This window comes from Rhinatrema bivittatum, chromosome 1, assembly GCF_901001135.1.
Source record: "Rhinatrema bivittatum chromosome 1, aRhiBiv1.1, whole genome shotgun sequence".
Taxonomy (NCBI): Eukaryota; Metazoa; Chordata; class Amphibia; order Gymnophiona; family Rhinatrematidae; genus Rhinatrema; species Rhinatrema bivittatum.
This window is the reverse complement of record NC_042615.1, coordinates 59,437,073-59,564,650: the sequence shown is the minus strand read 5'-3', so window position 1 is coordinate 59,564,650 and position 127,578 is coordinate 59,437,073. Positions and strand designations below refer to the sequence as shown.

Genomic DNA, 127,578 nt, shown 5'->3' with positions numbered 1-127,578 from the left:
GGTTAGATCTTTATTAACCAAGAGATCTTTTAAAGTAAAATTGGGTGTATCAGAATCTGAATCAGTGGAGACACAAACTGGGGTCCCTCAGGGTTCCTCACTGTCCCCCACTCTTTTTAATATTTATATGGCCCTATTATGTAGATTTTTATCTGGATTGGGATTGGTTCATTATCTATTTGCAGACGATGTCCAAATTCTACTTCCCATAAATGATTCGATCCATGCCACTTTGAAGGTATGGGAAGTATATTTTACATCAATAAAACAGCTTCTGACACACATGTCATTGTCTCTAAATAGTTCAAAAACAGAAATATTATATTTAAGTAACAAAGTAACGGAAAAAATAAACTTAGAAATAAAGTCACTGTTACCATTGTATGAGATCAAGTATGAAGTAAGAGACCTAGGCCCTATCCTTGATGCCGAATTAAGTATGAAAGCCTCAATAAAAGCCATAAACAGGGATGGCTTTTATAAATTGCAAATCTTGAAAAAATTAAAACCTCTGCTACATATAAGAGATTTCCGCACAGTGTTACAGGCTATTATTTCACCAAAATTGGATTACTGTAACACACTGTTGTTGGGAGTTCCAAATTCAACATTACGACCTTTACAGTTATTATAAAACACCGCAGCATGAGTATTGACCAACAAGAGAAAATATGATCATATCTCATCCGTTTTGAGAGAGCTGCATTGGCTACCAATACAAGCAAGTATCCAGTATAAATGTTTAATGTTAATACACAAAACAGTATATGGCAACAACACTGAATGGTTAAACGCCTCATTGTGTATACATACACCGGCACGTAATTTAAGATCTTCAGGGAAAGCATTACTTACGATTCCCTCACCTAAATTAGCATACCTGAACTCAGTCAGAGAGAGGACTCTCTCTGGCTGGCCCAAAAATTTGGAATGCACTACCGTTGGATATAAGATCAGAACCATGCATCCAGAAGTTTAAAAAACTCATAAAGACATGGTTATTTGAACAGGTGTTTAATAAAATAAAGGAAGACAACAGCTAATTATGAGTAGAGATCATTAAGATGCCTATGTCATCCCAGTACTAGCCAAATTAGAGAGAGGCTTTAAGACATTAATTATGGGGTAAAAATAAGGTATACTGAGAGTTGGGGATATGGGTGGAATTAGCGATATATTAGGTGATGAAATAATATATAGAAAGCAGGAATGGGGAGTGTTCTTATTAATTTTAGAATTAATTTTATCTGTTTATTGCTATTATATTTTTACTCAGGAGTATTTTATTGTACTGTATTTGAATTGAAATGTATTGTAGGTATCAACAATTATGTGTTGTGCTGTTAATCGACTTGATATCTTGTGAGGAAAGTCGGTATACAAAAATGATCAATAAATAAATAACCAACAAGGACATTGGATTTTACGATCTGGGAAAACAAGCATGGGGTAACTTGCTGGTGTGGTAGTTACTACCCTTAACCAACATGCCTGATACTTTGGCTGTAACTCCAACATTGATCCCTGCTTCAATGGCAAGAGGTAACAGGGAATTGGACTCAGCAACCAACAAGGGCCCTGAATTTGACGGTTTGGGAAACTAAGTAAGGGGGGTGACTTGTAGGGATGTGAATCGTTTTCCATATCGTCTTAACGATAGAAATCGTGTGGCAGGGCAAGAAAATCGTCTTAGGCACGATTTTTTAGTTAAAAAATCGTTAAAAATCGTTTTTTCCGATTAGTGCGCACTAACTCGAGTTAGTGCGCACTAACTCGAGTTAGTGCGCACTAACTGGGAGTTAGTGCGCACTAACTGAAAATGATACAATTTGACACTTTTCAGGTCAGTTAAGGTCAGTTTAGGAATGAATATGTATTCCTATTGGCTGCCCTCTTATTTATTCATGTTACCAAGTTTCCTACTGACAGTATATGGGGGATGGGAAATGGAAACAGTTGGTAGCTTGACAAAACAAGTAATGTGATCAGTCAATGTGACTAGAACTTGTGCCCTAACCCTGATACCAGGGGTATTGTGATCTTCCTGCACATAGTGCCCTATCCCTATTAATACCAGGAGTGTTGTGATCTTCCTGCACACAGTGCCCTATCCCTAATACCAGGGGTGTTGTGATCTTCCTGCACACAGTGCCCTATTCCTGATACTGGGGGTGTTGTGATCTTCCTGCACACAGTGCCCTATTCCTGATACCGGGGGTGTTGTGATCTTCTTGCACACATCCCGATATCAGGGATAGGGCACTGCATGCAGGAAGATCACAACACTCCTGGTATTAATAGGGATAGGGCACTGCATGCAGGAAGATCACAACACTCCTGGTATTAATAGGGATAGGGCACTGCATGCAGGAAGATCACAACACCCCTGGTATCAGGGATAGGGCACTGTGTGCAGGAAGATCACAATACCCCGGAGGAGTGAGGGTCAGGCAGCTCCCCCCTGTCTGTGAAGCCAGCCTCTCACTAGTAATGCAGAGAGGGAGCTGTCTCAGACTTCACCATCCTCCCCCCCCCCCCCCTTACCCACACACCATTCACTAGCTGGGACATGGGGGAAGTCAGGAGTGAGGGTCAGGCAGCTCCCCCCTGTCTGTGAAGCCAGCCTCTCACTAGTAATGCAGGGAGGGAGCTGTCTCAGACTTCACCATCCACCCCCCCCCCCTCACCCACACACCATTCACTAGCTGGGACATGGGGGAAGTCAGGAGTGAGGGACAGGCAGCTCCCCCCTGTCTGTGAAGCCAGCCTCTCACTAGTAATGCAGGGAGGGAGCTGTCTCAGACTTCACCATCCTCCCCCCCCCCCCCCCTCACCCACACACCATTCACTAGCTGGGACATGGGGGAAGTCAGGAGTGAGGGTCAGGCAGCTCCCCCCTGTCTGTGAAGCCAGCCTCTCACTAGTAATGCAGGGAGGGAGCTGTCTCAGACTTCACCATCCTCCCCGCCCCCCCTTAACCCACACACCATTCACTAGCTGGGACATGGGGGAAGTCAGGAGTGAGGGTCAGGCAGCTCCCCCCTGTCTGTGAAGCCAGCCTCTCACTAGTAATGCAGGGAGGGAGCTGTCTCAGACTTCACCATCCTCCCCCCCCCCCCCTCACCCACACACCATTCACTAGCTGGGACATGGGGGAAGTCAGGAGTGAGGGTCAGGCAGCTCCTCCCTGTCTGTGAAGCCAGCCTCTCACTAGTAATGCAGGGAGGGAGCTGTCTCAGACTTCACCATCCTCCCCCCCCCCCTCACCCACACACCATTCACTAGCTGGGACATGGGGAAGTCAGGAGTGAGGGTCAGGCAGCTCCCCCCTGTCTGTGAAGCCAGCCTCTCACTAGTAATGCAGGGAGGGAGCTGTCTCAGACTTCACCATCCTCACCCCCCCCCCCCCCCCCCACCCCACACACCATTCACTAGCTGGGACATGGGGGAAGTCAGGAGTGAGGGTCAGGCAGCTCCCCCCTGTCTGCGAAGCCAGCCTCTCACTAGTAATGCAGGGAGGGAGCTGTCTCAGACTTCACCATCCTCACCCCCCCCCCCCTCACCCACACACCATTCACTAGCTGGGACATGGGGGAAGTCAGGAGTGAGGGTCAGGCAGCTCCCCCCTGTCTGTGAAGCCAGCCTCTCACTAGTAATGCAGGGAGGGAGCTGTCTCAGACTTCACCATCCTCCCCCCCCCCCTCACCCACACACCATTCACTAGCTGGGACATGGGGGAAGTCAGGAGTGAGGGTCAGGCAGCTCCCCCCTGTCTGCGAAGCCAGCCTCTCACTAGTAATGCAGGGAGGGAGCTGTCTCAGACTTCACCATCCTCCCCCCCCCCCCTCACCCACACACCATTCACTAGCTGGACATTGGGGAAGTCAGGAGTGAGGGTCAGGCAGCTCCCCCCTGTTTGTGAAGCCAGCCTCTCACTAGTAATGCAGGGAGGGAGCTGTCTCAGACTTCACCATCCTCCCCCCCCCCCCCTCACCCACACACCATTCACTAGCTGGGACATGGGGGAAGTCAGGAGTGAGGGTCAGGCAGCTCCCCCCTGTCTGTGAAGCCAGCCTCTCACTAGTAATGCAGGGAGGGAGCTGTCTCAGACTTCACCATCCTCCCCCCCCCCCCCCTCACCCACACACCATTCACTAGCTGGGACATGGGGGAAGTCAGGAGTGAGGGTCAGGCAGCTCCCCCCTGTCTGTGAAGCCAGCCTCTCACTAGTAATGCAGGGAGGGAGCTGTCTCAGACTTCACCATCCTCCCCCCCCCCCCTCACCCACACACCATTCACTAGCTGGGACATGGGGGAAGTCAGGAGTGAGGGTCAGGCAGCTCCCCCCTGTCTGTGAAGCCAGCCTCTCACTAGTAATGCAGGGAGGGAGCTGTCTCAGACTTCACCATCCTCCCCCCACCCCTCACCCACACACCATTCACTAGCTGGGACATGGGGGAAGTCAGGAGTGAGGGTCAGGCAGCTCCCCCCTGTCTGTGAAGCCAGCCTCTCACTAGTAATGCAGGGAGGGAGCTGTCTCAGACTTCACCATCCTCCCCCCCCCTCACCCACACACCATTCACTAGCTGGGACATGGGGGAAGTCGAGTGAGGGTCAGGCAGCTCCCCCCTGTCTGTGAAGCCAGCCTCTCACTAGTAATGCAGGGAGGGAGCTGTCTCAGACTTCACCATCCTCCCCCCCCCCCCCCTCACCCACACACCATTCACTAGCTGGGACATGGGGGAAGTCAGGAGTGAGGGTCAGGCAGCTCCCCCCTGTCTGTGAAGCCAGCCTCTCACTAGTAATGCAGGGAGGGAGCTGTCTCAGACTGGTATCAGGGTTAGGGCACTGTGTGCAGGAAGATCACAACACTCCTGGTATTAATAGGGATAGGGCACTGTAAGAGATGACTGTAGTAGATTGAATAAAGATCTGATGTTTCTGCTCTCCTCGCACCAAACAAAAACAACACACAAGCAGAGAAGCCCTTCATACAAAGCTGAGCTAGTGAGTTAAGTAGGAGGAAAAGTAAACATACTGGTGCCAGTGTGGCTACTTAAAAAATACACTTACCAACAATCAATTACATATATTTGAACTGTGTACAGTTCCAGCCAGGACCACCTTTCTAAAATGCACAGTGATTGGCAAATTCAACATGCACTAGCATTTCAGGTGCCTGCTAACAAAAATAATAAACAAACAAGTTCTAGTCACGTGAGTGCTGATCATTACATTACTTTTTTTGTCAAGCTTCCAACTGTTTCCATTTCACATCCCCCCAACCATATTGGTAACATCAATAGATAAGAGCACAGCCAGCCAATAGGAATACATACATACATATTCATTCCTAAGTGACCTTTACTGACCTGGGAAGTGTGAACACTTCGTTTCATTTTCTGTTGGTGTTCGTTAGTTTCCAGTTCCATTTCCCATCCCCCCAACCATCACCTCAGTGGTAACCTTGGTAATATCAATAGATAAGAGGGCAGCCAGCCAATAGGAACACATATTCATTCCTAACTGACCTTCAGTGACCTGGAAAGTGTTTATTTGTATCATTTTCAGTTAGTGCGCACTAAATCGAGTTAGTGCGCACTAACGGGGAGTTAGTGCGCACTAACTCGAGTTAGTGCGCACTAACACGATTTAACGATTTTTAACGATAAATCGTTAGAATTTCTATTGTATCGTGTTCTATAACGATTTAAGACGATATAAACATTATCGGACGATAATTTTAATCGTTGAAAAACGATTCACATCCCTAGTGACTTGTATGGCGCAGCAGATGCTACATTAAGCTTGCTGGGCAGACTGGATGGACTGTTTGGTCCTTTTCTGCCATCATTTTCTATGTTCTTGAATCTACTCCCTTGGAGTTTCATATCATGATCCTTAATTCTGCAACTTATTTTGATGTTGGTTTTGTTTCATTAATTCATGTATTTAAAAGGTTGTATCATATCTTCCTTGTCTCTCCTCTCCTCCAGGGTATACATATTTAGGTCCTTCGGTCTCTTCTCATATATCTTTCACACTCCACACAATTTTGGTTGCCTTTCTCTGGCCTGTTTCTATTCTGTCTTTATTCTTTCTGAGATACAGTCTCCAGTACTCCGGATGAGGCCTCATCAAAGACCTATACAGGGTTGCTATCACCTCCTTTTTCTTCCTGATTATGTCTCTTATGCGGCCCAACATCTCTTGGGCCTTAGCCACTGCTTTGTCACATTGCTTGACTACCTTCAGATTGCTGAAATGTATAAAATCATGAGTGGAGTAGAATGAGTAAAAGGGGAACGGTTATTTACCCTTTATATAACACTAGGACATTCGTTGGAAGTACTTTTTCACTCAGTGCACAGTCAACCTATGGAATCTGTTGCCAAAGGATGTAGTCAAGGCAATTAGCACAACGGGGTTCAAAAGAAGACTGAACAGGTTCCTGAACGAAAAGTCCATAAACAGTTATAAGTCAGGAAGACTTGGGAAAGTCAGCACTTATCCCTGGGAGTAAGTGCAAGAAATGGATCAACTACTTGGGATCTGCCAATTATTTGTGACTCGGAATGGCCACTGGTAGAGTCAGAATGCTGGGCTCGATGGACCTTGGTCTGACCCAGCATGGCACTTCTTATGTTTTTAATTTACATCAGGGTATAAATGTTATTTTATATTTTGAATTATTGATACTTTATGATGGTTTGTAATGTAATTTAATTGTTGTATTCCACCTTGATTTCTTAGAAAAATGCAGGATATAAATACAAAATGAAATGAAGGCCACATGTATCTAATGAGAAAGAAGGAGCTGAAGTTAATCCTCCTACCTTCTCTAATAGCACTTAAAAAAACAACAACCCTACAGCTGAACACCTGGGCTCTGTTGTGAAGAGCTGTTATTAAACAAGATGCTTACCTACCTCAGACAACTACTGTAAATCAAACTATCTGAATCTCGCCTTGTCCTAAGCACTCTGCATAGCTTGCAATTTGTCAGGGGAAGTAGTAGAAGGTTGCGTGTTTTGATCTCATGAATATATGGAGGATGTAAGACCTCAAAAGACATCAACCAACAGGAGAAGCACCAGTTCTAGGAAACTGTTGTGTAGATCATTTGATTTTTCAGTTTAAATAAAGAGTTTATGTTCTTCCTTTTTCATCCTGACACGTGTGAAATGGCTGCAGCAATAATGGCATTGAAAACTTTTGAACACTCCCCTTACTTACAAATCTATGGAAATTAGATGCTGCTGTGTGCACCTTCATTGGGTCCCTGGAGGAGGGGAGGGGGAGTGTCTTGTTTCAGGGCCCTTAGGGATGTGGACACATTCCTATTGTTTTGGAATAAAAACAACTGCACACTAGATAGTGTTCCAGAATGAAAAGGGTTTACTGTATAACTTGCTGAATAAGGATAAGTTGACAGAAAATACTTTTTTTTTTCTGGTAATATCCATAAAGCAAATTGAAACATTCACTGAAAGAATCCAAAACCATGCATGGTCGAGATACCCCTTCATGCTACTCCAGGGATAATCTTTGACTCTTTTATAACCCCCTTTTTGTACCTGATATCTTCTTGTAACTCTCCTTTCTTGAGTTTCTTAGAATGAGTGGGCTTAAACCCCATAGACAAGATGCATTTGAGGAAGTGGACACTGTCCTTGAAAGGTCATGCTTCAATAAATGGGTTAGTCTATGAGGTGCCACCCAACTCCTGTCCTTTTCTGCTACACCAGACTAACAAGGCTATCCGTCTGAAGAGTTTTCTGCACATGGACAAGATGATACCGTGTTTCCCCGATAGTAAGACACCCCTGATAGTAAGACGTAGTGGGAATTTTAGGGGGGTCGGCTAATGTAAGACATCCCCCGAAAGTAAGACGTAGTGTTCAAAAAAAAATTATTTTTAAATACCTGTCGGAGGGCCGCGTGGGTCCAGGCGGCCGGCGGCGGGAGCCGGGTGGTCGCGTGTTAAATCTAGGCCGCGGGCGGGTGGGCGCTTGTTCCCAGGGGGGGGGGGGGCGGGTGGACGCGCGTTAGTTCGAGACGGCCGGCGGGTGGTCGCGTGTTACATCTAGGCCGGGTCGCACAGGCGTGCATTCATTCACTGCCGGTGGGGGCTGCCTCGGCAGCCCCCCCCGGCAGTGAATGAATGCGCGCACAGGCCCACAGCGCCTGTGCGACCCCTGCGATTCGGCGCTGGGGGCTGCCGGTGGGGGCTGCTTTCGGCGCTCAAGGCAGTCACATGCCGGAGGCAGCCCCCACCGGCAGTGAATGAATGCGCGCCTGTGCGACCCGGCCTAGATGTAACACGCGACCACCCGCCGGCCGTCTCGAACTAACGCGCGTCCACCAGCCCCCCCCCCCCCCGGGAACAAGCGCCCACCCGCCCGCGGCCTAGATTTAACACGCGACCACCCGGCTCCCGCCGCCGGCCGCCTGGACCCACGCGGCCCTCCGACAGGTATTTAAAAATAATTTTTTTTTGAACACTACGTCTTACTTTCGGGGGATGTCTTACAGGTTTTTCCCAATATAAGACATACCCTGAAAGTAAGACATAGTGGGACTTTTTGGGGTAAAAAGAAAGTAAGACGCTGTCTTACTTTCGGGGAAACACGGTAATTCCTGTACACTTTAGGTTCTCCATGCTTTTCCTTTCTCCGACTATACTGCCATGAAGAAACTGCTCCTGCATTCTTTTGTCGGTGACATAATTTTCACAGTTACAAGACACGCTGGGACTGCACAGTTCTTTTGTCTCTTCAGTGCCTTCAACATTCTGGGCAGAATCAAGCCCCGCAGCACAAGGAGACCTTTATTCTCCCCCTTCCTCTTCCTTGCTGTAAGCCAGGGCTTCCCAGACCTGTCCTGTGGACCCCACAGCCGGTCGGGTTCTCAGGATATCCACAATGAATATGTATGAGATACATTTGCATATACTGCGTCTCCATGTTATGCAGATTTCTTCTCACGCATATTCATTGTGGGTATTCTGAAAACCCGACTGGCTGTGGGGTTCCCAGAAGAGGGTTGGGAAGCCCTGCCTCAGGCCCCTTGCAGGCTTCTCCAGGAACTCCCTCCTTGAGACTAAGGCTCCTTCCTTAAACCGTGCATCCACATCACAGAGACACTGCTGTTATTAATCATCCAAAACATTAAGCACCTCCCATTGGGGTGTATCTATAACACACTACACTCCACCTCTAAAATAAGTCATATATGCCCCAGGGTGGAGACATATGTTTACCTGGTAAGGAAGGTATGGGTTTAATGAAGTGTTACTGGTGGCCTTTATTTTATAACTTTTCTTACACCAGTGTGGGGGACAGCCCTTTTTAAAGGAAGGGGGGAAATATAAGGAATGTTCCTTCTGGGGTGTGTGTATATACATATATACCTTTAAGGAAAGTCTACTCTTCCTCCTACTTCTCTATTGCTTAACATTTCTACAGCTCTCAGCGATGCAATCTCTGCTCTTTAGCAGTTGTGTGCCGAGTTAGTTGAGAGCCAGAGTTTAAAACTGCAGCACAGGTGTTTTCTCTGCAGGGGGAGGCACACCATTGCTTTATCTTCGATTCCATATACCTTGGATGTGTTCTGCTACTGGAATAATCCTCTGTGTGTGCTGAACATGATTAAGCCACGAGCCTAAATTCTGCTGAAGTGAGAAATCTGAAATAATTCAGGAACTTAGATAGAAATCTGGAATATGACAGCAGAGAAAGAGCTCAAGGACCATCCAATCTGCCCGTTTTCTTTTCCTGTTGCAGTACTGCAGACCTTACTTGATCTGTGGCTTCCTCTTCACTTCCCTGCAAAGAAATATGGCTCTGCTACTGTGACAGGATAAGGAGTGAAAGTCTTCTAAGCACGAAAGAAGAGCGGGATCTGGAGGTGATTGTATCTGATGATTTTAAGGTAGCCAAACAGGTGGATAAAGTGACAGCAAAAGCCAGAAAAATGCTTGACTGCATAGGAAGAGGAATGGTCAGCAGGAACAGAAAGTCAATATTGCCCCTGTATAGATCCCTGGAGAGACCTCATTTGGAATAATGTATACAGTTCTAGAGACTGCACCTTCAAAAGGATCTAAACCAGTTGCAGTCAGTGACTACTAAAATGGTAAGTGTTCTTTGTTCTAAAGCATATGGGAACAGACATGAAGTTCTAAATATGTATACTCTAGAGCAAGGGTGGCCATCTCCAGCCCTCAAGGGCCACAAATGGGCCTGATTTTCAGGATATCCACAATGAATACACAAGAGATAGATTTGCATATAGTGCATGCAAATATAGCTCATGCATATTCATTGTGGATATCCTGAAAACCTGGCTTGTCTTTGGCTCTTGAGCAACAGAGTTTGTCACACCTGCCCTAGAGAAAAGATGAAATAAAGGAGATATAATGGAGCAGGTGTAGGTAGCTCTGGTCCTGGAGTGCTAGAAACAGGTCTGTTTTTCAGGACATCCACAATGAATATGCAAGAGAGATATTTGCATACAATGGAGGCAGTGCATGCAAATATAACAAATCTGCTTCATTTTTTTGAAGGGGTTAATAAACATGTGGATAAAGGGGAACCGGTAGATGTAGTGTATTTGGATTTTCAGAAGGCGTTTGCAAAGTCCCTCATGAGAGGCTTCTAAGAAAACTAAAATGTCATGGGATAGGAGGCGATGTCCTTTCATGGATTGCAAACTGCTTAAAAGACAGGAAACAGAGAGTAGGATTAAATAGTCAATTTTCTCAGTGGAAAAGGGTAAACAGTGGAGTGCCTCAGGGATTTGTATTTGGACCGGTGCTTTTCAATATATATATATATAAATGATCTGGAAAGGAATAAGACGAGTGAGGTTATCAAATTTGCAGATGATACAAAATTATTCATAGTAGTTAAATCACAAGCGGATTGTGATACATTACAGGAGGACCTTGCAAGACTGGAAGATTGGGCATCGAAATGGCAGATGAAATTTAATGTGGACAAGTGCAAGGTGTTGCATACAGGGAAAAATAACCCATGCTGTAGTTACATGGTGATAGGTTCCATATTAGGAGCTACCACCCAGGAAAAAGATCTAGGCATCTTAGTGGATAATTCTTTAAAATCGTCGGCTCAGTGTGCTGCAGCAGTCAAAAAAACAAACAGAATGTTAGGAATTATTAGGAAGGGAATGGTTAATAAAACGAAAAATGTCACAATGCCTCTGTATCGCTCCATGGTGAAGACTGCACCTTGAATACTGTGTACAATTCTGGTCATCACATCTAAAAAAAGATATAGTTGTGATGGAGAAGGTACAGAGAAGGGCAACTAAAATGATAAAGGGGATGGAACAGCTCCCCTATGAGGAAAGACTGAAGAGGTTAGGGCTGTTCAGCTTGGAAAAGAGACGGCTGAGGGGGGATATGATAGAGGTCTTTAAGATCATGAGAGGACTTGAATGAGTAGATGTGAATCAGTTATTTACACTTTTGAATAATAGAAGGAATAGGGGGCATTCCATGAAGTTAGCAAGTAGCACATTTAAGACTAATCGGAGAAAATTCTTTTTAACTCAACGCACAATAAAGCTCTGGAATTTGTTGCCAGAGTATGTGGTTAGTGCAGTTAGTGTAGCTGGGTTCAAAAAAGGTTTGGATGAGTTCTTGGAGAAGAAGTCCATTAATGGCTATTAATCAAGTTTACTTAGGGAATAGCCACAGCTATTAATTGCATCAGTAGCATGGGATCTTCTTAGTGTTTGGGTACTTGCCAGGTTCTTGTGGCCTGGTTTGGCCTCTGTTGGAAACAGGATGCTGGGCTTGATGGACCTTTGGTCTGACCCAGCATGGCAATTTCTTATGTTCTTATTTTCTTATACCTCTGCATATTCATTATGGTTATCCTGAAAACCAGACTTATATGTGGCACTCCAGGGCCAATGTTACCTACCCCTGTGATAGAGATATTTAAATAGCACTAAGGCAGTGGTTCCCAACCCTGCCCTGGGGACACCCCCCCCCCCCCCAGCCAGTCGGGTTTTCAGGATATCCACAATGAATATGAATGAGAGAAAATTTGCATACACTGCCTCCATAACATGCAGATTTTCTCTCATGCATATTCATTGTGGATATCCTGAAAACCCGACTGGCTGGGGGGTCCCCAGGACCGGGTTGGGAACCACTGCACTAAAGTTTCCATGCACTGTGTGGTAGTAGAGAGTGCATGCTGAGATTGGGTGTACTGTGTGGTAGTAGACGCGGCCCGGAACGGAGGAGGCTGCAGTGAAGAAAGCGAGCCCGAAGGTAAGGGGGGACCCGTGGCCGCCTCGACTCGGATTGCTCTCTGGACTCCCCCTCGCCAGGAAACCTTCGCCTAAGTCCTGCTGGCCCTGGCACCCAAGGGCTCAACCTGCGGGGAACGAGGGCTGGTATAGGTGAAGGTCCTGTCAGGTCTCTTGGTTCTGTTCTGCCTTCCGGCTACGAGTACCTCTGCAGGCCTTCCTTCAGTGGATCCTCCGTACACTCTAGCCGGCCCAAGGGTCCACGTTCTCAACACATACAACCTCTCGGCGGCAGGTAAAAAATCATACATGTGACATTCGATGCAAAAGATTGGAAAGCCTCCCTCTTGCTGCTGACTACTGCCTTCATCTTAATTTTGTTGAGTTCCTAGTTAAGTTTAGGTTGCTAATTAATCTGGTAATGACCTACAAGGGGATGATTAAACTCTCAATACAGGCTGGTGCAATAGTATGATTTAGATAAGAGCCTGATTGATTTTTAATGAGAAAGTGTTTCTTGCCTATAAATTAATGGACGAGCTAGGGGTGGGTGGGAGAGAATTAACTCCCTCTGGCTTGCTTATTATCTCAGACACACACAAACTCTAAAAATATACCCCACTATTTCACCTCTCAACAAACAGTTTTAAGTCCTGAGATTTAGCCGGATAACTTGTCCCAAATATTCATTGGGAGAAAGATCCTACTGAATATTCCAGCCTAAAGTTATCCGGCTACATATGGCCGGACAACTACAAAATCTAACCGCCTATGTTTGAATATAGCTGGGTAGGTTTTTTAGTTATCCGGCCTTGTGTAGCCAGATAAAGTGCTACTTAACCGGATATCTTGAAAAGAAGCACTGTCATCTACTAATCTAAAGAAAAAATAAGCTGCCCCATCCCCCTCCCCCAAAACATTGTACAAGTCATACAGTGTATCCTAACCATCACCTCCCCCCTAACCCCTAAACCTTTTTAAATAGTATACATTTGCCCAGGACTGTACACTGGGCCCCTATCCCAATCTTACCTTCAAAACGAGCTCATCCTGCCTCCCCCCCTTCCCCACCCACAAGGTAAATGTTTCACTCCTGCACCCCATCCCCGCAGATACCTCTTTCTTCTCAGCCAGGAGCCAGACACCCTCTGCCCCGCTCCTAGCGCCTCCAGCATTGCTCTGACAAGAGGCATAAACGGTTCTCTGGTTGCTTCCTTTAAAAAAAAAAAAAAAAAAAATCAGCCAGCAGCAAGAAGCAGCTGCTTTGCATGTTAATGTGAAAAAAATAAGAACAAATTAGTAATAAAACGCCTCATTGACCTCTTTCTGGAGGAGGATTGCTGAGACGATCAGTTATCCTGTGACCTATAAAAGGATGTTCAGAAAAATGAACTGCTGAAATGGGAGTGCAAGGCACAGGAAGGTCAGGTAATGCGGAACAGGACAGAGCATGCAAATTCATGGACACAGAGCGCCGGCAAGGTCTTACTTTTATTCCCTTTACCTTATTAATACAGTGAATGCTCACAGACCAGGACTCTTTGGCCCATCCATTCTGCTACCAGCGTGTCAGAGCCTTGCTGTAATTTCCTGGGAGCTGACCTTGCTACCTCTTCTTGGAGGCTTGATGCAGCTGGTACTGCTGCTCTGTGCATACTGGCTCACCTTCTCCCCTTTTTGGTCGTCTAATGAGCAAATCCTCAGGGGCCCATTCTCTCTCCTTTTTCTGTAGGCCTCTACCAGTGCTTAAATTCTGTCATTGCTACTACCCCTGCTGGTAAGACTATTTCTGGCATTTCATTTATTTCAATTTTACAAGCCATTTTTGAAAATATCCCAGAATGGTTTATCAGGTGAATAAAAACAGTAACACACACAAAAAAAATACAATGTCACATGGAGATCTACATCCCATATTATAGACATTACATTAAAGATGAGATCCACGATTAGGACTGAACCCTACTAGACAAACACATTCTTACACATCTCCCCTCAACAATGACTGACGTCCTCTAATCAAACCAGAATCCCATCCAGCTCTTGTCTGACCAGAACTGAATCTGCACTTGACTGACAACCTCTAATGAAACCGGTCTCCCACCTAGCGCCTGGCTAACCAGAAATAAATCTGCATGCGACAGTGCTCCTTCGGAACAGCCGGGTCTTCTGGGTACTCCTAAAACACATCCTCTCCTGCTGTAGCTGAATGTCATTTGGAAATTGATTTCACAACCTGGGAATTGCCCTGATTTCCAAATCTTAATGCCTTTACCTCTTCAAACAATGATTCCATTAACAAAAGCCTGGTTTTAAGAGCAGAGAAATTGGTTAGGAGCATACCTGATGAATTTGTTCTTCAAATATTTAGCCCTGCACGGTACGGTGACTTGCAGGCCAGAGTCAGGGCTTTAAACCTGATTCCTGATGCAAGGGGTAGCAAGCGCTGCAGAGTTTTGAATAAATTGCAGTCGCTGCAGTGTGTTCCTTGGATATCCTATAAATTGTGTATTACCATAAATTAACCGTGCTGGCAACGGTGCATGCCCAACTGTAACAAAATTAACCTCATTAAACAGAGGCCACAGCACTTTACCACACCAGGTACATGGGCCTCTAATGTAAGCCCTGAGTGAATAATGACTCAGACTGGGGACCTGATCCTTCACCGGAACAATAACACCATCAGTCATAATACATGGATTCTCTGCTTCTAAAGCACTGCTCTTTCAAGAGCTTAGCTTAAGCTCATTTGCTGACATCCAGCCTGCAGTTTCACTGAGACACAGCCTGGTAGTTCTGGGGCCCAGAGGAACCTGCAGCCTGACGTCATCCACCACTCTTTCGGTAAAGAAGTATTTCCTCCTGTGGTCTCTGAGCCTCCCTGCATGGCTCGCTTTACTCCCGCTGGGGCTTGGGACTTAAAACAATCCCAAGCCAAAGTTAAGTCACTGCCATAGATGAAAAATTAATCATATCCTGATTTTGAAAAAAGCTGAGAGGACCGTGCATATCTCCTTACACAGGCTTTCATTTGTCTATTTAATTGGCTTCATTACAATATGCATGAGGCTCATTATCCCTTTTCAGACACACAAAGTCACTCTGCTGACATCAGCAACATCTGGAACTGGGGAAAAGAAGCAGCTGGAGCATGCGCATGGCATGACAGTGCAAAGTATGGTGAAGAAGCCAAAATTGTTCATCCGCTCTCCGTTTACCAGTCAGCTTCTTTTAAGTGTCCTCTAAAATAGGGGGTCTCAACCCAGCCCTCGGGACCCACCTAGCCACTCAGGTTTTCAGGATATGCACAATAAAAGTGCATGAGAGAGATTTCTGTGCAAATCGATCTATCTCATGCATATTCATCGTGGACATCCTGAAAACCAGACTGCTTAGGTGGGTCCTGAGGACGGGTTTGAGAATCCCCTGCTCTAAAATACTTCGTCAGTCCTGATCTGTAGGAAACAATGGAGAAGAAGCAGTATGAGGAAGGCCATAAAATACAGCAATTATATCAACAGGACTGTTACAGAAATAAGGAAAGGGAAAAAGAGCACACAGAAATATATACAGAGAGCAACTTTTTATGCTAATTGTGCCCACAGTGGGTAAATAATTAAGTATCTCTGAAGCATAAGCATAATGTTATAAGGCTTATTTGAAAGGAATGAGCATTGCCTGTGACTTGGATTGACCACTGTTGGAAACAGGATGCTGGGCTTGATGGACCCTTGGTCTGACCCAGCATGGCATATCCTATGTTCATTTCTTATGTGCACTTATTATTCTGATTTAGTAAAGCACTGACTCTCAGTACACAGGTCTTCACCACGGCATGTGGATTTCATGAAGGAATAAACACTTTTCTGCAAGAAGATGCAGAATAAATATTAGAAATACCTTAACATAGCCTATCCCGCTCCCTCCTTTAATATGGAAATGCAAGGCCAAAGTGCTGCTGATACCCTAGACCCGCTTCAAAATACAGACATTTACAGGTGTAACCCCAATTCAGGGTGTCAGCTGAACTTTGCTGGGGTCACAATAAATCCTGGGGCTGAGTCCCAACTGTAAAGTCACCAGCCCTCTTGAGTTCTTATCTAATGGGGGGAATGCTATCTTTCAAGACCCATGTTGGGCGGGTGGAATCCATTCTCTCTGTGTTACTAATAGCTTTTCAGAGCTGGTACACTGAAAGAGAATCGGATGGACTCACTGGTGAAGGTGTTCCAAATTAAATGTTTGCTTTGATTTGGTTGAAAATAATCAGTTTGCATAAATAAAGCTGTTCTGTTCCCAGTTACATTCATGCTCAGACTGTTCTCTTGGTTCACAGGTTTTATCTCTTTCCCTCTCTCTCTCTCTCTTTGGAAGTGTCCCTCAGTACTGTGTTCGGTGATTTGCTTAGACTCCAGGAGTGCATGAGAGCCTGTGTGTGTGTGTGTGTGAGGGAGAGAGAGCCTGTGTATGCGAGAGCATGGGGGTGTGTGAAAGAGAGAGAATAAAGTTTGTATGGCTCCCCCCATTAAACCATGACATCTCAAGGTGACTGGAAATCAAATGATCCCAGGTAGGGAATGCATGGAATTTTTTTTATTCTCATTAGTTTTATTTGTTGGGTGTTATTTGATGTGTCTATTTTGAAATATTTTATTGTTTTTTGAGAATTTAAAATACAATTTTTAGCTTAATAATTGAATGATGTTCTGTTCATCAGCTATTTTGAAATATTTATTCGATAAGTATAGTTTTACTACATATTATGATTGATGTTATTTTGCTTGATCTTATTATTGTTTTCTGAGGAATCATAGTACGGTATTTGTTTTTCCATTGTTGCATTGCATACAGAGTATGGCTTCTTACAGTTTCCAGTTCAATTTTTGTCTGCACATTTTTATTTATACTTTATGGTGTCTTTATTCTGTATTTGGTGATGGTGCGTCTGTGTTCTGCATGTATGACTGAGGTGAGGTATTTTGCTGGAATGTAGCTTTTGTGTAGATCTAGAACATCCTGGCTTATTCTGCTTTCCTAATAGGTGTATTGGTGTTTTAGGGCCTGGTGTAATATTTGTAGTGTTGCCTTTTCATAGGTAGGATTGTTACTGCTTGAAAGTTGGCAGTTAGTACTATTTTGGTACGGGATGTTACTATATTGATATTATAATTCAGTTTACTCATGGCTTTCCGAGGGCCAAGCCCATGTTTGTTAGGAACGCAGTTCGCGGTAAAGCCCTGCAAGCCAAAGTACTCTCTCCAATGCCACTTGGCATGGCTCAAGATGCTGCCAATGCAGTCCTATGCGAGGACGCCACTGACTTCTCAGTGCCACCAAGCGCTGCCTCTCAAGCCACCAGCCTGCTCCTGTCCCAGATGTCCAAAGGCGCATGCGAACAACTCCTTCCTTTAAAGGGCCTGAAGTGGGAAAGCCTCCATGGCGCACCTTGATGATGTCATTCAGTCCACAGACTGTGCTCCAGTGCCTCAGCAACAGGTCTCTTACATTGGCCATGTAGTGCCTGTTGCTGCTTTGTTCCTGGTTCCTGCATTCCCAGTCTTGCCTCGCCTCCTCACCTCTCCTCGAACTGATTCCTGGATTCGACCCTTGCCTGGACCTTGACCATTCTTGCTTGCCTTTGACCCTAGTCTGGCCCTGGATTGGCCAGAGACTCTTGCCTAAGACCTGCTGGCCCCCACAACCCAAGGGTTCAACCCAAGGAGAAAGGGGTTTATATAGATGAAGCTCCTAATCTGTCTCTTCCCTGCGTAGCTCTGCCAGCTGGTGGTGGGAACCTATGAAGTCTTCCCCATAGGTTGAGCCAATTTCACTATAGCAACAAGGGTCCTCAGATCTTACAACATTGAATGCATTTTACAATAGGCCTAATGCCATATGGGTTCCAAGTGTCTTTTTTACAGAGATTTCTAGTTGATACCACAGCAATGCATGTAAAAACAAAATACATGCTATGATATTTTTAGCTCAAAACACGACGAATGTCCTTTCTCAGATAAAATATATTATTTTAAATGCATAATTTTTCATTGTGTGTGGTGAGAGTTGGAAGAGAAGGGGCGCAAGGTTATAAAGTTCACCTAGGATGCCTAATACCATTGCACCAACCTGGAGAGCGTGCGCCACACCCAGACCCCCACCCTTCACTCATCTCCCATTTTTCCAGGGGGCAAATGCTGGGGAAACGTGGGAGGCAGGTCATAAGGTTCCCGAGAGTGTGGTAGGTTTGCCACTCTGACCCTGCTTTCCCCCTTCTGAAGCATTTCACAGCAACGAAAGGGCCAGAATCCCGGGGACTCCCCCTTGGCTGTTTTCGATGACTTGACCTGTGCCGTGCTTTGTGTGTGTCAGGGGGTGGGGTGAGGTGGAATAACACCATCTCATCCATCATCTCAGGCAGCAGATTGCCTTGAGCCGTCCCTTACACTAGGTAGTAGTCATACTGGGTTTTCCTTGCCTCCTCTCTCCTTATGAATCCACATATGCCTTCTAGGTTTCATGTTTGTGGACAGCCAGCTTGAAGAGTGGAGGGTTCTGTCAGAAGGTCATGAAATGTGCCTGTAATTAGAAACAGATACTTTCATCTAGAAATTTTCCCCTTCATACCCCTCCACTCACCTCCCACGCCCATTCTCATCACATCCTGAGTCCCAGTTCTTCTTTCTTCCTTTTTCCACTTTTACATCCTTGGCTAGTAGCTGCAGCTTGTGAGAGACAAGCCATGTCTGTCTTGAAGAGCTATGACAAATTGAATACTAAGGATTTTTTCCTTGCAGCGAACAGTGTCATTCCTGATTTGTTAAGATGTCTTGAATGGGATGTTTTGTCTTTAAAGCTGTTTCCCGGAGTGCATGGTAGATAAGTAGCTTATTGTGGAAAGATCAAGTGATCTTTGTATGTAAAACACATCCTCTATTTTTCAGATGATCCTGCATGCTGCTGTGAAGATGGATTGTGCAACCCCTTTACATTGGGCTGTGACATAGGAAGGAGGAAAGTCAATAATGCGATGTCCTGGCAGAAGGATGTCAGGAAAGACCCCAGCAGCTATAAGGACCTGAATACAGGATGCAGAACATTTCTTAGGTTTCAGGAAAAGCATAAAACTAGAGAGACTTTAGCTTTATGTGCAAAATCATGACTAGCATAATCATAATGGGATTAAAAATGGTAAAGCATCAAAGAGTTGGGTTTTTTTTTATTAACCACTTTTATTGTTTTGCACATAAAACACTTACAACCGCTGTAATGGACGCAGGAATCCTTATGCATCCACACAGATTAGCATAATCAGAACATACAAAGGTAACATCATAGCCAGTCCATTTACCTCCCTCAGACTATTCCCCTTCGATTTATCTCCCATCCCTTACCCCTCCCTTTTCCCCTCTCCCCTCCTCCCCCCCATTAGGAGACAGAGAAGAAAGAGCCACTTTGAACGATACAGTAGCATTGAGAAGCGCTCGGTTACATAGGAAAGGGTCCTTAGGCATTTCATCAATTGTTCAGAATCAAACTCCTGGATCTATGTGGTACGGATTGAATATAAGTGTCCCAGATCTGTAAAAACGTCTGGCGCAGAGCAGGGGATGCTTTCGAGGTCATACAGTCCATCTGCATCATCCTATGAAGATGGTTGCGCCAAGCCCAGACGGAGGGTGGAGCCGGTTCCTTCCAGTGCAGTAATATGAGTTTCTTCCCTACATAACATGCTTTCCTAACAAAGATGTGCAAGCTCACACCTCGTATTAGTGAGGACGGAATACTATCAAACAACAGCAATTGAGGTGTGGGTGTCATGATAATATCCAAAAGAGCTGTCAAATATCATACAATCTTATGTCAAACCCGCTTAATTTAGCTGCAATCCCAAAACAGATGAGAAAGTGAACCTTCTACCCGCCTACACTTCCCACACACTGACGAAGGAACCAAATGAGAGTGAAAGGCAAGCGTGGTGAAATGAACGCTCTCCATAAGAACTTATATTACATTTCACAAAAGTACATGTTGGGTGACACTGGATAATGAGTGAAACTGGAACGGATCATGGTCTCAGACACAGTAAATATTCCGTCTGCATTCCCACGTTCGGCTAACATCGGACTGGGGTCAACTCTTCTTTGAAGCCACAACTGCTTGTAATAACATGAGAGTGAGGGCGTTTGTTGTTTATTGAGCAACAGAAAATTCTCCAAGCCCTGAAAAACTGCTGGTTGCAAAGAAGGTTGGGGCAAAGAATTCACATAATTACGAATCTGTAGATAGGGAAAAGCCTGTAGGCCTGTCAGACCATACAGGACCTGTACTTCATGCAGAGTTAGCAACTGGCCATCACAATCCAGTACATGTCCCAATTTTACAAAACCCTGATTACCCCAGCGTTGAAAATCTGCCAATTGTGACCCCGGCAAAAACTCTGCATTACCCCAAACAGGTAAACAAATAGGCACACAGCGAAGGTAGCTCTAGCAATTTGGTAAGAGTCAGCCAGGCATGTCGGACTGGAGCTATTAAAATGGTTAATGGGGCCAAGAAAGGCAATTCCCTTCTTGCAGCCTGAATCACATAATGCAAATCTAGAGGGGCGACAAGGGTTCGCTCCGCCAGAAGGTTCACATAGGCAGCATTTCCTAGCAACCAGTCGCGCACCAATATTAAATTACTGGCTAAATTATAAAGCCCCATGTCTGGGATCCCCAAGCCCTCCCTCCCCCATTGTGCCTTCAAGTGGCTAAAAGGGATCCGAGCCTTTTTACCATGCCAAATATAGGCCCCGTACCGCTTTTTTCCAGGCATAACAGATCTCTACGTTTTAGAGTGAAAGGTAAGTTCTGAAATAGGTAAAGCCAACAAGGGAGAAGTACCATTTTAAACAAGTTGATTCGACCTCCTAAAGACAAAGGAAGGGACTGCTAGGTCTTCAGTCATTCTTGGGAATCAGCTAGCAAACAGGATATGTTTAAGGAGTAAAGTTGAAACGATTGGGTAGAAAACCAAACCCCCACATATTTTAGCTTCCCCTGTGCCCACATTAGAGGAAATGGACCCTCCCAGGTCTCCCGCACCATTGGAGGGAATGCTAAAGCTTCTGACTTATCTGTATTAAGTTTAAGGCCAGAAAATGATCCAAACTCTTGGAATACCTGTAAGAGAGCTGGGAGGGAGGCCGTGGGATTGGTTAGAAACACTAATATATCATCAGAGAATACAGTGAACCTGAATGTTTCTGTAGCGAAATGAACTCCCCGCACCTCCCGAGCCCGCTGGATCATGCGCAAAAGAGGTTCAAGTTGAAGAAGAAATAGTAGGTGAGACAGTGGGCAGCCCTGCTTAGTACCCCTGCTAACTGGGAAGTCCTCTGACCTCGATCCATTGGCAATAATCACTGCAAACGTAGATTGATATAATAACTGAATAGCAGCCATAAAAAAACCCTAAAACCCCATATGCTGGAGAATGTGGAATAGATAGTCCCACTCAACTCTATCGAACGCTTTTTCAGCATCGAAACTCACTACTAATATTGGCTCCCCTCACTTGGGTCAAAGGGCCATAGCCGTCAGTACCTTCCTAATGTTAGTAAGGGCATATCTTTTCCACACAAAATCTACCTGCAGGGATCTATTAAGGAAGGACATATGGACGCCAACCTGCCTGCTAAAATCTTAGCCAAAAATATTTGGTCTTGGTTTAAAAAAGAGATGTTCCGATAAGCCGTTGTAGACAGGTGATCTTTTCCAGGTTTAGGAATGAGAGTGATATGTGCTACATTGGTATGGGGAGGATAGGAACCAGTGGAAATGAGGGCATTAAAAGTTTGAGTGAGAGGAGAAATTAACAAATTCGTCAGTGGCTTGTAGAATTCTGCTATGTAACCATCTGGGCCCGGAGTCTTAAAGCTCTTCGCTTGCCTAATGGTTTGCCTGACTTCCTCCTCCAAAATAGGTTGATTTAATCAGTATTGCTGCATCAGGGTTAAGCACAGCAGATTGAGAGAAGAGAGGAATCGGGTACAGGCCCTGGGATCCCAGGATTCCGACCGATAAAGGCCAGAATAATAATTTCAAAATGTTTTCAGAATTGTAGGGGTATCAAAGGCCACTCTACCAGAGGGTTTCGAATGGCGGATATGTAACGTGAGCTCCGTTGCATTCAGATCAGATTAGATTGCAGCTTGCCAGATTTATTGCTAAATTGAAATAGCTTGGGTTGATAATAAATTAGGGTTTTTTTTGCCCGCTGATGTATCAGGGAATTAATGGTGTTTTGCAGCATGAGAAAGTGGTCTTTGTTTATGTGGTTATGTGCTTTTGTCAGTGCACACTTCGCCAGTTGGAGTTTAGCACTCAGGGACAATAGTTGCTTGTCTAACATTTTCCTCCGATGCACCGTATAGGCAATGATATCCTCCCGCAAGACTGCCTTCGCTGTGTACCAAAAAAGAATGGTGTCAGCCAAATGTTCTTTATTAAGGTGCAGATAATCCTTCCACTTTTCACGGAGAAATTCCACAAAGTGGATATCATCAGCCAGGTAATACGGGAATTTCCAAAGGAATGCCTGCGGAAGAGAATGTGGTCCAACTAGCAAGATCCATACTGGGGCATGATCTGAAATTACCATAAAGTCTATGTGAGATTCTTGCAATTTGGAAAAAATATGATCACTGACAAGGATATAGTCCAATCTGGATTGCGTGGGGTGTGCCCGGGAAACATGGGTAAAATCTTTTTCAAGGGATGCAGCGTCCGCCAAGCATCAACTAACTGCAAGGATCGTTCCAGGAAAAGGATTCCATTTCCAGAATTGGGTACAACCTTATGGGTTGTAGCTTTATCCAACTGTGGCTTGCGGACCGAACTGAAGTCCCCTCTCACTATAATCACATGCTCCACATAAGGGAGTAGGTGATTATGGATTTCTCGGAAAAAGTTGAGGCTGGGGTTATTGGGAGCATATAAGTTACAAAAAACATATGTGCATTGTTGGAATTCAGTTACTCGGGGGTCTTTAATTTCAGTTTGAACCTTAAGAGGAACATGTTTCCCAATTAAGATCATAACCCCCGCCGATCTCGGGGGTCTTTAATTTCAGTTTGAACCTTAAGAAGAACATGTTTCCCAATTAAGATCATAACCCCCCGCCGATCTGGTTGCGGCGGAGGCGAAGTGCACGGTACCCACCCAGCCTCTGTACAATATTTTATGCTCCAAGTCACTTAAATGTGTTTCTTGTAAAAAGACTAAGTCTGCCAGTTTTTTCCGCAGAGTCGTTAAGATTTTAGAGTGTTAGGAGAGTTGACGCCACGTACATTCCATGAGAAAATCCTAGTGCCGCTTCTAGCCATTTAAGGTTATGGCAGCATATTCTATGAAACAAGGTAGAATGTTTTACATAATGGGGACTTTCCCAGCTAAGATCCCCATTTCCAAATGTTTATCCCACAGCCAGAATGATTGATTAGTTGAGTGCCCTCCTAAATAAGTAACAGAATATAAACAATATATCAGGTGGTTCCCCCTCTGAGCGTCCCAGTCTCCCCCGAATCCCTTCCCCCACCCCTTCCTCCCCCTCCCCTCTGCCCAGCAATCCCAATAGCCAGCAATGTACACAAACCCTCAAATATTATAGATCTCAAGTGCGCATTTCGTCCCGTCCACCCCCATCCAATCCCACAATGTAGCACACAATGAGGGATCTCCCTCGATCCCCTGTGGGAAAAAATGCAAACAGTAAAAATGACAAAACCAAGGAGATAACTCCAGATATGAAACTCGTATGCATTAAGTTCTCCATGTGAGAAACCAAAAAGTGAGCTGGTAATGAAAACAAAACAGAGAGCAGGTTCTCCAGATGCCTCATCAAATAGACACCTCCGATCACATGGAGTTGTACTCGACGGTCCGTCCAAGGAAAATGTCAAAACAGGTCGGCCTCAGAATTAGGAGTTATCAGCCCCAGGCCTCCATGGCACTGTTGCAGCGCTTCAGTCTTCTCTCAGATTTTTAAGGAGCATTATTTCTGTGCGGCTCTGCGTGCTGTACTTCCTCCAAGCACAAAAATGTTTGGGCTCCATCCGGCGCAGAGAACCAGCGAATACCTTGCCTCGTGGATACATGCAAACGAGCTGGATAAATTATCGTGGCTTTCAAACCCAGGGCATGAAGCTTAGCACAAAAGGGGGCCATGCTTTTGCGTTGAGCACTGAGAGAGGCCGAGAAGTCCTGAAAAATGAGGACTTTTTGAGTTTCATAAAGGAGAGACTTACCCGCCCGCATCGCCCGCAGGATATCACTTTTATGCACAAAGTTCAAAATTTTGGCGATCACAACTCTGGGCCGAGCTGTGTCATCTCGTTTAGGCCTGAGACGGTGCGCGCGCTCAATTCTCAGTGGGCCTTGCGCTGCAGGAATATCCAGCTCAAGTGTGATCCAAGTTTCCAAAAATGTCGCCAAGTCTCTCTCCCCCAGTGTCTCCGGTAGGTCGACAAAACGGAGATTGGAGCAGCGTGACCTGTTTTCCAGGTCATCTATGCGGTCGGCATGTTTAGCCAGGGTTGCTTTAAGAGCCTTAAGCTCAGTCTCGTGGTCGAGGTGGCCATCTTGGATTTCCGATACACGCTGCTCAACTTCTTCATCGCGTGCTTCAAAGCCTGCAATAGAGGCTGAAAGGTCTGAGGGCTTCTTGAACCGCTGCTTTGATGTCCGCGAGGGCCGTGGCTTGCGGTGGGTCGGGGGGGGGGGGGCGGCTCCTCTTCCGTCTGTGGCTCCGGGGGCCATGCCTTGTCTTTGTCCTTCTCTCTCTTCGTCAGTCGCGCAGCCATGCTGATGTTTCGGGCTGTCTGTAGCTACCGGACGATAGGGGTTCTCAGAGATGATAAAATCTGGCAATTAGATCCCTTAGCTGGCGACGTATGGGTTCAGATGGGAGATGGGGAACGGAGAAGGGGAAGAAACGTCCTCACCCTTCACTGCATCATGTGATCTCCTAGCAGCAAAGAGTTTTTTTTAAAAGATAGTTATGAGATGATCGGCGGAGAAAGCAGTACAGTCTCTTTATAAGCAGCTTTCGCCCTGGACAGCTAGTGAGTTTGAGAAAGCAGATGGTTTTATCACTTTTTGCTTTCATGGCATGTTTGAGCTAAGCTTGCTGATCTGGCCATGAGAGTAAAAGGAAAATACATTTTTTAGAAAAAGGATGTCGATACTGCTCCCATATACTATAGTGAAAGCTACACAGAAATTCCTCTGCCCAGAAGGCAAACAAAAATGGCACAAGTGTGAGGCTAAATAACCCCTAGTGAGCCGGTCCATGGGAGGAAAAGAGGGCACCAATGGAGCCTCGATGTTGGCTCCATCTCCTGCGTTCTCAAGAGTTTCTTTGTGGGAGCGCTGCTGAATATCTTTTTGTCCACCCCGAATGTCGTACAAATGGCCCCTTTTACAATGATTGCTATTTTTATTTGTTTGTTTTGTTTGTTTGTTCGTAAAAACCAAAATATTCGGAGATCCTCCACGTGAACTGGGGAATGAAACTGGGTCCTTTGTCTCTCTGCTAGGATTTTTCTCTGGCTTCACTGTTAAAATGCTGCAACCGGTTTCAGGCCCAAAGCTCAGAATATAAAAAGAGATGAGGCAGGCCTTTAATACGATCATGTGAAGCTCCCATGGTGACAGGAAAAGAGGGAGAGGCTGCCTTCGACCCGTGTGGTTTCTTTTGTCCTTGAAGCTTGTGATTCTGAATTTTTATAGCTTAAATGCAATCACATAAATTGTGCTTTTAACATTGTATTCAATTGGGTTTTTTTTTATTTATATCCCCACACTTAAAACTTTCTGGGATCTTCTCTACTTGATCTAATGCCTCCTTTTACATGAAACAGGGGTCTCTTTCACCCATTTTTCATCTGTGACTTGAGTTGATCGTTCAATCATTGTATTGCTGTGTTGACTGACCAGAGTTCACCTTACACGGAGTTGTGTGCATTGCCAATGTCATATGTGAATAAAACAAGAAATAAACCAAACCTCTGCTTCTCCCAGGAGCATTCAACTAACAAGAGAGCTGTGGCAGCAAACTAGCCTAGCAGGCATCTGGAGCTCTGGGATCACCTAACTTGGATGAACTCGACCTTTACACTCAATGTTTTTGCTTTTGTCCTCTACAAACCCACTGATCTTCCCCATGGATAAGCCTGAGTGGCTTTCTGACAACTGAGTAACCAGCAGGCTCAGTTTGTGAACTTTGAGTGCTTTTGACAAGTCTTATTTTGTTAAAGTGATAAAGGGAGAGGAATCGTTCCTTTAGATATTCCCTGCTTGTGATGCTTCAAAAGTAAATTTCCCTTTATTCATCAAAGCTGGTGATGGAGAAAAGCTTTGTAAGTTACTAATCCACAGTGACCATAACAGTCACCCAGTTCTGTTATTACACGCTGAAGATGATTATGGGAAGCTTCACTCCTGCCATGATATTTCCACTACAAAATGTGTGTGCACGTGTGTGACTGTCCATAGCGGGGAAGGGCTCATGGTAGGACTGTCAGTCCATGTGTGTGTGTGTGTGTGCCACGAGTGCTTGCAGAAAAGGTTTCTGGGATGGGGGATGCATAACAAAATGAAATAGTGATATATAAATCCAAAACTAGAAATAATTTCAATCAGCATTATTATATTTGTTTAAAGTGCTATTTTATGTACGTTTTATTGTAAACCGCACTGATCACTTGTTTGGATACAGTGGATAATAACTACAATAATAAATAAATAGCTCCAAAAACACATTAAATGGCAATTTTCAAACTGCCCCAGAAATGCAAAGTGGGTGGGTACTTTTCACCTGTGAGCTTTGCATCAGTTTTTAAAGGAAAATTTCTCCATTTGAAAAAGGCCCAAGAAAAAAAAGCATCTGTGCAATTCTACCCTCGCAGTTTGTGCGGATGCCTTTTCTGGGCATGCAAACATCCGGGTGGACTTGCCAGCTCCTCCCCTGCCCTGCTCCCAGAACACCTCCTTTCACCCTGGCGAAAGTTCCGCGCACTGGGGCGTTGCGCTTGCAGTTTTATTTATTTATTTATTATTTTTATTATACCGAGTTTCATGATGGAATCACATCAACCCGGTTTACAATTAACAATGTGAGTAAAGGCAGAGAGTAACATAGTAAAACATTTCCCAATTCAACGTCACATATAGAATGAAACTTAACAGATATAATAACAATATTTAGGATGTGAGAAAGTTACAAAAAACAGGGAAAAATAACTAGGATCTGAAGCAACTTTGAAGCACGGCCAGAGCAACTTTTGAAGACCCTGTTTCCGTGGGCGAAGGTCTGTTTCACCCGCAGAGAAAGCTCTGAAAATTGCCCTCCTATTCATTAACATCTGGAGAGGAGGGGAGGGGAGGAATCACCCCCCTCCCCCGTGGAAATGCTTGCTTTGCCAAAGGAACAGATAGAGCTTTCTCCTTTAGCTCGCCAGCTATAGGGAAAATGGATTAAGGATAGTGTTCCTGATACTGCTTTTTAGGTCGGGGATGTGCTTCTTGGTCTCTCTCCCTCTTCTGTAGGAAACAGCGTGATATCGGACTTTCATTTCTGCACTATGTCTGCATGTTGCTGAGCTTCACGTAGGATTTTCACGACTGCTGTTGCAAGGGTATTTTAGGGTCGGATTTAGGAAGTGGGTAAGAGTAGGACAAAACTGCAAAAAAAACCCCCAAAAACAAAAAACTCCCCTGCAGGTCAGCTTCTTTATGCATTTTCTATCTCTTTAAATTCCAGCAACTTCTGGAAAAGAAAACGATCCACATAAAAAAACTGGGCAAGCAAAAACTTGTACAAATGGTGCTGCAGGCCTTAGTCTGTTCCTTAACTGTAGCCTTTTTGGGCACAATGCCCACAGTGTTTTGAGCACAAGTTTTTCATAACCCAATTTTTTTCTGCTGAAGTTTCACGTTTTAAGAAGTGCGAGGGAGCGAAGGATGTGCAAGCGTGAAGGAGTGAGGGAAGTCTGAATGCTGAGTGCAAGGATGAGAGAGCGAAGGGGGGGGGGGTCTGAGCACTGAGAGTGAGAGAGAGCAAGGGAATGAGTGCTGAGAGTGTGAATGTGAGACAACAAGGCTGTTATGATTGCTGAGAGGGTGAGGGGGAATATGGCTGCTGAAGGTGAGCATGTGTGTCAGGGAACGAGATTAAGGATCTTACTGCTACTAGTTTGATTGTGAGTGAGTAGGAGGGAATGACTGAGGGTGGTAAGAGCAGGGTAAGGGACCTGTTATCTAAAATGTATTAATGCATGGTAAACAGCATTTACCACTTGCTAACAGCATAGAAATAACTCAAGGAATATGCAGTTTCTTTGCATTTTTTTTTTTGGCCCATAACCTCGGCGCAACATGGGTATGGTAATGAGCCGCTTTGCATGCAAATGCATGGAAAGCAGTTCATTACTATGGAAATCGAATAATGTGGCTTGTATTAAAGTTTGCAATACTCGTTATTTGCTGAAAGTTAACTATACCTCAAGAGGAGGAGGCGTTAACTTTCCCTCAGGAGCATCAGAATTCTAATATGTATTCTGAAGCTCCCGGGTTAGACGTTAAAGGGGCCGCACAGTCCCAGTAATGTTTTGAAAAATGGCACCAGCTGGGTAACAATCCCCAACTATAAGTACATGATGCTGGGTTCTATGTTAGGGATCACCATCCAGGAAAAGGAACTCCAAGTCTTCATGGACTATACCTTGAAATCTTCAGTTCGGTGTGCAGCGGTGGTAAAAGAAAAAAAAAAAAAAGGCAAATAGAATGTAAGGAATTATTTGGAAAGGAAGAGAGACCAAAACTGAGAACATCATAATGACTTTGTATAGATCCAAGGTGTGACCACACCTTGAGAATTATGTGCAGTTCTGGTAGCCCCATCTCAAAAAAGACATAGGTTGGGAAAGGCAATCCCACTAAACCCTAAGGATTTTTCATTCAGTCTGGTAGGGGACCTTTTCTAGGCCAATGCGTATCTTTTAAAACATGGCAATCCTAGGTTACCATAGTATATTGCCACAGCCAGAAATGTAAAGAATACTACCACAGGGTTCACTAAACTGCAGTACTTGGCATAGGAACCAACTTTTCAAAATGATTGTGGGTGCTTGTGAGGGTGTATATAAGAAACTCTCTCAGAATACCTTAAAGGATTAGCCACAGCTATCTGGCCCAGTCCTCCTTAATAACCAACCCAGCAAGGGATTCTGGGCCAGGGAGGATCCCTGCAGCCTTGAATAAGAAGGCTGCAGGGCCCAGAAGGCTGGAGAGGGCCCCAGGGAGAAAGAAAGAAGCCAGCCTAAGTAAGGACTGCATATATTTGATTGATGCAAGACTGCTGAGGTAAGCAGCCTCTACACTGTACTTTGGTTTTGCTTGTGAATAAAGAGTTTGTGTGGTATCAGTCAACGTTTTGCGTCCTTTTTGCACTCATGGCTGTTTCTCAACTAGCGGCTACTCCCGAGTGACCACAGTGCTAAATGCAATACAAATTACCCCTCCATAGACAAAGTGAAGGAGTTTGCTCAATATTAGGGATATTCAAGCACCCTCTCCTAACCTACCACTTTACCTATCTGAGAAAATATTTCCCCTGTTATCATCCTGCCCTCTCTTCCCACCAATTGGCATCCATCATTGGCCTACAGCCCCAAAGAAAATGTTGCTGCTGATCCTGTCCAGGGGGGATAGGTGGAGGAGAGGATGTTTGAAGGGAGGGATTTGAGGGTTGGATCATCTGACGGGGAGTTTCAGAAAGGGGCTCAGCTCGTGAGAGTATGGGGCTGAGAAGAGAACTGGCTGTGGAGAGGTGAGAGAGGGAGAAAGATAGAAGATTGAATGGGGGATGTGAGAGATGAGATGGGTATAAGTGAGGAGGGAAATGGGAGGGAGGAATGACAGAGGATCAGTTGGGGTGATATAAGAAGGGCTTAGAGGTGACGGGGGATACAAAAAGGGCTGATAGGGATGAGAGAGGGGATTGGCTGCAGAGGTGAGAGGAGCTGGTGGAGGTTGAAAGAAAGGATTAGATGGATAACTGCTCTGGAGGTCCCAGGCAAAAATAAGGTATTGGGTTGGGGAGCTGGCACTGCTTATCCTTATTGGGGTGCTGATCTTTTGATTTCTCAACAACTGGGACAGAGGGCCCAGGTACAATACTGGCGATTTCTGCAGGAGTTAAACAGGTTTGGGGGGGGGGGGGGGGGCTTAGGAGAGCACAGTCTGACAAAGCTTTTGTATAATGTTTGGGTGGGGAGGGAGAAGATTGGCCTGTTGGCCCTTTTCTCTCTTTTGTTTTGTTATGACAGCGCTACTTAGCCAGATATCTTTTAAAGACACCTGGTTAAGTAGCACATTATCTGGCCACACAAAGCTGGATAACTAAAAAACCTACCTGGCTATATTCAAATATAGCCAGTCAGGTTTTTAAAATTATCTGGCTACATTGTAGCTAGATAACCTTAGACCAGTATATTCAGCGGGATGTTTAGGTACAACACCTCCTTCCCTCCCGAGTTCCACAAAAGCTATGCAAATCAGCAACATAGAAAAAAAAAAAAAAGAAAAGCAAACATAAATGATCAATATGAAGAGTGACATGCGCCTCTCTGTTTTCTGAGCACAGCGGTATGGTTGTAAAACATAATACAGGACCATTAAGAGCAAAGTTCACATATAAGGCCCACACAATCTATTGATACCAGTTCCATGACTGAAATAGAGCAATGAGACCAGGAATAGAGTAATTGCTAAAAATCTAATAATCCTTGAGACTTTCACCGGGCTATAAAAAGGTCCCCAAATTTTCTCAAATGAGGATAACCTATTATGTTGTAAAGCAGTAAGATGATCCAGACGATAATAAGACTTCAATCTAGGTAATACCATCTGAAAACAAGGAGCATTGGCTTGTTTGCAGTATTTGGCTATTTTGCTTCGTGCTACAATAAATACCTGTAGACAAAATTTCTGTTGAGATTTATTTATGCCCTCTACCGGTAGATTAAGTAAAATATGCCAAGTGTCATAGACATCTCACCCTCCCAAAAGATTGGATGCCCATGTAGTGATTTGCTTCCAGAGCGGTATAACCTTCTTACAGTGCCATCAGATCTGAATGGAGGTTCTGGTGTCACCACCGTTTCTCCAACACATATCACTGACTGAAGGGAACATACGATGTACCTTAACAGGGGTCATACACCAGCGAAACAATAACTTAGAACAGTTCTCCTGTAGGCTGGCAGAGATAGAGCATTTACTCGCACTAACATAGGCTGAATCCCATTCCTCTGTGCTCAAGTTCACCCTGATATCCAAAGTGTGTATATATAAGAGAGAGGAGAAAGTTTGTGCATACCTCCTATCCCTGACTAATCCATGACAATCTGAGGGTGATTGGAATCTAACGTTCCCAGGTATGGCGAGCAAGGGATTATTTTTAGCCTTAGTTTAATTATTGGGTGTTATTTGATGCATCTGCTGTTTGAAATATTTTATTGATTGGAAAATAAAAAAAATTACAATATTACACATTTTTTAATCTTTTGATATTCTATTCATCAGCTGCTTTGAAATATTTATTCTTTTTATGAGTATGGTTTTACTATTATGATTGATGGTTTATATCTTGATTTTATTGCTTGATGTTTAATGAGGAATGGTGATGTTTCTGTTTTTCCAACGTTGCACTGCATACGGAGTCTATCTTATTATGGTTTCCAATTCAGTTTTTGTTTGCATGTTTCTATTTAAACTTTATTATCTCTTTATTCTGTATTTTGTGAGTGTTTGTGTGTTCTGCATGTGTGACTGAGGTAAGGTATTCTGCTAGCGTGTAGGGATCTATAACAACTTGCCTTATTCTGTTATCCCAATATCAGGTGTACTGGTGTTTTAGGGCCTGCTACAATAGAGTAGGTAGGCAGTGCAGAGCCTGGGGAGCTATAAAAACAGCGAACTCTGCAGCACCCAGCCAATGGGAATGCACTGGAATGGTGGTGGGAGGTATGTAGAAGTGGAGGCAAGCTACAATCACCAAAAGGGATGGGGTGAGCCAAGAGGAAGTGCCTGTGCAGTGTTTGGGAGGCTTCTGTAGGCTGGGCTTTCCTCCTGAAAGGGTCAGCTGGCTGAGGAACCTGTGAGTCTCTTGGCATGGGGGGTGGGAATGGGAATGAGAATGGGAGAGGGTGAGTACACCTGCAGGCTGAGGAAGGGCTGGCAGCAAGCAAAAACTTTTAGATAATCATGTGACAGTACTGGAGCAGGGGTACCTACTGTGTGAGCATATGAGCAGCAGCACAATGACAGAATGTGTGTTTTAGAGAGAGAGTGTGTGAGTGTGTGTGTGTGGTGTCTTTTTCTCCCTGACACGGAAAGACACACTTTCTCTCTAACACACCCATATACTGATAGCAAGAGAGTGTGTGTGAGCATCCTTGTGTCTGAGAGACTGTGTGTGTCTGACACTGGCTGGCAGTGTGGTTGTTACGTTACTTTGCAGCTGGTTCAAGAGCTGTTTGGTTGGCAAGAGACTTTAATACCAGACCAGGAATCCCAGATAGAATTATGGGAGAAGTAACCAGACTTGTGGGCGGATAGCAACTGATTGCATGGATGGAAGAGGGCATGCAGCTGCATTTGCTCACCTCTGGTTGAGGGTGTGATTTACTATTTAGCTACCGTATTTAGGAAAAATATAACATTTATGTTGGAGACTTTTTGGCTTAATTCTACCAGGTTCCAGGTCACATGACACGCCTATGAAAGGTCAGTTTGGCGTGCTTTTGGGAACTTTGAAACACATGCTGCAGGGAAAGTGCACAAGGGAGTCAGACAGATACCTTGTGGTATGGTTTTTAAAATAAATTCTCCCGAGCTGATAATTTCCTGCAATCCACCCCGGTATTGAATTTATTTACACCAAACTCTGAACTTTCGGACAATGTGATTTACTACCAGTCCTTTTATGCATTATTTACAATTGTGTTGGTCTGGTATTCCACCTTTTTCTATTGCCTTGTTTTGCTATTGTTCATCCCAGTTGCTATTTTAAAATAAATCCTGCACCATCAGATTTAAAATAATAATAATAATAAAAAACCCTGGGCTTTCTCCCAGACTCCAGGAACAGCCCTCCCCTCCCTTCCAGCTTACCCTCAATGATAGTGTCCAAACAGTTACTCCTGCCCCGACAGCATGGCAAATAAAATACCTGGGAATTTAGATAAAATCTCCAGGTCACTGATGGGCTGAGAGAAAGTGAGAGTGAGTGAGTGAGAGAGAGAATGCACTATAAGAAGGCAAACCCGATGACTATATAGACACCACAGTAAGAGCACACTTTCAACTCAGGGTGGGTGGGTTGGTCTGCCTGATGAATTGATGATTAATGTTAAATATTGATACTGTTTGTATTGATTGAAGAATAGTGAATTGAATAATAGTGATGAATTGATGATTAAAACAATGATAATGAATATATGAATGATAATTAATGATGGTGATAAATGGCTGCTCCCCCCCCCCCCCCCCCCGATCTTTAAAAATCTCAGGGTGAGCAGGATTCAAAAGTTCCCAGGTATGAAAATGGCACACACTGAAACAAACGAAACAAGAAACCCATCCCACCAACAACCACAACAAAATGAATAACCCCCCCCCCCAAAAAACACCCTACAATTGCTATTCGGAGAAATTGGAATATCCTGAGATATTTGCTCTCCGGAGCCCTAAAGCACAGGGACTGAAGTGAGTCCACAAGGATTAGTTTAAGGAGCTGCTTAGCTGCTGTTCAAATATTAAGACCAGTCTGGGATTCTGCTCTGAAATTCATCCAGCAGATTTTATGCCTAAGTCACATTCCCAGTGATTTCTGTGCAAGAACCACATAATCGGGAAAACACTGCAGGACTTGAAAGCAATTTGGCTTTACATAGCCTACTTTCCACGCAGGATTATTTTTCGAGCTCTTTTCTAGCAGGGCGAGCACTATAAAGAACTCTGCAGAGTTTCCCGGGGCTGGCAGAGGTTGACCGTACAGCTCTGCCAGCTGATCAGGTGTTTGAAAAGGCACCTCTTTTGTTTCTGCAATCATTGCTCATAGAACAAGCCCATACCGTGTTACATCACTTCCTAAAAAACAGTCAAATACTTCTGCTTAAGAAGTATTAAATTAGCAGGAAACAGGAAATGTTCATGACCCTTTAAGTGGAGAAGAAAACCAAGTGAATGTATCAGCATGCATGAGACCAGAACAGGTTCTCTGGGCCATGCAGAAATCCAGCTTCTTGCTCCCCCCTGTAGGATTTCCTTTTGCTGGTAAGTGGCATACTACATTTTTGTGTTTTCCAAGAGAAGTATGCAGATGTGCTTCGTGCCTGGGGCTATCAAACTCAGTGGCGGGGTAACACCCAGAAAGCCCAGCCTGTAATCCGAAGTAGACTGTCATAATCTGTTCTGATGATGTTTCGGCTCTCTCTGGTTTTACTGTGAACATCTGCTTCCTTTCTATCAGGCTGACCACAAACCAGCTGTTTTTTAATCTATAATTGGACTCTTAATGAATGTAGCATTCCCTGGCTAAAAATACAGAGGTCCATATTCAGCATCATTTGTCCGGCTAAGGTCGAACTTAGCTGAACAAAGGGCACTTTTCAAATGTCCAGCTGCACTCAGCACCCGGGACTTAACCAGCATTTTTAGTCAGCTAACAGGCCGATACAGAAAAACATGCGGGAGAGCCGGCGAGCACCCGCTCTCCCGACACACATACAGGCCACTCTTCTGGGTGCGAGATTCAGAAAACCCAGGTATATAAATTAGGGCCGCGGCTGTCAGTGGGTTCTCGGGCAGATTTTTAAATTTTTTTTTTAAATTTTAAATTTTTTTTTGGGGGGGGCCTCCGACTTAATATCGCTATGATATTAAGTTGGAGGGTGTACAGAAAAGCAGTTTAAAAAAAATCACAAATTAAAAAATTAAAGATTAAAAATCTGCCCGCGGGTTGGAAGACGGATGCTCAATGTAGTCGGCGTCCATGTTCCGAACCCGTGGCTATCAGCGGGTTCGAGAACTGACGCCAGTATAATTGAAAGTCGGCTTTCAAACCCGCTGACAGCCCGCGCTTCTGTCAAAAAGAAGGCGCTAAGGACGCGCTAGTGTCCCTAGCGCTTCCTTTTACTGCGGGCCCTAATTTACATACCTGGGCTTTCTGAATCGTACGCCCAGAAGAGTGGCCTGTGCGTGCATTGGGAGAGCAGGCGTTCGCCAGCTCTCCCACACGTTTTTCTGTATCGGCCTGTGTATATAAGGGGTAAAAATAGCGCGTCGAAAGCGCACGGGCAAACGCACGCTAACAGTGCGCGCCGGAGTGCGCTTTACTATATCGGCTTGCAACTTAGCAAAATAAATGCTAACATTCTGCATTATTCGTCTAGCTTAGCCGAATAAATGTATCTAGCTGACTTTTACTGAGCCAGCTATATTCAGAAGCGTGGGCATGCCACCAGCTTTCCAGTATTAGTTAGCTAGATAAGTTTATTTGGCTAACTTAGATGGACACCCCCACGGCTGAATATTGTGTACGGCAGGAAACGGGAAAGCTTTCTGGGTATAGATAATCAAATAACACTACTTGGATATTCAGTGAGGTTTCAGCTGAATAAGCCCGACTAAAGTCAATATTACCGAGAAAAAGTTATCCGGATAATTTTAGGTCAGCCTCCCGGCATGACAAGACTTAACCAGAAAAACATTATTAGGTCAAAGGTCAGCTAACCGGCTGACCTTTGACCCCCCCCCCCACACACACACACACACACCCCCAGAATGCCCCAACACTGCCTCTCTTATCCAGTTACATTTTCTGCAGGTTATGAGCAATCAGGACAAAATGAAAATGGAGAGTGGGGGAGGGGGGAGAGATTTTTTTTTAAATCAGAAATTGGTATGGGTTACTCCCAAAGATACTAGAAGAAACCTTTTGATTATGGACCACATATTGACTTTTCAATGACATATGCGTATGGTGGAGTTATTGTCAATCAAGTGCTTAGGCATCACCCTAGGGGGAAGAGGAACAAGTACCCACCAGAATCCATCTTGCCTCTTCTCTCCTACCCCCCAGCATGTGCACCCATCTTTCTTGGGTGGGGGTAGGGTACGGGGCAGGATTAAAAGAGGTTTTCTTGGGCTTGGGTTTTTGTGGGGAAAAGACAACTAATAAAATTTGATCAGCAAACAAGTCATTAGTTGCTGTTTAACTGGTTATGGTTAATAAAGAAATAATGATAAAAAAAAAGCCACATATTTAGTGTACTAAAACTAATCGGAGAAAGTTCTTTTTCACTCAATGCACAATTAAACCCTGGAATTTGGTGCCAGGAGATGTGGTTAGTGCAGTTAGTGCAGCTGGGTTTAAAAAAGGTTAGGATATGTTCTTGGAGGAGAAGTCCATTAACTGCTATTAATCAAGTTTACTTAGGGAATAGCCACTGCTATTAATTGCATCAGTGGCATGGGATCTTCTTAGTGTTTGGGTAATTGCCAGGTTCTTGTGGCCTGGTTTGGCCTCTGTTGGAAACAGGATGCTGGGCTTGATGGACCCTTGGTCTGACCCAGTATGGCATATTCTTATGTTCTTATGTACAACAGGACTGCAGTGACCTGGACTGGAGGCAGGAGGACGTGTTCGATGCAGGGCTGCTTGTTTCCTGCCTCCAGCTTCCATTTTTCTCTCTGTGGTGCATTCACATAAGCTCGGCCCATACTACCAAGGGAGAAGAGGTACTGGCAACTGCTACACTTTCCTTCCCATTCGCCTCTAGGGGTCAGGACTGGTGTGAGAAAGCCAGGGCTGGAGGGAGAAGCAGTCAGGTTGTCAGGCCAGGTAGGGAATAAAGGAGATGAGAGAGAGAGAGAGAGAGAGAGTTGGTGGAGAAGGGGAGGGTTGGGTTGGGAGTAAGAAGGGTTTCATTGGTACCATCTGTGTTTCGTGGGCGGAGTGAAGGAGGTGCGAGAAAGACAGGAGCTGAAGGGGGAGGGAACGGAGGAGTTAAAGGGGTGTCAGAGAGTCATGGCTGAGAAAGGTGTAAAGGGGTACATGAGAGATGGAGGCAGATGCAGTAGAGGGGTGCAAGAGGTCCATGGTCAGGGGAAGGGGGAATGTGTGTACAGAGGTGTGAGAGAGCTGGAGGGCTAGAGAGACTGGTGATGGAGGAGGTGAGAGAGACAGCTGGGGGAGGGAGGGTAAAAGCGTGCAAGAGAGGAGGGAGCAGGGTTATGAGAGGGGTGCAAAGAGAAGTGGGAGAGACAGCTGGGGGAGGGAGGGTAAAAGCGTGCAAGAGAGGAGGGAGCAGGGTTATGAGAGGGGTGCAAAGAGAAGTGGGAGAGACAGCTGGGGGAGGGAGGGGTAAAAGCGTGCAAGAGAGGAGGGAGCAGGGTTATGAGAGGGGTGCAAAGAGAAGTGGGAGAGACAGCTGGGGGAGGGAGGGTAAAAGGGTGCAAGAGAGGAGGGAGCAGGGTTATGAGAGGGGTGCAAAGAGAAGGGGGAGAGACAGCTGGGGGAGGGAGGGTAAAAGCGTGCAAGAGAGGAGGGAGCAGGGTTATGAGAGGGGTGCAAAGAGAAGGGGGAATAGATGGGTGTAAGACAGCCAAGGAGACAAGATGAAGCTAATAGGATTTAAAACAAATCAGAGGAAGTATTTTTTTCACTCAGCACACAATTAAACTGTGGAACTGGTTGCCAGAGGATGTGGTCAAAGCTGTTAGTGTAACTGGGTTTAAAAAGGATTTGGACAAGTTCCTGGAGGAAAAGTCCATGATCCACTATTAGCCATGAAGACTCTGGGAAAGCATTTGCTTCTCTCTAGTTATGAGCAAGAAGGATTGGATCTATTCTTTGCAATCTTACTGGATATTTGTGACCTGAATTGGCCACTATCGGAAACAAGATGGTGGCCTTGATGGACCTTTCGTCTGACCCAATATGGCACTTTTTATGTTCTTAAATGGTAAAGTGTCAAAACATTTTTTAAATCATTAGTGCTGTGGAGAAAGCAGCACAGCCTCTCTGAAAGCTGCTTTGGCCATTAATGCAGTTAGTGCTTTTTAGAAGGTAGAAGATTTGGTCACTTTTTCCTCTTATAGTATGTGCTAAAGCAGTATGTATGGATTTTGTGAGCTAGGCTTGCTGATCTAGCCATAACAGTAAAACATATAAGAGAAAAAAATTGCTCTCATAGACTATAATGTGAACTGCATAGCTGCAGCTAAGGACATTCCAGAAATTCCCCTGCCTAAATATGTTTAGGATTGAGGGCACCAGGAGACAAAAAAATGGTGAACCAGGCCATGGGAGGAGAAGAGAGCATCAATGGAGCATTTATGGTAACGCCGCTTCCTGTCTTCCCTCAATTTGTTTTTAGAGAACTGCTGAATATATTTTTGTCCATCCCGACTGGGGATGATGGGGTGAAAAGGATATACAAACAGAAAAGAGAGATATGGAAAAAATGAGATGAAAGGGAAAAATCCATATCAGAGAGAGATGTAGGGGAAGATGTGATGAAGACCGGAAGAGAAAGGAGAAATGGAATATAGAAAGGAAAGCCTGGAAAGGGAATCAGGAGAAGAAGACATAAGAAAAGCAGAAAAAAAGAGAACAGGACCAATACGAATGGGAAAGAACCTCACCCAGACAACAAATACAGAAACAATCGTTTTATTTTCAATTAGTGATTAGAATATATAACAGTGATCTACTGGCTGTATGGCTCCTGGAGTAAAGGACTCTCTGCAGACTGTGATAGCTTTTACTGGACTACAAATATTGCACCTGAATTTCTGAGACCACTTAGGTCCTCTCTTTAGATGTCACATTAGGGACAACCATTCACATCTGAAGAAGGGATCTATGCAGGCTTGAAAGCTTATGCACAATAAAGTAGATATTGAGAAATAATATTTAAGAAAGTTAGCTGGACAAGTAACTCCTCCCCAAAATGCCCATTTCCTGCTCACCACTTAAGAACATAAGAAAATAAGAAAATGCCATACTGGGTCAGACCAAGGGTCCATCAAGCCCAGCATCCTGTTTCCAACAGTGGCCAATCCAGGCCTTAAGAACCTGGCAAGTTCCCAAAAACTAAGTCTATTCCATGTAACCATTGCTAATGGCAGTGGCTATTCTCTAAGTGAACTTTTTTGTTATATAGAGAGAGGTGGTGGAGTATAAAATTTTTTTATGAAAACAAGGAAAATCTCACCAAGTGGAAGAGAGCTGGTGAAAGCCCCTGGATAAGAATCTGACAGCACTTCACTGACTGTATAACACAGGGTACTGCTCTATTCTTCTCTGTTCTATGTTTGGTGCTAAGTGCTTACAACAAAATGACAAAATACTGTTTTTGTCTTTTTTCCTTTTTCTGGAGAAGGTAGCCATTTAAAAATATATTTTTTTTTTACGTTCAGTAGTAAGCAAAAACATCCTAGTCCTGGCATTGTTGGGAGAGTTTCTGTGGACATGAAGTATTTGTTATAGAACTAGGGTTACAGGGTTTCTTTTGGGGCTTCTGACCCTCCCTGTATATACCAGACTTTATTCCCATATAGAACTTAATGATTCTATCAAATATTTTAATATTAATTTTATGGAGAGTTGAAATTGATTGGGGGTTTTTCTTCATTGCATAGAAGGGTCCTTAAGGTTTTTTCTCCTACTGTCTAAGACAGCTTAGAACTCCCATGCACATAGTGTCAGGATAAGGAATGCAGAGTTTAAGATGTGCTCTGTTTAGTTATTTTTTTAGTTCTTTAGGTAAAATTTGAATTGATGTTGGAGATTTTTATTTTTTTGAACTTTTTCTGAAAAATCATAATCTGTGTCTCTTCCATGTCCACCTGTAGGACCCATAATTTGCAGTATGTCTCTAGTAGATTTAGGTTCTCTTTCAAACTTTCTGGGGTATCCAGATTCAAATCCATTGCATTTATAGGCCACCAGTCCTCATAAGCCCAAAGCAGTATACATAAAAGCTATTAATATATACCAACACATAGATACACAAATTCCAATAAAACGATTAAAAAGTCAAACAAACTATATCATAGCAAGCATTTCGAAAAGTAGTTCTCCTACGTTGCAGCTGCTTACTACTTCCTTACTTACTACTACTGCTTACTTACTTCCTTTTCCAGGGATCTATTGAACAGGTCTTTCAGTGGTCCTGCCAGCACATCTCTGAGCTCCCTCAGTATCCTGGGATGTACCTCATCCAGCCCCATGGCCTTGTCCACTTTGTTTTCCTAGCTCTTCCCAGACATTTTCTTCTGAAAAATGGGCTTGCATCTACCTCACTCCCAGCTATGCACTTGTCCACCAGCATCAGACCTATTTTAGCTTTTTCCTCATCTTTGTCCTCACATTGTCTCCCTTCAATTTTATAATATCACTTCTGGCCTTCCTCCTTTCTCTGATATATCTGGAAAATGTTTTATCACCTCATTTGATCTCATTGGCGATCCTTTCTTCCACTTGACCTTTTGCTTTCTTCGTCTCCTTCAGCTTCACCAGATATTCTTTCCTGTGTTCATCTTTTTGGGAACCTTTGTATTTTTATTCTCTTACTTTTGTTTACTTTTCTTACATAAAGGTTTGTTGCCTTTATTAATAGCTTTAATAGCAATAATGTCCAAGTCCGCCACCACCATTAGGGCCTGGAGGAAGTGGCTCTGGTTGTTTGTGTCCCTATCTCACAGAATAGATCTGTTAAGGGTATGAGTGCAACACCGGAGACTGTTCCTAGTCAGCCTTCCTGTGACTGCTCTCCTGTACTTTGCCTCTAGGATCATCTGAGGCTGTTCTCATCACCTTCCATCTGTCCTTGGATTGCTGCTGTTCTCCACAGACTATCTACCATACCCCCTCCCTCCCTGTGGTAATATCATCGAGCCGCACAGGGGTTAAGGGCATGAGCGCAATGCTGGAGGCGTCACATGCCAAAGGTGTGCGACTAAGGCTCCTGCCCCTTAGTGCTCCCCTTTGTGCACCCTTTGGGCATCCATTCTCTGTATTCATTTAAACTGTATTATATTGCATCCTGAATTGTTGAGTGAGTATCATAATGAATATGTTTACCATTGATGTTATTTTGAACAAAGGGAGATATGATCCTACTTATAAGAATTGGGTAACTAAGAAATTGAATATGATCAGAAATGTTAAGCCCCTGCCTATCGTATCAATTTCACAAGTGTTATTAACTTCATTGTTATCTCTCTATCTAATCAATGCACAATCATTAACAAAATACTTCAGATTATACAAGACATGGTCAATGATGTTTCTCCAGATGTCATTTGTATAACAGAAACTTGGTTCACGAAAACAGATTTGGTATTAGTTAACCAACTCTCTCATCCCTGTTATAATCTAACATCTATTCCTAGAGATAAAAGAGTCCAGACCTAACCCATCAGCATATTGTTATGTCCTCCCCAATTGAAACTGGTGTTTTTAAAAGCAAAAACTTGCAAATTTGTTTGATTTATGCCCCACCAGGATCTCTTGATCACAATTGTTCTCCTTTAATTGAAGTACTGACGGATTGGTTACAACCTGATATTCCTAGTCTGGTTTTAGGAGATTTCAACTTGCATGTGGATGCAAGTCCACAATCAGCCACTTGCGAGAATTTTCTCTCTTTGCTGTCTGCGCTTGGTCTTTCTCAGATTGTTAATGAACCCACACAAGGCTGGACATATTTTATATTTAATTTTTGTAAATGATAAATTCGATTATCTGCCCCTCCAACATGTGATCCTGTACCATGGTCGGATTATTATTTAATTAAAGCTGAGTTTTCAATTTCCCTGAAGTCAGTTACCCCTCCATATTGATATTTGTATTTTGATTATTGGCGTCCATTTTCATCTGAAGATTTAGATGATATACTTCCTAAGGTTATCTCCTCTATCCAATTTAATTCTATTGATGCAGCTGTTAATTCCTGGATCAATTCCACAACTGTATTAGCTTCGCAAAATAATCCAATCATTAAAAAAGTGTGTAAGGCACAAACTAAAATAAATAAAATCCCTGGTATAATGATGATTTAAAAGATCTAAAAAGACTAGTAAGACAAAAGGAAAGGGCCTGGAGAAAAAGCCCATCTATTGATTCTGATATCTGTGGATTTTCCTGGCCACGGCAGGCTTCACTCACCCCCGACACCTGGGTCCCTGACCTGGCCAGTCTTCTCTAGCAGCGGTAGGCAGCCGCCTACACGCCCATGCTCTACCTGTGCTCCCAGGCCCCTCCGGTGTTCCTGCGGTCTCCCCCAGTCCTGGCCGGGTCTCCCCACGTGTGTCGCGGGGAGACACCACCCCTTCTTATTTGCCAGTCTGTCTGCCTTAGGTGCGCTTGCATGTGCGCCTTCCCTGGTCTTAAAGGGTCCATGGCAGGAAAGCCTCCCGCGGCCCCGGATGATGACGTCAATCAGCTTCCTTATATAAGGCGGTTCCTGCCACTTAGACTTTGCTGTGGCAACAGGTCTCCACGCTTTCTATCGTGTGTTTTGTTGCTGTTTGTTCCAGTTCCTGTTCCAGCGTTCCTGTTCCTTGTTCCAGTTCCTGTTCCAGCATTCCTGTACCTGTTCCTTGTTCCAGTTCCTGTTCCAGCATTCCTGTACTGTTCCTTGTTCCAGTTCCTCTTCCAGCGTTCCAGTACCTGTACCAGCTTCCTGCTCCTTCTACCCTTGGGATGGATCTTCCTGGCTTGACCCTTGCTCAAACTTGATCTTGTCTCCAGCCACCTGCCCTGACTTCTACTTGAACCTGACCTTGTCTCCAGCCACCTGCCCTGACTTCTACTTGAACCTTACCTTCTCCAGCCACCTGCCCTGATGTCTGCTTGAACCTGACCTTGTCATCAGTCGCCTGTCCTGATCCTTGCTTGGATGTGGTCCTATCTTAGGCTTTGTCTAACTTACAGTTTGGACTTAACCTTGTTCTTAACCATGCTTCCTGCTTCAGTCTGTCCGGACTTTGGAACCCAGCCTCGACTTCAGCTCTGCCTGACCTGCGGTCCGGACCTGCCTCTGCCCCAGTCAGTTCGGCCTTGAATCTTGCCTCTCCACTGCTTCCTGGCACCCTGCCTTGGGCATCCGCTCCAGGATCAACCACGCGGAGGCCCACCTAAGTCCAGCTGTCCCCAGTACCCAAGGGCTCAACCTGTGGGGAACAAGGGCTGGAGTTGGCCTCTGCTTCCCGTTTGGCCTTGCCTCCCAACGGTTGGGACCCATGGGGGCTTCCCCCATGGGTAGCACCAACACCACCTCAGGCCAAGCGTCCACCTCCGCAACAGATTTCCAAGGCCATAGACTCGGCAGAACCCTTTGTTCTCCAGACCATTCTGGGCCTGCCCTTGAAGATCCAGGAACAGCAGCGGTTCTTGGAGGCATTGGCTACCTCCATCAAACGCTTCAACGCCCATCTGGACTCTCACTCTGGCTCTGCGGCCCCTACGTCCACACCACTCAGTTCTCAGGCACTGGCTACCTCGACCAGAGCTTTGCTTGCCCTGCCCACTCCACCCCGGTTCAATGGGGACCCAAAGCTTTGCAGGGGCTTCAAAAACCAATGCTATATGCAATTTGCTCTACAACCTTCCGTCTTCCAGGATGACTTCACAAAGATGACCTTCATCCTTTCACACTTAGAGGGCAAAGCTTTGGTTTGGGCTTCTCCCTGTTGTGGTTTTGAGGTGTTTGAGTGGATTCTTGGATACTGTGGAGATGATCACGCCCACGGGGAGGAGCCCCGTGAGGAACCACAGTACTAGGCTAGACTCGAGACACGCAAACACAGAGATTCGTCTTTTATTATACAGCTGAGGTATACCACCAGAGGTGGCAGTAGTGAGGTAATCCAGCTGTAGCAGTCCAGGGACCCTCGGCAGAGGGGACCCGTCTCATAGAGATAGTATAGGGAGATCCGGATGCAGGTTCCCAGTGCAGCAGAGCTGTAGATGAGACAGACTGAGAATGATAGATTACTCACTAAGTTGGTAGCTGTATAGGTGGAGAAGCGAGTACCTGATCCCAGATAGGCACCTGAAAGAAAGTAAAGGGCCCCCGAGGAGCGGGTACCCAGGTTAGAGAAATACCCCAAAGGGCAGAGAGAGCTTCCAGTGGCAGCAAGGAAGCAGCAGAGTAGCTCAGACCGGAGGCTTTCCATCCATTCATGATCCTTGCTAACACGATGAGATAGCAAACAAGGGCAGGCTAAATACCCAGATGGTGTGATGTCACTCGAGGGGGACGCCCCCGAGGTTCCCGCCATGACATGGATAAAGACGTGGGTGGCATGCGCGCGCGCACCCTAGGTGGCCCTTAGGAGAAACATGGTGTGAGGCTTTGGCATTGCCGTTCCGGGGACGCTGGAGAGAGCGGCATGCAGACGCGGCGGTAGCCATCTTCCCAAGGCTAGTGGGGAGAGCAGAGAGAAAGGTGAGGCACAAAGGCCGAAGCCTTCTGAGACTGACAGATGCAACAGTACCCCCCTTCAAAGGGTCCCCTTCAGACCTCCTACCTGGTCTTGGTTTCTGAGGATGTGTTCTGTGGTATTGCTGAAGCATCTCTTTATCCATGATATTAGCCAAAGGTTCCCAAGAGTTTTCTTCAGGTCCGTAACCCTCCCATGACAGGAGGTATTCCCATACTCTGCCTCTCTTTCTCACATCAAGGATGGCATCTACCTTGTACTCGATGTATTCTTCTGCATCAATAGGTATAGGTTCAGGTGTCTTGGTGGAAAACTCGCTAAGGACTAGCGGTTTCAGTAGTGAGACATGGAACGCATTATGAATCTTCAATGCTGGTGGAAGTTTCAGACTGTATGTGAGAGTACCCAGTCATTGGAGGATGGGAAAAGGTCTGAGAAAGTGAGGAGCAAAACAAGCTGTTGGTAGCTGGAGTCTTAGATGTTTTGTTGACAGCCAAACTTTGTCACCAGGCTGGAATTCAGGAGCCTTGCTGTCAGTGGCGTAGCCAGAATTGATTTTTTGGGTGGGCACAAGGTTAACATGGGTGGGCTGTAGGCATGCAGGTCTACTAGTTGTTTTTTTACTGATAAATAATGCCAAATTATGCAGCATAGCATTCACATCTATGCCTAAGTATGAGGTTTACTTAATGATACAAACATAATTCACGGTGATTTGTGGTACTTTAGCCTTCTTATTATTACGATTTTATACACGGCTCCTACCTGTCCATAAATTTTGAGAGAGCGGTTGTGTTGCTTATATTTAAATTGCTAACATCTCAAAATATAGATATATATTTTTACCTTTGTTGTCTGATCTTTGTATTTTTCTAATCAGTTGGTCCTGGTCTCTTTTTCCCATTTTTTCCCTTGTAGCTCATTTCCTAATTCCTTTTCAGTGTCTTTCTTCTATTACTGTCTTCTTCCCTTCCACACACACACACACACACACATACATACACGCTTTCTCTCACAGACTCCCTCTCACACACTCAAGCTGTCACTCTCATATGCTCTCCCCCCCCCCCCACCCCCCCCACAAGCTCACATTCAAGTTCTCACTTTCTCACCCCTCCCCAGGCTTATATTCTTATGCACACACAGACGCACATCCAGGCACCCATTCTCACCCACACACATAAACCCAGACTCCCATTCTCACCCACAAACCCATGCTCCCATTCTCATCCATACATATACACATTTAAGGTACTATTCTCACCCACACATACACACATTCAAGCACCCATTCTTATGCACATATTCAAGCTTCCATTCTCACCCACCCACATAAACCCAGACTCCCATTCTCACCCACAAACCCATGCTCCCATTCTCATCCATACATATACACATTTAAGGTACTATTCTCACCCACACATACACACATTCAAGCACCCATTCTTATGCACATATTCAAGCTCTCATTCTCACCCACCCACAAACCCAGGCTCCCATTCTCAACCACACATACACACATTCGAGCTCCCATTCACCCACATATTCAAGCTTCCATTCTCACCCACATACACACCCAGGCTCCAGTTTTCACCCACACACACTCCCATTCTCATCCACACATACACATTCAAGCACGTGCACAGCTTCCGCTTTCTCCCCCAGAGCAGGAAGATCAGCTGCCTCTCCTGCTGCCACCGGACTCCTGCTATCTTCGGACGTCGGGCCGTACAGCCCGCCGAACTTCCTGTTGGGGGGGGGGAGCGGAAGCGCAGCGCACAACGTACGCTTCCTCCCTCCCCCCCCCCAAGCAGGAAGATCGGCCCGACGCCCGAAGATAGCAGGAGGCCGGTGGCAGCAGGAGAGGCAGCTGATCTTCCTGCTCTGGGGGAGAAAGCGGAAGCTGTGCGCAGCGCTTCCGCTCCCCCAAACAGGAAGTTCGGCGGGCCGTTTGGTCCGAAGATAGCAGGAGAACGGGTGGCAGCAGGAGAGGCAGCTGATCTTCCTGCATTGGGGGGGAGGAAGCGGAAGCTGCGCGCGGCACTTCCGCCCCCCCCCAAACAGGAAGACCGGTTGGCCATACGGCCGCAGCAGCACTTCCCCATGTGTGCCGTGATGGCGCGCGAGGCATGGGTTCTCTTGTTCGCTGTCGCGGGGATGGGATCCCGCGACAGCCTTGCAGTTCCGGTGCTAGTTGGGTGGGCCTGGGTCTAAGTTGGGTGGGCACCTGCCCACCCAGGCCCACCCGTGGCTACGCCACTGCTTGCTGTGGTGAGCATGATAGCCTTTCTTTGCTCTTTGTCCTGCTTTTTGGAGCATCTCTTTAGTCTTATTCCATAGTAATTATTCCATAGTAATTATTATTCCATAGTAATTGAATATCTTTGGCAGTAGATTGAGCTGCCGGGGATGACACTGTAAGCAGAAGTGGTAAGGGTGGTGATGGTAGTCGTCCGTAGACCACTTCAAATGGTGTGGATCCAGTTGATGTTGTTGGATGAGAGTTGATGGCGAATTCAGCCCAGGGCAACAGTTCAGCCCAGTCATTATGACGTGAACCAACATAGGCTCAAATGAACTGCTTGAGTGTCCTATTCATTCTCTCAGTTTGCCCATTCAACTGAGGATGGCATGTGTAGGTAAAGTCGAGAGAGATATCAAACTTCTTGCACAAAGCTTTTCAGAACTTTGCTGTAAATTGAGTTCCTCTGTCAGAGACGATGTGCTTTGGCATGCCGTGTAGGCGAAAGATGTGGGTGATGAAAAGTCTTGCAAGCTCCATGGCTGAGGGCAAGCCAGGGAGAGCCACGAAGTGAGCCATCTTCGAGAAACAATCCACTGTAACCCAGATGGTGCTGTTACCTCCAGAAAGTGGTAAGTATACCACAAAGTCTGTAGCAATGTGAGTCCAGGGCTCATCGGGTACTGGCAAGAGATGAAGCAGGCCCCAAGGACATCTGGGCGGAGGTTTCTGTCTGGCACAATTGGAACAAGAAGCAACATAGGAGAACATATCTTCCTTCATGGTGAGCCACCAGTAGTACTTCTGTAATTTAGCCAGAGTTCTTCGTTGACCAGGGTGTCCAGCCAGTTTTGAATCGTGAGCCCATACTAACAGCTTTTTCCTTAGGTTACCGGGTACAATGGTCTTGCCCGCAGGTACGGGATGTGTAGCTGACAGGATAACTCTCTTCGGGTCGATGATATGTTGGGGTTCATTAGGTACGTCTTCAGAGAGAAATGAGTGAGATAGGGCATCTGCTCTGATGTTCTTATCTCCAGGGCGGTATTTCAGCACAAAGTCAAATCTGTTGAAGAACAGGGACCATCTCACCTGCCTATGGTTTAGGCGCTGAGCGTGACTGAGGTACTCCAGATTTTTGTGATCCGTAAAAACAGTGATCTGATGTGCACCTTCAAGCCAGGGGCTGGCACCTTCAAGCCAGAGTTGGGCTGGCAGGAGGATTGCCTCCAAGCCATTTATCTAGATGGCCTGTCGCCCCAGCTCAAGGACGAGTACCAAGGAAAACTAGCAATTCCATCACCAAAATTAGCACACCTTAATAAAGTACGTGAACAAGCTCTATCTCTGGCCGGTCCTTGTATATGGAATGAGCTACTAAGCGATCTGAGATTAGAGCCAATTTTTTTAAGTTTTAAAAAGAAACTAAAAACATATTTAGTTAATCTTGCATTTGGAGAACAAAATGTCGAAAGGGAGTAAGCAAATCTGAAGGACAAGGAAAGTGGCTAGGTTACCATTGTTGTTAGTTTGTTCACAGATGGGCTTTTTAAAATGTAATTTATACTGGATTTGAATATTTTATGAATATTTTATTGTTTTATTTTGATGTATCTTATTGTTTTAGAATGTAATTTATTGATTTAGAATGAAAACCGGTATGATTTCTTTTGAATACCGGTATATAAATTGAAATAGATAAATAAATAAATAGGTAGAAGTTAATAGACTGTCTCTATGAAATGTGGATTAAGGTTTTGTTTAGTTTTAGAATGGCAAAATAAAATATAATAGAAATAATAGTAAATACCTTGCAAAGGGTCCTTCAGATATACTTTACACCCTTGCTCATTCTCTTGCCCAGTATCTCCTTAGGAAGTGTTAGTGTACTGAGGAGGGGGATCCCCAGTAAAGATTGCAAGCAAAATATTTTGGTATCCAGGAGAGGAGGAGAGTCCCCCGCATAATCATGCTGGTTCATTTCTTTACTTCTTTCAGCATCTGTGGGGGTGGGGGGGTGGGTGGATAAGAGAAGGATAATATCTTTCCCCCAGCAGAATTCTGCCACCTCTGGCTGTCTTCCCACCGTTGTCCAGCATTTAAACATCATGGACCAGCTGTTCTGATCTCATGATTAACATTAACAATTTTTACCCAGCTAGATTTGAGGATCTCCATCTCTTATTTTTAGAAGTAAAAGGGAATGGATTTTCCTATAAGGATATGCTGAGCTCAATAAACTATTGGTCTGACCCAGCATGGCACTTCTTATATTCTTCTGTAAGGCATCTAGTATCCTCTCAATAAAGTAGTATTTCTTTACTACTTCATATTGTTCTCTTTAGCAGATGAATTCTCCGGAGATGAAAGAGAGCCAAATGATGACAATGGCAATGACACAAATACGTCCAGCCAGGATTTCACGATCCTAGAGTTAATCATAATGATTGGTGTTCCTGTGGTGGTGCTTGCACTACTCATCCTGTTCATCATTTTTCTTGTAAAGTATCTCAAAAGAAGAAGACTTAGAGAAGAAGGTAAGGTTTCTGGCTTGGGATGGCGTTGCTCCATGCATAGCTTCTAACTAAAACAGTCACTGATATCACTCCTGCTGGCTAACAAACTTGGGTTCTGTACAGATTTCTTGCTCATGGGGCTTTTTATGAGTGCTTTAACTCAGTTTATAAAATAAATTTATGAGGGGGAAAACTGCCACCCAACCTCGCCAAAAACAAGCTTTATTGGTTTTCATTTGAACAAGTGAAGGAGATTATCTAAGGAGAGATTGCCACCCATTTGTGGAACTGATAAAACATACGAGGAGTATTGTGTCCAGTTCTGAGGGCTGTATCTCAGAGGTAGACTAGAGAAGGACTACCAAAATGGGGCAGAGCCTGCACCAAAATCCATATGAGATGAGACTTGAAGACCTAACTATGTATACCCTAGAAGAGAAGAGAGAGAAGGGGGGATATGACAGAAATATGCAAATACCTCAAACATATAAAATAATGCAAAATAAGCAAATCTTTATCAGTGGGGAGGAAGTACTAGAACAAGGGGTCATGATATAAGGTGGATAGACTTAGAAGTAACATCTGAAAATATTTCTTCACAGAAAGGGAAGTCGATAGATGAAACAGCCTGCCAGCAGAGGTGGTGGAGGCAAAAACACTACTGGAATTCAAGAACGCATAGGATAGGTCCAGAGGACCTCCTAGTGAGGAAGTGAAAGGAAAGACAGTGATTAACCAAGGGCTATGGCACTACATTGCAGCAGGAAGCACATTGGGCAGACTAAATGGGTCTGATGGTCCTTGTCTGCCATCATACTCTTAGGGGCAGATTTTCAAAGGCTACGCGCGTAACCCGAGAAAATCTGCTCCTGCATTGGCTCGGCGGTTTGTGCAAGCCCCAGGGCGTGCGTATGTCCCGGGGCTTCGAAAAAGGGGCGGGAAGGGGGAGTGTCCATGGACGTGGCAGCAATCTGGGGGTGTGTACGGGGTCAGGGGCGGTCCGAGGGCGGGTCCAGGGGCATGACGGCGGTCCAGGGGCGTGTCCCAAGCCCTCCTCCGTTCCGGCCGTGCTGGAGGTTCATGCGCTGGCACCCAGCCGGCGAGCGCAAGATACGCCTGCCTCTGGCAAGCGTAAGACATAAAATAAGGCAAGGGGGGGGGGGAATTTAGGTAGGGCTGGGGGTGGGTTAGATAGGGGAAGGGAAGGTGGGGAGGGCCGGAAAAAAGTTCCCTCCAAGGCCGCTCCGATTTTGGAGTGGCCTTGGAGGGAACGGGGAAAGCCATCGGGGCTCCCCTCGGGCTCGGCGCGCGCAAGGTGCACATGTGTGCACGCCCTTGCATGCGCGGAGCCCGGATTTTATAACATGCACACGGCAGCACACACATGTTATAGAATTGGGCGTAGATTTGTTCGCGCTGGGTTGCGCGAACAAATCTACGCCCGCGCATATGTTTTAAAATTCTGCCCCTAAGTTTCTAAACCTGTTTTTTTCACAAATAGTGTTTGTTCCATGTGTAGAGAAATTGAAAACCTGGTTGTTCCAAGACCTTGGGAAAGGTTTATAATTGAGGAATATTCTGAGATAAGGCTTGGGATAATGAGGGATGGTGCGAATGATGGGAGTGATGGCACAAACAGGCTTTGTTTGTATTTAATTTTATTTAAATGATATTTTATTATTTATTCTGTATTTTATGGAGATGCTATGTTTTGATTGAAACATTTGAATGTTTTATGTTTTGTACACTGCTTTGGGCTATCAGTGATCTGGAAGATGGTTTATATATTATTGTAAATAAATACATGTATATAACACTACTTAATAGTACCAGAGGGTAAACTGTACAGAAACAAGGAGAAGGGTTCACCTAGTTGTTGCGAGCGCGGGGGTGCAGTCACTTGCTCTAGAGGAATTGTGAGCCCTTGGGCCACGGCGCGGCTCAGGGAGGAGCCCCCAGACACACACCGTGGGAGGTGAGAGTGTTCAAGCACGGGCTTGAGCTGAAAAAAGGCTGGACCAAGATCGAGATGTGGAACATCAAGGAACTGGAACAAGGCAGGCTCAGACCTCCACTGCACGCACAGGTGAGACCCAGCAACGCGATGTTGGTCTCAAGAGTAGCCCTCTGGCCATTCAGTAGCCCTTCTGGACCCGCTGCTTAGGAATGACAAGTATGTGAGGCTAGACGGAGGCTGAGGGCAGAAACAAGACAAGACATGGAACTCAGGAACTTGGAAGACTCAGACGAGGACTCGAGGAACTTGGGAGACTCAGGCGAGGATTCAGGATTCAGGCACTAGTACAGGGTGAGTACTGCAACGCAGCGTGCCCTACACAGCCGCCCATGGCTGGTCGCGGACCACACCGGAAGCAAAGCAGACTCCAGGCAAGAAAGTGAAGACTTGGAACTGGAAACATGTCGAAGATTCAGGAGAGGCCTGCACCAAGGCACCCCCTACACAGCCGCCCATGGCTGGTTGCAGACCACACTGAAGCGGAGCAGGTTCTGGCTAGAGTCTAGGGCATGGAGTCTAGTGGCGTGGCTGAGGCCTCCGAAATTGCTCGCGGGCCGGGGTTTTCACGATAAAGGTAGGAGGGGTGTAGATAGGGCTGGGGGGATGGGTTAGGTAGGGGAAGGGAGGGGAAGGTGGGGGGAGGCTGAAGGAAAGTTCCCTCCGAGGCCGCTCCGATTTCGGAGCGACCTCGGAGGGAACGGGCAGCGCGCGCAGGGCTCGGCGTGTGCAAGGTGCACAAATGTGCACCCCCTTGTGCGCGCTAATCCCAGATTTTATAAGATACACGCGGCTACGCGCGTATCTTATAAAATCCGGTGTACTTTTGTTTGCGCCTAGTACGCGAACAAAACTATGCGCGGGCGTACTTTTCTAAAATCTACCCCATAGTGTAATAATAATGACCTACTGATTATTACCTTAATTAAGTCAAGGAAAAATCATGCAACCCTTTCACAAGTGAGAAACAGTAGCATTCTTCAAATTCCCAATATCTGCCTGAATTTCACTTGAAGTAACATTAGTGAAGGAGGACCATTCTTGTTCCATGAGATTGGTGACAACCCTTTACTTGCTTAAAAATGTATTGAGGCTAAATTTTGTAAAGTTTATCATGAAAATAAATTGCCAGGCTTTCACGGCCTGAAAGCTGTGCATTATGCACTTTGGATCTATCTGTCAGCCTTTTTTACCACTGAAAAAAAATTCTTGGGCACGATTTAATGTCCTTTCTGTTTTGGTGATATAACAAACATGTTTTTGGTCCAAACAGCTGTTTTTATGTTAGCAGTTTAGCTCTATGCTGTGCCTCAGTGACACTATATCCCATCTTTCTCCATTTCCTTTCCAGCTTTCACAACTCTCTAAGCTGAGTAACTGGCTCATTTGTAAACCAGATGGCCTGTCTACATGCACATCTGGAATGAACTATTTTCAGTGGTGCCAAAAAAAAATCTAAATTTCCAACCTGTTACTAACTCTTCTAGTGGGAAAGCATTAATACCAGCTTGGTTAGAAGTTCTCTCTAATTGCATCGACCATTCCTGCTGAAAACATTGCAAATCCACCAAAAAGCAAACAACTTTGTCTCCTCTATGAGAACAGATCAATTTGGATGACTTACACAACAAAATCAACTTGTGATGAGACCACAACACAACATGCATTTGTGATCTGCTGAAGCCATTTTTTTATGGCAAAGCATTAAATTCAGGATATGTCCTGCTCTATGTATGCCTGTCTGTATTAATTGTTCAATGTTTATATTGGCCAAAATGGTCAAATATTGTTTGGCATATGGAGATTCATTGTATCCATCTAAAGCTTAACTACTGACTGAATCCTTGTGATGAAAAAGTGTGTCAAAAATAAATGATGATGATGAATATATGCCCCCTGATTAAAAAAAAAATAGTTCAGTCATATTCACCTTGGATTAAGTTCCAGCTACATTTTATTTATTTATTTAAAAAGAGTTCTATACTTTCCCAGCATTTTAGAAGTAAAACCTTTTTCTTTACTCATTGAAAAACAGAAAATGAAAAAAAAGTCCTTGTAATGTAACTTCTGCATAATAACTTTTAAATCATTTTATTTCAGATATCCCTGCAAGTGAAAATATCAAAAGGTAAACTGCACCAATATTAAATGTTGAACTCTTAGGGGGCGATAATCAAACTGCCCATGTTGGTGCAAACCCCATGGGTAATTTTTACCCTTGAGGTTTGTATTAATAATCAAAGTAAAACCGTGTTTTCTGGTTAGTTTTCATTCTTGTCGAAGTAAAAAGTACCCACAGAAATGTGCACTCTCTTTTCCGGTGGGTGATTTTTCCAGCAAAAAACAACATGCATAGTATTGCAAATTCAAAACTATGCATGCTGTTTCTTCCCCTAATGTAACCCCACCCTTGGGATGGGTAAAATTACACATATGCACTTTTATCCACATTTAGGGTGGACAATATTCAAAGAGTCCATTTCCTTAGATAAAATACTGTTTTACTAATGGAAATGGCTTTGTAAATTGCCCTTTGAAAGGTGAATTTTAAAAGCCAGATGCACGCCACAGTCGGGAGATGGGCGCACATCTAGCACTTGCAGGTGTCCACCTGATTTTATAAGCCACCCACATGCACGCTCAAGTACCAATGCAAGAATTTCTTGCATCGGGGGAAAAAAAAAGGCAGAATGTGGGAGAGGCATGGGCATTCCAGGGCGGGGCCAAGCGACATGCATGTAAGTAGCTATGTGCCAAGGCACACGCCCAGGAATATTTCAGGGCATAGGTACTTCTGCTTTGGATGAAGTGTAAGTTTTAATAAAACTATTTCCAGGCATCTCTGAAGGGTTTGAGGGACTTGGGTTACCTGGGGGGGAATGCAGGCTAAAGAACCAGGGGTAGTTTGGAGGACCTAGCTCTAGACTGGGCAAACTGGTGGAAGAACTGGTGAAACTGGTCATGGGCTGGATGTGTGTCTGTTATAAAATTCCCTCACTTGCACCTCCCAAAGCAGACTTATGCTGCTGTGCATGTATAAGCTTACAATTAGGTGCACACATACATGTGCCAGGGCTATTTTATAAAATGTATGCACATGTGCACGCAGGATATAAAATTGCTGCATATCTGGCTGTGCACCCATATACACATGTATATGTGCGCCTGTTTTAAAGTTACTGCATGTGATAGGAAGAGGGGCATGATTTTACCTATAACCACTGGGAGAAGGGAGCTAGGTTGAGAGAACACTGCACAAATCTCATCTTTGGGTGAGTTTCCTCACTCCATAGGTCATCAAATCTTCACAAGAATGCACTGTTCTGTTCGTATGTCTCACTCTGAATGTCAAAGTGGCCCCTAACCCCTACACTACTACCTAAATCTCACCTCGAGTAACTAGCTGGGCCTCATATAGAAGTATAAATACCTATCTAGTATGAGCACCTTATAGCTAGTCTGTCAGTCTCTCTCTCTCTCTCTCTCTCTCTCTCTCTCTCTCTCTCTCTCTCTCTCTCTCTCTCTCTCTCTCTCTCTCTCTCTCTCTCAAAACAGCACAAATGAAAAAGGTGTAGGTAAAGCCATGCAATTACAGCTTCACAAGAAGAGAGGGGTTAGCAGTCTGTTATGGCTTACCCTGCCAGGAGGCGGAATGATCAATCTGTTAGAGTGTCTGCTAGGAGTTAACAGTCTGTTATAGGTTAGGACTGCTGCGTAGCAATCTGTAACAGGAGCTGCTATGGAGTTGCTCCCCAGAGAGGAGAGGTCAGCAATATCATTCCTGCTAAGAAGTAGCAAATGGTTATGATACAGTTCCTGAGGAAGAAGATGTTAGCAACAGTTGTAAGGTAGCAGTTTGTTGTACTCAGCTCTTGAAGTGTGAGAGATGAGCACTCTAATGTAGAATGTGAATCCTTGGGTCGATGGCAGATGACAGCGCCCTCAAGAGGATATCAAGAGAGGGACCACCGACTAGGCTGGAGCATGGAGACAGACATAGATAGTTCTTATTAGACAGGTAGTAGAACCACCAGAGGTGGCAGTAGTGAGCTGATGTGCCCGGCAGGGCTGAAGTCCTTCAGATACTGGAACTGCAATCTCCGGGTTAGCTGAGCTGTAGAGAGAGACTCATAGTGAGTAGACAGGGTATGCTGGATACATAACCAGAAGTAGATGATACACTCACATAGATTATAATAAAGCTCAGTAGCTGGAGACAGTAAGGCCCCCGAGGAGCGAGTACCTGGTTCCAGGAACAGCTCTGAGAGAGCGATGGTAACTCACAGTTAATTATCTCTGTAATGGTTTCTAGGCAGACTGTAATAAGAATTCACAATATCTGTACACGAAACAGCTTCTGAAATAGAAGTGAGTCTTCGTAAGGTTTTAGGAATATAGGCCCTCGAGGAGCGAGTACCGGTTCCTATCTGCAATCTTTAATAACTCACGATCTCAGTACCTGCGATAGCGTCTTAGACAGAAGAGAGTCTTCAGTTCTAGCAACATGGGCCCTCGAGGAGCGAGTACCGGTTCCTATATGCGACTGGAAAGGAAACTCACAATGTTCACATCTGCGATCACTTCCAGGCAGTAGGGAGTCTTCTGAGTGTTCAGGGACGTAGGCCCTCAAGGAGCGAGTACCGGATCCCGTCTTAGCAATCTGAAAACAAGAGGAGAGAGCGGGGCCCCCAAGGAGCAGGTACCCCTGGTAAGTTCGAAGAGGCAGAGCAGCGGAGGATGAAGTGGGTCGGAATGATCCCCACAATCAAACCCCTTGCTAACTCAATACTCAAGCGTAAGCAAAGACCTTTTATGTTGGAAGTAGATGACGTCACTATGGGGGGACGCCCCCGAGGTTCACACCCCTGCTGCTACAAACTTTGGAGCGGGCGTGCGCCCTACGTCATCATGAACATGGCGGATCCACAGCTTCAGGCCAGCCCGGGGACTCCAGGAAGAAACGGCGAGGAGAATCCGCGGCAGCATCTGTCCATTAGACCTGAAGGGAGTCACCTCAGAGGTAGAGAGGGTGGAGCGAGGGCAAGAACAGGCACGAACGCAACAGCTTATGAGCTATCTGGCTAAGATTTAGCCAGATAAATTGGAGGCATTCAGCAAGCAGGAAATTCAAAGTCACAATATTTGTCTGGCTCAATACTGGACTTACCTGGACAAATGTACAGAATATGGACCCCACTGTACTTGTCTTTTAAAATATTTTTGTCTTGGAAGATAGTCTCCTTTCTTTCATAGAACTGCCTTTTGCAGCCTGAAGAAACCTAACCTGGTTTGATTGCAAACAACATTAGGTTGCTTAAATAGAAGTTTCCTTATCATTCTGCTACACCAGTCCAGACAAGTGGATTGTTTCCCCTTACCAGTAGTACGAAGCAGAGGACACAGCTTTCTCTGTGAATTTATCACTACTACTTACATATGGTGCAGACCAAATAAAGCCAATATTCTCTGCCTCCAACAGGACATACTTGTGGTTCAGCAGGACAATTTCTGGAAATTTCTTAGGCCCTGATAATTTTCCACCAGCTTCTCTTGGGTCCATGGAACAGGTACCTGATTTCCAGGCTAGCATGCCCTATTGTTCAAGTTCTTAGCCCCAAAGGGGGATTGATTGAGCTGGGGGAGGGGGGGAAGGTCCAGCTTGATTTTCAGGAATCCTCTGTGTGATAGGAAAGCCCAGCAGACTGCGTGAGGTCTGTAAGCTAGTGCTCTCAGGGGTAAGTTGCAGAGAGAAGGGGGGAGCTATTTGCAGCTGACTATGTGTTCAGTAGTCCTGAGCTGTGTTCGTACCCTGTAACAACTGGCTGACCTTGGCACAACACCAAGCTGCCACCTTCCCGAACACTGCCATGCTGCCTGGAAAACACTGCTGCTTGCTCCATTAGACGTGGGCGTGCACACACATCATAACTTTAGAGGACCCGTGGTGGAAATGTCCCTGCGGCGCCCTCCAATGATGTCCATCATGCCAGGCCATTTAAACACCAGCAGAACAGTAAGATGCCACCTCAGTTACAGTTCTTCCTGCCCACTTCGCTGGCATTTGTTGCTCATTCTCATCCCTGCTTTGCCTTTTGACTCCAATCTTCCCTTCCAGTCCTGCTCTGCTTTCCAGTCCAACCTTGCACCCCAGTTCTCCTTTCTTGTTTTCTCATTGCCGACTTGGGCTGCCTGCCATGCCTCCAACCTTACCACCGCCTGCCTCAGCCCTCTACCTGGAAACCAACACTGCTTGACTGCTGCTTGCCTCGACCCTCCGCCTGGAAACTTACTTTGCTGTTCTGCTGCCAGTCTTCACCCTTGGACCGCTTCTCGGCTGTGAACCTCTTCTAAGTCCTGCCAGCCTGTGAACCCAAGGCTGAACCTGTGGAGGAAGAGGTTGGTATAGGCAAAGTATCCTTCTTTTTGTCTCAATCTGTAGCTTGTCCACCTCCTGTCGGTGGGGACCCAAACCGTATTTCCCGAGCTGGATAGTATCAACTCCGCTACAGCTCAAGGACTCACTCCATGACAGACCCTGTTTCATGTCAGAACAAAGCCATCGTTGTTTGGCCTACAGAAGCAGGAGTCCTTCTTCTGCCATCAGCTCCCTCCGTGCTGCATCCGAAAGAAGCGGCAAGGGCATGGGGGAGCCATCAAAAGTCCCCAAGGTGATTTCGTCAGCGACTGTCACGTCAGAAACTGAGCTTTTTCTTCTTATCGTGGATATGGTGTTCATTATGTGCCATGAACTCAGGGCAACAGGGCCAAATGAGATGCAGGAATGGCCGCCATTCTGTCTTCAGCATGCATCTTTCCTGGGCTTCCTCCAGCACTAGTGGATGATTCTGGGGGGATTCCCAGTGCTATTCCCAGTATATGATTCTTCAGCAGGGGTTTCTCACAGCTCTAGCCTGCCTGCTTCAGGGGATTTTTCCTGTTTTTTTGTTTTTTTTTTATAATTTTGCCCTAGGCCTTCTGTGTAATACAGTGTCCTGGAGAAGGGGGTAGATCTTGTAAAGTCTCCCATCAGTGTATCTCTCCATGTCCTTCTACATCAGGCCAGTTTCCTTTAAAATGAGCCAGGTTAACTAATGAAGTTCTTGCAAGTGATACAGCACCATTGGGACCATCTTCCTTGGTTGAACAGGATGAGAAATTCAAGCTAAGTAGTTCTAGATTTTTAGAGGAGGGAGAACTTACACGTCAGACAGTGAAGATGACTGTCATCCACCTGTTCCACAAGGATGAGGTGGCAGACCTGATTACTCAAGTGGTCTCTTCTCTTGGAATTTCAGATTTCAAGGTGGAGGAGACTCCTGACTGGGGTTCTATTATTAAAGGGGTCTTAAAGTTCTCAAAAGCCTTCTTTCTTCACTCTGAAGTGGAAGACATGCTCCTTACAGAGTGGGAATTCCTGGAGTGTGATCTCAGAGGAGTCAAATCCTTTAATAAGCTATACCTGCTTCCACAAGATGTCATGAAGCATTTATTTCAGATGCCGTGAGTTGATGCCTTGATTTTGTGGGTTACCAGAAGAAGAACTATTCCAGTGGAAGGGGTGCAGTTCTCAAAATCCCCAGGATAGGAAGATCAAGGTCTTTTTGAAGAATGTATTTTCTTCTATGGCTCTGTCAGTCCAGATTGCTATTTGTGGAGGCCTTGTGGCTTGGGCAGTTTTGCCATAGGTGCAGCAGCAGCTCCCTGTAGGCAACGAGGCTGCCTGCCTGGAGTAGGAAGCTGCCTTTCTAGCAGATGCCTTGTATGATCCCTTCAGAATTTTATTTAGGTCTGTAGCTTTGGCTATAGTAACTATTTATTTATTTGACTGATTTTATATACCGTCATTCGGTCAGACTATCATAACGGTTTACAATTTAACAATTGTAAAAAGATATATTCACAAACGGTAATAAAATGAGAAAAGGTGCAATTGTAAAACATTAAAATAGTGAATGAAAACAATTGAGTAGAACTAAAATATTGCTAAAAAGTATCAGTTAAAAGGAAAGGAAAAGGTGGTTAATAGAGTTAGTTTTTTTCTTGTAGTGCATCCTCAAAGGCCTTAAGGAATAGCCATGTTTTTATATTTGCTTTGAATAGTTTGGAATTGGGTTGAGTACGGAGACATAATGGTAATGAATTCCAAATTCCAAATTTTGGGCCTGCAAGAGAGATTGCTTGGTTCTGGACATCACATAAATGGGTTGTTCTAATGGAGGGGATTGTTGGGAGGCCTTTGCCGGCAGAGCGGAGATTTCTTTCCGGAACGTGAAGCCTGATTGCAATAACTAGAAGACTTCTATGGCTTTGCCACTTCACTGCGGATCTGTGGTCCAAAGCTTGTTTGTGTAAGTTTTCTTTTAAAGGGAAATTATTTTTTGTTGAGGATCTGGAAACACTGGATAAAAACCTAAGGGATCCTAAGCCTTAGTGACCTAATGTGGACAAAGATCAATCCTTTTATCAATCCAACAGGGGCCAGGGTCAATTATGGGATTGTAGATGACACCAACCAGAAAAGCAGTCGATTTCATAACAGTTCAGATTGAAGGGGAGGAACCAGTCCTTTTGAGAGGCTAGAAAACTTATGCCTCAGTATTTAATTAAAGGCATGGATGATCCTTCTTCAAGTATTCTGTTACCATGGATGCAAGTATGTCAGGATGGGGAACATACTGTCAAGAGCTATATATTTAGCTCAAGTAAGCTGGGGGAGGCAATAGATAAGGCATATTTGAGTATGTCGGCATCAAATATTGCGATTTCATGGTTACGAGGGGGTGTTGTTGGTATTAGTTTACATTTGAATTTTTTTTCAATAATTAGTACTAAGCCGCCTCCGTGTTTATTTATTCTGGGGATAGTCTACAATGCTGAATTCATTAATTTACCCACCACTAAGGTAAGATTAATTGAAACACAGTCCAGCTTCTTTCCTATTCCAGCTGTAGAGAAGCAAAGTTTAACCCTTTCCTACTGATTTCCATGTCTTTACAACTTATATATATGCCTCTGTATCTCTCCATGGTGAGACCGCACCTTGAATTCTATGTACAATTCTGGTCGCTGCATCTCAAAAAAGATATAGTTGCGATGGAGAAGGTACAGAGAAGGGCGACCAAAATGATAAAGGAGATGGAACAGCTTCCCTATGAGGAAAGACTAAAGAAGTTAGGACTGTTCAGCTTGGAGAAGAGACGGCTGAGGAGGGATATGATAGAGGTGTTTAAAATCATGAGAGATCTAGAACGGGTAAATGTGAATCGGTTATTTACTCTTTCAGATAATAGAAAGACTAGGGGGTACTCCAAGAAGTTAGCATGTGGCACATTTAAAACTAACCGGAAAAAGTTCTTTTTCACTCAACGCACAAACTCTGGAATTTGTTGCCAGAGGATGTGGTTAGTGCAGTTAGTGTAGCTGTATTTAAAAAAGGATTGGATAAGTTCTTGGAGGAGAAGTCCATTACCTGCTATTAATTAAGTTGACTTAGAAAATATCCACTGCTATTACTAGCAATGGTAACATGGAATAGACTTAGTTTTTGGGTACTTGCCAGGTTCTTATGGCCTGGATTGGCCACTGTTGGAGACAGGATGATGGGTTTGATGGAACCTTGGTCTGACCCAGTATGGCATGTTCTTATGTTCTTAACTTCATTCTACATTTCTCTTTCTATGAGCTCATTTTCTTGAAAGGTTATAAATAATGAGGCTAATACAGGGCCGGATTTAAGATTTTGGCACCCATAGGCAGAGTGTCACAGAAAATCCCTTAGAAGCTCTGCTGGCACATGGCCCTAAAGCTATAAGCAGGCCCCTCTTTGGCCTGAAAATGACACTTTCAAAATATGTCATCCTAGGCAGTGGCCTGTGTTGCCTCTGCCTAAATCTGGACCTGGACCAGTGGAAGGCTCAGTGATGACCGAGAATGTGGTGCTCTCAGCTCAAAAGGGATTGAAGGAAGAATAGACATGGAGGCATCACTGTCTTATGCATATGGCTGTACCAGGATAAAACCTGTTCAAGAATGACAGGGTAGGTAGAAAAGGGATAAGAGTAGTACTTTCTTTAAAAGTCAACAACACAAACCCCCCAAAAATTAAAGCAACTGAAATGCAGGAAGGAAGCATTATGGATTATGTTTGAAAGGGGAAATGGCATTTCCATTCTTGCTTCCATCGCTTTCATAAGAGTTGAACAGAGATTTATTTAAATATATTGCTAAGGTTGCAGTTAAATGTAATGAATATCTGTATTGCAATGAAAGGAGAGGTGTTGCTGGTTGGGGATTTAAATCTTCCAGATGTTGATTTATACATTACTGCTACAACATGGCTTCTTAGGGGACCTCACCGTCAGTCGAGTTTTCAGGATATCCACAATGAATATACATGAGATAAATCTGCATGCATTAGAGACCCAGCGTACTCAAATTTATCGCATGCATATTCATTTGGTATGTCCTGAAAACTGAACTGGCTGTGGGGTCCCCCTGCACTCCAGAAACAGGTAAGGAGAGCCTAGAGTCTCTTCAAGAGACACTCCTCTGGCAGCTGGTATCAAAACCCAGAAGGGATGGGGTAATAGTGGATCTGCTACTTAAAGACTGGGAAAAGTGTTAGCTGAAGCCCAGTGATCACCAGTGTGTACTGTAATTACATTTTAATGTATGTTTTTTTCCCCACTTAAGTCCAATTTTTGAAGAAGACACACGGTCAGTTATGGAAATAGAAATGGAAGAACTTGATATGTGGATGAGCAGCACGAACAAAAATGGTATGTGGTAACAGTTCATCAGGTCTGTCAGTGCACTGGTTAGCATTTATTTAAACTCTTGTTGGAATTCTTTTATACTGTGCATCGAGCTCATTCATTTGCTAAAACAGTTGCACAGTAAGGATTTACATGTGTAAAATGTAACTGCTATTGTAGCAGTTTTCAAAAACCATTTACCCACGTAAAGTGCCCTTATGTGGCTAAATCCTTTGGACAATTCAATGGCATAGATTATAGCAATTTTCAACAGCCCACTTACCCAGGTAAAATGCATTTACATGTGTAAAACCCAATTTTAAGCATGCAAATGCTTTTTAAATTCGGGCCCTAAGGTACCATCTATACTAAGCACTTTTCTTCTCTAAGACTTGGCTTACCCTGGCTTGGTTTCAGTCTTACATCTCTTCTCTGCTTGGTCTGACCCAGTATGGCATATCTTATGTTTTTCATTTTTTATGTTCAAGGTCCTGCCCACCATCCTTTACTCAGTAGGCATTCTTTAGGGATCTTCGCCTTCCTCACCAGGGGGGGTCATTTATCAAAATGCGCTAAGGCGTTTTCGCATGTGAAAATGTCTTTTACGCATGCAATAGCACCATATCGTATGGTGCGATGCATTGAAAAAGGGGAGGAGTGGGCTGGGTTTGCCAGACTTAATGCTGATTTTAACTACACCTTTTTCAGTAGCATTAAGCTGTGCAATATTGGAGAGAAAGAGAGACTAGCCATAATGCCCTCTTCCTAGATAGGTATTTGTAGCCCTAGGGGTGGCCCACCTAGCAACTCGAGGTGAGGGTTAGGTATCAGTGTAGGGGGTTAGGGGCCACTTTGACATTCAATGTGAGATGTACGAACAGAACAGTGCTCTCTTGTGAAGATTTGATGACCTATGGGGAGAGGAAACTCACCCAAAGATGAGATTTGGGCAATGTTATACAACTTTGTATAAAACCATTATACATATCAATTTATTGCTTGAATCCCTTGTACATATCTTATCCCCATGTGTCTGTTTTCACCCGCCCCCCCCCCCTTTGTCATGACTACCCCTACCCCTCCCTCCCTAAGTTATTTAGTTTCTTGCTCTGCTACTGCATTAGTTTCTTGCTCTGTTACTGCATTTATGTTACATACTGTTATTTGTAAAGGCTTCTGCCTATATATCTTATGGTTGTAAGTTACTTGTAAACCGGCACGATGTGCAAACGGCTGTCGGTATATAAAATTAAATAAAATAAATAAATAAATAAATAAATAAATAAATGTTCTCTCCACCTAGCTTGATGTCACCTAGCTTGATATTGACATCAAGCCTTGCACAAATATCATTTTGGAGTGAGTTTCCTCACTCCGAAGGTCATCAAATCTTCACAAGAGACCACTGTTCTGTTCGTTCGTATCACGTTGAATGTCAAAGTAGCCCCTAACCCCCTAAACTAATACCTAAACCTCATCTCGAGTTACTAGGTGGGCCTCCCATAGGGATACAAATACCTATCTAGGGAGAGGGCATTATGGCCAGTCTCTCTCTCTCTCAAATTTAACTGAACTTTTGGAAATGTCGAGCGACGATCAAGTGTCTAACAGAGCTACTCTTATAGTTTCCTTTGTTTTTGGTCAAGATTGGGACTCCATTTTGAGACTTTTCTTTTGAAATAGTACCGCTTTATTTTATGGGCAGAAAATAAGGATTTATCCAGATATTACCAGGGCAACTCAAGAACGCAGGAAAAAATTCTTGGCTATGTGCTCTGACGTCTTGGCATTGGGGCACAATTTACTTGACTGTATCCGTGTAAATATTTGCTGTATGTTTGCTATGAATCATCCTAATTAAGATCCTATTTGGATGCTCAAGTTAATAGTGCCTTTTTCTTTTGGCTTTACTGTTAATTCGATGCTGGCCCTCTCAGTTATCTTTCTATATATTACCTTTGGTTACGCTGCTTTGTTCTTGTATACCCTCATTTACCTTAAAATGAGAGGAGTTTTTTGTTTTGTTTTTTTAAATCGTCTGTATCTGATTCAATTTGAATACATTTTTCTTTGACCCTCTCAGTTTTTCTGTAACAAGGCCTCTTGTTTATATATTTAAATGTAAACAAAATAAAGTAAAAAAAAAAAAAAGGCTAAATAGATTAGGGCTCTTGAGCTTGGAAAAGAAATGACTGAGAGGGCTTATGAAAGAATATATAAAATCTTGAGTGGGCTAGAACAGGTGAATAGGGAATGATTATTTACCCTCTCAAATAATGCTAAAATAAGGGGACACTCCCATGACACTAACAATCAACAGATTTAAAACAAATTGTAGATTTGTTTTTCACTCAGTGCCAGGGCTTAATTTGTAGAAAAAACGGAAGTGGAACTGTAGAGCCGGGGGAGGGGGGGAATGCAATCGTGATGGGGAGGAAGAGCCAGGTATCCAGGTATGAGTTTCCTCCTACACACACACACACACTCACTGTCTCTCACATGCAGGTGTAAATATACACCCAGCAGCAGCAGTGGAGCTGACAGGCACTCACCACATTTTTTTCAACCCTTCCCATCCTCTTTCGTGGCCTTTCAATTGTGCCAGGAAACTGCACAAAAGTCAAGGCGATGTGGCTTCTCTCGTCTCGGGGAAAGCAGCCCCAGCTTTCTCTGGGTCCTGGGGGGGGAGGGAGGCAGAAATGATCCTGCCATCAGTGGCGCACCGCGGGTCTCCGGCGCCCGGGGGCCAATGCATGTGTGTGCCTCTCCAGCGCCCCCCTCCCCCATCCTTCTTGTACTAATATTTAAGGCCACAGAAAATCAGTGACGTCTCTAGACAGAAGAATTTGGGGAGGAGAGCCAAAATGACATGTCCTCATATCACACCCAACTCCATAGCATGGCCTCCTGCTTTAAAATTGGCTATAAAAAAAAGTCTCAATAAGAAAATCCAAAGGGTCTTCTGCATAATTATAAAAAGCTGGCTAGTTTCAACCTTCTAGTAAAACTACTATTAAAATTATTTGATAGCTTCATTCAACTAATTCTGTATGGGTATGAGAGTGAAGTCTGGAATGTATACAGGAAGGAAAACAATGTCAATATACAGTAAATCCTGCACCTCCAGTTCTGTAACACACTGTGTGACCACAGAAATTCCCCCAACAATGGAGCTTGGATGTTTCTCTTACAGCTCATCATACAAAAAAATAATTTCAAATTCTGGAGTCACTTCACAGTAATAGCAGCACAAATACCTTCCACTGCCAGACACATTGTGAACTAACACAAAACCCTGAAAAAGAGATACTCGAAATCTATAAAGTAAACCTATCACGTGTAACAGAAGTAACACAAAGGACTGAAACAACAAGATCCCTACCTGTGAAAAAGCATCTGCTGAGGAAACAAAACAAACCCGATTTATTAGATCCCTACTCAGACTCTACACACTAGCAGAATCTCTCATTTTGGTCACATGCACAGAGCAGAGACAGACCCTCACCTAATACAGAATAAAGGATCACAAATTAGACAAACTGAAATGGAAACCCCAAGAAGCCAGACTCTATGGGGTAGATTTTAAAAAACTACGCCCATGCGTACTTTTGTTCGCGCGACCGGCGCAAACAAAAGTACGCCGGATTTTAATAGATACGCGCATAGCCGCACATATCTTTTAAAATCCGGGGTCGGCACGCGCAAGGCTGCGTAAAATCGGCAGCCTGTGCGCGCTGAGCCGTGCAACCTGCCTCCGTTCCCTCCGAGGCCGCTCCGAAATCAGAGCGGCCTTGGAGGGAACTTTCCTTCCGCCTCCCCCCACCTTCCCCTCCCTAACCCACCCCCCGGCCCTAACTAATTCCCCCCCCCCACCTTTATTCCAAAAGTTACGCCTGCCCGAGTCAGGCGTAACTTGTGCGCACCGGGCTGGCTGCTGGCGCGCCATGTTCCAGTCCGGGGGCTGGTCCGGAGGCCGCGGCCACGCCCCGGGCCGGAACCACACCCGCAGCCCCGCCCCTGGAATGCCCCCGATGATGCGCCACGACACACCCCCCGACACAACCCCGACACGCCGTCCCGGGGCTTTGCACGCACCGGCAGCCTATGCAACATAGGGTCGGCGCACGCAGGGGGAGCTTGGGGCAGGTTTTCGGGGGTACGCGCGTACCCCTTTGAAAATCTGCCCCTGAGTTTAACAGTGGAAAAACAGAACCACCATTCCTCATAAAACAAATGAAATCAAGAAACATCAAGCATCAATTATAATAGTAAAACCATACTAATAAAAGAATATTTTAAAACTACTGACAAATAGAATAACTTTTATTAATTAAAATCATATACATTTAAACAAAAATTCCCAAGCACCAATAACATTTGAAAACAGCACGCAAAGCAAATAATACCCAATAATTAAAACTAATAAGGATTTTTTTTTTTTAAAAACCCTGCTGTCTATACCTGGGAACTCTTGATTTCTAGTCACCCCGAGACTGTCGAGGATTAGGATGGTGCACAAACTTTATCCTCTCTCACAGACACTCTCATTTCCATTCTTTCTCACACATACACTGTCACATACACACCCACAACCTCTCTCTCTCACAGACACAGATACACTCTCAGGCTCTAAGTCCCTGTCTCTCCCCTCACCCACCACACACAAGCTTTTACTCCCCAGATTCTCTCATTCACACACACTTTCACCCTCTCACTAGCTCCCTCACATTCATACACACACATAGGCAAGCTCCCAGTCATTCTCACACACACACATAGACCCCAAGGCAGGCTCCCATTCATTTTCACACCTCTCCTCCCCTACCTCCCCAGGCATGCATTCATTCTCTCACACACACACACAGACAGACCCCAGGCAGGCACTAATTCATTCACACACACACACACACACACACAAACACACACACACACACAGGCAGGCACCAATTCATTCTCATTCACAGACACATCCTCAGGTAGGCACTCCCATTCATACACATGCACACACTGAAGGCAGACCCCCCTCTCTTTCTTTTGCCAGCAACCTCGGAGCCTCTCTCATTCCTCTGCTGCCGCTCTCACTGCTGCTGCTACATGGCTTTTGGGGAGATGCCAATCGCTACTACTGGCACTGAAGCCCATTCTGCTGCCTCCTCTGTGCAGGCCCCGCAGTATTCAAAATTTGCAGGGCTTCCAGTTTCTCCATGCCGATCTCATACATCGTGAGATCGGTATAGAGAAAGTGCTGCTCTTGCACATTTCCAAAGATAACATACGCCAATCTCTAGAAATTCAAAAATTATTATTCTTTTTACCTTTGCTGTCTGATCTTAGTTTTCAAATCATTTGGTCACAGACTTTTTTCTCCACCTTCCTTTTCTTGGTCTTTTGCCAATTCCTTTTACAGAGTCTCTTTTTTTTCTGTTTCTTCTCTCTCAACCTGTCTTCTTCCCTTCCTCCCTCAAACACACATTCAGATTTTCATTCTCACATGCTGTCTCTCTCACACACACACATACTCAGGCTCTCATTCTTATACACTGTCTCTCACACACACTCAGGCTCTCATTCTCACATATATTTATTTATTTAGACATTTTATGAACTGTCATTCCATATATAGATCACAATAGTTTACAGAGTGACATTCATAATTATGACTTAAGAAACAAACAATGATTGGTTACAGATATAGTATTCCTGTACAAGTATTGTTATCTATTAATATCTATCTTGTGAATTTTATATTACATATTAATTATATCTCTCACTGGATATTTTTACATGTTTTATTATCTTTTGTCCTTCCTGACCTTGTGGTTCTCGACTTTCAGGTGTATTAGGTTAATTCATACATGTTTTTGAATAACCATGTTTTTAGTTCGCATTTAAAACTCTTTCTAGCTGGTAAAATACATAATGTCTCAGTCAGAGAATTCCATAGCTTTGGGCCTGCTACAGAAAACACATGATCCCTTTTTTTTTTTTAATTATTTATTTATTGAGTTTTAGATTATAACAAAGCATCCACTTTGTAAAAGAAACATTGATGTGAAAAGCAAGTTTTCTTACCGTAAACGGTGTTTCCGTAGACAGCAGGATGAATTAGCCATGCTGTCTAGGGGAGCATCACGACCGGGTCAGTAGGCAGAGTTTTCTCAGATAGTACAGAGTTTTGAACTCTGTATGGCTGTGTGGTGAGGTTCCCGCGCGATTGCCATTTTACCTCAGTCTCTTGTAACCAAGCGAGATGTACGTGGAAATAGGTTTTGCTTAGTTGTAGACTGTCTAGGGAGGTGGGCCGGGAACGCATGGCTAATTCATCCTATCTACGGAAACACTGTTTCGGTAAGCAAACTTGCTTTTTCCCATTGATAACAGGCTGAATTGGCCATGCCTTCTGGGAGTCCCAAGCTTCTGGGTGGTGTCCAGGTATTATGTTCTTTAGGTGAGGACACTACCCTTCAACAAAGGTAGACAGTCTTACATAGGTGCAAGGGCTGACAAGATTGCCAAACCCATGGCTGCATCAGAAGAAGTTTGCTGTTCAAGACAGTAGTGTGACGTGAAAGTGTGGAGAGAAGACCAAGTTGCCGCTTTGCAAATGTCTATCAGCAGAACATTTCTTAAATGTGCAACAGACGTCGCTGTTGCGCGAATTTGGTGTGCTTTTGGTCTTTTATTCAATGGCATATCACGCATATTGTAGCAGAATGTTATGCATTAGGATAACCAACTAGCAAGAGTTCTCTTGGAGACGGGTTGGTTTGGAGAGTTTGGATTAAAGGAGAGAAACAGCTGAGATGGTCTGGATTCAGAATGTGTTCTTTGCTTGTAATAAGCCAGCGCTCGCTTACAGTCTAAGGAATGAAGAAATCTATCCCTGTCATTATCATGAGGCTTAGGTTTGAAGATTGGAAGTGTAATGGACTGGTTGATGTGAAAAGCCAATACCACTTTAGGAAGGAAGGCAGGATGAGGATGAAGCGTGACTTTATTATGGTAGAATTCTAAGTAAGGGGAATAATGAACCAAGGCTTGACGTTCACTTACTCTCCTTGCTGATGTTACGGCAACCAGGAATATCGTTTTCCAGGTAAGGTATTTGATATGGCAGGAATCTAGAAGTTCAAATGGGGGCAGCATTAATTGTTCTAGGACAATATTGAGATTCCATGGTATAGGTGGTTTTGTGACTGGTGGTCGAAGACGTAGCATGCCACGCATGAATCTGGAAATTAAAGGATGGTTGGAAATGGGAAGTCCATTGTGAGAGTGATGGAAAGCTGCAATGGTGCTGATATGCACTCGAACTGAAGCAGAAGTCAAACCAGCCAAGTAGAGAGTATGGAGATACTCCAGGAAATGCCTTACTGTTGTAGAGTAAGGGTCCAACCTTTTTGGTTTGCACCATTCCGAGTAACGACGCCACTTTCCTGCGTAGTTATGCCTGGTGAAAGGTTTTCTGGATGCAATGAGAATGTCTTCCAGTTGAGATGGAAGTCATAGATGGTTTAATATATGCCATTCAACTTCCATGCAGTTAGGTGAAGGGATCGATACATTGGATGAAGGAGGGATCCCCCTTCCTGAGTTAATAGTTGTGGATGGTTCTCCAGTAGAATTGGTGAGTGAATGGATAGTCGCATGAGATACGCATACCATGGCTGCCTTGGCCATGATGGGGCTATGAGGATCATATCTGCTGTGTCTCATATGCATTTTTGTATCATTCGGGATATTGGAGGAATGGGAGGGTAAGTGTATAGTAAGCCGTCTGTCCATGGAATGAGGAAAGCATCGGAGTGTGACGAAGTTTGCTTGGGTAGATGGAGCAAAATATCCATGTTTGACGGTTGCACTCTGTGGCAAAGAGGTCTATGCTTGGGAAGCCCCACTGTTGGAAAAGGCTTGATGCAACTTCCCGATTCAAGGTCCATTCGTGGGAATGGAAAATTCTGCTGAGCCAGTCTGCCATTACGTTGTCTAACCTGGGAAGGTAAGTGGCTTGTATCAAGACCCCGTTTGATATTGCCCAGGTCAGTATGTGAAGTGCCTCCCGACAAAGTATCCAGGAACCTGACCCTCCTTCCTTGTTTACGTAGAACATGGCCACCTGGTTGTCTGTGTACACCATGGGATGTTTTCCCAGAATTTGGGAAGAGAAGGTCTGACGTGCTCTCCAAATGGCTCGAAGCTCCAGGAGATTGATTTGATTGTTGCTCTCCTGAGGAGACCAGCGACCCTGAGTTTTTAAAGTGCCTAAATGGGCTCCCCAGCCCTTCCTGGATGATTCCGTCGTGAGTGTGATTTGATGAGGAGGTAACTGAAATGGTGCTCCTGGGTTCAAGTGGCTGATATCTATCCACCAATGAATGTCGGTGAGCATTTGTGTGGTAAGACGCACTCTGGTCGAGAGTGGTTGCCAGTACTGAGACCATTGATTCTTGAGTCCTCATTGTAGGTGGCGCATGTGCAGTCTCATGTAGGGGACAACATGGATGGCTGCTGCCATATGACCCAGCAGCTGAAAGATCTTGCGTGCCGATGCATGCGATTGATTGAATAGATGCTGAGCAAGTGAGGACAGAGTTTGAATCCTGTCTTGCGGAAGGTATGCTCTCTGTTGGGCAGTATCGATGAGCGCCCCAATGAATTGTAGAGTCTGGTTCGGTTGTAGGTTGGACTTTTCATAATTGATTATAAACCCCAAAGTCTGAAGACAATTGATTGTTTCGAACGTGTGAATCTTCAAGGTAGTCAGATTCGGCTGACTACCAATAGCCGGTTGCCACAATAGGGAAAAATCTGGATCGAGAGCTGTCGGAGGTGAGCCACCACCACTGCTAAACATTTTGTGAATACCCTGAGGATAGGCCAAAGGGTAGAACTTTGAATTGATAGTTGTTGTTTTGAACTTGGAAACAAAGGTAGTGCCAAGAGGAAAGGTGCATGGCTATATGGGAATAAGCATCTTTCAGATCTATGGAACATAGCCAGTCATTTGGTTGTAGAAGGGGAAGAATACTCTTGAGACAGGTCATTTTGAATTTTTCTTTTTGAATGTTTTTGAGGTTTCACAAGTCTAAGATTGGTCAAAGACCTCCGGACTTTTTTGGAATGAGGAAATAGTGGGGTAGAACCCTTGATTTCCTGATGATCTTGGGATTGCTTGAATTGAGTTCTCTTCCTGTAGAGTGAGTAATTGTTCCCAAAGGTACAGGGAGTGGTTTGATGTATTCCTTAGAGGGGGTACATGAGGGAGAGGTGGGAGGGTTAGAAAATTTATTCAGTAACCTTCTCTTATGATGTTCAGTATCCAGCGATCTGAAGTAATCGCCTCCCAATTGGCATAAAAATGCTGGAGGAGATGGAGAGAATGAGATCGATGAAGAGAACCATAAGTATAGTGGTGGAGGTGGCTCAGGGTAGCTCACAAAGATGGAGTCTGCTTTGGAGGAGCTGCTGGAGTCTGCTTTTGAGCATTTGGTTGGCGAGGTCATTCACGGGAGGGATGAGATTGTGGTTGATAACACTGATGGGGATAATACTGCGCCCGATAGGTGTGGTATGGGTTGAAAGGAGCCCTTGCATAAGGTCGTCTCCTGGAAGAAGAATAGAATCTCCTAGAGGAGGCAGGGGGGTCCTGCTGGTGATGTCAAAGACTGTACAGTGGTATTCTGTTCCTTTAAAAGGGTAATAGTTTCCCCAAACTTATGTCCAAAAAGATTGTCTCAGAGACAAAGTATATCCACCAACTTGTCATGGACATCATCATGTATGGAGCTCACTCTCAACCATGCCATACGCCGTGTTGCTATTGTCGTAGCTGAGGATCTAGCAGAAGATTCAAATGATTCATAAACAGAATGAAGTAAATGTCTAAGATCTTCCTCCATATCTGTAAATGGCTGTGGTAAGGAGTTATCTGAAGCTAGACACATGGGACGTAGTCACTGGAGGCATTCAAATAAATATTGAATGACGTAAAATTGATGGTGGTGTATTTTTGTGGCTAGCATGGAGGAGTGGTACACCTTTCGGCCAAAAGTCATCCAATGATTTGTGGTCTTTTCCCAGTGGTGAATTTGCATGAAGTTTTGATCTTTTGGCTCTTAGTAATTCAGATTCCACTACGACGGAGTTGTGGGGTAATTGTGTGGATTTGTAGATCGTGGAGTTTCTTATCCGGTATTTTAAGTTTGTTTTCCTAGATGCAGCTGTGGTGGTAAAAGATTTCTTCTACATTTTATGCAGAACTGCATCTAGAACAGCATGAGGTGGCAGAGCTGTGGGCACCTTTCCCGATTCAATATTTAATTGAGATCCTACTTTTTCAATGAACTTTGCATAGGATAAGTCTTCAGGAGGGGAATAAGGTTCTGGGAGACCCTTGGGAGGATCTGATGGAAATCCAGTAGATGAAGACGGCGACAATGTTGACCAATGTGAATGTGGAGAATCAGGTCAATCTGGAATTGGAGACGGTTCCACCGGCTGAGGTGGAAGTAGAGGACTTGGTACCACCGGTAGTAGAGGTGGAGAAGGTGGAATTGGAAGCTGAGGATGCGCAGCCTCCAGATCCTGGAAAAAGGTATTTCACGCCAATGTAATTTGCAACATGGCTTTAGATGCAAGGAGATGCTGTGAAGGTGCTGTAAGTGGGGTTGCAGGTGGAGGCAGTGCTCCTAGAAGCAAATCTGGAGAAGGCCGGCACGGTTCTGGGAGATGGAGAGAATGAGGTCGATGAAGAGAAGACCAATCAGAATGAGAACCTTCTGCACTTGAAGAGTCGTGGTCTGAATCGAGGTCTCCCTCTATTTCAGAATCTGACCTTGGAAATGTAGACGGCTGGAGATGTTTTGTTTTTTGTATCTTCTTAGCATGGTGTTGATCCTGTATTGAAGACTGTGGCGAGGCAGGTGCTGGAGTTTTAGGTTGAGTAGAGTGCTTTGCACGTTTTGCGTCACTATGTTTGGACCTGTGACGTTTTGATTGACTCATTTCTGGTGTGTCATGTTGTGATGCTCCAGATGGTGATACAGCCTGCCCTGATGTGCCACCTGATGTGCCATCTGATGTGCCGTGCGCCAGTGCGTAATGTCCCACTGCGCCATGCGCCCATGCATCGTGCTTTGATGTGCCATGTCTTGCGCCCTGCTCTGATGTGCCATGTGTCAATGCGCCTAGCCGGTGGTCCCTCTCAGGATATCCTCCTGGGGGCGCTGTCATCTGCCATTGGCCCAAGGATTCACCAATTTCCACTAAGTATTTATTCCTTACACTACTAGAGCAGTATCATACAGACTGCCACACTGTGGGAGCCAACCCACAACAGATCCTTCATCCTGCCTAAGGAGTATTACAGATTGCTAGCTCCTCCCCTTGAGGGAGCAGCATTGATCAGATTACTCACTCCTCCCCTCTGAAGGAGGTGATCCATAACAGATTGCTAACTCCTTAGCAGTGTTACGCTCTCCTCCTCCAAAGGGGAGGAATTAGCAATCTGTTCTGCTTTTCTCCTGAAAGAGGGAGGAGTTAGCAATCTGTCATGATCTGCTCCTCCAGAGGGGAGGAGTTAGCTATCTGTAGTGCTTACCCACCAGGAGGGCGGAGTTAGTAATCTGTTAGCGAACTGCTGTTAGATGCTCCTGTAAGGAAGGAGGTAGCAATCTGTTATGGATCAACTCCCCAGAGAAGAGGAGTTGGCAAACTGTTCAATGATACTCTTCTGAGGAGAGGAGCTAAAAATAGGTATATTGTACTTCGCTACTGAGATAGCAATCTATCATGCCTCCACTACGAAGTAGCAATCTGTTATATATATAGGCTGCTGGCAAGTCCCATAGAAAGGGAAGGTAGCTATCTATATAATACTTCCGTAAGCGCTGTTAGTGGTCGGTAGTGGTTGGCTCCCATAGAGTGATAGTAGTGTAAGGAATGACCACTTGGAGGAAATGGTGAATCCCTGGGCCGATGGCAGATGACAGCGTCCCCAGCAGGAGATCCTGAGAGGAACCATCGGCTAGGCTAGAAAATGAAATAAACACAAATAGTTCTTTATTAGGCTGGAAGCTGGATCACCAGTGGTGGCAGTAGTGAGTCGATGTGTCCGGCAAGACTGAAGACCTTCTGATACTGGAATATAATCTCTGGGTCGTTGAGCTGTAGAAAGAGACTAGAAGTAGTGAGTAGACAGGGTATACTGGATACAAGATGGTACACTCACAATAGTAGATGTCTGCAATGGTCTCTATGTCACAGAGGGTCTTCAGTATATTCAGGAACAGGAGCCGTAGGCGAGCACTGGTTCCTATAAACAATCTGTAATAAGAACTCACAATAGCTGTATATGAAATGGCTTCTAGAGTAGAAGAGAGTCTAAAGGATTCTAGGAAAATGGGCCCTCGTGGAGCGAGTACCGATTCCTATCTGCAATCTTGCCAATATAACTCTCTATCTCCATACCTGCGATAACGTCTTGGACGGAAGGGAGTCTTCAGAGCCATAGGAATGTAGGTCCTCGTGGAGTGAGTACCGATTCCTATCTACAATAGAACTCACTGTGTTCACGTCTGCGATCGCTTCCAGGCAATGAGGAGTCTTCCGAGTATTCAGGGATGTAGGCCCTCAAGGAGCGAGTACCGGATCCCGTCTTGGCAATCTGAAATCAAGAAGAGAGAGCGGAGCCCCCGTGGAGCGGGTACTCCTGGTAAGTTTGAAAAGGCCGAGCAGTGGAGGAGGATTCCCCTAGCTCTCGGATCATTTTGCAAGTATCATGGACTGCTGAAGCAAGTCCTGTTGGAGTTCCTTGCTAACTCGTTAAAGGTTAGCAAACAAAGACCTTTTAAAGTGGAAATGGATGATGTCACTACGGGGGGACGTCCCCGAGGTTCGCGCCCTTGCTGGTACAAAGTCTGGAGCACACGTGCGCGCCCTTACGTCATCAGGAACACAGTGGATCCGTAGCGTCAAGCCAGCCCAGGGACAACGGGACCAAGAGGCAGGGAGAAGCCGTGGCTGCATCTGTCCGTCAGAGCCAAAGGGAGTCGCTCCCAAGGTAGAGAGGGTGGAGCGAGGGGCGAGAAGAGGCACGAATGCAACAAGCAGATTCACAACAGATAGCTAACTCCGCCCCCCTGGCGGCATGATCAATAACACTCTCCAGCTGTTTCAGCAAGTCTGAGTCCCTTCCAGAGAGGGGGAGTCCACCTCTGTGCACCATTCTTCTCAAAATAGTCTCTAGCCATTGCAAGAAGTTAGAAAACTTCTCTCCTCCCTGCTAACTGGCTTGCATAAAGTGAAGAGTCAGATCAGGCCCACTTTCATTGGCACCAAATGTGTTTTCTAGTGTTTGCAAACACTCTTCTGGGGTTGCTTCAGGATTATGGTCTTTCAGGGCTCCAAAAATCTCCAAAGCTCTTAGGCTGTCATCTATGTGTCTCTTCTTTTTAAGACAGAACAATCCCAGCTCTGAACCATTTGGGTGGCCTGCTTTAGCCAATTCTCATGATCATCTTCCCCACCTGTTACCGGGATCTTCCCCGAAAAGGTGTGGAGACTAATACTGTGAACCTTTCCCATGCAGCTTTATTATACTCTTCCTTACCTTCCTCATCACTAGGATAATGGATTCTGGATGTGTAGTCGCTGCCACTACAGGGGTCAGCACCTTTTTTTTTTTTTTTTTTTTTTTTTTAAATTCTGCAGAGATTTTCCTTTGCTAGTCAAAAAGGAGGAAAGCTCTTCCAGCAGAGTACTGCCATCTGGTGGCTATTCAAAGTCATTACAGACTTCCTTTTGAGCTAGAATTTTCCAGAGAAGGGCCCTAGTTGCTGGCGCTATTTTAGGGGAAACAGATAGGGGGCTCACATGCTGCTTACAAATGCGCAAAGCTGTTGGACTTTGCTGCAGAGGACAAAAATACATCCTATTACTTCCAGATCAGTTGCTTTTTCAAGCAGTCACCATTTCCTGCCTGCTCACTTATATAGGAATTCCTTGAACCAGAAGTGCTTGAGCAGGGACTACTTCTTCTTTGCACCACTTCACCAATGTTTGCTGTGCCATACTGGAAAGACTGGACAAGCAGTGGGAATTATTTATGTCTAAACCTGGAACAGAGTTCCCTGTGTGGGCCAGAGCTTCTCAGGGTAGTTGAGCCAGTTATGGAAAGAGGGTCACCCTAGAGAATAAATATTCTAATACTATACTACTGGTAACTATGCAGGTTCTTTTTGATGGGGGTAATAATCTAAAATTCCAGGGCCCTCTGATCCAAATGCTTCTTAATATATCCTAAGGGGTGAATTTTAAAAGAATTGCTCTTGTTCAAAGGCCCACACATGCGAGTATCTGGGCCGAGCACAAGCAACTTATATTTTAAAACGGCCCAATTACATACATATATGTGTGTGCACAAGCAACCCAACGCGTGGAAAAAAGTGGCAGAGTTAGGGCATGTGTTAGGATTTTGCCTGTTTCACAGCCTTCCTGATGCCTCCCCACTGGCAAAGGCCCTCAGTAAGTGTTGCGACCATTGCTGCCTGACGTCTCCACTCTGCCCACCTTACTGCATTGGCGACTGCCTCCGGGGTTGATGGAAGGCTGGCTGCCGCAACATTCTTCGGCCGTCCTCGTCCGGCGTCCCCGGACTGGCCCGATGCTACAATCCGCCATGTTGACCTGATGCCCAGGGGCGCACGTGCGCCCCTGGGCATCAGGGGCGCACGTGCGTCCCCCTAAGATGACGTCATCCGCTTCAGATATTTAAAGGTCTCTGAATTGCTAACAACTCGAGTTAGCAAGGAATGGCAACGGATTCACTACATCCTTCCAAGCTACTCTTCCTCCTCGGACTTACCAGGGGTACCCGCTCCTCGGGGGCCTTGCTCTCTCTCTCTTACTTTGTAGGTTGCAGTCTGGAACCGGTACTCGCTCCTCGAGGGCCCTCGTTCCTGGACTTCTTCGGAATTCACTTCTGTCTGGAAGTCATCGCTGCCTACTACATCTGTGAGTTACCATCACACTCTCAGAGCTTTCCCTGGAACCAGGTACTCGCTCGAGGGCCTACTTCATTTCAGCTCCTGGGCTTCTATGAGACATTGTGTGAGTGTTACCATTAGGTTCTGTCCACGAACTCTGCATACCCTGCCTACTCACTATATTTCAGTTTCTCTGCAGCTCAGCCTCCAGGGATCACTGTTCCAGTATCTGAGGGACTACAGCCCAGCCGGGCATTCCAGCTCACTACTGCCTCCTCTGGTGGTTCAGTATACTGTCTAATAAAAGAACTAGTGTGTGTCTGTCTCCTAACTCTGAGCCTGACCGGTGGTCCCTCTCTGGATCATCCCCTGGGGGGGGGGCGTGGTCATCTGCCACCGGTCCAAGGATCCACCCACAACTCTCATAAATAATAACAGATTGCTAACTCCTTGCAATAGATTAATAACAGTAAGCTTCTCCACTAGCCTTGTCAAGTTCTTCCTCACTGCCCTTGCCATGCCCAAAGTCTCTGCTTATGTAATCCTGCTCTTCCAGAAGCTCCTTGACTTCTCATGGTGTCACTCCTGGCTCCATGCCTTGCCCCTTGTTCCCTGCCTTAGGCTTGTGGCCTACAGGCCTTCTGCCTTGTTCCTTGTCTTGTGGCCTATGAGCCTTCTATCTTACTTTCTTGCCTTGACTTGAGGCCTTCTGGCCTATTCTCACTTGTATTCTGCCTTAGGCCTATTCTCTCTGTCCAAGTCTTGCTGTCTTCGGGCTTCATTGTTCCTTGTTTAGAGTTTCCTTTGTCTGCCTTGTCTGACTTCTGCCCTAATATGCCTTGTTGGTTTTGTCCTGTTTGTTCAAGTGTCCTGTCCAGTCCTGCTTGTACCAGAGCCCTGACCTGTCTGTTCCAGTGTCCTGTCCAGTCCTGCTTGTATCAGAGCCCTGTCCTGTCTGTTCCAGTGTCCTGCCCTGTCCAGTCCTGCTTGTACCAGTGTCCTGTCCTGTTTGTACCAGAGCCCTGTCCTGTCTGTTCCAGTATCCTGTCCAGGCCTGCCTGTATCAGTCTTGTCCTTGCTTTGCCTGATCTGTGTTTGTCTAGTTCCAGGTCTTGCCTGTTTGCAGCCTTGCCCTGCTTGCCAAGCTAGTCCTGCCTTGTATTCAGCCACAGTCTCCTGTCTGCCTTGTCCAGCTTGCCAAGCCCTATCTGCCTTGCTCTATACTTGTCTCCAGCCTGCGTAGTTTGAGTCTTGTTTGAGTGGACTTACCACTATGATGTACCACTGCCGCAGAGACTTACTGGCCCCCAGAACCCAAGGGCCTAACCTGTGAGGGAGGGGGCTGACTAGGCAAAAGACCAGCCCTCGACTTGTTCACAACCCTGCTTTGCAGTCCCTGTGCCTCTCCCCAGGAAGGTTCCCCAGACTCTGGAACCCATAACAGCATATCAAGGGCATTCCGGGACAGGGACAAGATTTACACGCATAAATCCAGATTTAAAATCTGATGTCCACAGTGTGCATTGGGCTGTTACGCGTGCTTATTTACTTCTGCTCTTGATTAGGTGTAAGTCTGCGGAGAACTGGTTTTAGGCCTAAAATGACTGGGTGAGTGGTCTAAGTAAATTAGGGGGAGTGCAGGTTGAAGAACCAGAGGGTCTGGATGACCTAGAGACAGACTGGGCAAACTGGTGGACTGATTGGTCAAACTGGCTAGTTCCTTCTTGCACACGTTTTAAAATCTGCTTAGCTGTGCCATAAAAGCTGACAAATTCCTAAAGAAGATCACTTAAAATTAGGAGCACACCTACACATGCTAAGTATATTTTAAATAGTATGTGCGCACTTGTGCAAAAATTCCTGCTTATGTGGCCTCGCACCCATATATGTGCATATAGGGGCGCCTGCACATTCGTTTTAAATATAGTTTCAAAGCACCATAGGAATAAAATAGCACATTTCCAATCCTTAATCAGATTCTCCCCTCCCTTTACAGTAAAATGAGAAGATACCAAAAGGTGCAGTTCAACACCACTTCATTTAACTGAATATATTTCAATTAAACATGAAATACATGCATATATTACATATGTACAGCATCCTAAGTTCAAAATATACAGTCACTGTAGAGAGTAAGTAAAAGCAAGGTAAATTAAGATAGACCCAATAAAACAGGGGTCAGGAACCTTTTTGGCTGAGAGAGTCATGAACGCCACATATTTTAAAATGTAATTCCATGAGAGCCATACAATATGTTTAAAACTAAATACAAGTAAATGTGTGCATTTTATGTAAGATCACACTTTTAAAGTACAATAAGTCTCTGAAAATATTACACCAGGCCTTAAGACACCAATACATCTCCTATTAGGAAAACAGACCAAGTCAGGCTGCTATAGAGTCCTACACAGAAACTACACGCCAGCAGAAAACCTCACCTGAATCACGTGCTGTCCCTCACCTAACATAGAATAAAGAGACCAAAACGCATAACAAGAAGCATGCAGAAAAAACTGAATTGGAAACTGCAACAAGCCAGAGTCTCTGTATGCAGTGTAACAAAGGAAAAAAGAAACATCACCCATCCTTATAAAACAAATCAAGAAATATAAAATCATCAGCAGTAAAACTGTACTAACAAAAAGAACATATTTCGAAACAGCTGATGAGTGGAATATCCAATAATTAAAAACTCATATAAAACATTTCCAGATACCAACAAAATATTTCAAAATAGCAGACACAAAGACCCAGTAATGAAAAATAATAAGGATACAAAAATTTTTTTGCTCTGCATACCTGGGAACGTTTGATATCCAGCTGTCCTGAGATTGTTCTGAATTAGCAGGAGGAGGGGTGGTTTGCTTGGAACTTTCTCCTCTCTCAGTCACATACCAGCGCTCTCTCTCACACTGGCTCTCAATGACACACCTATACACACATGCTCTCAGTACTCACATATACACATGTTTTTTCTCTCTCACTTATAGAGGCTCTTAATTACACATTTACACACATACTGTCTATCTTTTCACGCTTACACACACAGGCTTTCAATCACATAAATACATGCTGTCTTTTTCTCTCACACACAGACTCTCATTCACATGCTTACAAACATGTCCTCTCTTTCTCTCATTTAAACACAGGCTCTCAATCACATACTCACATGCTCCCTCACCTAAATCAGCTCTCAATCACACACAGACACACATGGTCTCTCTCTCTCATTTAAACACAGGCTCTCAATCACATACTCACATGCTCCATCACCTAAACCAGCTCTCAATCACACACAGACACACATGATCTCTCTCTTACTTATACACACAGGCTCTTAATCATACATACACATGATTTCTCTCACACACAAAGGATCTCAATCATACACACATACTCTTTCACACAAACAGGTTTTCAATCACAAACTTACACATACAGGTTCCCAATGGTAAACTTACATTCATGCTCTCTCTCTCACAGGCAGGCTCTCAATCACAGACATACTCTCTTTCACATATACAGGCTCTCAATCATTCACATACATGCAATCTCTCACTCACACACACAGGATCTCAAACACACATGCTTGCTCGCTCATTCACTCTCTCTCCCCCACCCCGGGAGCTCGCGGCAGCAGCAGCCTCCTCCCAACGCTAACCTCCTTCATTTTCAGCCCTCACGGAGGAGGAGTCCCATCGGCCGCGGTTGAAGCTCTTCATTTTCCTCCGAGCCACCTGCAGTCTTCTTTTCTTCGGACCGACGCAGACCACACTAGCGAGGCCTCTTCTTGCCGCGCACGCACCCGATGCTCTCCACTTCCTCTTCCGGGCAGTGGGGGGGGGGGGGGGGCGGGAAAAATAGAGCACGCCGGTGCCGCCGACTCCAGCTATTCTGCTGCATTCCGCCCGGGCTGACAGCATTTTAAGCCCGGGCGGAGGAGGACCGGGGAGCAGCTGGGTCAGCGGGGGACTGGAAAGTGTGGCGACACTTGTCTGCGAGCCAGATGCAGCCCTCAAAAGAGCCATATCTGGCTTGCGAGCCATGGGTTCCCGACCCCTGCAATAAAAGTTCAGAATGAGTTCAAGGAAAAAAAAAATAATATTAAGAGCTCAAGTAGTGTACTTTTTACTCCTAGTAATTTTCTAGTCCGTGGGTAGAGCTTTAGAATGTTTTTTCTTTCCATGCTGACTACTGGGCAAATTCTATAACTTATGTTTTATTTTATTATTTTTTGGGGGGGAGGGGGGGTAGGTTACAGTCTTCTGAAGCAGGGCTTCCTGCAGTTCTAGGGCTGAAGATACCATCTGTTCCCTTTCCGATTTCTTCAATCAGTCCTGGTCTTTGCAGGCGCACAGGACAATGTCAGCTCTTATTTCTAGGGGAACAGTACACCATTTGCTTCTCTGCCAATTCATAGGAACACCAGGGATTTCAACAGTTCACTCGGGATTCAGTAATCTATATCACCACACCACATTAGGCAGAGACTACATGCACACAAACAATACACTCAGACACACGCACACCGTACAAACAACAAGTGTTACGGGCCGAAAGCTTGAGGGCCTTCGGATTCTGTTACGAGCGCGAGGAGCGCGGTCGCCTCTAAAGCAGGTGGTGAGCCCTTGGGCCACGGCAAGACTTAGGGAGGAGCCCCAAGCCACACTGTGGGAGGTGAGCCGATGCAGGCATGGAGAGCCGGGCAGGTACTGAAGCAGGGATAAGGAACGGAGTCTGACCCTCAGCCGGACCTGCATGCCCATGGCAACCAACAACGCAATATTGATTGATGAACGGTCCTCCGACTGTTCCCAGCCCTTTCGGACCTGCCGCTGGGTAATGGCATTGGGCAGCAGGCCGGACAGAGGACGAGGGCAGACAGAGTCCTTAGAACACTGAAGACATCGTAGACGAGGGCTGAAGCAAGACATCAGAGATGAGGGCTGAAGCAAGACATCAGAGATGAGGGCTGAAGCGAAGACATCATTAGACGAGGGCTGAAGCAAGACATCGTAGACAAGGGCTGAAGCAAGACATCAGAGATGAGGGCTGAAGCGAAGACATCAGAGACAAGGGCTGGGAAGGACGACATTGGCACTGTCTCTCAGGGCGCCCTACACAGCCAGCACGGCTGGACTGGTCACGGACCACCCTGTCCTACAAGCGCAGGAGCGGGACGAGCACAGGGAAGAGGAAGCGGTGGGATACTGCACTCCTGGCAGCCTAAAGCAGGTTTGCTGCACTCCTGGCAGGAACATCAGGAACTGGATCAGGAACTGGATCAGGTGCAAACATCAAGGCAACATCCAGAACAGACATCAAGGGAACAGGCAGAGACAGGACAGGGAGCCATCAAAACAAGCAAGACCACGGAGGACCTGGACTGGTTTGAAGACACAGACAACTGTGAACCCTAATCCAAAGGCAAACAGGAACTGAAGTGAAAGTCCTTTTATACTGCTGTATGCGGGCAACTCCCTGGGAGGAGTTCACCTGGACCGCCCCTCGCTGGCCCTATAACTGAGGTGGAGAGCTGTGGGCCGGCCCCTAGGGAGAAGGGCGTGGCTGAACCAGGAAGTCCAAACACAGCCAAGCAAGCCACAGGCAGGCCTCAGGAACAGCTAGGCCTCTCAGGCCCTGGAGCAAATCCTGGATAGAGCGCAGGTGAGGCCCTGGCTTCGGAGCAGCCTCCGGAAGAAAAGGTGAGATACCTCCTGTAGCGCAGCAACAGGGGGGATCGTAACAACAAGGTACACACACACAAAAATGGGTAATTTTGCTGATTATGTACTACAGTTCATGAGATTTTACATTTTTTGCAAGCAATTTCTTCTCTGTGTAATCAAAAAGAAGTTGATTCCAAAACTAATCAACCCAATTAAAAATAAAAATCTTTTACCAACTTTATTGCTTTTATTAGTATAACAAACTTTTTTTTGTAGTATAAAAAATGATTAAAAGCACATAAACAATATTATTTAGTGAGTTACCATTTCAGAATTAGGTTTCCCTTTGATTCCTGGCATGTTTTACCATCTGCTGGATAAGACACACAACAAGGTTCAAGAAATTTTCAGAATAGAGATTGCCCGGGATGATTACCTCCCTTGTATCCAACATTGCTATCTCAAGCTCCCAGAAGGACTACACATTCTCAGTGTGGCAATGGGAGGTTCAGTTCATGAGGCTATGGGATGACGCATAAATGTACATCTACCCTCAGTAAAGTCATTTCATGAATGTGTCTTTGAGAAGATCACATCGTGATTTATTCACATAATGGCGACTACAATACTCTAGTTGTTGTTTGAAATACTTCAGTGCTTCATATCTCCTGAAGAAGCCTGTTATATGGTGAAACAAAGGCCTTTGTTGCGGGGTCCAAGAATTTACCATCAAAAATGACCGTCTACATATCCCTCTTGTGGGTTTAAGAATGTGTTAAAAGTTTTGTTCTATAAACGGTAGCATTTTATGCCCTTGGATGTCCTTTTATGAACATTGTTTCTATATGGAACATTTTTTAAATCATTTGTTAGTTTTTGACTGTTAGTCCTTTCAGTGGGGATTCACTGTATTTGTGACTTTAAGGGTCATTATGGTCTACATTTTAATGTAAGATGCAAGTACGTGTGTATGGATGTTAAGGCATGGTTGTTTTTTTTAACCTTTTTTGCTAAAACTGTGTACATAATATTGTGTTTACATGGTCTGGATCATTTTTTTATACTACAAAAAAAAGTTTCCTATACAAATAAAAGTTATATAGTTGATATACGATTTTTAATTTTAATTGTGTTAATTTGTTTTGGAATAATTTACATCAATGTAAGGGGGGTTTAAACTTCTTTTTGATTACATTGGGTATTATTGTTCTACCTCTTGCTTTGTTCTTATGGTTCTGAGGTGGTTTACCTTTCCTTTGCTAGTGGTTTTAGCTATTTGAAACATAATATTTCAATATGATGTTTTCACAGATATTCTAGGCAAATTTGAAAAACTACTAAAATGCTTAAAAATGGTTAGTACACTGTGTAGAATGAAGTAATATAATCTAATAAACTTGTTTATGCACATAATTTTGTTTTAAATTCATTAAAATGTTTTGATTTCTAAATAGGTCTTCCTCAGTTAATACAACACTATTTAACAAAAAACTTAACTTGTCTTTGAATGTTATTTTTGGAAAGAATGGATCAAGGGAAGAAATCTGTGAGGACTATAAAGTGAGACTCAGTCTTGTGTCCTCTCTTTCAGTGACTATGATTCCTGAGTCCAACAACAGTTGCTTGTCAAAGGAAGGTCATTACTTCTGACTACAGATGAAGAGGAGGAGAAGAACCTATCCCGTCCCAATCAAGAGAAGCAAGCAACTGTCTTCACAGTCTTCTTCTAGACTTGTAGCCCCAGAATAATAATGATTATTTGGTATTATAATACAAAGTGCTTTCCATCTACAGTAAGATGTAAGGTGAAACACCGAGCTGGTACTGTTAATCACCAATGCCATGCTAGGACTCATACCAGAAGTTTAAATAAGTTACATATATAGTGTCCTGAGATAGTCACACTTTTGTAAGTGGTTCAACTTTGCAGGACTTTCCAACAATAGTGACTTTGTGGTCCAGGCGGAGAAGCGAACTGCGTGGCTTAGCAAATAGTCCACCTTGAGAGGGCTCCACCTGTAGCAGTCTCCCTGAGGCTCAATCCAGGAAATAAAGGTCCCCAAACAACAGAAACAAAAGACTGGTTTAGTGCATATTCCCCCCTTGTCATCCTTTGTGGAGGAACAATGTTTCATCTTGCAATCATTCCCTGAGGGCAACCTTTCCCCTTTTCTGCCATTGCCAGGACAGTGCAGTAAGTGCTCCCTAAAACTACTGGATGGTAGTTCTGTCCACAATCTGGCCCCTGGTCACATTTTCCTTTTTAACAAAACCCTTTCACAAACAAACCCAATTATGAGCCCACCCGAGTCATAGGGAGAAAAGGCAAATAAAAAATAAACCAAACCTCTGTAATAAGACACCTTTTCAGGCCTCTTAGGCTCTAGTACAACTCACCCCTTTTCCCCACCATTTGTGCTCCAGGCAACAGCCTTCCCAGTCCTACAAAACAAAGCCAAAATAGTCAGAGTAACCTAACCTCAGTCTACTTCCATCTCAATCTTGCTTTCTGCCTCCAGGCAATTCACCTCCATTTCCTCCTCCCCTTCTGTGACTCCCAATTTAAACTCCCCAGCGTTGTCTTGTACTTTCTCCTCCCTAATCAGGGTCTCACCTGTGTGTGTCCAATCCCCCAGGGTCACGCCCCCCCCCCCCCCCCCCCCCCGGTGAATGGCCAGCCTTCTCTCTCTCTCTCTCTCTTCCCATTGATCTGTCAGAGGCTCTAAGAGCCAGGAAAAGATAGTTTCCCTCTTGTCTCTTCAAGGCTGTTGCTGCCTGGATTTGCCTCTGGCTTGCCCTGGGGTAATCCAGTACAGGTTTTCCTTACTAGATAAATAGTGAGCCTCATCACAATAGATATAGATAGATAGATATGAACACATTATTTGAAAAGGCCCTTTTCTTGTAAATACAAAATGGAAGTAAACCATTAACAGGCCATAAACATTTTTAGCATTTCAGGTGTTCCTTGCTCTTTCTGTTCATAGTCACATATCCTCTTCATCATCCCACATATCAACTTGCACCCTCATTGTGGAATGAGTTGCCCCCCGGCATCCAAAATATTCCCTCTATGCTAGCCTTCCAGTCAAGTCCCAAACCCCACTTTTTCAAAATGGCCTTTCCATAATTCTGCAGCTCTGTGCAATTTGCATCCTTGCCCCATGTTCCCTTACCCTGTGTAGTGTTGGTGTAGTCCATTATGGCCATTTTCTACCTCCTTTTTTTCTAATGTGCCTTAGGGAGTCAAATAAATATTGAAAGAATATAGTCATCTCCCTGACAGTGGATTCATCATATTTATCCTGTTTTAGACTTCAAGACTCATACTTTATTTGTACAACATAAATTTATTTCAGTGAGGCACAATTATGTAAGTGATTTGGTTTTCTCACTGATTGTTTACTGAGGATTCTGGCCCTTTCGTTCAGACCTAGCATGCCATGAAGCAGGATTGCAGTGCATGTAGGGAAGAGGGCCTTCCTCAGCTTCACAATGAAGTATGGCAGCAGCCATTTTAAATAGTTCCCAGGAGTTCATTTTAAAATGCACAACTAAGACTTTCCAGCAGTGCTGCTTCTGAGAATATGACGTGTTTCCTTTTAAAGTCAGGTATCCATTTACACCAGCCCCATTATACCCTATGCTGAGGAGTATTTGGCTTGTTTATTAATCTGATAGAGAGTTAATGGCTATAAATTGTATAGTAGCAGATGTGATAGGCATTTGGATTTTTTCCAGAGCATTTATACAGTGTGGTATGGCTCCTTCTAGGGTGTGTTATAAATGTTTGCTGATTGGATCTTCCAGTATGCATATATTTGGAACAGTGGTGAAAGTAATCTTAACTAGTACAGAACTAAAACCTCATTAGTGTAAAAATAAACTAGAAAATTGCTAAGGTAAAGCAAATTAATGTAATTGGCTAGAGTCCAATGACATGCTGATCACTTCACTAGATAACCTCATATTCAGTATTTGTCTCTATCTGGGAATAAGAGGCAGGTTCTCGGTTGCTAATGCCTGTTCCTCCAATAATAATTGATTTAATATGTGAAAACTCTTATAAGACCAGACATTTTCTTTGGCCAGGAGAAGTTTGAAATGTGAGTGCTGAGGGGAAAGTTTGTCCTTAGTAAATCTGTAGTTTCATTTTAAAAAGAGTGCATGTCCACCTGTGTGAATTCTGAGTTGTGGAGAGGAGGCCTTTTGTCAGTGCATAAAGAGCCTAATTAATCCCCTGAATTCCCAGGGAAAGGGAACAGCCATAACTGAAAAGTTGATTTACCAGGGCAGAGAGTAAAGTAATTTTATAAAGACATAGTGAACCCAGTTGAGTAGTACTTGAGTAATGTAAGTTCATGTGAAAATAAATAAAGTGAGTTTCAGATTTGTTTATTTTTATTTTATTTTTAGCTAATAAAAATAGTTCAGAAAAGTGCACACATTTTGTTATATCATGTATGGCAGGAACTAAGTGAAAGAAACCATGTGTGAGCAGAGTACAGAGAGGTATTTGTTTAGTTTTATTTGTAGACTTCAAAAGTCAAGGTGAATCTTATTGGACTGAATTTCGCTAGAGAAGCAAAGGATCACCTTATCAAGTGGAAATGCACTGCACTAATACGTGCACTGCATAAATAATTCTGATCAGAATTGCTAGCATTTTCCTATTTCCTTTAGGTTAAAAGAGAGATTTATAAACCATTCTGAACTGAAACAGATACAATAACAGTACTGCTGTGTATATCTGCATATACATGTAAGATAAAATAGTGTTTTGAGCCTGCAAAGAGAAATGTTGCGATAAAACTTTTGTCTAGTATTTACTTATCTAGCATTACTTTTCAGCTGCTGAAAAGTAGTATTCCTGTAAAAATACAATTTAATTTTACTAAACTGATTCAGTTGGTTTTTCATATAGTGCACAAGAGATGTAAAACGTGCAACAGGAAATATAGACAGTGTAGGAGGGTATTTCTCACCTACCTGTATTATTTAACTTAATAATTTACATTTCTTCAATCTCTTTTCACTACCTCTAGGGGGAAATCTTTAGCTGTGTTTGGAACAATTTATTTGTGTACTTTAATAACACAGTTAAAGGGTGGAATTATTTCTGTAAACCTGGCTAATAAAGTAATCACTGATAGATAAAAGTCTGATACAATAACCTTTTCATTACCTAGCCACAATAAGAAGGGAAAAATGTTAGCATTCATATGCAAAGTAGTTAAATCTCAAGCGGATTGTGATAAACTGCAGGAGGACTTTGTAAGGCTTAAAGATTTTACTTCCAAATGGCAGATGAAATTTAATGTATACAAGTGCAAGGTGATGCATACAGGGAAAAATAACTCTTGCTGTAGTTACATGATGTTAGGTTCCATATTAGGAGTTCCTACCCAGGAAAGAGATCTAGGCATCATAATGGATAATATATTGAAAACTTCGGCTCAATGTGCTATGGAAATCAAAAAGCAAGCAGCTGCTTGATAAAATACCTACTGTGTCAGTGCCGATTCTGCATTTTTGTGTTTATGGGAATTTTCGCTTAACAAGACAAGCACAAGTTGTCATTTTCTAATGCTTTTCAGCCCCTGAAGCAGTGTTCCTCGAAACATGGGTTCATGTCGGGCTTAGAGTGAATCACATTTAAACACTGCATGGATCTTAAAAATACAGGGGTACATTTTAAAAAACAGTGCGCGCGCATACTTTTGTTCGCACACCAGGCGCAAACAAAAGTACGCTGGATTTTATAAGATACGTGTGTAGCCGCACGTATCTTATAAAATCCGGTGTCAGCGGGCGCGCAAGGGGGTGCACATTTGTGCAACTTGTGCGCGCCGAGCCCTGCGCGCGCTGCCCATTCCCTCCGAGGCCACTCCGAAATCGAAGCGGCCTCGGAGGGAACTTTCCTTCCGCCTCCCACCATCTTCCCCTCCCTTCCCCTATCTAAGCAACCCCCCAGCCCTACCTAAATCCCCCTACTAACCTTTATCCGCAAAGTTACGCCCGCCTCCGGGCAGTCGTAACTTACACGCGCCGGATGTCTGCTGCTGCGGCAGGCCCCGACACAGGCCGCTGTGTCGGGGCACTCGCCATACCCACGGACCTCCCCCACACCCCCAAACATACCCCCAAGCCGAAACCACGCCCCCATGGCCACGCCCCCGACCACTCCTTTTTGCAAGCCTCGGGACTTATGAGTGTCCCGGGGCTTGCGCGCGCCGCCGAGCCTATGCAAAATAGCTTGGGGCGCACAGGGTTTTTTTTTTAGGGTTACGTGCATAGGGGTAGATTTTCAAAGGGGTACACAAGTACCCCCCGAAAACCTACCCCAAACCCCCCCTGCGCACGCTGAGCCAATTTTGCATAGGCTCGGTGGCTTGCGCAAGCCCTGGGACACACGTAAGTCCTGGGGCTTGCATGGAGGGGCGTGTCGAGGGCGTGTCAGGGGGCATGCCAGGAGTGACACAGCGTTTCAGGGGTGTGTCAGGAGTGACGCGGCGTTCCGGGGGCGTGTCGGGAGTGACACGGCGTTCCGGGGGCGTTTCCAGGGGTGTGGTTCCAGCCCGGGGGCGTGACAGTGGCCCCTAGACCAGCCCCCGGACCGGAACATGGAGTGCAGCAGCCGGCCGAGCAGGCGTAACTTTCGTGATGGAGGTAGGGGGGAGGTTTAGATAGGGCCGGGGGGGTGGGTTAGGTAGGGGAAGGGAGGGGAAGGTGGGGAGAGGGCGAAGGAAAGTTCCCTCCGAGGCCGCTCCGATTTCGGAGCAGCCCTCGGAGGGAATGGAGGCAGGCTGCGTGACTCGGCGCGCGCAGGCTGCCGATTTTGGGCAGCCTTGCGCGCGCCGACCCCGGATTTTAATGGATACGCGCGTATCTATTGAAATCCCGCGTACTCTTGTTCGCGCCTGGTGCGCGAACAAAAGTATGCGTGTGCGCAGATTTATAAAATCTGCCCCAAAACGTATGCGCGTAATCCTTTTAAAATCTGGCCCACAGGCAATACCCTTTCAATTTTTATGGGCAACAAAAAACTTAAAAAAAAAAAGTAAAAAACTAGCATCTGCAGTACCTATGATTATTTATGACCAGTATAGCGGTAGAAACGTCAGATTTGACTAAGTAACTGTTTGGTGTTATGAAGGTTTCTTTACTCTTTTAAGATGCCTTTTTCTGTGATATTCAAAATTGTAAAATGTGTTATCCAAATGTTCTTCTACAATTATTTGCTTGTTACACTTTTGGAGTTGGACTTTTTTTGTGTGATGGATATATCTCATATTTTCCTCAGTGAATACCCAACCAAAGAAATTTTTTAGTCTCTGCTATAGCTTTTTCATCCGTAAGTGCTCCTTTTACCCCTTGATTATCTAATGGTCCTACTGACTCTCTTGCAGGCTTTTTACCTAGAATGTACCTGAAAAAGTTTTTATTATGAGTTTTTGCTTCCATGGCAAACTTCTTTTCAAATTCTCTCTTTGCCTGCCTTATCTTTGCTTTGAATCTCTCTTGCCAGTGCTTATGCTGTTTCCTTCATTCAGATCCCTTTTCCATTACTTGAAAGATGGTTTTTTTTTTAGATATTATAGCCTCTCTCACCTCACCTTTCAACCATGCTGGTAATTGTTTAGCCTTCTTTCCATCTTTTCTAATGCGTGGAATATATCTGGTCGGAGCTTCCAAGCTGGTGTTTTTAAACAATGTCCATGCCTGAGCTAAACTCTTAACCTTTGCAGTTGCTCCTTTCAGCTTTTTCCTAACCATTTTCCTCATTTTATCATAGTCACCTTTTTGAAAGTTAAATGCTGTCATAGTAGATTTCTTTTTGGTGATTCCTCCAGTTATTAAGTCAAATTTGATAATGTTGTTATTACTATTGCCTAGTGGCTCCAACACTTATCTCGCACACCAAATTCTAAGGACTAGGTCTAAAATAGTTTCCCCTCTTGTTAATTCTTGTACCAGCTGCTTTATGAAGCAGTCATTTATTTCATCTAGGAACTTTACTTCTCTAGAATGTCCTGATGTAACATTCACCTACTCAGTACTGGGGTAATTGAAACCACCCATTATTACTATGCTGCTGATTTTGTTAGCTTCCATAATTTCTTTTAGCATTTCATTGTCTGTTAGTTCATTCTGGCCATGTGGACAGTAATACAGCCCCACTACTATTTTATTCCCTTTTTCACCTGGAATTTCTAACTATTGCATTTTGTTTCCTGTAGAACTTTTATCCTGTTTGACTCAATGCTCTCTTTAACATATAGTGCCACCCTTCCATCCATTTGATCCATCCTTTCATTTCGATATAACTTGTACCCTGGTATCAAAGTATTCCAGTGGTTATCCTCTTTCCACCAGGTCTCTGAGATGCCAATTATATCTTCCTTTTCATCCAGTGCTATACACTCTAATTCTCACATCTTATTTTTTAGACTGCTAGCATTTGTATACAGACATTTCAAAGTATGCATTTTGTTTGTATCAACAACCTGCTCATCATTTGATGGAGGTAATTTGGGATCTTTTTGCCATTTAGTTACCTAATGTATGGAGTTAATGGAAGATACAGACATAACAGGCATCTCTGAGACCTGGTGGAAGGAAGTTAACTAATGGGATACTTTGATACTGTCAAATATACCATTCAAACAAGGAAAAAAACTCCCAGCCTAATCGCAGCTGCTTGAGGACCTGGCTGTTTAAACATCTCCAATGAGTAGCGTTTAGTTTCCATTTTACAGAGGAGAAAAAATAATATTCAGCATTTCATCTTTCATTGTTTTTATTAAAGATAAAATTCTACATGGCTATAGCACAGTTGTTCTATTCATCCGATCTACCCCTTAGCCCCAGGGCTCATCTCTAATATCTTTAATTAACAGGGTATGTAACCAATCAATGCTTCATTGTTACGCTTGGGCTCCGGTCAGGAGTCGTGAACACCACCCAGCAGGGTGGCTCCAGGTGGAGAGAGACAGGAAGCTAGAAACAGTGTCAGGTTCCAGGCTGGGTCAGGGCAGGCAGCAAGTATCAGAGTCTGGGTTCAGGCTGGGTCAGGGCAGGCGGCAAGTAGCAGTGTCTAAGTACAGGCTGGGTCAGGGCAGGCGGCAGTCAGCAGTGTCTGGGTCCAGGCTGGGTCAGGGCACAGTAAGCGGGGCAAGGCAGGTCAGAAGGCCCGTAGGCCACACACATACACACAGAAGGCCCGTAGGCCACACACCATAAGCGGGGCAAGGCAGGTCAGAAGGCCCGTAGGCCACACACACACAGACAGAAGGCCCGTAGGCCACACACCGTAAGCAGAGCAGGCAGGTCAGAAGGCCCGTAGGCCACACATACACAGAAGGCCCGTAGGCCACACACCGTAGTCAGGGCAAGCAGGTCAGAAGGCCCGTAGGCCACACATACACAGAAGGCCCGTAGGCCACACACCGTAAGCAGAGCAGGCAGGTCAGAAGGCCCGTAGGCCAGGTAAGAAAAGCGAGGAAGAAGGCCTGAAGGCCGCGCAAGGCAAGGCCCGAAGGCCGCGCAGGGCTAGAGCAGGGAGCCCAGGTGAGCTCGATGCCGAAGCACCGAGGGAACTGTCAGGCAGGATTATAAGGGCCAACCCAGAACATAGAGTGGACAGGGGAGATGGCCTGGGCCTGTCAGGAGAGCCAGCACTAGAGGGACCCCTGGTGGTGAGGCGGTTGCACTGCAGCCAAAACTGTAACATTCATTCTCTGATGACAAGCATTGTTACATCACATCATTATTCTTACTGTCACATAATTGGTCCAATCACAGACCTAATTTAGGGTCTGCTGCAATCATTTATAGTTCTACTGTAACCAAATCCAAATACTGAAACACCCATGTTTCATACATACTAGGTGTCATCAATTATATCATGCTAGGTATCAGTTGCAAAGTCTGCTGCAACAATGCACAATCCATCTCTGGAGTCAGCACATAGCCCTTTCCATATTTTGACTACATTTTGCCCAAACAAAGTCTAACAGTACATTCACTTCTTGAGATAACAGCAACTCAAAACACAACATGCTTGCTAAGCTCTACAAAATCTAACATGTTCCTTTTTTATGTATCCACTGTGCTTTTCCATATAACCAATCCATCAATACAGAGACCTTTAAGAACCCAGAAAAAGGTATTTTTACTCAATTTCCAGAATACCAGGGTGCAAATTATATCGACATGACAGGGCAGATAAAATTGGTGGCGAGGTCACACTACATGTTAAGGATGACAGAGTCAAGGAGGACAAAAGTTTTCCAGGTTACAAACTGCACTCTGGAATCCTTATGGATAATAATTCCAAGAGTAAAAGGGAAAAGTATAGTAGTGTGTGAGGGGGTAAAAGGGAATAGCATAGTAGTGGGGATATACTACTGCCCACCTGGCCAGGATGAGGAAATAGACTGCAAAATGCTATCAGACATTAGACTGGCTAGTAAAATGGGTAACACAAAAATAATGGGAAACTTCAATTATCCGAGTACTGATTGGGTAAATGTCACTTCAGGACATGAAAGGGAGGTAAAGTTCCTAGATGCCATCAATGACTGCTTCATGCAGCAGCTGGTCATGGAAATAATAGGAGGGAAAGTTATATTAGATTAGTTCTCAGTGGAACGCAGGACCTGGTACAAGAAATAAATGTGGTGGATCTGCTTGGCAACTGTGATAATAATGCCCATACTGAAGGAATCACTATTATCACTATAATAGTACTATACAAAATATCATATTTAATTATACAAAATATATTTAGAGGTAGATTTTCTATGGTGCGCGTGTGTGACCATGTGCGCGCACTTCCTGGCATGCGCACATGGACACGCCGATTTTATAACATGCACGCGCTGGCACACACATGTTATAAAATTGTTGGGCCATAGGCACATGCGCGCTGGAACTTGCATGTGCCGGCAGGCTGCCGGCGTGCACTTCCCCAGCACAGCAGCAAATGACCGCTGTACCGGCTCCTCCAGTCCCACCCCTCCCCGCCACCTGGTCCGCCCCTTTATCTGGGCCCGGCACTTTAGCACGTAATGGAGGTTATGCACGTAGCCGGGCCCCTTTGAAGATGCACATGGCGTGCACAAGGTCCAGCCACGCACATAAACCTTGTTTTTTACGTGCGCAGGGAAATAAAATTCGGCCTATAATGAGTACTTTATTAAAACACGTTATACATATATTAAAACATAGACATGTACTATAGCATAGAAGTTCAATGATAGCAGATATTACCCTTAATATTGTGAAATTCAATATACTAGTGATATAGGGATGTATATGAGTGTGTAATGAATAGTCAAGGGAAGAATCGGGTATAAACACTAGTAAAAAATTTTTATAAGTCCCCTGAAGAAGCCTAATATAGGTAAAGCAAAAGGGATCCTATTTTGTAGGCGGTCCTATAAATGTATTCTTAAAAAAATCATTTTTTTAAAATTATGAGTGGTATGGGTGAAAATTAGGGTTTGAATATGTTGAATGAAGTGTATGAAGTATGATTGTGTTATGAAAATACATATATATATTTAAGCTATAGTACATGTCTGTTTTGATATATGTGTAACATATTTTAATAAAGTACTCATATGTATTTTGTATAATTAAATATATTTTGTACAGTACTATTATAGTGATGATAGTGATTCTTTCAGTATGGGCATAATAGGATTTTGGAATTCTTAATGTATACCTTCTGATAGTATAGTAACAGTGATCATAATGTCATAAAATTTGACAATCACTAGAGGGTGAATACTACAGAAAACTACTGAAGTAGCATTTAATTATATAAAGGGAGACTATGAAATAATTAGGAAATGAGTTGGGAAAAACCTGAAATGAGCAATCTATAATGTTAAAAACTTGTAGGAGGCATGAACATTGTTTAAAATTACCATCCTTGAAGCCCCAAAAAATACATTCCATGCATTAAAAAAGTTTGAAGGAAAAACAAACGAATGCCAGCATGATTTAATAGTGAGCTGAAAAAGGCAATCAAAGACATAAGGGCATCATTCAAAAAATAGAAAGCAGAACTAAATGAGGATAATAGGGAAGAGCATAACGACTGGCAAGTCAGATGTAAAAAAGTAACTAAGCAGGATAAGATAGAATTTAAGAAGAAGCTTTCCATAGAGATAAAACAAAAGCTTTTTCAAGTACATTCAAAACAAAAAGCCAATGAGGGAGTTAGTTGGGCTGCTAGATGACTGAAGGTTAAAAGAGGTTATCAGGGATGACAGGAAAATATCAATATCAGAAAAACTAAATAAAGTCTTAGCCTTTGTCTTTACTGAGGAGGATGCCTAGGTCATACCCACACTGGAAACATTTTTTGATGGTGATTACTCTGAGCAACTTGATGAAATCACTATGAAACTAGAAGACGTGATAATTTAGATTGATAGACTAATGAAGAAAAAATCAGTGGGACCGGATGGTATTCACATCAAAGTTCTGAAGGAACTCAAAAATGATTTGCAACCTATCATTTAAAACAGCCATGGTATCAGAAGATTGGAAGATGGCCAATATGACGACAATTTTTAAAAAGGGCTCCAGTTATGCAGGTAAAGTTTAACTTATTGAGATAACTTTAGGACTGCTCTTTAGCACATATAATGCTGAATATCATCAGTAAGTCTATTTGGCCAAGTTATCCAGATAAGTTAGTTCCATCCCAGAAACACATCTAATTTATTAGGGTAAAAACTTACCCAGATATATTAGAGGTGGTCAGCATGGAGGGAAATTCAAATCTCACAACTTGTTCGACTGTCTTTAATTTAGCTAGACAAACCATTTGACTAAGGACTTCTAAGTTTTCAATTAATCTTTTCAGTTTAAAATCTGTAAGGTAAAAATTTTCATTTTTATATTTTTTTATTTATTCATTTACGATAGTACAGAGTGATACTTTTATATCCCAGAAGAATTATGAGCAATATTTTTTCCATGGCACCTACATGTCTTCTTATTTCAAGGTGTACTTTTAACCAGAGATATGTTTTAAGAAAAAAATTATATTTCAGAACTGTCTCAAAAGATGTATTGCTACATTTATGTAATATGTTTTATGCATTCCAATATAAGAAATGTTGGAAAGAATTATGTAAAAGGGGTCTATGTCTGTCTGTCCATCTGGGGGACAAAATAACTCTTCAAAGAAGGGACTTACATTCATCAATGATAGCAAACTAAAAGAAAAAGGAATATCTCAGATGAGTTTGAAAACCAGAAACATCTAGTCAGAGAACTAACTTATTCTCAAAAAATCCTCACTGTTATACTATGGAAGAGGCTGTTAACTATTTCAGACTGCTCCATTCTGAAAGTGACCACCTGCTCTCCAGCAGCTTGAACCAGAGTAGAAAAGACAAAAAGAGATAGACAGGAGTGAAACAAGTTGGAAAGGCATGCAGACGCATGGATTTGGGAATGCTGGCAGAGAGTAATCCTGGAATGTTGGTGATCACTTCATTCTAGAACAAACCCTCCTTCCTTCATATCTCAGACTGCGATCTTACATAGAACATGGGAGTGTGGAAGAAAATGTGAAACTCTCTCCAAATTCCCTAACTCCATTCTTTGGTGAATATGGGACAGGCTCATCCTGCAATCCCTCTTTATCTTTCAAAGAACTTACTACTACACTGAGGCTACATCACAGCCAGCTCCATGTCACACAATCACCCATGAGTATGTCATGATGTTCAAACTTGACTAAGTTAAATGAAAAACAAATGGTAGGAGAAGAAAGCCAGAGAACTATAGGAAGCAGAAGATAAACACAACATTAAACTTTTCTATCATGGGTCTCCGAGCTGTTTATGGCCCTACATCAAATATCAGAGCACCTATTGTTATGGTTAGTGGTGTTTGGGTGGATCCTTGGACACTGTGGCAGCTGACCAAGCCCATGGGGGGCAGTCCCGTGAGGACCTGTTAGGCTAAACTCCGGACAGACAAACACAGGTTGGAATCTTTTATTAAACAGTATATGGAGCTACAAGAGGTGGCAATAGTGAGTAGTGGTTGCAGATCCCAGCTGGGCGCGTCTCGCACAGAACGCTGGAAACAGATCATCTGTAGCTGTTACGGCTATGGCTGCTGTGCAACCGCCTCACCACCAGGGGTCCCTCTAGAGCTGGCTCTCCTGACAGGCCCAGTCCATCTCCCTTGTCCACTCTATGTTCTGGGCTTTCCCTTATAACCCTGCCTGACAGTTCCCTCGGTGCTTCGGCATCGAGCTCGCCTGGGCTCCCTGCTCTAGCCTTCCTTGCTTGCTGTGCGTGTGGTCCTTGGACCTTGCTTTGCCTAGCCTTGCCTTGCACGGCCTTCGGGCCTTCTTCCTTGTCTTGCCTTGCGCGGCCTTCGGGCTTTCTTCCTTGTCTTGCTTTGCTTTGCCTTGCCTTGCCTTGCGCGGCCTTCTTCCTTGTCTTGCCTTGCCTTGCCTTGCGCGGCCTTCTTCCTTGTCTTGCTTTGCCTTGCCTTGCGCGGCCTTCGGGCCTTCTACCTTGCCTTGCGCTGTGTGTGCCTTCGGGCCTTCTACCTTGCTTTGCCTTACCTTGTGCTGTGTATGGTCTTCGGACCTTCTGCCCTGCTTACTGTGCGTGCGGTCCTTCGGGCCCTCTGCTCTGCTGTGTGACCGTGTGTGGCCTTCAGGCCCTCTGCCCTGTGTCCGTGTGTGGCCTACGGGCCCTCTGCCCTGCCGTGCGTGTGTGGCCTACGGGCCCTCTGCCCTGCTGTGTGTGTGTGTGAGGCCTTCGGGCTCTCTGCCCTGTGTCCGTGTGTGGCCTACGGGCCCTCTGCTCTGCTGTGTGTCTGTGTGTGACCTACGGGTCCTCTGCCCTACCGTGTGTGTGTGTGAGGCCTTCGGGCTCTCTGCCCTGTGCCCGTGTGTGGCCTACGGGCCCTCTGCTCTACTGTGTGTCCGTGTGTGGCCTTCAGGCCCTCTGCCCTGTGTCCGTGTGTGGCCTACGGGCCCTCTGCCCTGCCGTGCGTGTGTGTGGCCTTCGGGCTCTCTGCTCTGCCGTATGTGTGTGTGTGGCCTTCGGGCTCTTTGTCTTTCTACTAGCTGCCCTGACCCAGCCTGGACCCAGACACTGCTACCTGCCGCCTGCCCCGACCCAGCCTGGACTCAGACACTGCTACCTGCCATCTGCCCTGACCCAGCCTGGACTCAGACACTGCTACCTGCCGCCTGCCCTGACCCAGCCGGGACCCAGACACTGGTTCCAGCCATCCCTGTCTCTCTCCACCTGGAGCCACCCTTTTGGGTGGTGTTCACTACCCCTGAACACAGCCCAAGCGTAACAGTAGCAGTACTGTAGTGGAAAGAGACAGAGTTATGAGCACTCAGTAGAATTAGCATTCAGAGTCCCAAGCAGAATAGGAGAGCTCTGAGACAGGGAGAGCAGGCCCTCGAGGAGCGAGTACCTGATCCCTTAGAGCAAAGAGACTCAGTAGTATTGTACTCACTAGCAGTAACAGAGATTCCACTAGACGAGAGGTGTGGCACCGGAGCAGAGGGCAGGCCCTCGAGGAGCGAGTACCTGATTCCAGCGAGGCAGTACTGTAGAGAGAGAGATGTTTCTGTACCCACAGATGATGACTGTAGTTAGTTCTTCCAAGTAGAAAGTAGAAGTTGCAGGCAGCGACATAGGGAACATGGGCCCTCGAGGAGCGAGTACCGGTTTCCTGATAGCACCTGAAAGAAGCAGAGAGGCCCCCCGAGGAGCGGATACCCCATTAGTGACCCCGAAGGGTAGTAGGAGATCCAGTAGAGCTATAGTGGCAGAGTAGCTTAGGAATGGAGAGCGAATCTCATCTGTACGAGTTCTGGTTGCTAACTCAACTAGCTAGAAAATGTAGCTAGTTGAGTTAACTCAACTAGCTAGCAAATGTAGCAAATGTAAAGACAAAGGCTACCCTGGAGTCGTGACGTCAGAACAGGGGGATGCCCCTGAGGTTTGCGCCAATGTGGAACTAAAGATGAGTGCTGCGTGCGCGCGCGCACCCTAGAGGTACCTCGAAGGAGCATTGCGGGAGGCAGCACCAAAGCCGGTCCGGGGACACCGGAGAGTTCGGTAAACAGACGCCGTGGCGGCCATCAGTCCAAGGTGGGATATAAAAGTATCACTCTGTACTATCGTAAATGAATAAATAAAAAAATATAAAAATGAAAATTTTTACCTTACAGATTTTAAACTGAAAAGATTAATTGAAAACTTAGAAGTCCTTAGTCAAATGGTTTGTCTAGCTAAATTAAAGACAGTCGAACAAGTTGTGAGATTTGAATTTCCCTCCATGCTGACCACCTCTAATATATCTGGGTAAGTTTTTACCCTAATAAATTAGATGTGTTTCTGGGATGGAACTAACTTATCTGGATAACTTGGCCAAATAGACTTACTGATGATATTCAGCATTATATGTGCTAAAGAGCAGTCCTAAAGTTATCTCAATAAGTTAAACTTTACCTGCATAACTGGAGCCCTTTTTAAAAATTGTCGTCATATTGGCCATCTTCCAATCTTCTGATACCATGGCTGTTTTAAATGATAGGTTGCAAATCATTTTTGAGTTCCTTCAGAACTTTGATGTGAATACCATCCGGTCCCACTGATTTTTTCTTCATTAGTCTATCAATCTAAATTATCACGTCTTCTAGTTTCATAGTGATTTCATCAAGTTGCTCAGAGTAATCACCATCAAAAAATGTTTCCAGTGTGGGTATGACCTAGGCATCCTCCTCAGTAAAGACAAAGGCTACCCTGGAGTCGTGACGTCAGAACAGGGGGATGCCCCTGAGGTTTGCGCCAATGTGGAACTAAAGATGAGTGCTGCGTGCGCGCGCGCACCCTAGAGGTACCTCGAAGGAGCATTGCGGGAGGCAGCACCAAAGCCGGTCCGGGGACACCGGAGAGTTCGGTAAACAGACGCCGTGGCGGCCATCAGTCCAAGGTGAGCGGGAGGAGCCGCAAGTAGAGAGAGGTAGGTGGGGCGAAGCCATCGAAGACCGACGGATGCAACAGTACCCCCCCTTCAAAGGACGGCCTCCAGCCCTTTTACCAGGGCTAGGTTTGTGTGGATGCATCTGAGGAAATCCAAGAAGCATCTCTTTGTCCAGGATATTTGCCATCGGCTCCCAAGAATTTTCTTTGGGGCTGTAACCTTCCCAAGATAGAAGGTATTCCTAAGTTTTGCCACATCTTCTTACATCCAGAATAGCTTCAACCTTATATTCAAGGTCTTCTACTGTGATAGTAGAAGTTGGTTCTCGAGACTTGGGTGAGAACTTACTGAGAATGAGAGGTTTCAAAAGTGAAACATGGAATGCATTGTGGATTTTCAATCCAGGCGGTAGCTTTAGACTATACGAAATGTTGCCAAGACATCGGAGAATTGGTAACGGTCCAACGTATCGTGGAGCAAATCAAGTAGAAGGTAACTTTAATCTCAAGTGCTTAGTTGACAGCTAAACTTTGTCACCAGGTAGAAATACAGGCGCTTTAGAATGGTGAGCTTCGTATGATTTCTTTGCTCGTTCACCTGCTTTGGTTAGCATATCTTTAGTCTGAATCCATAATTGATGAATATCATCAGCAGTGGATTGAGCTGCTGGGGATGACAGAATCAGTGGAAGTGGTGGTGAAGGTAGTCGTCCATAAACTACTTCGAATGGTGTTGATCCAGTGGATGATGCTGGATATGAATTAATGGCGAATTCTGCCCATGGCAACAGTTTGGCCCAGTTATTCTGACGGCAACTCACATAGGCATGAATGAACTGTTTTAGGGTCCTATTCATCCTCTCTGTTTGGCCATTTGATTGGGGATGATAGGCAGATGTATAATCCAGAGAGATGTCAAATAGCTTGTGCAAAGCCTTCCAGAATTTTGCCATGAATTGTGATCCTCTATCCAAGACGATGTGCTTCAGTAGGCCATGTAGGCGAAAGATGTGGACAATGAAGAGCTTAGCAAGCTCCAAGGCTGAGGGTAAGCCAGGCAGCGCCACGAAATGGGCCATCTTACTGAAACGGTCAACAGTCACCCAGATAGTATTCATTCCTCCAGAAGGAGGCAGATCAACTACAAAGTCTGTAGCGATGTGAGTCCATGGTTCCTCCGGAACTGGCAGTGGTTGCAGCAACCCCCAAGGCTGCCCAGAAGTAGGCTTATGTTTAGTACAGTTGGAGCATGACGCTACATAGGAGTACGTGTCCTCCTTGATAGTAGGCCACCAATAGTACTTCTGTAATTTCAGCAGGGTACGGCGTTGACCAGGATGGCCAGCCAGCTTGAAATCATGAGCCCAATGTAATAGTCTCCTTCTGAGATTCTTCGGTACAATTGTTTTACCGGCAGGCACGGAATGAGTAGCCGCCAAGATGACTTTCTTTGGGTCGATGATATGCTGTGGTTCTTCAGGAACATCCTCAGAGAGGAAAGAGCGAGACAGGGCATCTGCTCTGGTATTCTTGTCTCCGGAACGGTATTTGAGCACAAAGTCAAAGCGATTAAAAAACAAGGACCATTGGCTTGTCTGTGGTTAAGACGTTGCGCATGACAGAGATACTCTAGATTCTTATGGTCCGAGAATACGGTAATTTGATGTCGAGCCAAGGCCGCCATTCCTCGAATGCCATCTTAATAGCCAGGAGCTCTTTATCTCTGATCCCATAGTTCTTCTCTGCAGGAGAAAAGCGCCACTAGAAAAAGGAGTAGGGATGTAAGGCTTTAGAATCTCCAGTTTGGCTCAACACGGCCCCTACTCCAACATTTGAAGCGTCAACCTCCACGATGAAGGGTCTGTTGGGGTCCAGGTGACGCAGACATGGCTCAGTAGAAAAGGCAGACTTTAATTTCTCGAACGCGGAAATGGCCTCCGCAGACCACTTTGAAGCGTTGGCCCCTTTCCGTGTCATCACAGTTAAGTGCACTGTTAAAGAAGAATAATTCTTTATAAAGCTTCTTTAGTAGTTTGCAAACCCCAAAAATCGTCTCAGGGCCTTCAGACTGGTTGAGACCAATGCTTGATACTCTCTAATTTTGGGGATCCACCTGGAAGCCTTGTTTCGATACAATGTAGCCAAGAAAAGGCACAGATTCCTTGTGAAACTTACATTTTGACAATTTGGTGTAGAGACGGTATTCTCGAAGTCTCAGTAATACTTGTTTAACATCTGCTAGATGAGTAGGCATATCTTGTGAAAAGATCAAGATGTCATCTAAGTAGACAATGACACATTTGTACAGAAGGTCCCACAAGATGTCATTCATCATGTTCTGAAACACGGCAGGGGCATTGCACAGGCCAAAAGGCATCACCAAATATTCGAAATGGCCGTCTCGAGGGTTGAAAGCTGTTTTCCACTTGTCGCCATCGCAACTGCGAACCAAGTTATAGGCTCCCTTCAGGTCAAGTTTTGAGAATATCTTGGCCCCTTGCAGTCGATCAAACAGCTCCGAGATCGTGATCTCGTTCAGACCTCGATAATCGATACAAGGACACAGTGTACCGTCCTTCTTCCCCACGAAGAAGAAGCCTGCGCCCGCAGGAGACTTAGATGGTCTAATGAACCCCTTTTGCAAATTCTCCTCAATATACTCCGACATGGCTTTATTCCCCACCACCGACAGGGGGTAGACACATCCTTTAGGAGGTTCAGCATTAGTTTTCAGTCTTATGGTGCACTCATAAGTTCTATGTGGCAGAAGGATGTCAGCAGCTTCTTTGGAGAACACATCATGAAATGATGCATACTGAGGCGGCAGTCCTGGCATCACTGGAGCAGTAGGCATACAGAGAACAGGAGTTCTCTGTATGCCTACTGCTCGTTGAAGTTCGTTGAAGACCGACGGACGCAACACTTATTCATTTGGCAGTTGGTGCTAAAATCCTGAACTGTAGGGCAGAACATTTCAACTCTCTCCTGACTTTCCCTTCCAGCATGTCTAAAGAGGTTCTGAATGACATAACCCAAAAAATAATACTGTAGAGTTGGACATACCACTATTTTTGCATAGAAACAGGGAGATACTGGCTTCTCTGCAAGGAGAACTGTTCTGTCAACTGGTAAGGGAACCCACATGGGAGGGGGTGATACTGGACCTGGTGTTTACCATTGGGGACAGGATCTCTGATATTGTATTGGATAATCATCGGGGATCCAGTGATCACCAGATTGTGTGGTTCAGAATTAGGATGCAAGAGATGAAGGCTCATTCAAAGATGAGGGTCCTAGACTTCAGGAAAACTAACTTTCTTAAAACAGAGAAGTACCTCAAGTAGTAGTTAGCTGAATGGAAAAATCTAGGGGGAAGTAGAAGGGCAATGGGCAGAACTAAAAGGAGATATCATAAGGGCATCAATCTTTTTGTTAGGTAAGTAAATAAAGGAAAGTGGCTGCTATGGTTGTTCTAAAGAAGTAGCTGAAAAGGTAAGGGAGATAAGGTTAGCATCCATAAACTACAAGAGATTGCAGAAAGAAGAAGACAGGTGACAATATCTGGAAAAGCCAAGCTGGGAAAGTAGTCAGAAATGCAAAAATTCAAATACAAGAAAAATAGCAAATACGGTAAATTGAGGGGGCAAGACTTCTTTTTAGATATGTTATTGATAGAAGGAAGTAAAAATGTATCATTGTGAGACTGTGGTGTTATAGCATTGGACATGGCCTCTTCGCTAGTGGGTGGCACTGTTTCTGCCTGTTTCTAAAGCACAGGGTCCTTTAATGTTCAATAGGCTGGGGATTACCAGTAGTGGGGGTGTTGTGGAGTGAGGACTTGAACTATTTCCTCATCTGCAGCTTCAACATAGTACTTACAAAGCTTCTCACTCCAATTGCCTAATCCCTTAGATAAGCTTAAGATGGACTATATCTTGCAGAAGAGAAAGAAAAACCAATGTGACAACCAAGCTGTAGTTTAATACAAGATTTTTTAATTTCAGAAATGCAAGTTTCCAGGGGAGTTTAGAACAACAAAAAATGTACAACCAAAGTACCACTTTATTTAGCTTCTAATAATTCCTTTTTTCATCTTCAAACCAGTGCTTATTTATTTATTTAAGTTTTTTTTTTTTAAATCTACCGACATTCGTAGGTACATCTTGCCGGTTTACAAGTACCAAGGTTAACCAGAAAAAATAGTTACAAATAACTGGAACAGTAGTAACAAGAGGTTAAAGGAGGTTAAAGGAAAACCAGGATCTTTCCCTAGAGATCCCTTCTCCCTACTCTCAGTATTTCACCTTGGTACCCAGAACCTGTATGAAGAAATCTTTAGGAATAACTAACTAGTGACACTTTTGATTGCCTGATCTTTAAGTCTCTTCCAATTACTGACACATTCTTATGGAAGATTTCTGGCTTAGCCTACAAGGCTTAATTCTTCTCAGCTTTAACTGCCCCAGACACCTACAGTTTCCTACAGTTTAAACTGGCTAGAAAACAAGCGCAAATATCTGAAGCTTTTAGAAGTGCAAATACTAGTGAGACTTAAGCCTTATTAACCACTCTAATCAGAGAAAGAACTTTCACCAGCTACTTTAAAGTTTACAGGGAATTAATTACTGCAGGCCAACATGCCAGCAGTATCCCAGCCCAGCTTCTAAACCATTTTCAATAAGGAATTATTTACTCTTTCGGATAGTAGAAAGACTAGGGGACACTCCATGAAGTTAGCATGGGGCACATTTAAAACTAATCGGAGAAAGTTCTTTTTTACTCAACGCACAATTAAACTCTGGAATTTGTTGCCAGAGAATGTGGTTAGTGCAGTTAGTATAGCTGTGTTTAAAAAAGGATTGGATAAGTTCTTGGAGGAGAAGTCCATTACCTGCTATTAAGTTCACTTAGAGAATAGCCACTGCCATTAGCAATGGTTACATGGAATAGACTTAGTTTTTGGGTACTTGCCAGGTTCTTATGGCCTGGATTGGCCACTGTTGGAAACAGGATGCTGGGCTTGATGGACCCTTGGTCTGACCCAGTATGGCATTTTCTTATGTTCTTATGTTCTTATGAATCACTTTTCCAGGAGCTCAGAGTTTACAAGGAATTAATTATTGCAGACAAACATTCAAGCAGTTTTCCTAGCACAGCTTCTAAACCATTTTTTATCAAGGAATCTCTTTCCCAGTAATGGCAAAGTTTAGCTCTCAGTGCTCGATAGTGAACTTAGTAATTTTAAATTATCTTCTAGTAGCTTCAAGGAAAATCTTTCATAGGTTATTATAGCTTTTAACATTCCTAAATCAAAATATATAATACGGGGAAGCATTAGATGCCTCCACCTACATCTTATTCCCATTACTTTTCTCTGTTAGCTATAATAAAAGAAAGAAGCAGTCAGCTCTAACCTAACTCTGTGTGAGGGTTCTGTCTGAAGATAGTTCCCCTTCTGTCTCTGTTTCTCCTTCCTGCTCTCCTTTCATATGTTTCTATAGTGGGATTGCTGCAGGCTCTGGATCTGACTCAAGGTGAGACTGGAACTCTGGAACCTGGTCCTCTTTCATGTCAGGGAACGTCCTCATTTATAGCAATTGACCATCATTATGGAATAGCAACTGACCATCATTATGGAAAACCTGTTGAGTAACTCTGGCTCAGCCTACTCTTGCTCATGCTCTCTTAGAGATTGGGTACTGGGAATTGTAGTTCTCTTTGGCACCCATCTTAGATTTTCTTTATTTTGACAGAAATCTAGATCCTGTCTACCAGTGCATTATTTTTGCAGGGACTATCATGAATATTACTAATCCATCACAGAAACTCAAAGGTGAAGGGGAGGAATATGTAAAGGCTGATGAGTAAAAAGCAAAATTGCTAAACAAATATTTCTATTTGGTTTTCACTGCGGAAGGGCGTGGAGCAGGACCACATAAAACAAACACAAGATTCAAAGTGAGGTAAACCTCAACTGATTTTCAGAACAGTATGTTCTTGAGGAACTAACTAAACCTAAGTAGATAAAGAGATGGGGTGGATGGGATAAGCCAAGGGTACTAAGAGCACTTAGAGATGTCCTGGCAGCTCCATTGGCTGACATTTTCAATGCTTTCTTAGAGTCTGGAGTAGTCCTGGAGGATTAGAAATGGGCAGATGTGGTTCTTATTCATAAAAATAGAAGTAAGGAGGAGGCTGAAAATTACAGACTAGTTAGTCTGACCTCTGTGCTGAGCAACCTAAAGGAATCACTGCTAAAAGAGATGATAGTGCAAATTTGGGAATCCGATGGATTGCAAGATCTGAGGCAGCATGGTTTTACCAGAGGTAAATCTTGTCAGATGAATCAATCAATTTCTTTGATTGGGTGACCAGAGAACTGGATCAAGTGAGAGTGTGAGATGTATTATACATGGATTTCAGCAAAGCCTTTGACATGGTTCTGCACAGAAGACTTATACATAAATTAAGTGCCCTTGGTATGGAACCTAGAGTGATTGACTGGGTTAGAAACTGGCCGAGTGGGAGGCGACAAAAGGTAAATGGAGTTTTCTCTGAGGAGAGGGGTATTATGAGCAGTGTGCCTAAGAGATCAGTCCTTGGACCGGTTCTTTTCAATATTTTTGTAAGCAACATAATGGAAGGATTGTTGGGAAATGTTTGTCTTTTTGCTGATGATACTAAAATTTGTAACAGGGTGGACAGCCAAGAAGGTGTGGAAAACATGAGGAGGGATTTAGCAAAGCTCAGGGAATGGTCTAAGATCCGACAGCTAAGATTTAATTCTAGAAAAAAGCAGAGTAATGCATTTAGAATGTAAGGAAAGGTACAGTATTGGAAGTGAAATTCTTCTAAACACAAAGGAAGAGTGGGGTCTGGGGGTAATTGTATCTGATGATCTTAAGGTGGCCAAACAGATGGATAAAGCAATAGAAAAAGCCAGAAAGATAGGGAGAGGAATGGTCAACAGAAAAAGGAAGGTGATATTACCTCTGTATAAGTCCCTTGTGAGACCTAACTTGGAATACTGTATACAATTCTGGAGATTGCACCTTTAAAAATATAAACAGGATGAGACTGGTCCAGAGGGTGGCTACTAAAATGATCAGTGATCTTCATTCTAAAGCATATGGAGATAGAGTTAAAGATCTATAATGTATAGCCTGGAGGAAAGGTGAGTTAGGAGAGATATGATAGAGACATTCAAATATCTCAAAAGTATGGCATGTTCTTATGTTTCTATGCACAGGAATTGAGGATCTTTCAATGGAAAAGAAGCTCTAGATCAAAGGGTTATGCGATGAAATTGAAAGGGAGTAGACTCAGGAAAAATCATGGGAAATATTTCTTTACAGAGAGGGTGATGGATGCATGGAACGGCCTCCCAGTGTAAGTGGGAGAGACAAAAACAATATCTGAATTCAAGACAAATGATCTCTAAGGAAGTGATGGGAATTATAATGCTACCACTTCACATCCTCTCGGACCTAGGGGTTCAGTTCAGAGCTCGATATTGGAAAGGTCTGTGCAGAAAATTTGGAAATAGTTATGCAGCTTGCAGATTGATTGCTGGCACCCAAGAATTTTCCTCAGGTCCATAGTCCTTCCAGAAAATGAGGTATTGTAGTTGATTTCAGACCTTGCATGAATCTAGAATCTCTTGCACCTCGAACTGGGTATCTTCTTCAGTGACTTCTTCAGTGGTCTGAGGGGATGGTGTGCCTGGTCAAAATAGAATAGCAGGTTTTAATAAAGAGATGTGGAATACTATAGGGAGAGGAATTAGGATTTCCTACCCCCAACTTCCCTTTCTTTACCTCCTTATTTTACCAGTGACCTCCTGTCCATCTGCTTAGAGAATTTATAAAACTGTGTCTGAATAATGCTTTATTTCTAAGGTACACAGGACTAGGCAAAATATTTCAACAGAAAACACAGAAGCAATTAGATTATTACAGCTCACTTAACATCTGGCTGTATGATTACAGAGTAAATGTTAGCCTCAATGACCCTAACAGAGACTTGCATACAAACACAAGAAAGCCTGTTTTTCTGACCCACTAGTAGGAATTGCTTAACTTCTCACCAGTGACACATACTTCAGCTCTATCTGCTCTCTGTGGCCTGGACTTCTGAATTCTGCTTGGCCAGATTGGTTCCCCAGGCAAGGATGTCCAGAGCTGAGAAGGGCTTCACCTTGTCATTCGTCAGCAACAAGGTGCCCTTAGCTCCTGTATTCAGGGACATCTTGGAGGGGATCAGTCCTTCTCTCAGCAGTGGGGTGTAGAGCTCAGCCAGGGGAGGCAACAGCCAAGGGTTTTCTTCTTCTTTTTGATGGATAACAATCAGCCAACAATGACCTTGAGTGCTTGCACCCTACTGCTTTTAAAGGCTTACCTATGCATAATTCATCAGCTTCATGCATAGTCAGGTGAATGCATAAAAGGCTTTTAATTGGCCGATTTCATGCCCTTTTTCTAAGTCTTTTGTTTCTTTCTCCAGGTTCATTAAGCAGCCAGCTTGATGAATGCCGGTTGTTCATCTCTGACAGTGCATTGATAAGTCCTGCTCTCAGATTGGCCCTAGAGCCATAAAAAGAGGCCCCTAGTATACTGGCTGTACAGATTGACACAGTACCAATTGTCCTTGTGTTTCTCTTGACCTCTTTTGGGCTCCAGCTAGTCTGAGAGGGCCTGTAAATTTGGCAAATTGGTCACATATACAGCAACTGCAAAGTCTCTTTCTCATCTCTGCCTTGACTGCACATAGCCAAACAAGTCAATATCCATTTTTACTGACATCAAAGGGTGAATCTTAGATGCTTGTCCTGTTAGCAAGAATTAGAATATTCCCTACAATATGTTGTGAATCCTCGACAGTAGTAATCCAAGCTTGTATGCCACAGGGCCCAGTTGTTGGTTGATAGGAAAGGATCCTATGAATTGTGGAGCAAACTTCATAGAAGGCATCTTGAGTCTCAGGTCCTTGGTGCTAAACCAAACAAAGTTTCCAAGGAGCAGCTGAGGTGCAGGACAGCATTTCCTATCGGCTTGTTCTTTAGCATGTTTTGTTGCTTTGACCAAAAGAAGGTGGGTCTTTTGCCAAAATTCTTGAAGCTTCTGTCCCGTCATATTAGCTACTTGGACAATTGTCAGAAATAGGAATTGGTCTGGGTACATGAGGATGTTGCCCAAAGACGATATAAAAGGGTAATGATCCTGTGGAGCTACTCACATGATTGTTATGGGCGAACTTGGCCCATGGAAGGAGGGAGGCCCAATTATCTTGATATAGAGTCACATAAGCCCACAGAAAAACTTTGAGGCTTTGGTTCACCTGTTTGGTTTGTCCATTACTCTGAGCGTGATAAGCAGAAGTGAAATCAAGGATTTCCATAAAAGATTCCCCAAATGAACCGGGGCCCAGGAAAATGGGGAGAGGGCTACTGTCCCACGATCTGCTGGACTTACCCCTGATGCTACCAAAAGCTGAGCCTTGTGTTGTGGTGAGATGCTGGCAGTCTCCCCTCACATGGCATTGGATGCCGCCATGACCACCACTCCATCAGTCTGCCTTAGGCGCATGAGTGCCTGACCGCACACTACTTAAAGGCCCATGGCAAGAAAATTCCCGCAGTGCTCACCAATGTCAGCACCTCAGCCCTATATAAGGGGCTCCCCAGACTTCCCCTCCTCGTCTCAGCAATGAGTCTCTTGCCTAGCAGAGTGTGTTGCTCCAGTGTTCCTGCATTTTCAGCCTTTCCTTCCAGTCCAGCCTCATTTAGCCTTGCCTTCCAGTATCTTCTGTGTGTCCATGTCCTCCCTTGGCTTGTCTCTCCAGATCTTGACCTCTTGCTTGGACCTATGGTTCACTACTGCCTAGACCTGACCCCTTGCCTGGCCTTGACTATTCTCACCTGCTGCCTGCCCCAACCTTGGCTCTCCTCTAACCCTCTTAAGCCTGTTGTCTACTCGGTCTCAGGTGTGACTCTGGACTCTAAGTTCTACCTCTGCCCTAGGGACTCGCCTAAGTTCTGCCGACCACCAGAATCCAAGGGCTCAACCTGCGGGGAAAGCACTTGTAAAAGTGAAGCTCCAGACTGTCCTATAGGGCGCATTTTCCAGCTACCAGCATAGGCCTTGGTGGTTCGTCCTCGAGGGTCTGTCAACTGTACCGCAACACTAAGGGCTCACACATCCCCTATCCCTTGCACCACTCCTCCCAGCTCTACTGGGAGGAGTGGTGCAAGATCATGACAGAACACTAGGTTTGGCTGGCCTAAAGCTATCTGGCTAAGTTATCTGAATAATGCTGAAAACTGTTGTTATCGGGCTAATAATACCGTTCCACTCCAGAATGCCCCTGGACCCGCCCTTACATACTAATATAAGTTTTCAGCCAGCTAAAAATGTATCCAGCTATGTCAGAGGTGGTCAGACTGGAGGGATTTTCAAATCCCGCTAAGTGCCAAACATAGATGGATAAATGCACTGAATATGGACTGCTCAGATTAAAAGAGGAAACTTTAAAAATTATCGCACACGTGCAAAGTCAGGGAGTACTTTCACTTATGGGCTTTGAACCAGTTTTTAGAGAGGAAAGCATGAGCATACTTTTTCCATGAAAAACACGTGCACTTTTGAAATGCAAAACTATGTGTGTTGTTGCCTCCCTTGACATAACCCTACCTTTGAACCCACTTCCTTTTTCCCTGGGTAAAAGTATGTGCATTGTTGATTCCCATGAACATTTTTACACGGGAAAAGGACAGGCAATTTGCATACTTGGGTAAATGGCTTTTGAAAATTGCCCTAACAATTTTCTCTTTTCCATTTTTTTTTTTGGGGGGTGGGGGGGAGAAGTTGGGGAATTTGCCAGATTCAGATATTGGATCAGTAAGAATTATCTAAAGATGCTGTGGTACAATGAGCTTTCAAGACCACACAGGTTCCATTTCTGGATGTCCTTGTATACAAATTGTCTGTGATGAACTCTCTCCTTATTCTTGCATCCAGATTTTAATGGGCTGCAGAAATAATACATGAGATCCCATCTATACCCAGCAGATGGTGTCCTCACTTCACTCATGCATGGTCAGGGCTTTGCTAGATATTTGCTGATTAAATACACAAACAGGCAGACAACAGCTTTCTCATCCCTCCGTTTTCTCATCCCTCTGGATAAAGAAGTGTGGCTGCCCTGTTAGTCTAATTGAATGCGTAAAAAAATAGGTGATATCTTTTTTCTTTTTAACATACTGTTTATTAAACGTCAAAGCAAGACTAAAAAAAGAGTAATATCCACATTACAAAATCAATCAAAATATGAGTAAGAACATAAGATATGCCATACTGGGTCAGACCAAGGGTCCATGAAGCCCAGTATCCTATGTCCAACAGTGACCAACCAAGTCACAGTACTTGGCAAGTATCCCAAAATTAAATGAATACATCCCAAGCAACTAATCCTTATTGATTAATAGCAGTTTATGGACTTCTGCTCTAGGAATTTATCCAAACCTTTTTTAAACCCAGTTACACTAACTACCGTAACCACATCCTCTGGCAATGAATTCCAGAGCTTAATATGCATTGAGCGAAAACGAATTTTCTCTGATTTGTTTTAAATGAGCTACTTGCTAACTTCATGGAGTGCCCCCTAGTCCTTTATATTATCTGAAAGAGTAAATAACCGATTCACATTTACCTATTCAAGTCCTTTCATTATTTTGTAGACCTCTATCATATCCTCCCCTCAGCCGTCTCTTCACCAGGCTGAACAGCTCTATCCTCTTTAGCCTTTCCTCATAGGGGAACCATTCCATCCCCTTTATCATTTTGGTCGCCCTTCTCTGTACTTTCTCCAGTGCAACTATATATTTTGAGATGCAGCGACCAGAATCGCATACAGTATTCAAGGTGCGGCCTCACCATGGAGCGATACAGAGGCATTATGTCATCCACCATTGTATTCACCATACTCCTTCCTAATAATTCCTAACAATCTGTTTGCTTTTTTGACTGCTGCAGTACACTGAGCCGAAGATTTCAACGTATTATCCATTATGATGCCTAGATCTTTTTCCTGGGTGATAACTCCTAATGTGGAACCTAACATCTTATAATCACAGCAAAGGTTATTTTTCCCTATATGCATCACCTTGCACTTGTCCACATTAAATTTCATCTGCCATTTGGACCCCAAATCTTCCAGTGTCACAAGGTCCTCCTGCAATTTATCACAATCTGCTTGTGATTTAACTACTCTGCATAATTTTGTGTCATCTGCAAATTTAAGCACATCACTCATCATGCCCCTTTTCAGATCATTTATAAATATATTAAAAAACACTGGTCCTAGTACAGATCCCTGAGGCACTCCATTGTAAAAACAGACCATTTAATCAACTCTCTGTTTCCTATCTTTTAACCAGTTTGCAATCCACAAAAGGATATCGCCTACGATCCCATGACTTTTTAGCTTTCTTAGAAGCCTCTCATGAGGGATTTTGTTGAATGCCTTCTGAAAATCCAAATACACTACATCTACTGATTCACCTGTATCTACATGATTATTAATCCCTTCAAAAAAGTGAAGCAGACTTGCCTTGGGTAAATCCATGCTGGCTGTGTCCCATTAAGCCATGTCTCTCTAAATGTTCTGTGAATTTATTCTTTATAACAGTTTCCACAATTTTTCTCGGCACTGAAGTCAGGCTAACTGGTCTATAGTTTCCCAGATCTCCCCTGGAGCCCTTCTTAAATATTGGGGTTACATTGGCCACCCTTCAGTCTTCTGGTACAATGGGCAATTTTAATACTAGGTTTCAAATTTTTACTAATAGTTCTGCAATTTCATTGTTTAGTAGTTTGGGTTTTTTTTAATTCTTTATTTATAAGTTTTTAACAATTCAAACTTACAAAATAGTTTTCATAAGAAAGAAATACATGGTTTGGAAACCTCATGAAATTAATACAATAATTAATAATAATACAAACATATTATTTAAACAAAAAGTTATTTAGGTGCCATACCATTAACATATCAAACAAATGAGAGCACTTTGTGGTATAGTGGAAAATACTAAGGGGAGATTTCACAAACAAATTTATATAAAATAAAAACATCAGTATAGCATCTGCATTACTACTTTTTTTCTTAATTAGATACTGGGGATGAAATTGTCATTTTCCTTTGTTCTAAATAGTTTTTTAATTGTTCAGGTATAAAGAAAATAAAGAGGTCATCTTGTTTTTTTAATTAAACATTTACACGGAAATCTCAGTGTAAATGAGAAACCCATTGATATTACTTCTTGCAATATGCCAGAAAGGCTTTTTGCCTAACTTGAGTAGGTATTGCTAAGTCTGGGAAAATTTTAATTATCTTGTCCATAAAATTAATGGGGTATTTATTGAAATATTTTTTCATAATCTGATTTATTTTATTTATTTATTTAGCATTTTTTTATATACCGAGGTATAGCATAGTTGCCTTCACTCCGGTTTACATATAGAACAACTTGTTACATTGAAAGATATTAAACTTTAAATTTAACAATAGTGGGAAATGGCACCAAAAGAAGAGATATGAACAAAGAACATAGTGTAAACAGGGTAGATACACTGAATAGATAGGCAGAGATAACTGGGTTCTTCAAAAAGGAGGCATCAGTGGCTTGAATCAGTAGAGATTGTCCAAATGGAATATTTTTTATATTTATATTTATAGATGAAAATGGAATCATTTTCATCTATAAATGATTAACATCATTTATAGATGAAAATGTTGCCAATTAAGTACCCCGGTCAATTACTTGAGCTATAGAATCTTCTAAAAAATTTGTAAGATCCCCCTGAAACATCATTTCTGATCTGTTTTCGTCTAAATTCCTAGGTTTAGGTAAGAAATAACAATTAATTACTACAGGTGATTCTTCTAAATTAAAACCAAGCTTTTCTAGAAAAAACGTTTTTAGAGTAATAAGTGGTACTTCTCCAACAATTCTGGGGAAGTTCAAAAATCTTAGATTTAATCGCCTGGTATTGTTTGTGAGAGATTCCAACCATCTATTAATAGTTTCCCTATCTTTAACCACAGCTACGTGAAATTTCTAAAAAAAATTTTTCAGAATCTTCGAGTCCCTTTATTCTATCAACAGATTCTTTAATTTGTTTTTGTGTTTGAAGAAATTCTTGTTTTTTCCCAGTACTTAACACATCTACTTTATTTTCTAACCCTTTTATATTGAATAACATTCCTGCCATCATTTCCCACAATGTATCTAATGTTACCACTGCAGGATGAGTGAGAGGACATAGGGTTGCACTGCTAGACAGTTGACCCTCTTTTCCACTTAGGGAAACCTCTGGCTCCAATCCCCGCCCCCCCCCCCCCCCTACTACTCTCATTGGAGACAGTCCAGCAGTACCAAATGTTCCTTCTTCTCCCAAATCTGTCAAGTGGGTTTCACAACTTCCCGCTACAAAATTAGAAGAGATGGCTTGTAAAGGAACTTCCTCATAACTCCTCTCATCAAGTCTTTGCGCAGGTGGTAAGTCGGTGTTTGGACTTAAGGAGGCCTCCTCTGCCGGCCCAGACAATCCTCTCTGACTGACTGGCACATCAGACTCTTCGATACCTGCCTTATTTAATGCAGGAGAGATCATGAAACGGCTGATTTCCTGCTGTACTGGTGAGCGTAATGGGAGGGAGGGGAAAACCCTCACTCTCCCCTTTCTCTTAGGAGGCATAATTTGTATTCCTTAAATTATATTCACTTTAACAACTAGAGACAATCGCCGTTACAGATCTAACTATGAAAACAATACCATACACGCAAGATAACATCTAGGGAATTCCCGTGATAAAGAATCAGAAATGGTACCTTAGGATATAAGTCACTAGAATCTTAGAGGCGTTACAGGCGATTCCTGGGTGATTCCAGGCGAAGCCAGGTAAAGCCGCACGTGCAGTTTTAGCAGCGCACCGGCATCTGCTGAGCGCCGCACACGGGCCCGCTTAAGAGGAGCACTTCCTGATCCGCCTCTGGGACCGCCCCCTGACGTCACCAGGCTCAGCAGCTGTGTATTACCGTTGGGTCAGGCAAGAAACACTCGGCCCCGGAGTAACCACAGCCACCAGCATGCAAAGGGTCTTTCTTTCTCTCAGTCCTTCACCTTGCACTCTCAAAGCAAGGCGTCCTGGTCCCGCTTATGAGGATCACTTCCTGGACTGCCTCCGGGACCGCCCCCTGACGTCACCAGGCTCAGCAGCTGTGTATTACCGTCAGGTCAGGCAAGAAACGCTCGGCCCCAGAGTCCCATAGCCACCAGCATGCAAAGGGTCTTTCTTTCTCTCAGGCCTTCACCTTGCGGTCTCCTTAGTTTTTTTAATTTAATAATGAAAAGAGCAATAGTCATGCATCCTTCAATAATATACCTTTAGCACCACTCCCCCAAATTTCCCTTCCTATCACTTCCCCTAGTCACCTTACCCAACCCACTATTCCATAATTTTAAACAAATCTCCACCATCATGAAAAGTACTAGTTCTCCCATATATTAAATAAGTCTTATTCTCGGACTATCCATGAAGTTTTTAACCTGTTCCCATTTCTTTTGTACCAACAGGTACTACTTTCTGCATTTAGCTAAAAGTAATTTTATCTCCATCCATCGACAGCTCCTGCAATCAGTCAGCGATAGAGGGCGGGAGTACAATATTCCACTGTCACAAGATTACTCTTCTCCCCATTGCTATTAGCTTTTGAAAAACATTCCATTTCTTTGCCCAACTGTTGTGTGTCCCATCCGCGGCAGACCCACGACTGGGTTTACTTCCCTCCGGCGCCCGGCTCCTGGACCCGGCCCATCCTCACTGGCGACAGTAGGCAGCCGTCTGCGCTTCCGCACTCCCGTTGCCTCCTCGGCCATTCCTGGCTCCTCTGCTCCCCGGCTCCACATGTGCTGCAGGGAGATGCCGCCGTCCAGCGTCCTGCCTCTCCTAGGCGCACACGCGCGCTTTGCCGGCATTTAAAGGGGCTGTGGCAGGAAACCAACCCGTGGCTGGTTTGACATCATTGGGCCCTGCTACTTAAGGCAGGGCCCGCCACTCGTTCCTTGCTTTGGCAACAGGTCTCCATGCTTGTCGTGTGCTCGTTGGTCGTCCTAGTTCATGACTTTGTTCCTGGTTCCTGTTTTTGTTCCTGGTCCTTGCTCCTGATTCCGTTCCTACTCCTTAGCCTTGCTCGAACTGACTACTGGCTTTGACCCTTGCTTTGTTAGAACTCTGCACCTTGACTAGCTCTGCTGCCTGCCCCAACTCCAGCCTGTTCCCGACTATGCCTTCGGTATCTCCCTGGACTTGGCCCTCTCAGGCTCCGGCCTTCTACTACCCGGCTGTCACCCATTCATGTTCCTGGCCCATCCTTGGTGTCTGGTCTCTGGTTCCCTGCCTCGTCCGGACCTGCTTCGGTCCCTCCGATACCTCTGCTGGTCCCTGGCTACCTGCTACAATATCCACTGACGGAGACCCACCTAAGACTAGCCGGCCCCAGCACCCAAGGGCTCAACCTGCAGGGAACATGGGCTGGTATTGGCGAAGCTCCAGTCGTCCTCCATCTCCTAGTCTGTTCCGCATCCTGACAGTGGGGACTCGTGGGGCTTGCCTTATGGTTAGCATCAACCTCACCTCATCAACCTCACCTCGGGCCAAGGGTCCACCACCAACGCAACACCGACCACCAAAAAAGTACAAATAATCTTGGATCTTCAGGAACATCTAGTCCCAACTTTAACATTTTCCCAAAAACTATTATCGGACAAGAGAACAGCACATGTATCAGATCCCCTTTACTACCACACTTTCTCCAACATTCATCTGATCTTGATTTTTCAATAGCCTTTAAATGAGTTGGCAAAAAATAAGCTCTCAGATAAATCCATTATTGTTGATCCACTGGGTCCAATGATCTGGAGCATTTCCAAATACCTTCTATTATGTGATCCCAATCCTTCTCTGATATTTGTAGGCCTAATTATTTGTCCCAGTCTTCCCATATTTGTAGCATCTTTAATTCCTTATCCCACTGTATCGCTTTATTTACTAGTTTGTTCCTTTGATTCTTTATTCTGAAAAATCATTTTATCTAGTATTGTGGGGGCCCTGGATAAATGATCTTGAACCCTAGGGCTCATGGCTATTTTCTGAAGCTGAAGAAAAGTAAATAAGAGGAATTCTTCAAGTTCAAACTTATTCTTAAGTTTCAAACATTTACAAAAAGTCCCTTTATCAAAGAGCTGAGAAAAAGTCTTAAACTTAGACCATTGTATCATATTTTTTATGTTCTGATCTCACAGCTTGCATAGTTCATCACAACCCAAGAAGGGGGTTTCTCCTAGGATACACCTCCCCACCCCACCTTTTTTTTTTTTTTTTAAAGAAAAGTCCGCCATTTCTTTGTAGCTATAGAAGAACCAAATGTTTTTTAGTTATGAAAAGTCCCTCTGTATACCAACCCCTATTATTTTAATATTTCTTTATTATTAATCAAAATATTACATCAAGAATACAATTGATTACAATATTACACTGGAAACATAATAAGCAAGAAATCAAACAAAGATCCAAGAAACCTTGGATCTTTTTACTCAATGCACAATTAAACTCTGGAATTTGTTGCCAGAGGATGTGGTTAGTGCAGTTAGTATAGCTGTGTTTAAAAAAGGATTGGATAAGTTCTTGGAGGAGAAGTCCATTACCTGCTATTAAGTTCACTTTGGGGTAGATTTTCAAACCGCGCGATTTGGCGTACTTTTGCTGGCGCATCAGGCGCAAGCAAAAGTACGCGGGATTTTAGTAGATACGCGCGTAGCCACGCGTATCCGCTAAAATCCTGGATCGGTGTGCGCAAGGCTATCAATTCCGTATAGCCGGCACGCGCCGAGCTGCGCAGCCTACCCCCGTTCTCTCCGAGGCCGCTCCGAAATCGGAGCGGCCTTGGAGGGAACTTTCTTTTGCCCTCCCCTCACCTTCCCCTCCCTTCCCCTACCTAACCCACCCGCCCGGCCCTGTCTAAACCCCCCCCTTACCTTTGTCGGGGGATTTACGCCTCCCGGAGGGATACGTAAATCCCCGCGCGCCAGCGGGCCGCTAGCGCGCCGGGACGCAACCTGGGGGCGGGTCCGGAGGGTGCGGCCACGCCCCCGGACCGCCCCGGCCGTAGCCACGCCCCCGGGCCCGCCCCCGGAACGCTCCCGACACGCCCCGAAAACGCCGCGCGGTTCAGGCCCGCCCCCCCGACACCCCCCCCAACACGCCACCCTCAGAAAACCCCGGGACTTACGCGAGTCCCGGGGCTCTGCGCGCGCCGGTAGGCCTATGTAAAATAGGCTCACCGGCACGCAGGGCCCTGCTCGCCTAAATCCGCCCGGATTTGGGCGGATTTAGGCGAGCAGGGCTCTTAAAATCCGCCCCTTAGAGAATAGCCACTGCCATTAGCAATGGTTACATGGAATAGACTTAGTTTTTGGGTACTTGCCAGGTTCTTATGGCCTGGATTGGCCACTGTTGGAAACAGGATGCTGGGTTTGATGGACCCTTGGTCTGACCCAGTATGGCATTTTCTTATGTTCTTATTAATTAGACCTCAAAATGGGGGAAAAGAAAAAAACAAAAAAAGCAAGAAATATAATGGTGATTAAACTTATGATAAGAACTATCAATTAGTTAACTGTCTGGAAAAAACTTATCACAGGCATCTCTATTCTGAAGACTTGGCAGTTAGACTTGGCATTTACAAGGAAATTGTAAAGCAAAGGGAGCACCAAGCTCCACCAACCTGCTTTTTCAACATAATGGATTTCCGTCTCAGTTGAGCAACCTTAGCTATCTCAGGAAATAAAGGTTTTTTGTTTTTTACCAAGAAATAAAATATTTTTCAGGTAAAAAACATTTTCATTGTCCAATTTTTGTCTGGCTATAGTGCAAACATAACCAATAAAATTAGTTCTGGATTGAACCTCAACCTCAGAGTCTTGGAAAAAGGCCATAAGGTCCACAGAATTAACTAATGGATCTTTATTCACAGGTGTAAGCAAATCTTCAATTTCCTGAGTTACAAGACAAAACACCTTGGAAATTGTTGCATAGGAGGTGGATCCTTGGGCTGAGGTGGGGTTGATGCAACCCATAGGCGAGGGCCTACGGGTCCCCACTGTCAGCAGGCGGAGTGGGCTGAAGCTGGAGGCCATTGGAGCTTCACCTATACCAGCCCACGTTCCCCTCGGATTGAACCTTCGGGTGCCGGGGCCGGCAGGACTTAGGCGGGCCTCAAGATTAAGTACTGGCAGTAGATGGTTCAGCCCAGAGACAGCAGCCAGCAGGTAGCATGGTCCTATCCCGGACGGGATGTGAAACAGGAACTCAAGCACCAAGGAACAAGAAGGAACTGCAGGTGCCTGAGCAAAGGAAGGCCGAAGCCTTAATAGTCCATGTCCAGAGGATAGGGACAGAGGCATCACTGTCAAGCTTTGAATGGAAGCTGGCAGCACTTGGAAAGTGTAGCAAGCAACATGGAACTCTGAACTCAAGAAAGTCTGAAGCGAAGTCGTTCATAGCATTGGTCAAGGCACGGAGAAGGCAAGTGTGGTCAGACATTGCAATGGTCAGGCTTGGAGAAGGCAGGAAAGGTCAGGTGTAGCAGTGGTCAGGCTTGGAGAAGGCAAGCAAGGTCAAGCGTAGCAATGATCAGAACCAGGAAGTCAATCAGCACACAGAGACGAACACGGAACACGAAGCAAGGCTCACGGAGAAGCAACGAGTACGAGGAAACCAGGAACGGGAGACCTGTTGCAAAGGCAACGCTTCAGTGCGAGGCCTGAGCATTTAAGCACTGAGGGAACTGACATCAGTATCCGGGTCTGAGGCCAGGTTCCCGCCGCGGGACCTTTAAAGGTTTCACTGGTGCGCACACATCTAGATAGGGGCGCAGCGCTGCCAGCGGCATTTCTCTGTGAACCCCGTGGAGAGGCCCAACGGATGGAGGTGCTGGCGGAAGTCTGAGGTCGGGACTGGTGGCCCACTGCCACCAGCGACGAGGAGCTGGATCCTGAGGCTTGTGTAGAGAGGTGAGAGGGCCGCACCGTGGGGCTGCTGCGGGCGGCAAGCATAACAGAAATAGGGGGAACAGATTCTTAAAGGTAACTTTACCAATTCTAAGTAAAACTTTTTATTAACATATCCAAAGGAGAAAACATTGAAGATTTAGGAAAATTCAAAATAATCTTCTAGAATAATTCTCAAAATTTTCAAATTTAAGATTTAAAATGTCTTTATCCTTAATTACAACCAAATCAGATTTATGTACCTCTTTACATTGTGTTTCAAGATCCACTATCCTAACTACTTGATCATCAATCAACTGTTTATGAGAGTTAGCCTGTATCTGCAAATCCCCAAAAGCAGATATAAAATATGTACTCTAGCAGTTAAGAAACTTTCAACACATTTAATGGCAATTCATAAAGCCTCCAACATGATCATGTATTTGGGTTGCAAAAATCCAAGGAAGTGGTACAGAATATAGGTGGAATTCTTCTGTGCACAAAACAAGAGCAAGGTCTGGAGTGATCATATTTGATAATCTTAAAGTGACCAAACAAATAGACACAGTAACAGTAAAAGCTAGAAGGATGCTTGGGTGCATAAAGGGAGAAATAGCCAGCAGGAAAAATGAGGTAATAATGCTTCTATACAAATCTCTAGTGAGATCTCATTTGGAGTACTGTCTGTGTACAATTCTGTAAACTGCACCTTCAAATGGATAAAAAACAAATAGTTCAGAGGAAACCTTCTCAAATGGTCAGTGGTCTTCATTATACAGCATATGAGAACAGACTTAAAGATCTAGACATGCATACCCTGATAGAAAGAAGGGAAAAGAGATATATGATAGAGACATTTAAATACTTCCAAGGAATAAATGCACAAAAAGTAGGTTTCTTTCAACAGAAAGAAATCTCTGGAACAAAGGGCCATGAGATAAGTGTGAAAATGGGGTAAACTCAGGAGTGATCTAAGTAAATATCAGGTAGATTTTCAAAGCATTGCTCTCACAAAAACGTCCCCATACATGTGAATGTGGGCCGCACACGAGCAATGCAAATTTTCAGAAGCCAGGAACTACACGTGTACATACCTGTGCACATGTCAAGAATAAGGAGGCAGAAAAGGGCCAAATTACATAGATAACTTTACTGCTGGTCCAAGTCTGGGATCCTGGAGAGAGAGAGTGAGAGACTATTTCAAAAGGCCAATGTGGCACACTCTATATATCCCACACTCTATATATCCCACTGTAAGGGGAGGCACTTTCAACTCAGGGTGGGTTGTTTTTTTTTGGGGGGGGGGGGGTGGTTACATTGGTCTGCCTAGGGCACAAGGGTCTGTAGACACTTGTAACACTGCCCAGCTCCCCAAACCCACCCTAAGTTGATAGTGCCCCTCTTACAGTAGGATATATAGAGTGTCAGAATGGCCTTTTAAAAGTCTCTCTCTCTCTCTCTCAGCCAGTTGTGAGTATGTGTAGGGAAATTTTAAATGGTACACACAATATAAAATCGAGTGTATTTTTGTTTATGGGTACATGTGTGTGTCTTTTAAAATTTACTTGTTAGTCTTTATAGAAAGGATGGTGGTTGCATGGAACAGCCTCCCTGTGACGGTGGAGGAGACGAGGACAGTATCAAATTTCAACCGACCTCGGACAAGCACAGAGGATCTCTGGGGGAATGGAAGGGATTATAAGGCTGAGCAGGAAATGTGGAAGGTCAAACAAGATGGGTCATATGGTCTTTTTCTGCGGTCATGTTCTATGTTTTTTTATGACATCATTGTACGAGTACATGAAAACAATGTAGAAGAAAATCATATTATTATATCATCAACAATACAGCAGTTTGTTCCATTCTGATGGCACCAAGTCTTATTCTAAACTGTTCCTTTTCACTTCCTTGTTTTAGGGGAGGACCATGAAATCACCTTTAGAAGGACTTATAGAGGCCACACCTCCTTATATCTTCCAGACATGAACTGACAAGAATTACAGATATTGACAAGTCTAACTTTGAGGATATTGTATTGATATCACCATAGCTTGCAATATCTGACACATTATTAGTTCTCCAGCAATGGAAGAAGTACAGTCTCTAGTTTCTGTGAGCTGTGCATGTCGGACAGAGGATACATCCAATAAAACTCTTTGAGACAATCTCAATGAGCGAGTAGAGCAGTAAATATGCAAAAGGCATTTCTCCAAGGTGAATCACTTAATGATATCAATTTGAAGACCATCATGCCTATTTTATATTTGAGCCATTGCTAGACAGGGAGCCAATGTAAAGATTTGATTTTTCCACATCATTAATTCCTTTTAGGTATTTGAAAGTCTGTATCGTATCTCCCCTGTCTCTCTTCTCTTCCAGGGCATACATATTAAGAATATTCAATCTCATCTCATTTGGCTTTCCAAGCAGAATCTACACCATTTTGGTTGCTTTTTTCTGGTCGCTTCCATTCTGTTGTCATCCTATTTGAGATGAGGGCTCCAGAACTGAATGCAGTACTCTAGGTGAAGCCTCACCAATGATCTGTACAGGGGCATTATCACCAGCATCCCCTTTGGCCTTAGCCACCATCTTGTCACATTGCTTCACTACTTTCAAATCATCTGTCACCCCGAGGTCTCTCTCCCAGTCCGTACATGTCAGTGTTTTGCCCCCAACAGACTTGGCTCCTTCGGACCGCCATACCCCAAATGCGACTCTGCACTTCTTGGTATGGAAATACATCTGCCAAACCTTCAACTACTTCTTGAGCTTTCCTGGGTCATTTATCATTCTCTTTACTCCTTCAGGTGTGCCCACTATGTTGCAGAACTTAGTGTCATCCACAAAAACACAAATTTTACCTTCTAAGCCTTCCGCAAATATATTAGCAGAACCAGTCCCAGAACAGATCCTTGAAGAACTCCACTTATCACTCTTCTTTCTTCAGAATAGTTTCTATTTACCATGGCTTGCTGGCATCTGTCAGTCAATTTGTAATCCTTTCTGCCATCTTGGGACCAACTCCCAAGTTTGTCAGTTTATTTATAAGCCTTCTATGTGTGACCGTATCAAAAGCCTTGCTGAAATCCAAGTAAACCACATGTTAGAATTTTGCCTGTTTCATAGGCTCATCCTGCTCTGAGTCTGCCTACTATGACACCTCTCCACCAGCAGAGGTCTCCAGTGATTACGATCAGAACTATTCAAGTCAGTTCCTCAATGGCATCCTGACTCAGCCTGTGGTACAGCCTCCTCTCCATCAGGAGCCCTTAGCAAGCTTACCTTCCAGTCTTGCCAAGCTCCTTTTCTCTGCTTGTACCACATCAAGGCTCCAGCCCCATTTAACCCTGGCTTGTCAGAACCTCCTTGCCCTCTCATGGTGTCACCCATGGCTCCATGACCCAACTCCTATTCCTTGCCTTGTAGCCTAACCAAGCCTCTCTCTACTCTTGCTCTGTGGCCTACTCTAGGCCTACCATTGCCTTGTGTTCTTCAGGCCTGTCCTTTCCTATTATCTTGCCTCGTGGCCTATCCAGGCCTCCGTCTCTGTACTTAGTGGCTTATAGACCTTTAGCCTTGCTGCCTTTAGGCATCTATGTTCCTTATTCTGTGTTGTCTTGCCTTGTCCTGGCCTATCGTATCCAGTCTTGCTCAGTGTGGTTTCATCCCAGCCTGTATGTAACACCCTGCCTTGTCCTTGTCTATTTGCAGCCCCAGCCCTTGTTCTCTGTTAAGATCCAGTGTCCAACCCAACTCCATACCAAATTTTGCTCCAGACTGTCCAGTCCAACCCTGTACCAAACCTTGCTCCAGATTATCCAGCCTGTCCAAGCCTGTCCAGTCTGAACAGTCTCTCCAGCATAGACTCGCCATGATATACTGTTGATGTAGCCAAACCTTACTGGCCCCCAGAACCCAAGGGCTCAACCTGCAGGGAGGAAGCTGGCTTGGCGGAAGACCAGCCCAGGCCTAGCCCTGCAGTCCTGTACCAATCTTCAGGTAGTGTACTCTAAGCACCCATGACACCACTTCAATTGCTCTTTGGCATGGGGTGCCGGACTGGGGTAAGGTTACACCGCCACAGGTGTAGTACAGGACTGTAGAATTGGACAAGGGCTAGTCTTCTAGCTATCCAGCTCCCTTCCCCCACAGCTTGAGCCCTTGGGTTCTAGGGGCTAGCAGGGCTTGGGGCTTGGGTGGCACAATATCATGACTGGTCAGGGCTGGAAGCTGGACTGGTCTTCTGCCTAGCTAACTCCCTCCTCTGCAGGTTGAGCCCTTGGATTCTGGGGACTGGTAAGATTTAGCTGGACAAGGTAGGACAGGCTGGGCAAGGCAGGGTAGGCACAAGCTGGAACTGAGGTCTGGCACTGGCTGGACATTGTGGGCAGAGACAGCGGTCTGAGTAGGTAACAGGAAGGGAGCTGAGGACTGAGGATTGGATTCTGCAACAGGCAGTACAAGACTGGACAGGATATCAAGCAGGTACTAGGAGTGGATACAGACACAGGACTGGGCAAGATACTGAGCACAAACTGGGACTGGATACAGACTGGGGCAAGGTAAGGCAATAACAAAGTAGAGAATGGATATTAGGAGGGAGTGGATACTAGGAACTGTACTGGGCAGAGCAGCACAAGACCAAACAAGGGCAAGGCTAGACAAGATAAACCAGGACAGAACCAGACAAGGACTAGACAAGACAACACAGAACAAAGAACACTGAGGCAGCAATACATAAGGCCCAGAGACCACTAGGTGAGGAAAGGCCTGAGAAAGCCACAGAGCAAGGTATATGGAGACAGAAGGGCCTGGAGGCCACAAGGCAGAGTAAGGCCTGAGTAGGCCACAAGATAAGGAACAAGAGAACAGAAGGCCCGGAGGCCACAAGGTAAGAGCAGCCAGGTCAAGAGCCAAGAGTGTCTCCATGAAGAATCATCTAGGTTCTGGCAAGGCAGGGTTAAATGGGGCTAGAGCTTGGGTGAGGTGTGAGTAATGAGGCAGAGTTTGGCGAGGCTGGAGGTGAAGCTCCCTGAGGACTCCTGGTGGACAGGAAGCTGCACTACAGGCTGAATCAGGTGGCCAGTTAGTGGATAGTTGGGTAGCTAGGAACAGAGCTCACTAGAGGCTTCTACTGGTGGGGAGGTGCCATAGCAGACAGGATCAGGGCATGGTGAGACTGCACAGCAGGCGAAACTGTGACATTCTTTTTTGATCCAATTCTCTAGTTACCCAAAGAATTCAATCAGATTTGTTTGCCCTTCAGCTGGTAAAACCATGTTGTCCTGGATCCTGTAACCCATTGGATTGCAGATAGTTCATTATCCTTTCCTTAAGCAGTCTCTCCATTATTTTTCCCACAACCGAGTTAAGGCTAACTGGTCTACAGTTTCCAGCTTCCTCCTTACTGTCACTTTTGTGAAGTGGAACCACAACTACCCTCCAGTCCCGTTGTACTATAATGAAGGAGATGGAAGCTGGAGACAAATCTCCCTGCTCATGCTCCTAACTACTGAAGCAGTGATGAGTTAAAAACGAGTCGCTATCTGCTTTTACCCCGTCTTCTCCCCCGCAAAGTAGAGAGGAACCAAAAAGAAGAGTCACCATCTGCTTCACTGCCAAAGGAGAGAGAGCTATAAATAAGAGGAGCCAGAGCAGTCTTCTACATTTGTTTACAGTAACATAGTATTGTCTGCAGAAAAAGACCAAATGGTCCATCCATCTGCCCAGCAAGTTTCTTCTGGTAGTAACTACCGCTCCGTGCAGATTACCCCCAATTGTCTGTTATAAGTAGTAACTGCCACTCTGTGCAGGTTACCCCATGCCTTATGTTAAGGATAGTAATACTTTACTTACAATCAAAACCAAATAACTGTCAAACCCATAACACATTTATTGCTAGCAACAGTTTAACATGGTGAGCAGCCTTCCTGATAATTCAGACAATGCTGCTTGAATGTGCTTTGCTTTTGGACTTGGCCGTAGAAGCAGTCCTGTGCTTTACCTCTAATGTCTGCATATTAGTAGCCCAGACCATAAAAGACGGGACCCAGCATTGGCTGTCTTCAGAATTCTATATCCCTTCCCCCCCCCTCCCAAATCTCTGATGTTGAAGCAGAGAGAGATGTTGCAGTTGCATAAAAAGCATCAAGGCTAATTGGTTAAGGGTAGTAATGCTCTATGAGTTCTGTTAAGGGTACTAACTGCCGCTCCATGCAGATTACTCCCATATACCCTTTTCTTCATTATCATCCACAAGCCTTTGGGATCCACAGTGTTTATCCCATGCCCTTTGAATTTGTTTACTGTTTTCGTCCTCACTACCTCTTTCGGAAGGGCATTCCAGGGATCCACCTCCCTCTCCATGAAAAAATATTTCCTTATGTTGGTTCTGAGTCTTCTACCTTGGAGTTTCATTCTATGACCCCTAGTTCTACTGTTTCCTTTCCAATGAAAAAGGTTCAAAGTTTGTGCATCATTAAATCCTGTCAGGTATCTGAAGGTCTGTATCATATCTTCCCTGTACCTCTTCTCTTCCAGGGTGTACATATTCAGATCCTTCAGCCTCTCCTCATAAGTCTTCTGATACAGACTCCAAACCATTTTGTTCTCCCTTCTTTGGACTGCCTCTGTCCTGTCTCTATCCTTTTTGAGATATGAGCTTCAGTACTGAAGACAGTACACAGTGAAGCCTCACCAAAAACCTGAACAAGGGCTGGTTATTCCTCTCTCTATATGCAGCCCAGCATTGTTCTGGCTTTAGCTATCGCCTTGTCACATTGCTTTGCTGCCTTCAGATTGCCAAACACTATCACCCCAAGGTCTCTCTCCCAGACCATGCACATTAGTCTTTCATCCCCCATCTTTTGGATTACCACACTCTAGATGCATGACTCTACACTTCTTGGCATTGAATCCCAGCTGCCAAATCCTCAACCAGTCTTCAAGCTTTCTTAAATCATTTTTAATGCTCTTTACCCCTTCAGGCATGTCCACTCTGTTGCAGATCTCAGTATCATCTATAAATAGACAATTTTTACCTTCTATCCATTCCACAATGTCACTCACAAAGATATTGAATATAAATGACTAGCCGTTAAGCCCGTAACAACGGGCTACATTTAAAAAAAATTTTTTGGTCCATTTCCTTCCCACTCCCTCCCCCTCCCCCTCATTCTCCCTCCTCCCTCTAGTCTCCCTCCCTCCCTCCCCCTCTCCCCTCTCCCTCTCCCCTCTCCCTCCCTCTCCCCTCTATTCTCCCTCCCCCCTCTTCCTCCCTCTCCCCCCTCCCCCTCTATTCTCCCTCCCCCTCTCCCCTCTCCCCCCCCTCCCCCTCTATTCTCCCTCCCCTCTATTCTCCCTCCCCCTCTCCCCTCTTCCTCCCCCTCCCCCCTCTATTCTCCCTCCCCCTCTATTCTCCCCTCCCTCCCCCCTCTCCCCCC

The 127,578-nt window shown here is 44.5% G+C and overlaps 1 protein-coding gene across 2 annotated transcripts; it reads left to right on the top strand.

The window, feature by feature from the left end:
- Window positions 1–34,541: 34,541 nt before the first annotated feature.
- TMEM154 (transmembrane protein 154) lies at window positions 34,542–85,690 on the top strand. Of its 2 annotated transcripts, none has more exons than XM_029608181.1 (5): window positions 34,542–34,670; window positions 49,443–49,631; window positions 53,725–53,752; window positions 62,317–62,402; window positions 84,623–85,690. In XM_029608181.1, the coding sequence occupies exons 1-5, from the start codon at window positions 34,595–34,597 to the stop codon at window positions 84,679–84,681; spliced, it is 438 nt and encodes a 145-aa protein (XP_029464041.1). In that variant the 5' UTR covers window positions 34,542–34,594; the 3' UTR covers window positions 84,682–85,690. The 2 variants fall into 2 exon arrangements, with proteins under 2 accessions (XP_029464041.1, XP_029463963.1); XM_029608103.1 differs by having other exon boundaries at window positions 49,440–49,631.
- The last annotated feature ends 41,888 nt before the right edge of the window (window positions 85,691–127,578 follow it).

Excerpts from the sequence above, each read along its gene's own strand:
- TMEM154 (XM_029608103.1), top strand. The coding sequence starts at position 34,595 with ATGAGACCAGAACAGGTTCTCTGGGCCATGCAGAAATCCAGCTTCTTG. Across the intron at positions 49,632-53,724 it reads AAGAAGACTTAGAGAAGAAG|ATATCCCTGCAAGTGAAAAT; the intron begins GTAAGGTTTCTG and ends ATTTTATTTCAG. Across the intron at positions 62,403-84,622 it reads GAGCAGCACGAACAAAAATG|TGACTATGATTCCTGAGTCC; the intron begins GTATGTGGTAAC and ends CCTCTCTTTCAG.